The following is a 144179-nucleotide window of genomic DNA, read 5'->3' on the forward strand; positions in this document are numbered from 1 at the left end:
TATGTACAAATTACGGTTTACGAAAAGATAGATAGATATTTATTTATTTATCATTATAGATAATACACAAAACAAAAACATTGCACCTGTACAAATTACATAAGAATTGTCAAGGCAAGGAGCGCTGTATAATTATCATAAAGTATTACAAAAATTAAAAACATGAGACTAAACAAATAAAGAAATAAGAATTGTCAAATTAAATTAATCAGAAACATTCAATATATAAACAAAAAACAAGAGAAAATAAAATAAAAATAAAAACACTGGAAGTACAACAAACATTGCCAATTTATTTCTAGGTCTTAGTTTTAATATAATGGACTAATAATATCTTAAAGATAGTTGGATTATGGCTATTTTTAATGTGATAAGGTATATTATTGAACTGTACAATTCCTTTATGAAACAAGCTTTTCATTGAACTGGACTTCCCTAATAACACAAAACATTCCAGGAATGTTCCTAGAAGGTACTCACACGACATTGAAAACATTCCTGGAATGTCCCCAAATGCACACGAATGTCCCTGGAAAGTCCCAGGAAAGTGCTGTGTCAGCATTTTAAATATTCTTAGAATGATTAATTATTTATATGGGAAATAAGCCACAATTAAAATGAAAAAATAATTTTATTAACGTTTCGACGCCCAAATCGGGTGCCGTTGTCAAAATACAAAATATTACTAAAATAAACAAAAGTGTTGTTGCTAAGCAAAAAAATTCTTCTAATAATTTATTTAATCTCACTCATTTATATTGGCAATTCAGACATATATTATACATTTTAAAGTAGAAGACTTTAAAATGATATTGCCAATATTTATGAGTTGCGTTCCTGGGACGACTTACTGAAAGATAGTTCATTCGATTACATGAAATTAACCCCAACTCAAGAATATCCGTCATAAAAAATTATAGTATGTGATATGTCTTTAAAAAGACAACCAAATGCAACGACAGTAAAATTCTCGAGTTAGAGACTTCATAGTAAATCACAAGGGAAAACCAGGAAAAACCCTGTGATACTATCCCGACATCGTAAGTATTTGGTCTTACATTAATTTACTCTCAAAAAAAATAATAATAATACCAAATTCTGACTTGTAACATGTTTAAATTATAAATAATATTAATAATACTAGATATATAAGTAATACTAAAATATAAAATATGTACTAGCTCGATATTATTGACTTACTAATCTTGGTATTTTCTTTCTATTGACTTCCTCTTTCAGTATGGGTAACCACATCCTACTGCATTCTACCGAGGAATTTGCGACACAATTGGTTTCATTTAGCATAATTAGAGCCGCTTCTTTGATTTTTCTCTTTTTACTATCTGATTCTTTCAGGACTATACTTGAATCTCTCCACTGAACTCTATGTTCATTATCCCATGCGTGTTGACATATTTGAGATCTCTCAAATTCTCTATTTTTAATATAAGATTGATGTTCACTTATTCTAACGTCTAATGGTCTTGATGTCTCACCTAAATAAAATTGTTCGCATTCACAAGGTATTTTATAAATGCAATTCTTTGTTCTTTCTTGATCATTGTTAGGTTTAGTTTTAGATAGAATAGATCTCAATGTGTTTGTTGTTTTGAATGTTGTTGAAATGTTGAATTTATTTCCTACTGTTTTAAGTTTCTCGGATAGTCGTTTATTTCTCGATAAGACCATTAGACGTTAGAATAAGTGAACATCAATCTTATATTAAAAATAGAGAATTTGAGAGATCTCAAATATGTCAACACGCATTGGATAATGAACATAGAGTTCAGTGGAGAGATTCAAGTATAGTCCTGAAAGAATCAGATAGTAAAAAGAGAAAAATCAAAGAAGCGGCTCTAATTATGCTAAATGAAACCAATTGTGTCGCAAATTCCTCGGTAGAATGCAGTAGGATGTGGTTACCCATACTGAAAGAGGAAGTCAATAGAAAGAAAATACCAAGATTAGTAAGTCAATAATATCGAGCTAGTACATATTTTATATTTTAGTATTACTTATATATCTAGTATTATTAATATTATTTATAATTTAAACATGTTACAAGTCAGAATTTGGTATTATTTTTTTTTTGAGAGTAAATTAATGTAAGACCAAATACTTACGATGTCGGGATAGTATCACAGGGTTTTTCCTGGTTTTCCCTTGTGATTTACTATGAAGTCTCTAACTCGAGAATTTTACTGTCGTTGCATTTGGTTGTCTTTTTAAAGACATATCACATACTATAATTTTTTATGACGGATATTCTTGAGTTGGGGTTAATTTCATGTAATCGAATGAACTATCTTTCAGTAAGTCGTCCCAGGAACGCAACTCATAAATATTGGCAATATCATTTTAAAGTCTTCTACTTTAAAATGTATAATATATGTCTGAATTGCCAATATAAATGAGTGAGATTAAATAAATTATTAGAAGAATTTTTTTGCTTAGCAACAACACTTTTGTTTATTTTAGTAATATTTTGTATTTTGACAACGGCACCCGATTTGGGCGTCGAAACGTTAATAAAATTATTTTTTCATTTTAATTGTGGCTTATTTCCCATATAAATAATTAATCATAAAAAAAATGCCACAAGGAAATAGCTTCAGAACAACATTCTTAGAATGTTCTGTTGAAACATTCCATGAATGTCTACGAATGTTCTTTGGACATTCACAGTATATGTTTTAGACTGAATGTCTTGTTGGAACATTCCATGAATGTTCTTTGGACATTCACAGTATATTTTTTAGACTGAATGTCTTGTTGGAACATTCCATGAATGTTCTTTGGACATTCACAGTATATTTTTTAGACTGAATGTCTTGTTGGAACATTCCATGAATGTCTACGGACATTCTTTGAACATTCATAGTATATTTTTTAGACATTCTCTGAAATATATCGTCAGTGATGTGACAATACCTCCTATATGTTTTTTCATGAGGTGTGCAGGAGACGAAAAACATTTTTTAAGGTCACCTGTTTTCATACGTAAGTTCTGACTTGTTTTGTAGTAAATAGATAATTGAATTTACTGCAAAACATGTCAAAAAATATATGAAAACAGGAGATGGCCCAAACAAGTTTTTAGCCTATCTTACAAATCTCATGAAAAAACAGATAGGAGGTATTGTCACATCACTGACGATATGTGGCCATAACAAATAATACATCCTTGATAAATATAAACATTTTTATTGCAAAAAATCTTTTCATACATTTTTTTAATGTAATTTACTGACATTTCTAAATATTATAAAAAAATGTGTCACATTTGCTTTGTAAACCTTTCTTTTGCTTTTTGTAGCCACATATTCCATTTCCTTCCTGGTTTTTTGTAGACCACTTCTCTCGGCTGATTCTAAAAGAAAATAAAATAAAAGGTAATTTTTCTATCCTTTACAATTAACAATCAGAAGAAACATTATTTACAGGTAATAATAATAATATGCATAAATAATAATAAAAAATAAATATTAAATAATATTTAAATATATAATAAAAAATAATATTTAATAAATAAAATAATAATAATGAACATTTTGTATTTTGACAATGACGTTGGATGTGGACGTAGAAACCTTAATAAAATTATTTTTTCAAGTAAATTGTGGCTTATTTCCCCATTAGAATAGTTAATTACAAAAAAGCCACAAAGAAATAGCTTTTTCACAAACAAATAAGTATTTAGTATTCATTATATTTATTGTTTTTATTATTTACTTTAATGTCCGACTGGTATATTATTTGACAAATAATAACATTATTTCGAAGTCTGTTAAGTACGATATAACGCTCTAGGGCGTTATTTTGAAAAATAATGCCCTTGGGCATTAAATTTAAATAACGACTTAGATACTGTCAAGTTGACAAATATCAACCTAAGTAAAACTATGGTTACCACAATTACGTTACTACTGTTACTGGTAAATGTACTTATTTAAAAACTAATTAATTCAAAATTCATTCAAATTTTTCGCATTTAAAGAATAATTTAGTCAGACATTAAACGTTGCAGGCACCACAGGTATTATAATAATAACGCTTTCGGTCAACGTATATCCGTCAGGCCGAAGGCCCTTGTTTAATACACCATTGACCTCAAGCGTTATTATCCTTATAATACCCTTGGTACCTTAATAACTATAACATAAGATTATAACTTAATTCTTGTTTTCTATTTCTGATGTTTTTATTTATTTACATTGAATATTAATCTGTTTTGTTGTATAATCTACTTCGCAATAATTATGTGATATATTTGACTTAAAATGAATTCAAAAATTTTTTGTAATTGGGCAACAATGTCAACTTAGATCTCTGATGTAGATATTAGAGAGATTTTGCACCTCTTAAAAAAACCGCTGATTTGGCTCCGCTATGGTTAACTTTATTAAGTAAGCATAACGATTATGGCAACGTTAAAAAGCAGAGTTTTTGCAGCCTGTCAAGTAGGTTTTTTGTGTCATCGTTATCGTTATTTAAACGTAACCTCACTTCACAACGTTATTGTAATTTTAAGCATATACTTGAACAGTTTTTGATATTTTAATTTATAGGTCATCAAAATTAGAACCTATGTAAATGTAATTTTACTGATTTTTTACATTCTGGCAACAAAGCAATTTAACCATTACTATAATGATAACAATAAGCACTACTTTAAACCTCCGTAAATTACGGAATCCCTTATGTTTCATAACGGATCATATATTCGCTACTGCGCAGATATAGTATAACGATAACCATAACGGAATTGCAAAATAAGAGGTGCAAAATCTCTCTAATGAATTGCAACAGTATCTATATTGTACGGACTGTATTATTAATTACGTTAAGCATATTACCTGTGTGACATAAGCTATTGGAACAGCACAGTCTCTCAAACGAACAGATGAAAGTGAAGTTCTGTCAATATCTTTTTCTAAAAAATGTTTTGAACATACTCCTCTATTAACAAATCAGATCTATACTTCATGCCTTCTTCGCAGGATCTTCTGGAAAGCTAAAAATACAAAATATATGCATTACTAAGCATTATTAACAAATTTTAGTTTTAAATAAAAAATATGATTAACGAACTCACAAAATATTATAAAACAGCTTAGAAATTGTTTATTAGTATAGTCGTTCCCCAAACTCAGACACAACTGGCTAGTGATTTTAGTAGGTAATTTTTTTGTTTTTGGCCAATTTTGCCAAAATTACTAACTATTTAGTAATTATTAACTATTTAGTTATTATTTTTTTTGCCAATTTTACGAAATTTACCAAATTTACTAAAATCACTAGCCAGTTGTGTCCGAGACTCAGTAGTACTGAGACTGAGTTTAGCGAACCGACTATAATATTCCGTGCATTCATTAGTTGGTACTACATATAGTGTGTGGTCTACCATCCTATTTATAAATGCATACATTAGCAAAAAAGCAAAAAGAAGAATTATTTTAATTTTACAAATAATTCTTTTGTTATTAACTCTATTTACTATTTTAGTTAGGAATAAGGGAAGTTTGTAGTTTGTGGCTTATTCACAATTATTAAAATAATAAATGAATATGACCAATTATCAGTAAGTGAAACAGAATTCATTGGTATAAATTTCATATCTGTAATCCGTCTACCCATAAAGGAAACCAGAACCAATAGTATTAATTTATTTTCTGAAATACAGGGCATGCCTTTGTTTACATAATATTTGCATATAATACTAACCTTTGAAACGTTATTCCTTCTGCTGCTCCAGGCCACAGCATAGAAAACGCAACAGCAGTGACACACTAGTAGGCGGGAAAAGTTCGCGCACTATTACTGCGCAGATCGTCGGCCATTTTGTGCGTAGTACCAGACAGTGTAGAGAATCGACAGTGTTCCGATTTGTACATAATTATCAGATTTTACTTAACTTTTATGACATTCATATTTTTTAACATAATTTTATACGTATGCCTGTGGGAATTATGTCAATAATTGGGACATAACACAAAATATTGACGATGAATGGCGATTGTATTGTTAATCTTTTGCATAAATTCCAGAAATTATTCAAAAAGAATCTCTTACGGGTAATAAAGTTAAGTGCAATAACTGATACTGCAGCAATGCAAAAATAAAAAAAAATCACGTTTTCTTAGATACGTTGTCTGTCGACGTTTAAATGCGACCGGTGAGCAAATATTAAATTAGTGTTAGCAGGCAAAAGTGAAGGAGTATAAGAATGTTACTCCTTTCAAACAGACAAAATATGTTAATGTAAATGAGGAAATATTATTTGAAAGCGTTCCAGATGTACTTTTATTATAGTATAATATATTAGGTACATATAATTTTGTTACAAGTATTTTTGAATTAACAAGTTGAATAAAATAACTTTTTTCTTAATGTATTTTTATTACCCTTAGAATCTACCGAGATAAAAAATTTTAACATAATTTTTGGCAAAATCTGACCATTTTAGCAGTGGCTTAATATAATTTCATTAAGTGACATCGGCAACACTGATGAACCAACACATCAAATCACCACTGAGATGTACTACGCGAAAAATGGCGACCCTGTACTTTTCAACTTCAAAGGCGGCATCAGGGAGTGTCCTTGCTGGTTTCGTTTATTATGCTGTGTCCAGGTTCCAAGGAACTGCGTTGAGGACAGGTGGACAGGACAGACACATTTTATGCAATATGTTAATAATACTATAAAAGTATCCGAATTAAAAAAATATTCTTAAAAAGCACAAATAAAACAAACAACGATCACGCCTTCACGCCACGCACGACAACGACAAGACCGGGCTGCCTGCCGGGCAAGGTGGCCAAGATGCCAAGATGGCCGAAGTGAGGTCGTTCGTTGGTCGTTTTTAGTCACGTGATGCCATCGTGATGCCCTCTCTAAGCGCCATGCACAAATAAAAAATGAACGCAAAAGAAATAAATATAAATGCCTCTCTTCGGTTTTGTAATAATTTTTATTACATTTGTATGTTTACCTATATATTGTATAAAATGTTAATTGAACTTAGGAAACTCTTTAAGTTTTTACATTTGACATATTGCACTGTAGGCCTAAAATGTCACTTAGTTTGTTTGGTATGTTATAAGTAATGTTATATCTGTTACACGTATTTATTATTTGGCAACTTAAAATATAGGAACATTGGTAGTATGTTCACAGAATATCTTATGGTAACATTCCAGGAATAATTTAAGTAGATGTTCACCGAATGTTCCCTAAATGTCCAGGACATTCAAATATTGATAGAACTTTGGTAGTACATTCCTGGAATGTTTTGTGTTGTTAGGATTGTTGGTTGTTCTAACAAAAATTTATTGAATTTGCAGCTCTAGTGCTATGCTCATGAACATTTGCTATCGGGACCAACTGACTGTTCAAATACTCAGGCAATAAATGGTTTACCATCTTAAATAAGAATGTCATAGATTGGACATACATAAAATGTTCAACTTTTAACCAATTTAAAGTTTTCAGCATATCTTGAATTCGAGTATATCGATTGCATCTCAATATTACTCGCATAGCCTTATTTTGGAGAATTTGAAGCCTGTCATAATTAGAACATCCTGTATAAATCAATGAACAACAATATAAAAAGTGAAGTAATATTAACGAATTATAAATTGTTAATTTAGTTTGAAATGTCAAAAATGGTGATACTCTTCGAAAAAAACCTATTTTTTCCCTATCTTTCTGCAAATGTAATCAACATGTTTACTAAACATAACTAGACATAACGGTTTACGTTCATCTTATGGTTACGTCCATTGTGAACAAGTCAGAGATTCTTTTTGAATATTTTCTGGAATTTGTGCAAAAGATTAAATCGCCATTCATCGTCAATATTTTGTGTTATGTCCCAATTATTGACATAATTCCCACAGGCATACGTATACGCTCTGAGCTTCGCTGGTGTCGCTCCTAGCGGTTACTAATTCAACGGTAATTTTTAAATTTATTAACGCAAAAAAAGTAATTAAATTGTAATCGATTTTTTTAAGATTTTGCTAATCATTTTGACGTTCTATTGATAAAATATGAATTTCTCGGATACTTTCACAATTATCGTGTAAATGGCGCTACGTAATCTGTTTCAACAAAATGTTTATTGCAGATACGGGCATTTATTATCTGCACATCTCTTCTTATTACTACAATTCACTTTTTTCTCAGATTATCTTTGGGAAACCTTTGTTCTGATGTTGTAGATGAGCACAAAGGTACATGAATGACAATATTGAGGCATCTTATTTTCCCAAATTAATTTCACAAAGCGAAATAAATGCAATATTTATTTACTTAGAAATATATAGATTTGGACAGTGTGATCTCCAACTACACTAGCGCCATCTACGTTGAGCTTTCCAGATTAGCTGCCATTGTCTGGTACTACGCGAATAATCGCCGACGATCTGCGCAGAAATAGTGCGCGAACTTTTCCCGCCTTCTAGTGTGTCACTGCTGTTGCGTTTTATATGCTGTGGTTCCGCTTTGTGTTTACATTTTACATTTTGAAAATTTTTAGTCCATTTAGGGCCGGTTGTTCGAACGCTAATCAACATTAATCACTATCAAATATTTAATTACTGTCACAACTGTCAATGTCAACTTTGGTTGGGTTGCTGAAAACATAGTTAATTATAATTATGAGATTAGTTAGTCAATTAACATAACAATTATTAACATAATTGATTAACTAATTTCATAATTGTCATCAATAATTATGTTTTCGGCAACCCAACTAAAGTTGACATTGACAGTTGTGGTTGTGACAGTAATTAAGTATTTGATAGTGATCAATGTTGATTAGCATTCGAACAATGATCACTATCAAATATTTAATTACTGTCACAACTGTCATTGTCAACTTTGGTTGGGTTGCTGAAAACATAATTGATTATAATTATGAGATTAGTTAATCAATTAACATAACAATTATTAACATAATTGATTAACTAATTTCATAATTGTAATCAATAATTATGTTTTCAGCAACCCAATCAAAGTTGACATTGACAGTTGTGACAGTAATTAAATATTTGATAATGATCATTTTTGATTAGCGTTCGAACAACCGGCCCTAAAGGCCGGTTGTTCGAATGCTAATCAGCATTGATCACTATCAAATACTTAATTACTGTCACAACTGTCAACTTTGGTTGGGTTGCCGAAAACATAATTATTGATGACAATTATGAAATTAGTTAATCAATTATGTTAATAATTGTTATGTTAATTGACTAACAACCGGCCCTTAGGGCCGGTTTTTCGAACGCTAATCAACATTGATCACTATCAAATATTTAATTACTGTCACAACTGTCAATGTCAACTTTCGGTTGGGTTGCTGAAAACATAGTTAATTATAATTATGAGATTAGTTAGTCAATTAACATAACAATTATTAACATAATTGATTAACTAATTTCATAATTGTCATCAATAATTATGTTTTCGGCAACCCAACCAAAGTTGACATTGTGACACAAGAATCTACAGGTCGAGCAAGTCTCGTAAATTTCACGATTGCGAGCCACGCTTCACGCAACCGTGTTTGCGTACTTGTGTTTCGAGTTGCGTGGTCGTGCGGAGTTATATTTACCAAATTTAAATATAATCGTTTCTACTGATTCATACGCCATACGCTGTCAAAATTAAATCAATATGTCAATATGGCTACTGGGTGTAAAAGATAAATCTTATTCTATCTGTTCTTAATGAGTTTTAGATAATTTTAGTTGTATTTCTTTGTAATTTTGTGTTGTACAAAGATTAATTTAACATTTTCTCTGGAAGTATTAATTTAGAAAGATAATATGCTTCATTGGTGTTGTGTTTTGAAGTGTGAAATGCAAAGTAATTGTGATAAAGTCAAGATAAAGTTCACTTTTAAACTGAACTAAATAAGGTATCTGAGAGACAACAATGGTTAAATGCAATACAATGTACAGGTTTTACTAGCGAAATGAAAATTTTCCTGTCCTGTCTGCTGTAATCATTTTATATCTGGTAAGTTACAATTACAACAGTAACGATTTTTGAAGATGTTAACATTTTAATCTTATAGGAAAACCAGCCGACTTAATCGATAATAACAATCTCCAGATTGGGTTCCTTCAATAAATATGGGCTATTAATACAATGAAATAAGTTCCAGAAAATCTAAAATGGAGTGGTATCAAAGGAGAATTAAAGGAAAAAATATTCATATTGAAATTATTTATAAGGCACTGGACTGTCTTAAATTCTACAATAATACTAGGTGGGTAAATGATTTTAGACATTTTTCATTAAGAGTAGATTAAGATTAAGTAGATTTTCATTCAGTAGATTTAAGACTTGTTTACATGGGTAGAGTAATGATGCAAGTACTTGATAGAGTAGAGTAACTCTACCTGTAAAAATGCTCAGCACAGTAGAATAGCTGGTAGAGTGTATAGTTGGAGTTAAAGTAGAGTGACTAGCAACCTATGGCAAAGTAACTACTCTATGACCACCACTACTGCCAAAATGTCTACTCGGCTGCACACTCTACCCATGGAACACGCTCAATTATGGCAGAATAGAGTAGGTAGGAGAGTACATGGGGGCGCTGTCATTCTGGCTGGAATTGTGTTTTGTGTAAATAGTGAAAATGAAGTTCACCGAAGATGAAACTTTAAAACTTGTAGAGCTATAATACGGCGAATACCAGTGTTTATGGAATTTAGGTAGTGTATACTACAGAAATAAAAGTTTGCAGCAAGCTGCGGAGGATGAAATCGTCGAAAGAATGGCAAAGGGGGCTTTGGAGTAAACGAGCTTAAGCAAAAAATTAAGAATTTAAGGTGCACTTATAATCAAGAGTGTTTAAAAATACAAAAATCGGTTTCACTATACTAGCATCAGTACTATACTTGTACTCTCGTCATGTGAATGGTATCAAGCCATTTTTGGTAGAGTACTACTGCTACTCTACTCTCCTCAAAACTCTACCCATGTAAACAAGTCTTTAGAAACAGTGGAAAATGAGGTAGCTAGTAGAGTAGTAGTAGAGTAAAATATACTGGTTTAGCAAATTACAATGTTTTAAGGTAATACAGTAGCGATAAACAGGTAGCCAAACCGTGTTCCAAGATTGTCACTGTAATTTTGAATATTTTTTCGAGGCATTTGGCACACGTATTCGTAAAATAATAAAGAATGGCGGTACAGAGCCCAATTTGAAAAATATATTAATATGTGGAAATTACTCTGTAATTATACAATATTTAAAAAACGAGCCTGTACCGCCATTAAGAAGAACAAAAAAATACACTTTCTTCAAATAAACTTTTTTATCCGATGCCTAGATTTTGTGTAATTTTGGAACTACTAATGAAATAAAAAATTTTAGTAGTTCCAAAATAACACAAAATCGGATAAAAAAGTTGTATTTGAAGAAAGTGTATTTTTTTGTTCTTCTTAATGGCGCTACAAGCTCGTTTTTTTTTATATTGTATTTAATTACAGAGTAATTTCCACATATTAATATATTTTTCAAATTGGGCTCTGTACCGCCACTCTTTATTATATTACGAATATGTGTGCCAAATATCTCGAAAAAATATTCAAAATTACAGCCGCAATCTTGGAACACATTTTCGCTACCTGTTGATCGATACTGTTTCCTCTTAAGATAGTTTTAATAGTTATTTATGATGATAAGTATTAAAAGTACAATTTTAAGACGCGCATGTGAAAGTTAACTTGAAAAAATACTTTTATTAATGTTTTGACTTCCACATCAGATGTCACTGTCAAAATACAAAATATTCATTATTATTAGGTTTGTTCTAGCAAACAGTCAAACTAGTCAAAAACCATCAGCAAACAGTTGGTCAGTAAAAGAACATAATACAGTCACCAGTGCGATCCCCTCTACTCGTGCTGGTCCACTATTCGCTGATGGTTTCAAACTGATGCTAGAACAAACCTATTATTATTATGCATATCATTATCTGTAAATAATATTTCTTCTGATTGTTAATTGTAAAGGATAGAAAAATTACCATTTATTTTATTTTTTTTAGAATCAGCTGAGAGAAGTGGTCTACAAAAAACCAGGAAGGAAACGGAATATGTGGCTACGAAAGGCAAAAGAAAGGTTTACAAAGCAAATGTGACACATTTTTTTGAAATATGTAGGAATATCAGTAAATTGCATTAAAAAAATGTATGAAAAGATTTTGTTCAATAAAAATGTTTATATTTATCAAGGATGTATTATTTGGTATTGCCACATATCGTCAGTGATGTAATAATACATCCTATCTGTTTTTTCATGAGTTTTGTAAGAGAGACTAAAAACTTGTCTTAGGGTCACCTCCTGTTTTCATATATTTTTTGACTTGTTTTGTAGTAAATTAAACTATCTATGAACTACAAAACAAGTCAAAACTTACATATGAACACAGGAGGTGACCTTAAAACATGTTTTTCCATCTCTCATACAAAACTCATGAAAAAACAGATAGGAGGTATTGTCACATCAGCAAGGATGTACAGTGATGAGTGCCCTAATAACCGGCAAAATATAGGCAACATATTTAGTTGTGAGATAAAAAGAAATGAAACTAGTCGAGCTGGGAAATTTAGCGAAATTAACCTTTAAATTTACTAAATTTCCCAGCTCGACTAGTTTCATGTCTTTTTATCTCACTACTTAATACATCTTTTGTGCTATTTTGCCGGTTATTAGAGCGCTCATCACTGTATTTCTGGTATATCCAGGGAATGTCTACAAAATATATTTTGAATGTCCAGAGAACATTCGTGGACATTCATGGAATGTTCCAATAAGACATTCAGGTAATGTTTAAAATGCTGACACAGGATTTTCCTGGGATGTTCAGGGAACATGTCTTCGGGATATTCCAGGAATTTTTCAATGTCTGTGTACCTTCTATGGAATATTTTGGTGTTATTACCGCCTCACTCCACTTGCGATTTGTAATCAGGAAGATTGAACACATTGTTTCAAATACAAGTCAATCCATTTGTGACTAAATAATCATGGATTGACTTCTATTTGAAAGAATGTGTTCAATCTTCACAACTACAAATCGCAAGTGGAGTCCGGCGCTTAGGGCTACTTCCTCTTCAGTATTATACTACAGAAATCAGGAACTTTCCTTCTAAATATATGTATGCATCTTGGCCATCAAACATATTCTTCCAAACATTTTTTTAAGGGGTTACATAGGTCTTGTGGGTAAAAAAGTGACTTTTTAAAAAAAATATATCTCGAAAACTAAAATTTATTTTTATTTATAATTGGAACATGTAAAAGTATAGTACTTAAGGTAGTCTCAAAAAAAGTTTCAGCCAAAAATATTCATTTTTGTAGAGTTTAAGTTTTTTTGCGTTGGCAGCATAACTAAGTCCAGTCTCATCTGAAATCAAAAAGTTTCTTGTAGTTTATACCTCTGGCTAGAATATGAACGAAGGAATTAAAAAAAATGAAATTTGAAGATTTTACATAATAAGCTTAAACACATTTTTGACCTCAATTTTTCTCATTTTTAAAGTAGTTTTTTTTATAAAACTTCCCCACACTACTTGGTCTACATTAGGAAACATGAACAAGTCCAAAATAGTTTCTTCCGTTACATTGCTTTTAAGCTTCATACCTATCAAGATTACGCTGTATGGCAGCATCAACTGCAGGTACCTTCTCTTGCAAGCAGGAGAAAACAAAGGGACCTTTTGCTATTATTCAAGATCTTAAATGGTATATGCAGTTGTTCTCAACTACTTAATAAGATCGCACTGTTTGTACCACCTCGCACCACTAGACAAGTGCGAACATTTTATGTACCATTCCACAGGTTTAATTATTCACTTTTTTCGTTCGTACCCAGAGTCTTGAATTTAGCAAATTCCCTTTACAATTTACAACTGTTCGACAGCTCCATCAGTCGTTTTAAAAGAAATTTACATGGGATCAATATTTGAGTGAAGCGTCTGTAATTTGTTAACTTGGTTTTATGATATTATTTCATAGTACATATTTACTTCTAATATTATATTTATATTTCTGTATGTCTGTTTTTTATATTATATTATGTTATTGTTTTTTTTTTCTGTACACTATGTATTTTTGTAGAATTGGGCTTGCCCGTAAAATAAAATAAATAAAATAAAATGACCTCATCTAATAAAAAATCCTTTGTTCATTCACTAGCCAGAGGTATAAACTACAAGAAACTTTGATTTCAGATGAGACTGGACTTGTTATGCTGCTCACAGCAAAAAAGGGCTGTTGTCGAAAAATTGCAGTCAACTCTACAAAAATGAATATTTTTGGCTAAAATTTTTTTGAGAGTACTATACTTTTACATGTTTCAATTATAAATAAAAATAATTTTTAGTTTCCAAGATATAATTTTTTTAAAAGTCACTTTTTTTACCTGCAAGACAACAACTTAACAAATTGTTGATTTCAAATTGTAACAGTTGTTTTGCAAAGTATGCTGCCCTCTTGTATTTTCTGTGTTATCTTCAAAAAACACAAAACAAAAAAAATAAAACAAAAGTTTAACCACCTTCACACTCACACCACAGAATCAAGCAATCAAGTTACACAAATTTTCAAACACCTCACCTGACAGCGTCTCAAGTACGATTGCGCGAATTGGTAAATATAACTCCGCACGACCACGCAACTCGAAACACAAGTACGCAAACACGGTTGCGTGAAGCGTGGCTCGCAATCGTGAAATTTACGAGACTTGCTCGACCTGTAGATTCTTGTCATTGTGACAGTAATTAAGTATTTGATAGTGATCAATGCTGATTAGCATTCAAACAACCGGCCCTTAGCGCTTGTTCACAATGGACGTAACCATAAGATGAACGTAAACCGTTATCATTTCGTAAACCGTAATTTGTACATAATTTTTATGCAGCGTTCACAATAGACTTAAATTCTTTACGTAAAATTTAAGTCTATTGTGAACGCTGCATAAAATTATGTACAAATTACGGTTTACAAAATGATAACGGTTTACGTTCATCTTATGGTTACGTCCATTGTGAACAAGCCGTTAGGGCCGGTTGTTCGAACGCTAATCAAAAATGATCATTATCAAACATTTAATTACTGTCACCAACTGTCAATGTCAACTTTGTTTGGGTTGCTGAAAACATAATTACTTAATCAATTATGTTAAAATTGTTATGTTATTTGATTAACTAATCTCATAATTTTTGATCAATTATGTTTTCAGCAACCCGATAAAAGTTGACATCGACAGTTTTGGTGACAGTAATTAAATATTTGATAGTGATCATTGTTGATTAGCGTTCGAACAATAATCACTATCAAATATTTAATTACTGTCACAACTGTCAATGTCAACTTTGATTGGGTTGCTGAAAACATAATTATTGATTACATTTATGAAACTAGTTAATCAATTATGTTAATAATTGTTATGTTAATTGATTAACTAATTTTATAATTATAATCAATTATGTTTTCAGCAACCCAACCAAATTTGACATTGACAGTTGTGACAGTAATTAAATATTTGATAGTGATTATTGTTGATTAGCGTTTAGCGTTCGAACAACCGGCCCTAAAAGATTAATAAAACTAGTTGTATAATAAAACTAAAACCGAAAATCAAATATGGAACCTGAAGAAAAATGGCAGACGGAAGAACAGGGTTCAAGTGAAATAGAAAATAATGAACATTATCAGACTATTTTTAATGAGTTGAAAATTGAGGTTAAAGAAGAACAGATTGAGGTGTACAATGAGTTGATTGAGTTAAATAATCGTCCCACCAAAAGCAGTGGTTCCAAAGAAATTAAACAAGAACCAAATGAATTTGTTGAATGTGAAACAGTTGATAATGATGTTAAAAGCAGTAGTTTCAATGAAATCAAACAAGAACCAAATTATGAATTTGTTGAATGTGAAACAGTTAATAATGAAGATATTAAAAGCAGTAGTTTCAGTGAAATCAAACAAGAACCAAACTACGAATTTGTTGAATGTGAAACAGTTAATAATGAAGATGTTATCACAGGGGACCTGACAGAATCACAAAACAGTGAAAAGGGTATGTGTTTTGGATCAATAAAAATAGTCAAATATCAACAGTGATTGAGTTTAAATTGAATACTACATACTTAAAAGTATTAAATTAAGCTTTTAAGTATGTAATACTACTTTCCTATTGCCTAAAGCCAAGTACAGTATTGAGGCACAGGGGTGTTCGGAAAAGCAATTTTTTCGGTTAATCAAACTGTATTGATATAGCCATACTATTTATCCACAGGTGAATAAAAGCCTTATTTACATACATCTTTACATACATGCATGTCTTTATTTTTTTATTTATTTATTTCTTTATGGGAAAACCCCATTAACTGGTACAAAAACAATAGTTAAATCTGAAGTCATCTTAAACAGGTTAGAAAAAATCAAAAGTAATTCTAATTCTATCAGACTTAATGAATCTTAATAGATCACTGAGCTAACTAGTACATAGACTATTATAAATATAATAATTTTAGATTATTAGAACAAAGACCTTTTAAACAAACTTAATACTATTAGGCCTGGATCCCGCATATCAAAAAAAAGTTATTAATAGCAAGCTGACAATTTGTTAATAGTTTAACAGTGTCTAGTTGTACAAACTTTGATGTAAGGGAATACTGGAACAGGGGAAGTTTTAATTGTGAAGCTGGTTACAGGTTTTGAACAGGACTACGAAAACATCAAGTCTATTTTGTCGGACAGAACTTCCAATTGATTTGTTACCCTTTCATTAGACTCTCATGCAGAAATCAGACTGCTATTCTGCCGTGCTTACCCAAAACCCTGTATCTACATAGACATCACATTTGAGTAAAATCAATTTTTGTTCGAAGTATTCGTATACATTTACACAGGATACGGCATAAGATGCAATGTGTTTAATGTGTTTTGGCTTAACTTACGTAATTTTTAGTAAGCAAATAAGATAGATATGCACATTTGGGTTAGAAAGAAGCAAAAATTTAATTTTTTTCAGATTTTTGCAGATATGCATAGAACTCACCCTAATTCACCCTGTGCCTAGGGACTAATTCACCCATTTCTCAAAAACGCAGCCATTTAAATGGTAGCACTCTACGGTTTTTTCAACTTTAGAGGTCCACTGACCATATGAGATAATAAAATCCTGTTAATGTTGTAGTTCCTTTTAGCTCTCTTATTTTGAACATAATCAATAACCTATTAATTGTGTAAGAAGTATCATATTTGTTATTACCTCTAAAAAAAGCTTATAAAGCAGCATTTAGCAACATTTAAATGCGAAATATTATGCTCACAGCAAATACTCAACCAGTCTAAATCTTGAATTAATGTTACATCAACATTTGAATCTACGGATTTAAATAATTTCAAATCATCTGCAAACTTCAGGAAATCGCAATTTCTAAAACACTCTGATATATCGTTCACAAATATATTAAATAACAAAGGTGAACAGTGAGCTCCTTGGGGTACTCCTGATGTCACATGAATTATATTTGAATTAAAACAACCTATTCTCACCTGCTGTGTGCAGTCTCTTAAAAAGCTATTGAACCATTGTAAGGATTGATGACTGAAGCCAAAAGCATTTAATTTTCCTAATAAGAGGTTATGATTAACTTTGTCAAATGCCTTGGAGAAGTCAGTATAAATAGTATCCATCTGACTTTTATTCTCCAACGCGTTTAATATTTTTTGTTCAAAGAGTACTAAATTTGTTACCGTTGATTTATTCTGAGAAAATCCATGTTGATTGTGTATTAGACGCTCTTTACTATAAAATTTTAATTGATCGTGCATTAGTCTATCAAAAGTGTTGGTATAGAGAGGATTGTTTACAAACGCTTCGATAATTTGTTATGTCTTGTTTATTACCTGATTTAAAAATTGGGCAGATATAAGAGTGCTTCCATAAAGTTGGGAAATCTGATGTCTTTAATAATGACTCAAAAAGAAGATATAAAGGATTAGTTAGTGAATAAATGCAGTTTTTTAGAAAGTAATCGGGAATACCATCTGGACCACTGCTTAACTTATTGGGTAGGGATAAAATGTTGTTGAAAATATCTTTCACTGATATTTTTTTTATTTCCACGGGACAAGCCCAATACAGTTACAATTTTTTACAAATTTGGGAACAATTTAGTATACTAAATGTAAGTCATATACACTTACCGGCACAAAAAACCGCCACCCCAAAAAATGGGTCATTTTTAATGTCTTGTATTTCCTAAACCTGATGTCCGATTTAAGTAATTTTTTTAATATGTTATAGCCTTATTCTTTAACAATATCGCTGTAATAATATTGTTGCTCGACAGGTACATTATCATTGTATACAGGGTGTACGAATCAAACTGTGTTTTTTTCTCAAACTTTGGGACACTCTGTGGAATGTTCTACATTTTATAAAATACTGAAATTAAAACCCAACTATAGCTTCAGGTTTTCTTAACATTCCGTTTTTTTAATTCATTCGCTTATGTCCGATAATAAAAAAGTTAGGCACTTTAACAACTAGCCCTGTTTTTCGTCAATAAAGGGTGTTTTTAAATAAGTACGGCAAACTTTAAGGGGTAATTCTGCATGATAAAATACTGACAGTTTGCTTTATAAACGTATGCCAACAAATGCTTTGTTTCCGAGATAGGGGGTGTTGAAATTGTTCTTACAAACTGACGATTTATTTATTGCTCTAAAACGGTTTGTGATATGCAAATCAAATTTGGTAGATTTTAAGAGGTAGTTATTGCGCATTTTTTGGCATACAATTAAGAATTGTATATTCACCATTGACGTGCATACGGGATATATCTAAACTGTTTATACCCGTATGCACGCCAATGGTGAATATAAAATTCTTAATTGTATCCCAAAAAATGCGCAATAACTGCCTCTTAAAATCTACCAAATTTCATTTGCATATCACAAACCGTTTTAGAGAAATAAATAAGTCGTCAGTTTGTAAGAACAATTTCAACACCCCCTATCTCGGAAACGAAGCATTTACGGGCATACGTTTATCAAGCAAACTGTCATTATTTTATCATGCAGAATTACCCCTTAAAGTTTGCCGTACTTATTTAAAAACACCCTGTATTGACGAAAAACAGGGATAGTTGTTAAAGTGCCTAACTTTCTTATTATCCAACATAAGCGAATGAAACAAAAAACATAATGTTAAGAAAACCTGAGGCTATAGTTGGGTTTTAATTTCAGTATTTTATAAAAGCTAGAACATTCCACAGGGTGTTCCAAAGTTTGAGAAAAAAAACACAGTTTGATTCGTACACCCTGTATACAATGACAATGTATCTGTCTAGCAACAATATTATTACAGCGATATTGTTAAAGAATAAGGCTATAACATATTAAAAGAATTACTTAAATCGGACATCAGGTTTAGGAAATACAATACAATGACCCATTTTTTGTGCCGGTGAGTGTATAACACATAAAATATAATAGTTAAAAGAAATAAATTACATACAGAACAAATTAAATTCATACTTAATTAACTTTGAGCAAACTCGAAATAGAGAGGATATTAATTTTTATGAATAGTAAAAGGAACAGAGCAAAAATAATGGATTAATTGAGTGGTTCAAATGACTTACTTTGAATTGGTGACTTTCGAGACTTCTAGTGATGGCAGCTTATATTTGATTTGATGCTATGATGATCGTTGTTGCTGATGGTACAGGAATATGACGACGATGTGTGATGAATCCTTGAGAATTCCGACGAAAAGGCGATAATGTATTCTTGAGACACTTCACTACGGTTTTATAGCACTACTACTACTATTCTAATGTTCACTTTATTTTGATTAAAGCAATACAGCAAAAAGTTCTATTTTTCAACAATAACTACGCTCAGTTCTTCTAATATATCAAGCTAGAAGGACCATGTTTGATCCACGATTACCGTGAATATGTTGCTATAAAATATTACTTTAGCAAATTAAAATAATATCCGACGACAGTTTTCGATAGAACTCTTTATTGATTGCTACAGGTCTTTACAGATCAAAGTTTTGTTCGCTATTACTTACTAAAATTACAAAAAGCTCTCGACCAGAAATCCCGTGTGGTGGGGAAAGCAAAAATGTCTTTATCTCTTCTACAAAATTTCACTTTTGAAAAAACGTAATTAACAAATCGTCATCACTGTCCTTCTAAGAAGCAGCAACATAGCTTGCCTCGCACAAACTTTCCAAATACCTAACTTTATAAAGAGGATCAGGAATACAATTGACAAATATTACCCAGAACTATGGGTAAGAATGAATGTATTTTAATCTATTAAGAGATTTCTGGAAAATAATTTACCCAAGCTTTAGGAATGTTCTGATATGCATCTATGTACATGTAAAATAAAATCGCAAAGAAGATTTAATTCCGATGATTTGTGTTTCTGAAAACCATATTGCTCATCTACTGGTAACAATTTGAAACATACCGAGAGGCAGTCCGACACTAAGCTTTCAAATAACTTAGGAATAGTACTTAGTATAGAAATTGGTCTGTAATTTGGAATGTCGGATCTACTACCAGCTTTATGTATTGGCGTTAAAAAACTTAATTTCCAAGGATATTGAAAAATTAGGTATAAAAAGATTGTTGTTTCCCTTTACTTCCAAGTTATTAATATTTGATTGTGGCGAATAAACTGTTGAAAAAAATTGACGGAAACAGTTTGCAATCTGTTGTCCGTTTGTTGCTATAACATTACCATAGTACATATACTGTTGGGTAAATCATTTGATGCTCTCTTACTGTTTACAAACTGCCAAAAGTACTTAAGATTACAGCATAAAATATGATTTACTTGATTCAGTAACATTGATTTGATATATCCTTACACAATCTCCTAAGTTCTGAGAAAATCACATAATTTTCTTGATTACAGGAAGCTAAATAATTTTTATGAGCAATTTTTTCTGTGCGACTAAATAACGCAAGTTGGCATCAAACCATTTTGGATAATTATAAGTTCTAAATCTTTTCACCGGTACAAACAATGATAGTGACATATTAAGTATGTTGTAAAATACTGTTAAAGCATCATCAACATTTGACAAATTCAAATGGTCTTCCCAAGGTATCATTGAAAGATAGTTATTGAGACCTTCATAGTCTGCGTTTACAAAATCATGATAAAATTCAGTATATTCTAATGACTTACTTTGACGTTCACACTAACTAATATTGTGAGTGTAACTTATGTGATGATAACTATTTTTAAAAATCGGATCTGAAGCTTTTGCTACTTGTAAATCACAAGTACAATTTCATTGTAATGTACCACACTTATAGCTCAGGATTTTTAGATTTTAGAAACAAAATCCTTCATAACCAGCTAAAAACTTGCATACGTATTTAGAATAACGTCTCGAATAATATGCCTAAACTCCCCGCGCCTCCGCCGCTTGCGTCTCGACATACAGCCCTCCACCCCCTCTTCACCCCGGAACCTCCGCGCGCTGTGCTCGTTTGCGAGCGAATGCATTCAGTCGGCCGATGGCATTGTTTTAGTTATTATATATAGTTAGTATATGACGCGTGACTGTATACCACGGCCCTACCCCTCCACGCGACCGTTACGTGCATATACCGACAGCGTGATACCTTGTGAACTGGATCTTTCGTTTGCTCGCTTGTGTTCCGATATCCTAAGCAACAATGAATGAATGTTTGTTGTGTAATCTTTCTCTTGATAGTGGCAAGGTAGTAACAGTGAATCGGGGCATTGATACACTAATAAAGGCTAGTATAGCCCGTGGAGACCACTTAGAAGAGGCGTTGAAACAAACCCGTCCACTTCGTGTACACGAGCAATGCAGAAAAAACTATACTCGGCCTTCGACTATAAAATCAAGCACAAAATGCAGTACGGATAATTTTGAGTTGAATACTGTATCAACGCGATCGAGTCTACCTACTTTTGACTTTAAAAAATCGTGCATTATTTGTGGAAATGAAGCTGATGGCCAAAAAGAAAAAAAACTTCCTCAGAAATACAGACGTACAATATGTGAGATTACCACATTAGACATAATGGATAAATTAAAATCTGTTATTGAGAAACGTCAAGGTGATTGGGCTAGAGAAGTCCAAAAAAGAATGTCAGGTATTATTGACTTAGTGGCAGCAGAGGGCCGTTACCACAAGACTGCTATGCAAAATTTTTACAAATTACTAGTGGATGTAGTGAGTCAAGCACTCCTCCATTAAATAAAAAAGAAATAGCGTTTCAGAAACTTTGTAATGAGATCAAAAGTAGCGAGGAATGTCAATACACCCTTTTAGATCTTGGAGATCGTATGTCACAAATTCTTGACGGAGATGATGGATATACAGCTCAATATTTAAAACAAAAACTTATGCAACATTTTGGCAATAATATAATAATAACTAGCCGACCTGGGCGCACTGCAGTCGTCTGTTTTCGTGAAACTTTGGACGATTTAATCCACCAAAATTGGTATCAAGAGATATGCTCTGATAAATCTGAAGAGCGCCTCAGGATAGTATCGGCAGCAGCAGCTATAATACGGGAAGATATACGTTCTCAAGCATACGACTTGACGTCCTATTCTGCTGACGGCAGTGATATTGGGAAAAAAGATGTTATCCCACAAACTTTGCAATGTTTTGCCAATATAGTCATACAATCGAAAAGCGATTCTCAAAGTGCCCAAAGAAAACGCCAAAGTGTAAGTGAAGCTATTATTTCAGCCTGTCGGCCTAGGTCATTTTTATCTCCGATTCTTTTAGGCATTGGTATGTATATACATCGCCATTTTGCCTCTCGAATGGCCATTGATATCTTGAGTAGTTTGGGTTTTTCTATGCCATATAATGAAGTTCAGAAGCTTGAAAACTCCTTAAAGGCAGACCCTACGAAAGAGTCTTCGGAAGCATTTATTCAATTTGCCTTTGATAATGCTGATTTTAACATACGTACCATAGATGGCAATAACACATTTCACAACATGGGCGGCATAAAAATAGACACCCCTAAAGTAGAGGAGATTGAGCAAGTAAGAGTGAAGAGAGCACATAATGATAAGAAGCCATCAGAAATGTGTGGACGCATGCAAATCTTAACTTACACAAAACCCCAAAAAAAAGGATTGACACAAATAAATGTACGAGACATAGATTTACTAAAAAATGAAGAGATTTCCATGCAAGCTTTATTTTTGGACTACCTGTGGATTTCCGGATATTGGCTTCATCCATCTCCAGTACCTAGTTGGAACGGTTACATGCAGGTGGGTCTGCAGTCTGAGAGTAAATATGAGATCAGTGATGTAACATTTCTTCCGTTTATCAACTTGGATCCCAGCAATATGTCATGCATATATTCAGCATTGAAATATGCTCGATCGGAGTGTGACAAAATTAAACAACATACTTGTTTCATTACTTTCGATCAGCCATTATATGCCAAAGCCACTGATATAGTTGCAAGCTCATCCAACGATGATTTAAAGGATACAGTTGTTTTGCTAGGTGGATTCCATACGATAATGTCATTCTTGGGCGCAGTCGGCTATATTATGTCGGGTAGTGGAATAGAAGAACTTTGGGCTACGACTTATGCAAAAAATGCTGTTGCTCACATGATTACTGGTCATGCATATTCTCGAGCACTTCGAGCTCATAATTTGACCCAAGTGGCACTGTCCTTACTAATTCTAGAGAATGACAATGCGTTCAACGACGACGAGAAACAAAAGATATTAGAAATCTATAACCAGTTTAAAAAGGGGGAGATTTCTGAGGTTGAAATAAATCAATCGTCACTGATTGATAAACTAGTGAAAACATTATCGGAAACTTTACAAATTAAAGAAGAGACCTCACGCACTGCCCGACTGTGGGTCCAATATTTCAAACTGGTTAACTGGAAACTTTGAACTTCATCTGCAAAGTATACGAGAGATGATTCCATTCTTTCACGCATCTGGTAAGTAACCATGGCTTCTAAATCAATTCTTTATTACAATATCTTTGTTTATATTACAATATTGCCTTTTGTTTTCCAGGACACCTGGCTTACGCAAAATGTGCAAGATTTCATTTGCAACAGATGGAAGATCTCAAAGAAACTATTCCATCTGACGAGTATGAAAAATTTGCATCAAAAGGCTATTTTACAATCCGAAGAAGTGATCGTTTTTGGTCTGGAGTATCAGCTGATCTTGCCATTGAGCAAGGTTTAATGCGCTCTATGAAAACTAAAGGAGGACTTACTACAGGTACTTACCTTCCTTAAAAAAAAAACAATAGTTTTGTAAGTCCTTAAACGTTATGTTTCTTGCTATTTTAAATCAAATTTTATTTTTATACAGGTAGAGGAATAACTGGATTGGCAACACGGCAGTCAAAACGAAAACAAATATTGTATTTACCGTCTGCAATAAACTCAATTTTTGAGAGTTGTAACGGGAAATAAGTTATTAAAAGTATCCAGTGAACAATATAAGACATTAAGTTAAGGTTAGTGATAATTAAAAACATTAAAATCGGTGAAATAACATCAAAATAGAACCAAGGACATACAAAAAGTAAGATCGCTAAAATTGTTAAGCCTGTTTAACAACAAAACGTAGACACGAAACTCTGGCCGATGAAATTGCGACGTTGCCGTTGTGAGTAGATTTTCCAGGTAACCACAGAAAATAACAACCGATAATAAATATACAAAATAAATACGGTAAACGCTGTCTTCTCTGCACTTTTCAGGTGGAAGACAGTGTTTGGCGCCGGAAAATGGAAAGGTATCTGGAAACTTTAGACAGTGATGACACACAGTCAGAAGGAGGGTCAAAAAGGAAGGACAGATATATGGATAACGAGGAAGATGATATTTTTAGAAAGAGCAAAAAGTTGTCGAGAACACCAACAAAAAATCAAGAGAAAAGAAATGAAGAAACAAAAATTGATCAATTATTAATAATGATGAGCCACCTCACCGATGACATTAAGGAAATAAAAAGAAATCAAAAAGAAAGCAAGGAAGCAATAGAAAAGCTCATTATAGAAAACAGAGCGCTGAGAAAAGAAAATGCGGAACTAAAACAAGAGAATATAGAAATCAAGGAGGAACTCAGAGAAATAACAAACCACATGGAAGTTATGGAAAAACACCGACGAATAAATAACGTAGTCATGAACGGTCTAAGGATAGACACATATGAACAAGCAGGGTTAAAAGAAACAACTAACAATTTCATCAAACAACACTTAGGAGTAGAGGTTAAAATAAGGAATGCTCACAAGCTAGGAGAAAAAACATGCCTCATTGAATTAGAAAACCAGGAAGAAAAAAGAAAAATAATGGAAAAAAAGTATAAGTTAAAAGAAATAAGAGGGCTGATGGTAAATATTAACGAAGATGCAACCATAAGAGAACGAGAAATACAGAAAACAATTAGAAACATTGCTCAGGAAGAAAGAAACAAAGGAAATGAAGTCAAGTTTGGAGTAAAAAAAATATGGGTAAACAACAACGAATGGAAGTGGAACGACAAAGAAGGAAAAATGATCAAAACAACATCAAAAAACTAGCAGACAATTGTACCATGGGAATAACGATGACGACACAAGTACAGAAAAAGGATAACGATAATTCAAAAAAAGGACAAAAGAGAAAAAAAATGAAAACCGGACAAAAACACAAGAGAACATTTCGAAAAGAACACTTACTTTTAGGAACATGGAATGTAAGAGGCACATATAGAGAAGGTAAACTTAAACATCTAGCGAGAGAAATCGAAAAGTTCCAATTTGACATAGTAGCCTTGCAGGAGACGAAACAGCTGGGAAATGATATATTAGAAATAGAAGATACAGTGTTTTTTAATAGCGGCGGAAAGAATAGAACACTAGGCACAGGTTTTATGCTACGAAAAGAACTAAAGGAAGCAATAGTAGAATTCAAACCAATATCAGATCGAATATGTAGTATCAGGATCAAGGGAAAATACCAAAAAATCACTCTCATAAATATTCACGCACCATCTGAAGAAAAAGATAATGATCTCAAAGAATCTTTTTACAGTGAACTAAATAGAACAATCGAAAGTATACCCAGATACGACATGAAAATTATTTTAGGCGACGCAAATGCCAAAATAGGGAAGGAAGAAGTATTTAGACCGACAATAGGAAAACATAGTAAACACAATGAAACTAATGAAAACGGACAGTTCCTCATAGATTTTGCAAGAGAAAAAAATATGATCATAATGAGCACATATTTCGAAAGAAAAGAAATACACAAGGAAACATGGATATCGCCAGATAGAAAGACCAAAAACCAAATAGATCACGTGCTGATCGAAAAAGAAGAGCAGCAATGTATAAAGAAGATTAGAACATACAGAGGACCAGATGCCGACTCCGACCATTACATGGTGGGTATCAAAATGAAGCAACTGATACCTGAAAACAAAAACAAAATAAAAGAAAAGAAATGTATAAATAAACCAACTCGGTTTGCAACAAAAAAAGAGCAAGAAACATACAGAGAAACAATGGAAAGGGAACTAAAGAAGATACAAATAGAAGAACAAACGGAGAACAACTGGGAAATCATAAAGCAAGTAATGAACAAAGCAGCAAAAGAATGTAATAAACAAGAGATTAAAAAGAGGAAGGAGTGGTTCGACATAGAGTGCCAAAAAGAAATAGAACTAAGACAATCATTAAGGATGGAAATGATCAAGAAAGAAACAACAGAGACGCATGATAGATATATAGAACAAAGACAAAAAGTAAAGAGGTTGTTGAGAGAAAAGAAGAGAAAACACTTAGATAATAAGCTAAAAGAAATAGAACAGAACTACAGAAATAAAGAAATAAAAAACCTGTATCAAGGTGCCAGAAACGAGAAAAGAGGATACCAGCAAAAACCCATATTCGTTAAAAACAAAGCTGGAGATAATATAAGCGGCGAAGCAGAAATAGTAGAGAGATGGAAAGAGTATTTTGACGAATTACTAAATGGCAAGAATAAGCCAAACCAAAATGAATCCATAGAAGCAGAGACAGAAAATGAACAGTTAGAAGACATAGAAGATAATCCACCGAGCAAAGAACAAATCGAGGAAATAATTAGAAATCTTAAAAACAACAAATGCCCTGGAAGCGATAACATAACAGCAGAGATGATGAAATATGGTGGAAAATTGCTGAATGATTGGATACACAAAATCATAAAAGATATATGGTTAAAAGAACGAATACCAGAGGACTGGAAGGAAGCAATTATCTGCCCATTACATAAAAAAGGCGACAAAACAGAATGCAGTAATTACAGAGGAATAGCTTTATTAAATACCGTATACAAAATCCTAGGAAAATCAATAAAAGACAAACTTGAAAAAGAAGCTGAAAATATAATAGGCGAATATCAGTGCGGATTTAGAAGAGGGAGAAGCACAACGGACCAAGTATTCGTAATCAGAGAATTACAAGCAGAAAGCTATGAACACAACCTACCAACGATAGCACTATTCATCGACTTCCAACAAGCATACGATAGAATAAAGAGGAAGAAATTAAAAGAGGCGCTTGAGGAATTGGGAGTTAGCAGAAAGCTACGTAACATGATACATCTCACTCTGAAGAATACAGAAAACAGAGTCAAAATAAACAATCAATCATCAGAAAAATTTATAGTAAACGAAGGATTAAGACAGGGCGATCCTCTGTCATCTTTACTCTTCAACTTATGCCTAGAAAAAATAATGCGAGAAGCAAAAATCAATAGAGAAGGACTCATATATCAAAGAAGACACCAAGTTTTGGCGTTTGCGGATGATGTGGTGTTACTGGCAAGAGGAAAAAAAGAGCTACAGGAGATGGTACAGAGAATAGTAAAAGCATCGAAGAAAATGGGACTATATATAAATTCAACTAAAACAAAATGTATGGAGTGGACAGATGGTCAGTTTAGGAATGGTCAAAAGTTTAAAGTAGAAGTAGAAGAAGGAACATCATACGAATTCGAAATGGTAGAAAGATTTACATACCTAGGGGCAATAATATCACGTAAACCTATCATTAAAGAAGAAATACAAGCTAGAATAATGGCAGGCAATAGAAGTGTACATGCGCTTAATGTAATGTTGAAAAGCAAGTTTCTATCAAGAAGGGCAAAAGTACAGCTATACAAAACAACTATACAGCCAATAGTAACATACTGCAGTGAGACATGGACAATGACAAAAAATGAACAAAATTTACTGGAGATCTGGGAAAGGAAAATACTAAGGAAGATATATGGAGGAAAAATAAGGGACGGTTCATGGATAAGAAGATCAAATGATGAGTTAAAGCAATTATACAACCAACCTAATATAATAGGAGTGATAAAGGCTCAGAGACTTAGATGGCGAGGTCACATTGAAAGGATACCAAACACGAGGACTCCAAAAAAGGTACTAAACTACACTATAACTTCAAGAAAGAGAAGAGGAAGGCCGAAAAATAGATGGAAGCAAGACGTCGAAAAAGATTTGGAAAGAATGGGGCTAGAGGGCCAAAAAAGAAAAATACAGGAAGGAATGGAGGAAAATCACATATCAAGCCAGAGAAGAGCTCAGCACATAAAGAAACGTGAAAATGAAGAAAGAAAAAAACAAACTTTTCAAGCCATGGGCCTCTAAGGCCTTTAGTGCTATTGTATATATATATATATATATATATATATATATATATACATATATATATATATATATATATATATATATACATATATATATATATATATATATATATATATATATATATATATATATATATATTGTTAAGATATGTAAAATTTGAATTAATATGGTTTCGATCTTAATATTTTAGAAAAGTTAAAACATATAATAAAAATATACCAAAATTCATTTCGAAGAAATGAAAGTCAATTATCTTTGGATGGCCGTAGGTAAACAAAATTTAAATAGGGATTAAGTATTTTCTTTGTACAGTTAGTATGATAAGAAAGTGGTTATGTGTTTGGACAATGAGACCGGGTTTCCCAAATGGACTTTTGCGGCGAGGGAATAATTGTATTTAGAAATTTAAATGAATGTAATCTTTGTTTAGATATTAAGAAAGGAAAAAAAACCGATTGGCATGTAATTAGTTTTAGGAAATTTCTAATGGTAGGGAAAATTGGTGTTTGTTATCTGAAAGGTAGATGGGGATAAAATTGAGGAACTCGGATTGGTGAAGAAGGAAAAAGGAGGGGCTAGGTATGAAGAATGGGAGTTTAGCGAAATGTTAGAGGGTGGAAGAAGAGTCAGTTGTTAAATGATCGTTAAGTCGACTAGTGGTGATCTCTAAGAGTCTCCTGAAGTAGTAAGGCAGATAAGTGAATAGTTGTGAGTTTGTTGAAATAAGTGTCCTGACGGAAGCTCATCACGTAAAGCATTGTAAGTTATATTGTTCTACTTATATTCCAAGAGTCACCGTTGCATGCCGGAATGAGAAATAGATTCAGTTTATCGAGAGGAGAAAAGGCTAGCATTGTTTTTTGAAAGATACGTGCATCTGTAGGGGGTCATTAATGACAATAGGCTTGCAATAATTTGTTGCGAGATTGCTGACTACATAGGGGGCTGCTAAGAGTAAATTGTAGGCGACCAGAGACAAGAATTTGGACAACTCATCATCCGAGAGACAGTTTTATTTTTTTTGTAGAATTATTCATAACGCAAATTTCAATAAGTACTTTAGATAGTGGTAGGGTTATTTCAATAATCAGAATAGGAGATATTATTTTTAGAGGATATTTTGAGGGTGAATTTATTTCAATAGATGCTTTTGTACCATATATGTGTTTTATTCCGTTAATCTTTGACCTTATTTATCATATGTAAAGCAAAGGAGATATTGAAGCACGAGAATATAAAACCCTGAGATTAGAGCATTAAATAGTGTGATTAAATCATAAGTGCATCATTAAAATTAAATTTAATTAATTAGTTAATTATCTAATCAATTGCTTTGAGCACACCGATCTTTGAATATCACATTAACTGGAGCCCAGAACGTGGTGGCTTAAAAATATCGCAGCTTTGCATTTGATGGTAGGGAAAGAGATAAGGAATAACTACAGGTGATCCAGAGATAATTTGACAATTTTTCCAGGTGTAAAAATAATTTTGATTTATGGATTGATCGTAGGTATTGGATATTTACTGCCATTGAATTATTTGATTTTTTTTACCAATCGTACATTTGATATTTATTTTGAAATTTACTGATTGCATATTTGATATTTGTGGCGAAAATTTATTAAATTTGGGGAGAAATATTTGTCGTGTTCTGCAACTTATAGAGTGTTGTAAAATTTCACATTTGGCGGGGACAAAGAAAACAGTAACGAAAAGAAACAACATGTCGACCACAAGGAGGCAAAGCAAAATGCAAGAAAACAGAGAAGAGGAAAAAATTGTTGAAGAAGGATTGGATAATGAAGGAGATACAACGATTATGGAGAGAAAAGAACAGGAATTAACAGGAATAGAGAAACTATTGCAACTGATGCAACTCCAGTCACAACAAATGGATAGAAATCAACAGGAAACAAAAAGGACAATGCAAGAAAATCAACAGGAATCAAAACAAGCCATGGAAGAAACACAAAGAGAAATATCACAGAGAATAGAACAGAAATTGGAAGAGAATGATGGCAAATTGAAAAAGCGTTTGGAAAAATATGAAAATGAAATGAAAGCCTGTTTAGAAAAAGTTAGAGAAGAAACAGAAAGGAAACTGGAGATGCAACGAGAAGAAATAGAAACTAAAATGAAGGATATTAAGAATGTGCAGAAGATGGAATTAGAACAGTTAGAAAGCAAATTTGAAAATGCAATACAAGAAGACAGGCGAGAAATAGAAGAAAAATTTAAGCAAAACGAAAAACAAATTGCGGAACTCAAGAATCAACAGAATTGTGGAGAAAGAAGGGAAATGATTATCCATGGTACAAGCGACGCGAAAATACAATTTGGCGGGGATATTAGAAAAACACACCCAGTACCATTTGTTAAAAATTTGAGAACCAAATTGCAACATATTAGATATTTTGACGACTGCAAAGAAACAATTAGAAACCATCTGAAAGAAGGAGCAGCGTTATGGTATGAAAGTAAAGAAGATGAGTTTGAAAATTGGACAGATTTCGAAAATAAATTTCTCAACTATTTCTGGGGGAAAGTTAAACAGAGGGAAATCAACCAAGAGCTACAGAATGGAAGATATCACGAGAAAATGGGAATACCGGAGGAAAGATATGCTTTGCAGATATATAACAATTCCAAATATCTAGACTACAAATACTCTACCGAACAACTGGTAGAAATGATAAGCAGACATTTCGAAGAAACGCTGGAGGACCACGTGATTTTGAGAAACTATCAAGATATTGATAGTTTGTGCCAATTCCTTCAAGTAAGGGAAGCAAAACGAAGAGAAATGCGAAACAGAAGACAACATGAACAATATAATGGACCGGCAAGAAGGTATCAATCAAATTATGACCAGAGAAACCGACATGCCCAATCAACAAACGAAGATAGGCCGAGAGAATACCAAAATTACAATAGACAACAAAATTATGATAACAGGAATCACGCAAAAAATAGAACATATGAAAATCACAACAGAAACAGAGATGCACAAAATCCTCCGACTAGGAATACGAACGAACAAAGGGACGGTAGAAACAATCAGAATTTCCAACGACAAAATAGAAGGGAGATGAATCATGTAACAATAGAAAACGAGGAAGAAGATATATGCAATGAATCCAGACAGGATTTTCAATAAAGCATCCACTGAACAAACATAAACAACTCTCCGGTATATTTTGTCATCCGAGAGAGTTTATACAGTTGGCGGGAAATGAAAGACAAAGTTCTAATTCCAATTTAATATTCTTAGATGCATTTATAAAACATAAAGCGATTACAATTTTGATTGATTCTGGATCGGAGATATCGTTAATCAATAAGAAACTAGTAAAAGAATTAAATTTGGACAGATTTGTGTACAAAATTCCTAGGGTTGTTTTAGTGGGTGCAAACAACAAAAAATTGACGACAGTAAATGAAGGTTTGGGAGTGCGGATCAGAGTGGGAGACAAATACTATATTATGCAATGTGTGGTGATCGAAGATTTAAACCATGATATGATAGCGGGAATTGATGAATTGAGTGAAAAACACATCACCATAAATTTTTCGGAGAATAAACTGGAAATCAGAGCAGAACCAGACAACATAGAAGAAGAAACGGAAATAGAGAGGAAAATAATTGTTGAAAAGATAAATGAACAGGAAAAACATAAAGAAATCAATATGACTGTAGAGGAAAAACCGAAAGTACAAGAAAAAAATCAACCAGAAAAAAAAAAGAAGGAAGAAAAAGAAGAAGAGTTCAAAAAGAAAGAAGGAAAACACGGTGGATACAAGAGAAAGACAGGAAATCGAAGATACGGAAGAATTGTCGGCAATCGACGATAAAACAGAAAGGAAGCAGGAAGAAAAGGAAGTTCTCATAAGAGAAATGAAAGCAGTAGAAACATGGTGCTCGGGATACCAAATGGAAATTGAAGATAAAAAAAAACAGAAGAAGAAATAAAGGATGAGGACAGAGAAGAAATGGCAATAATGGACGAGAATCCAGAATTTTATGAAGAAATATTATGGACAGTGAACACATGCGAACAAAATGAGGATGAAAGAAAATTAAAATGTGGAGAAAACATGGAAAAGGAAGTAGAGAAGATTCTAGAAAATTATGGAGATTTGATTAATGAAGAAAGCCGAGTGGCTAAAAATTATGAACATTCTTTTAAAGTTAAAAACTTAGAAAATTTTAAATCCAAGACATATCCAATCCCGTATAAATACAGGCAAAGCGTCGGACAGGAAATTGAAAAAATGATCGAAGACAAGGTGATAGAAAGATGTGACTCTCCATATATCAACCCGATAGTATGCGTTAAAAAATCGAGTGGTGATTTGCGATTATGTTTAGATGCAAGAAACATTAATTCACACACAATCGCGCAATACGAAGCGCCTTTGAACATCGAAGCCATATTTGGACGAATCACAGGGTCACACATTTTTTCCAAAATCGATTTGAAACATAGTTTTTGGTTAATACCTTTGGCAGAGAAATGTCGAAATTATACCGCTTTTTCGATCGACGGAGTGGTATACCGATTTAGGGTGGTACCATTTGGCCTACAGAGTGCATGCGCTGCTTTGGTTCGCGCATTGAACACAATCTTAAATAGGCATGAAGAATTTGTTGTACATTACATAGATGATTTATTAATTTTCTCACCGGATATAACAAGCCATCTACGACATATTCACACTGTGCTAGAAGAACTGGATCAAGCGGGATTGAAATTAAATATTCAAAAGTGTCAGTTTTTCCAAAAGGAAATACTGTATTTAGGATTCAAATTAGACACAAAAGGGATTAGTCTTGCAGAAGATAGAATCGAAATTATAAATAACTACGCTAGGCCAACCAATTTAAAAACATTGCGGGGATTTTTGGGAATGGTAAACTATTTCAAAAAACTAATACCAGACATCAGCACAAAAGAAATACCGTTGATAGCATTACTTAAGAAAAATGTTAGGTGGAAATGGGGAACGGAACAAGAAATGGCTTTCAAAAATTTAAAAGGAGCTTTCTCCACAGCTGTAAGAGTACACCACCCAAGATATGATCAACCTTTCATTCTCCGGACCGATGCTTCCATAACAAAATTCGCAGGGGTGTTATCACAGATCCAAGACGATGTAGAGGTGCCAATCTGTTTTGTCTCCCGTGTAATCAAAACATATGAGAGAAAGTACAGCGTTACTGAATTAGAGTTCGCCAGTGTGTTATTTTGTGTAAATAAATTACGGTTTTACCTACTAGGGGCAAAATTCACCGTTGAAACAGACCATGCAGCTTTGGTACATATAATGAAAAATAGGCTGGTAAATAATAGAATTCATAGGGGCATTCTTTTACTTCAAGAGTATGATTTTGAATTTAAATATATCAAAGGAACTGACAATATCTTGGCTGATGCGTTGACGAGAGATGAACAATTCCGCAAAGAGGACCACAAAACTCTCCACGTTGGCATGAACATAATGAGAGAAGAAGCAGGCTTATTTTCTTTGGCTCAGATCAGGGAAAATCAGGAACAACTGGATGAAAGAGAAAAGCAAAGGGCCGAACAAGAAGATAACTTATATTTTAAGAGGGTCGATGGTAAAGAACTATATGTAATCACGGAACAGATGGCAAAAGAAGTTTTAGCAAAATTACACTGTGACAACGGACACATTGGAAGCAGGAAGGTGTGGCTTATGTTCAGGCTTATGTACATTTGTCGACAGGACTATACAATAGCCAAAGAGATGACTCGAAATTGCGAGACATGCCAAAAGTGTAAAAGTAAGAATTTCAAAAACGAAAACATCACAAAAAACGTCATAGCTCGGAAGAAACTGGATATTGTCGCCATTGATATGTTGAGCGATTTAATAACAACAACACAGAGGAATAAACACATATTAGTTATGGTGGATGTTTTCTCAAAGTATTTAAAACTGTACCCATGTAGAACCACGAAAGGAGCTGAAATACTTCGGAAGATAGACGATTTTATCGAAACAGTGGGAAGACCAGACAATATTTTGTTGGACAATGCGACATACTTTAGGAATGACCGTTTTAAAGGGGAATTAAGAGAGAGAGGCATAAATACAAAATTTGTAAGCATCCGACATCCACAGAGCAACCCATCAGAGCGTTTTATACAAGAAGTCACAAAATTTCTAAGAATTGCTGCGGAAGAACATCATCGACATTGGGACAGAAAAGTGTTTGAAATAGAGACGTATTTGAACTGTGCACCAAATACGGTTACCAAGGAGACGCCTTTATATGTAATGAAAGGAACAATGCCTACGAGACCGTGGGAAGACACCGCCCCCAGACAATACGAAGAAGTGATCGAGGTGGTTCAACGAAGATTGAGACGAAGTGGAGAGAAATATCTCCAAAGGCAAGAGAGGACCCGAAGAAGAAGGCCGGTTACATTCCAGAAAGGGGATAAAGTTTTAGTGAGGGCACTGAGGGTGTCCAATTTACAAAATGGTATTTGTGCTAAATTGATGCCGGTATTTGAAGGTCCATATAGGGTCAATACGGAAAATGGGGTAAATAGTTATGAATTAGCGCATATAGAGACAGGCAAGATACGGGGTATTTTTAACATTCACGACATTTATAAGTATCATGAGTAGAGTTTGGTAACATAATGGAATAATTTGATCCTAAAAAAAAAACTTGTGTCATTTAAATAAATAACAGAATTTTTTCGGCAAATCAAATGGCGGGGAGTTGTTAAGATATGTAAAATTTGAATTAATATGGTTTCGATCTTAATATTTTAGAAAAGTTAAAACATATAATAAAAATATACCAAAATTCATTTCGAAGAAATGAAAGTCAATTATCTTTGGATGGCCGTAGGTAAACAAAATTTAAATAGGGATTAAGTATTTTCTTTGTACAGTTAGTATGATAAGAAAGTGGTTATGTGTTTGGACAATGAGACCGGGTTTCCCAAATGGACTTTTGCGGCGAGGGAATAATTGTATTTAGAAATTTAAATGAATGTAATCTTTGTTTAGATATTAAGAAAGGAAAAAAAACCGATTGGCATGTAATTAGTTTTAGGAAATTTCTAATGGTAGGGAAAATTGGTGTTTGTTATCTGAAAGGTAGATGGGGATAAAATTGAGGAACTCGGATTGGTGAAGAAGGAAAAAGGAGGGGCTAGGTATGAAGAATGGGAGTTTAGCGAAATGTTAGAGGGTGGAAGAAGAGTCAGTTGTTAAATGATCGTTAAGTCGACTAGTGGTGATCTCTAAGAGTCTCCTGAAGTAGTAAGGCAGATAAGTGAATAGTTGTGAGTTTGTTGAAATAAGTGTCCTGACGGAAGCTTATCACGTAAAGCATTGTAAGTTATATTGTTCTACTTATATTCCAAGAGTCACCGTTGCATGCCGGAATGAGAAATAGATTCAGTTTATCGAGAGGAGAAAAGGCTAGCATTGTTTTTTGAAAGATACGTGCATCTGTAGGGGGTCATTAATGACAATAGGCTTGCAATAATTTGTTGCGAGATTGCTGACTACATAGGGGGCTGCTAAGAGTAAATTGTAGGCGACCAGAGACAAGAATTTGGACAACTCATCATCCGAGAGACAGTTTTATTTTTTTTGTAGAATTATTCATAACGCAAATTTCAATAAGTACTTTAGATAGTGGTAGGGTTATTTCAATAATCAGAATAGGAGATATTATTTTTAGAGGATATTTTGAGGGTGAATTTATTTCAATAGATGCTTTTGTACCATATATGTGTTTTATTCCGTTAATCTTTGACCTTATTTATCATATGTAAAGCAAAGGAGATATTGAAGCACGAGAATATAAAACCCTGAGATTAGAGCATTAAATAGTGTGATTAAATCATAAGTGCATCATTAAAATTAAATTTAATTAATTAGTTAATTATCTAATCAATTGCTTTGGGCACACCGATCTTTGAATATCACATTAATATATATATATATATATAGAGGAATAACTGACAGCACACTCAGCACATGGATAGCTGCTTTGCCACGCTGTATAAAAATGTGTGAAGCTATCGAAGAATTCACAGGTGTAAAGTCGGAAACTTCAGAACAACATGTGGACCTGCGAGACTCAAGGATAACTAGAGATCATCAAGATCTCCACACTTTCCGTGACTGGTTGTCAAATCATAATCAATTTGCATCTAGGCGAAAAAATGAACTGGTAGCTTTGGCCACTGGATTACTTGGTGATGATTCTATAAACTGCGATAAGGCTCTAGAGATTGGCAGAGAGTCAATGGAAAAAGTTAATGGCAGTTTCGGATACTTGAAATTAAAGAGAAAAGACAAAGTCACGCCTTTATCTACTTTGAGTCGCAGCATAGTTGTACGCGATGTTCGCGTAGAAGTGAGTCCACAACAACTATTCAATAGGATAGTGTGTGTCATGAAGAGCGAAGATTGCCTCAAGGAAGCTTTTACGTATGAACTGGCACCAAAACCTCCCTGTTTATTTGACGATGTTTCGTTACGGAAAACAAACAAGTCTGAGCTTGCAAAAAGACTTGAATCTTACTTCCCATGTTCTTCAACCTCTCCCTCAGATTCAGATACATCTTATGTTCTTGACGGTGGATATCTCATACATGCAGTGAATTGGCCACCACGCCCTGCAACTTATGAAGAAGTGTGCAATTCGTATGCTTCATATGTAGAAAGAAATTATGGAATATCTTGCGTAACAGTATTTGATGGTTATAAAGGAGACATAAGTACAAAAATAGAAGAACAAAAGCGCCGCTGTGCAGGTAAATCATGTGCAGACTTAAAAGTAGAAAAACACTTACCAACTTTGACTGGAAAGGATGAATTTCTTTGTAACTCAGAAATCAAAGCACAGCTGATAGACATGTTGACACAGGAGCTACGGGCCAACAAAATGATCGTGCACCAAGCTGAAGCTGATGCAGACACCCTAATTGTTGAAACTGCAATTGATTTATCTTCAAGTAATGCGTCTGTTACGGTTGTCGCTACAGATACTGATATTTTAACGTTATTGATAGCAAGATCTAATGACAATGATTCAAAACTTTATATGTTAAAACCTGGAAGCGGAAAGACTGCAAGTAAATGTTACAATATTGCGGAAATTCAACGAAACATGGGAGTCCTAAAAGATGTATTACTTTTTGCACATGCAATGTCTGGTTGTGACACAACCTCAGCATTTTTCAGAAAGGGAAAAGTAAAAACTTTCCAATGTCTAAGCAGCACAGAGTTACAAAAGACGGTGTCCGTATTCAATGATCCTCGATCTAAGCACGATGACATCGCACAAGCTGGGGAAGCATTTGTTTTGCATCTCTACAATAAATCTAATCTGAAACTTGATTTGGATGAGCTGAGGTACTATTTGTACAAACAGACAGTTGCCAAGCAAACTTTAAAGGATAATTTTCAGCTCTCATCTCTGCCACCTACTAAAGCTGCAACTCGGCAGCATTCATACCGAGTCTATTTACAAGTGCAGCGCTGGATGGGAAACGATCTTCCGCCTTGTGAATGGGGTTGGAAAAAGCTTGGCCAAACTTTAGTTCCACTAACAACAGAGCAGCCCCCTGCGCCTGAACAGTTGTTACATCTTATCAGCTGCGGTTGTAAGAAGGGATGCGGACGCTGGTGTGAGTGTCAGAAAGCAGGCTTGATGTGCTCGGCGATGTGCCGTCATTGCCTTGGTCAATTATGTGAAAATTCTCCTGATGTTATACATGACGATTGAACTAGTAATCTTTTTATAATAAGTAATAAATATTCATTTACTTTATATTTTACGCTCTTTTACTGATCGACCATGCATATACAGCTTAGTTACTGGTTTACAAGCTGACCGAGTCATAAAAAAGTTTAAATTTGAATTTTGATCCGAATCCCACCTAAAATCGAAATTCACCCAAACACCCTGTATATCTTAAGAGGCAAGCCGGGGAGGGATGGGGAATTTTAAATAATGATTCAGTACCTTATACAGAATAAATGTGCAAAAATTCAGCTGGTTATAACGCATTTTGTATCTTTGGCTAAATTAAATCTAATAATCCTGGGCTATTAGATATAGTCTAGTAAAATAAAATTACACTACATGTAAATCAAAATGTAAATTCGTACAGGTTGAAACAAATTTTATATCAAAGTTTAGGTGGGTACAAAAGATATTTTCAAGAAAGTATCCAAATCATGTAAGGGGATCATTGTTTAAATAATTAAAAAGGGGTCATTTTTGAAAAAAAATTTCTTTTTTAACTGCTGAGGTCATTCAATTACTAATGAAGGTATATAGGATTGTTTTCTGCAAAGTTGAAGGGTAAATCTTTCACATAAGACTTACTAAATTAAATTTGACCCCCTATTTATTTAAATAATTATACATAAAACTTTAAAAACAAATTTGCAAAAAATTATTTTTAGCGTTTTAAGTAAGCACTATAAAATATCTTATTTTACAGGAGAAGTTGCGCTATGTTATCAGTATTAATAAAAAAAAAATTGGTCCAAAAATATTTAATATTTTTTGAGATATTGAATTTGTTTATTAAATGTTACTCTATTTTCAATTGCAAAAGCGCGGTTGTTGCCAAAGAAATATTCACCTTTATTAAATCTTATTATTTTTATTTTTATGTATATTTTCGATAAATGTATTGATAAATTCAAATTTCAATTAAACTTCCCCCTAAAATGGCATTTGAAAATTATTCAAATTTGTTTAAAATTTGTTTTTTTAATAACGTCGCGGGGATTAACTATTTTGAAATGCCGTTTCAATAATTGGGTTCCTGGGAATTTTTCACTAATTAACAAATTTTTTGTCTTTATCTCCTCTTCTTTTTTTTTCTTGGAGTTATATTACTACGGGCCCTTTTGGGGTTAAGTTTCATTAAGAATGTCGAATCTTTAAGTTGTAGATTCTAGACCTAAAAATATTAAGATTGGTCTAAATTCACTTATATAAAATGTGGCTACTTACTGAGTTACAGGGTGTTTTATTTAAAAATTTAAAAATTATTTTTACCAAGTACTTTCAAACTATTTGACGTATCCTTGGCAAAAAGTGTGGGTACTATACAGTCTACTAAATTGTGATAAATAAAAGTTTCTAGCTACTACCAGAGGCGTACAACAGGAGATGGTTAATGGTTGACCCTTCTCAAATTCTACGCCACTGAGGGAATGACTATTTTATCGAAATTTTTAGATTCTCCAATACTTTCTATCTAAATAATATACTCTTTACTGGTAACGATTAAGTCATTAGTTTTCGAGACATTGGACGTTAAAATGAAACGGCATAGTTATTTTGATTCATTCATTCATTCATTTTAAACTTCCAATATCTCTCAAACTTATGACTTTATCGATACCACTAAAGTTATTTACATACAAAGTATTGATGAATCGAAAAATTTCGCTAAAATAGTAATTCACTCAGTGGCGTAGAATTTGGGAAGGTTCAATCATTCAATATCCCCTGTCGTGCGCCTCTGGTACTAGCTAGAAACGTTTATTAATCACAATTTAGTAGGGTGTATAATAGCCACACTTTCTGCCATGTATGATAAGGATATGTCAGATAGTTTTAAAGTACTTGGTAACAATAATTTTTAAATTTTTAAATAAAACACCCTGTAACTCAGTAAGTAGCCACATTCTATTTAAGAGATTTTAGTTAAATCTTAATATTTTTAGGTCTAGAACCTACAACTCAGAGATTCGACATTCTTAATAAAATTTAACCCTAAAAGGGCCCGTAGTAATATAACTCCAAGAAAAAAAAAAGAAGAAGAAAAAAGACAAAAAAATTTTGTTAATTAGTAAAAAATTTACAGGAACCCAATTATCGAAACGGCATTTCAAAATACTTAATCCCCGCGACGGTATTAATAAAACAAATTATAAACAAATTTGAATAATTTTCAAATGCCATTTTAGGGGAAGTTTAATGGAAATTTGAATTTATCAATTCATTTATCGAAAATATACATAAAAATAAAAATAATGAGATGTTAAGCAGGTGAATATTTCTTTGACAACAACCGCGTTTTTGCAATTGAAAATATAGTAACATTTAATAAACAAATTTAATATCTCAAAAAATATTAAATATTTTTCGACTAATTTTTTTTGGCTTAATACTGGTAACATAGCGCAACTTACTATGTAAAATAGGATATATTATGGTGCTTATTTAAAAAGCTAAAAATAATTTTTTGCAAATTTATTTTTAATGTTTTATATACAATTATTTAAATAAATAGGGGGTCAAATTTAATTTAGTAAGTCTTATGTGAAAGATTTACCCTTCAACTTTGCAGAAAAAAATCCCGTAGACCTTTATTAATAAGCGAATTACCTCAGCAGTTAAAAAAGTATTTTTTTTTTGCAAAAATGACCCCTTTTTAATTATTTAAACAATAATCCCCTTGTATGATTTGGATACTTTCTTGAAAATATCTTTTGTACCCACCTAAACTTTGATATACAATTTGTTTCAACCTGTACGAATTTACATTTTGACTTTTTTTTATTTTATTAGGCTAATAACTTTATACCAAAGGTGGAGATTTTTTAGTTCTCCAATACCTATGAGTGGGGTCTAAAACTGATAACTCATGTAGATCTTGAAGGTATTTACATTTTTTGGACAGAATTCGGGTTGTAAATTTATCACTAAGAAATTGGCGGCGTAAATGCAATGGAGGTTCCACGTTGGACTTATTAAAATGACCAACATATTTGTTGGACAAACATTTTTTCATATATCATATAAAGCTTGTTATTGCATAAAATTAAAAACAACCTGCTAGTTTTCACAATCATAAACTTGTCAGGATGACACATTCTACAATTAAAATCACGTTCCACAATTACTTCCCCATTGGAACTTCCAACTGTTCCAATGTGCCCATACATCAAAGTTTGTCCGACTAGACACTGTTATTAACAAATTTTCAGCTTGCTATTAATCAACTTTTTTTGGTATGGTGGATCCAGACCTATTTGTAATTAAAGATAGGTACCTCTTTAGTTGATTCAAACTGTATTTAAATAAATAAATCAAATCTTTAGTGACAAATGTGATAGAAATTAAACAAAAAATGCTGTCTTGGTAATAAAATGAACATTTTTAAGCGTTAATTAAGAAAGCTTAAACAATCTTCAGCTTTCTTCTGCCAAAACAACCCTACCTGTTTACGAGTAGCCAGATTACGTGTTTTTTCACCATGTGTCTGCAAAGTAGTTTGGAATGTATTAAAAATACGAATTTAATTTTCGGTGTCACTTTGGTATCACAAACTATATGTAACAAAAACTAAAACTCCCTGGAATTTAGTGAAGAGAAATAGGTTCTTCCCGGGATTTTTTTTGAGTAAAAATCTCTTTTAAGTATAATTTAGTCACTTGTGTTTCATTTATGTAGCAATAAAAGGGAGAGATACTGATGGCTCACCTGTCTGGAGTGCAGATATTGTCAATGATTGTTGTATTTTTGATGGCTTGTCGGTTCTTATTTGACTAAATATTTAGTTTTATTTATTTACGGGCCTTACCCATTATAACAAAATAATTTAAGAGCTAAAATATACATTAAACCTCAAAATAAATTTAAAAATATGTAAATACACTTAATTAAAATCACTAAATGTCAACATATCACAGACAATGATAACATATCACAGATAATAAATTGACAATTATTTGATCACCTAACACTAATTCGCCTAACTACGTATAAATATACTTATAAATTAGTGTTCTACCCTAAGCGTTAACTCCTTAACAAAGCACATAAAGCGTCTTTGACTTACACTGATAGGGGAGTGCATATAGATTTTCACTTCGGAAAAAATCAAGCAAGATAGAACTTTTTGTAATTTCATTAATAATGTGAAATCTCTTGTACAGCTGGTTCCTAAAAAAACTGATACGACTCTTAGTAAGATTTGATCATTTTGAGCAGTGTATGATTGGTCTGACATTATATTATATTTATTATGACAGACAAATAATAAAATAAACAAACAGCCATTTTTTGAGGTTGAAGTTATCTGACAAATTTTAAGATTTGGCAGTGACAGTATGTAAATAATAAGTATATATCCTTCAAAATATAATAAATTAAATATAATTAAACTCATATTCATTATATCACACCTCATCAAAAGCTTTTTACAAGAACATAGTCAGCGATTTTGATATGGCTTAGAGTCATAGTACATCAAGATCGCCTATAAATCTTGCTGGTAATTGCCTTGCAGCGAGACCAAAAACAAAAAGAAGAAGAAGAAGAAGAAAGTACACTGCTCAGTTTTCTACAAAATACGCTTTAAGAGTCGTATCAGTTTTTTTTGGAACCAGCTGTACATCTCTTGACAAAGCCAACCATTTTAAGGGCTCTAGAAACAATCTCTGCGATATGAAATTTGAAGGATAGAGCATTGTCAAATAAGACTCCAAGATCCTTAGTAACTGACATATTGATCAAGATGGTGTTATAGGTCTGGATCCCGCGTATGAAAAAAAAGTTGATTAATAGCAAGCTGAAAATTTGTTAATAGCTTAAGGGTGTCTAGTCGGATAAACTCTGATATATGGGAACACTAGAACAGGGGCAGTTTTAATTGTGGAACAGGTTAAACATTTGGAACGGTCACACGACTAAAACGGCACATTTATTTTGTCCGACAGAACAAACTTAAACTCTCCGAACAGAGATTAAACTCGCATGCAAAAATCAGATTGCTATTTATCACCAAATGGGCGTTTTAATGAGTGGAACATGTAGAATATGTCAAATGACAGGAATTATGACAGGTGATAAATAGCAGTCTGATTTTTGCATGAGAGTTTAATCTCTGTTCGGAGAGTTTAAGTCTGTTCTGTCGGACAAAATTAATGTGCCGTTTTCGTGGTGTGACCGTTCCAAATTTTTAACCTGTTCCACAATTAAAATTGCCCCTGTTCCAGTATTCCCATATATCAAAGTTTATCCGACTAGACACCCTTAAGCTATTAACAAATTTTCAGCTTGCTATTAATCAACTTTTTTTTTCATACGCGGGATCCAGACCTATTAGAAATTGAATAATGATTTTAAATGTTTTATAGTTATTTATGATATAAGTGTTAAAAGTACAATTTTAAGGCACGCATGTGAAAGTTTTTCGCTTCGCTCATTCTGCAATTCAGATGAGTGTCTTAAAAATGTAATTTTAACACGTATATCATACAATATTTTTTCTACAAACGTCTTATATATCAACAATTAAAATTTTAATTATTCATTCTCAATTACAGGACAACACCTACAAAAACTTTTACTTGAACTTGACTGACATTTCATTTTTATATTTTTCTTGACATTACATCAAAACTGCCTATACTGTCAATACGTAAATCATAACTATGGAATAACATCTACTTTTATTGTTGTACCTATATTCTAACAAATTTTTCTAACAGAACTTTTAACAGTTTTTTTTTATACAAACGTGTTAAAAATGAAATAATACAGTTTAAATTAAATTTTAAAAAACCTTTTAAACCGCCTTTTTCAAATTGCGCAAGTTGTACTATTAATATTAATGTTAATAAATGAAATATAAATATTTTGACGTTTCACAATTTGACAATTCACTTTTAACTGCAGTGCCTTAAAAATTTTAAAGGACTAGTGCTTTAAAGTAGCATTTTTAACGCTCCTATGAAGTGCTAAAAATTGCAATTTTTAACACGTTTGTAGAAACAATGTTTTAAAATTACTTTTGGAAGATCAAGAGAGTTTGTAAATTATGATTATTGTATAAATAATGTACCTTTAAAGGCACGTAACAATATTAAAGATTTAGGTATAAATTTTTATTTTAAATTAACGTTTAAATATCACTTTAACGAAACTTCAACTAAAGCTTAAAAAATGTTGAGATTTATTCTTAGAAACTGTAATCTGTTTTCAGTGCAAACTTTAAAAATGTTTTACTTTAGTTCGATCAGTTTTGGAGTATGGTTCTCTCAATCTCTCATTTGATCTCCTGCATACAGTGCACTGGAATAAGTGTTACCCCCTTATTAACTTATTTATTTTTAGCACATAAGCAAAACGCTCGGACACGTCGATTTTTAAAATAATCATAGTATATTATAGCATCAATGTTTCGAACTTTACGCGATCGCTCTTCAGGTGACAGGCATAACTTTGATTTTTTTAAATGGGAAAGTACATCATGTGACACCTCATGTAAAATCTTTTGAAATACTGATTACAAAAATGTATAATAAGTACTTCAATCTTTTTTGAGAACGTAGGTGCAAAATTTCGGTCGAATTTCGGCTCAGGATTCGAAAAAAATGAATGCGTTTAAAAAGAATTCGATCGAAATTTTGCGCCTACTTTCTCAAATAAAATTAAAGTATTATAATTTTTTGTAATCAGCATTTCAAACGATTTTAAGGGGGGGGGTATGGTATGACATATTTAATTTTTTTATTATTTCAAATAAAAGTGCACACTTTCAAGAATACTCTCTGAAAATTTCAAAATAATCGGAGTAAAATTACCAGAGGTACAGCGTGTTGAATATCCCTACCTTCGACTCGCTTTTCCGCGACTTCGCGCCAGCACGCTTGAGCGTAGTGAGAAACGTTAAACAACTGTTCGCCTTCTCTTTTGTAGATTACTCCTCGATTCAAAAAACATATTCCAATGTGTATCACTTTACGATTTGGCAGACAAATAAGAAGATGACAAATACTTGGCCGATCTACCTGATATTTTCCACATATTTTCTTTAGACATTTCATGAGGTAACAACGTCGAGATATTTTTCTTTTTTTGCTTATTTTTTGTTCAACAATAATAAATCTGTTGATTTTCACAAAATTTTTACCAAAAATTTCATTTTTGATTTCTGAGTAATACCAAAAATTCAAAAATCATTAAAAATAAAAAACTCGACGTTGTGACCTCGTGAAACTCATAAGCTAATTAAATCTTTTTGAATTTTTTGTTTCGTATGATCTAGTGACGAGTTCTGATGTCCACCGCAAAATCCATTTTTTTGTGAGCTGCCTGTCAAAATTTGTCACCAATGGCTTATTTTTCGATATTTTGAACTGAATTTTTTTCTAAATATTCTTTGAATTGTACTTAATATGTTTATTTAATTTAAAAATAAAATAATTGTACCATAGCTTCGAAAAAAATTCACAAAAATGTGCTTGATATGTTGATTTCAAACCATACCCCCCTTAAATGAGGTGTCAAATGATGTACTTTCCCATTTAAAAAAATCAAAGTTATGCCCATCATCTGAAGACAGATTGCGTAAAGTTCCAAACATTGATGCTATAATATACTATGATTATTTTAAAAATCGACCTGTTCGAGCGTTTTACTTATATTCTAAAAATAAATAAGTTAATAACTTATATAATTGAGAAGGTCTTCGATCGCCCAATTCTTCATGCTCAAGTAGTCTCTAAATTTTTTGTTGCTGTGATGCATTAAGTCTCTTAATTAACTCTGACTTTAATTTTACATACCTCTCTGTAGCTGGTGGTGACACAATGATGTCCCTAACTTCTGATATGTAACCTGTTTCGAGATTAGCAACTATATAGTTGAATTTTGTTGAGTCACTTGTTATGTTTTCCAGTGTAAATTGGTTTTCTACTTGCCGGAACCAAATTTCGTGATCGTTGGGTCAGAAGGGTGGGATTTTAACTGAAATCCGATCAACTCCTGAAGCACTGCTATTCTGAAGCACTGTTATTGGCACTGACCGTAATTGTCACTGTTCACTGTTTTAACCGGCAAGAGTATATAGTCCTGTCGCCAGGGGGGGTACAACGGCCTCCTTTATTCAGATGGACTTACCCAAGTTTTTTTCATGTACTTTGACCCGTAGAATACGAATTTTTTGGGTAACAGTTGATCCGGATGTCGATAAGATTGTTATTGACCAAGAACTTGAGGAATTACATAACCGCGATCTCTCGCAAAACAAAACATTTTTTGGTATTTTTTGGGTCATTCTAAGCAAAACATGTTTCTACAATTTTTTTCGTAGGATGGCTAGTTTTCGAGATAACCGCGGTTGAACTTTAAAAAAATCGAAAAATCGCAATTTTTGAACCCGAATAACTTTTGATTAAAAAATAAAATAGCCAGTCTGCTTACCGCATTTGAAAGTTTAAGTCAAATTATATCGGTTTTAATTATTTGCATTGCTAAAAATTTATTTTTTTATTGTTTAACAAAGCTATAAACACATAGTGTTTCCCGTGCCTTTACATGCATTTTAACGCATGCTACGTAGAAATAGCCTCGATTGCACTAGTACCTATTCTACCTACTCGTTAGATTTTAAATGAGAAATCATAGAAAACATCACTCACGCACTAGGTGTTTGTAGCTTTGTTTAACAATAACACAATAAATTTTTAGCAATGCAAATAATCAAAACCGATATAATTTGACTTGAACTTTCAAAGGCGCTAAGCAGAATTGCTATTTTATTTTTTAATCAAAAGCTATTCGGGTTTAAAAATTGCAGTTTTTCTATTTTTTGAAAGTTTAACCGCGTTTATCTCGAAAACTGAGCATCCTACGGGAAAACTTGTTAGAACATTTTTTACTTAGAATGACCCAAAAAATATAAAAAAATGTTTTGTTTTGTGAGAAACCTCTGTTATGTAATTCCTCAAGTTCTTGGTCAATAACAATCTTATCGACATCCGGATCAACTGTTACCCAAAAAATTCGTATTCTACGGGTCAAAATACATGAAAAAAACTTGGGTAAGTCCATCTGAATAAAGGAGGCCGTTGTACCCCCCCTGGCGACAGGACTAATATTATTAACACTATTTTTTAAAAATTCGCGTCGTTTTATTTATTCGCGGGGTCACCAATATTCCGTTGGGTGTGTTGACGGAATCAATTAATTAAATGAAATTAAAAGAAATATAAACACAACAAACTGTCAATAATATATTTATTTGTGTCGGCAAAATAGCGTGAATATTTCTCGAAAGAGGGTTGTTATTCTTTGCGAGTGTGGTGGTGTGACTGCCCCGGGTGGCCGCTGTGACGATACTGCTGAGACCACAACACTATTATGTCATCATGTTTGCGGTTTTACAATATGGCTAGAAAAGGCAATAAATTACTACATCTGGCGTTTTAAAAGCTGAGAACCTTCTCTGTATTTTAAGAAGTTGACATAAAGAGCGTGTCCAATCTGCCATCGAAATCTATTAGTGTTTCCTTGAAAAAAAAACATTAATTTTATACAAGCTGGTTTTGTATATTAGGAACGAAAACACATGTGAATTTTAAATGACGTATTATTTCAGTTTGTAAAAGTTATTAAAAATAAAAATTAAAATTAGCATTTAAAAAAATAGTAAAATAGTAATTGAAGCGTGTCGCCATATATCAAATTGTATGAAACAAAATATGTTCATGTCAATTTTACTAACAAAAGAAAACAACATATATCCCAGTTAGTATAAATAGAAACCAAATACCTTATGCAAATACGGCAAAATATTTGGGTATGGCATTAGATTCCAAGCTACGTTGGAAATCACATTAAGAAAAAAAAAGGAGAAATTAGAAATTAATTTCAGGAAGATTGTTACAACAAATTGTTATTATATAAGCGAGTCCTTAAACTGATATGGACATGGATACAGCTATGGGGCTGTACAAAAGAAAGTAACATCCAAATTATACAACGGTATCAGAATAAAGTATTAAGAAACATCGTTAACGCTCGATTGTACTTCAGAAACTGTGATCTTCATCTAGACCTCCAGATGGATACGGTTATCCAGACAATAAGTAAGTTTGCCGAGAGTCATGAACAAAGGCTATCCAACCATGTAAATGTCGATGCCATCAAACTCCTAGACAACGCCAACCAGATAAGAAGACTTGAGAGAGTTAGTGCTATAAGTTAAACAAGTGAGTGAAAGTGAAAAAGCAGAGCAAAGTGCGGCTAAGGTGTACCTACACGTTAGCTAGTAGGTAGTGCTATAGTTGCGTTCGCGGGTACCTGAAATTGCCAGAAAATTGGATATATTGTCAGAAAACGCATGCGCACTTTAAAATAATATCGTTAATAGATAAATATACAAGATATATTTACCTAGTATAATTTAATAATTAGTTATTAATATTAATTAAATGTAAATATACCTTGTATATTTATCTATTAACGGTATTATTTATATTAAGTGAGGTTAGAAATTGTCGGCGACAATTTGTCAAGTGTACCCGCAAACGTACCTTATAATGTATTAGAGCCAAAGGAATATTGCTGAATGTAATATTTTGTATATAGAACTAACGTGCTTATTGATCTTAGTAAATGATCAGATAGCAATAATCATAAGATTCCTGTTGGAGTTTTATTAAATAAATAAAAATCAACAAAATTTAATTCCTATCAATGGTTCCGACTGCAAGGTTTTATAAAATAAATATCATTTTACAATGAATTAACACTGACTGGGCAATAAAAAATGTATTTAGGTATCACTATTTTGATATTTATATGTTTCTATACAAATACCAGGTTTGCAAGTGCTTAAAAAATTTAGGGATTAAAATTTCATGGTCTCTCGTCCCAGTTGAGCTTGTACAAAATTGCCAATAAGCCACGCTCATGTCAGAGTCAAGCGTGTACATTAAGAGGTTAATCTTTGTTTTTTTAATCTGTCTTACCAGCCTGAAGAATGTAGACACGTTGTTTATTCCCTTTTTAGGCCTAGGCCTCTTCAAGGTACGCAGTCTCCCTTTCGGGAGCCTTACCAACCTACCAACTTTATATGCCTTGGATAAATTGGTTCCATATTCACCTCCCTCTAACCGTTTATTAGTCTCATGTTTATCTTTCATAGAAAGGACAACACGCTTACGTTTAGGCATTGTCAATCAAGTTTTTACGTGACAAGTCAAGAGATCAGATAAGCAATCGTTCGGTTCCTAACACTCGCAAGTCATCTTCCACCTGGTCATTAAATCGTGCTCTGGGCCTGCCTCTTCTCCTCACTCCATCCAGTCTCTGGCTATAAATGTATTTAGATGGCTCCACCTCATCCATTCTCTCTAAGTGCCCTAGCCACTGCAGCCTGTTTATTTTGATAGATCTCTTATTATGGGAGAAATATTACCTTAGTATCACATATTCCACAAAAAGGCAAGGTTCTTGCTGTCTCCTCCCTACAACATACAGATGATGGAATTGATTCTGAAACTGGTGAAAAAAATAAACCAAATATTATCACATTTTACATGTTGTTCTGAAGCTATTTCCTTGGGGACGAGTTGAGTTCACTCCCAAAATATGAATATTACCTGACTACGTAAAAGGTAATGTTTGAATTCACTCCCAGGCGGTTTTAAGCTGTCATTAATATAAGTAATTATAATTATTATACCTTAAAATCTGGACACTGTTGACAAATCATTCGTTTAAAAGTATCTATATTTCTTATTAGACGTTCTTGCACATCTTCATCTAACTGAGATGATTTTTAAAAATGCCATTTGGTAATAATTCAAGACAACAAAGTTTCATTGTTATGTTCTTGTTAATATTTGGTCACTAAGTTTCATTGAATAAAATTTAAAATTGGTAAGGCCGTTATTTTGTAGTTATTTCAAATTATTATCTTTAAATTTTTTCTCAATATCACTTTTCTATCGTACACTTTCACAACGGTATCTATACTTTAAAGTTTGATATAAGTATCTAATTCAAAATCTTGAACAACATGAATACACCGGTTAAAATTTGGATGTGTTGTATAATGAAGCATTATAGCGAGAGTGAAAAGACTCACATGCATTTGTTGTCCTTTGTAAAGACGAAGAATTTGCAGCCCATATGTGAGGAGGAAATGTTGATGTTTCTTCAATATAGGTTTCTGCTTTGAGAAATGGTAAACCAAATATATAAGTTATATACTTTAGTTATATCTGTTTCTGCACTGATATTCGTGGCACAGTTTCAACTGTTGATTTTTATCAACTTTGACTCAAGTGAAACGGGCATCCCTTAAGTTTAGTGTTTGGAAAAACCTCTCGAATTGCTTTACGATAAAAGTGCTATTTGGCAACAATGTTTAAATTTGAGAAAAATAATATCCTTAAATCATACTTTATTATTGTAAAATCGCTCGGGAGTGAATTCGAATAGTGTCGGGAGTGAACTCGACTAATAAAATAACTACCTGCTCAAGACGGGAGGACTGGAGTGAACTCAATGGTGCCCATTTCTTTGTGGCATTTTGCAAGGTCATATGCTATCCCGACTGGGCTAGTGCTATTGCGAGTTCCAGAAGTAGATAACCATACGACATTCAACTGACGGTGTATAACATGGAAGATGCTACTACTGTCGAAATCGAAGAACAAGATATTTTTGAAAAAAATGTAGAAAATGGCTTTGCCTGTCAAGATTGTGTTACACAAAATTTTGAAGTTTGAGAGATATATCCAAAAATTTATCATTGTATTTTTTTGAGGTTTGCTTGTATCAGTTCCAAATCAAGAATTGTTTGTTTATGTTAATAAAGTATGTTTTATGTTATAAAAGAAGGTAGACAATAGAAGTTGTATCACAAAAAATTGTTTTTTTCTTCTTTTGTAAAATATGTAAATACATAACGTGTCTTTTAGATACCACCCGTCCTTTGGTGTAAAACAAATTCACCCATATCGTGAAGTGTTAATTGAACTATAGTTGTTTGTATTTTAGGTTGTTGTCAGAAGGACACAATGAAAATGATGGAAATATTAACTGAACATTCATATCATAAAAACCCACGTAAGTGCCAACATGGTGAAGAAAATATATTAAATAACAATACGAAAGTTCCAACTGAACAAAGACCTTACACATGCGAAATTTGTTTATGTAAATCTCAAACCAGTGAAAAAGGTATGTGTTTTGTATCATTAAATAGTCAAACATCAATTACACAGGCCTACAGAAAAAAATTTTTGTTTTGGTGTCGTGAATCTTGTAAGCTGATTTTTACTTTACTATGGGCGATAAATCGAAATATGGATTCCGTTTTTGCATCAGCTCTAGTTTTATAGTCCAGAGAAATTCTCGTGACACATCCCCCTCCAGACCGAAACCAAATCTTTTGAGTAGTATGGACATCTATATTAATAACCTATACGCTGTGAGCTCGTACGTAGAGGGGATATTTATAAATTCGCGAGCGCCAGTAGTGGCAAGTCTGTAAACGTTTACCGGAAATTTGACATAAATGTCAAAGTGATTAATTTAAAATTAAAATTAAAAACATTAATTATAAAAAATATTAGTTGGTCAAAGCTGTGGTATATATTTTTACCTTAAATATACTTACGTTTTAAATACTGAATTTACGTTTTTTTAATGTTCCGTAATATGTAATTATAAATTAATCTGTTAATCTTAGCGCCATCTACACGATAATTGTGAAAGTATCCGAAGTAAGAAATTAATATTTCATCAATAGAACGTCAAAATGATTAGCAAAATCTTAAAAAAATCTGTTACAATTTAATTACTTTTTAGCGTTGTAAATATTAAGCGATAACAATTAAATAATAAATTTAAAAATTACCGGTGAAAGTTGAATTAGTAATCCGCCAGGAGCGACACCAGCGAAGCTCAGAGCGTATATGTTTCCTGCAGCCGACTTTGATGATATACATAGTTATAAACAAATGAAGATCAAAACACGGTAAATTTTCGCTTTTTTCGTCTATTACTAAAAATTGAAGCATTCTAAACAAATTTGAGAATAATAAACTCATAAATCATATAATAAAAAAAAATTCAATATGACGTTCGCTGAATATGTCTATCCTTATTTGTTGCTTAGAAAATTGCAAAATAAGTCATATATTTTGAGATTTTATAAATGTTCATCTCCGACGCCCCTGAGGGGCATAAGGAGTTTAGAGAAAGAAGAAGAAGATAAATGTTCATAACTTATGTAAAAATTAAGTTAGAACTTTCTTATTACACGTAATACTGAGACTTCTTGTGCTTAAATTATATTTTAAATTTTAAAGCAATAATTGGTCAAATAGTTTAAAAGTTACAGTAATACTTCGGACAGTTTATAAAAGAAGAACGTTCATACTATTAACTTAATTAAAAAAAATGACAAAAAAATAATTTTAAACAGTGTAAAATTATTTTGCAAAAACATGTCGATTTTTTGCTTACTTTAAACGATTAGAATAACTTTTTAACCGTTGCCCGTAGAAAAATTATTTTTTCATATTTAGAAAGACTTTTTTATAGACATTTAGAAAGAAAAACAATTGTCCTAGGACAATTAGGGACGAAGTTAGCCCCCCCCCCCGTTTTTTTAATTCATATGTTCGTGCAAAATAATTTTGCAATATTTAGAATTATTTTTTGTCATTTTTTTTTTTTTAAATTAGATTAATAGTGTAAATCTTCTTCTTTCATAAACTATCCAGGGTATTACTGTAACTTCATCATTTTCTGACTGTGTTACAAACAAATTAAATAACTTTTAAACTATTTGACCAATTGCTTTGAAATTTAGGATATGATTTAAGCACCAGGAGTCTCAGCATTCTGTGTAATAAGAAGTTTCTAAGATAATTTTTACATAAGTTATGAATATTTATAAAAACTTAAAATTTATTATTTATTTTGCAATTTTCTAAGCAACCAATAAGGATGGATATATTTAGACGCCATATTGAAGTATTTTTATACGATTTATGAGTTGTTTACTCTCAAATTTGTTTAAAATGCTTAACTTTTTGGTAATAGACGAAAAAAGCGAAAATTTACCGTTTTTTGATCTTCATTTGTTTATAACTATGTATATCATCAAAATCGGCTGCAGGAAATATATAGGTTATTATTATAGATGTCCATACTACTCAAAAAATGTAGTTTCAGCCTGGAGGGGGTTATGTCACCAATAGGATATTTTTTTACTTATTTCTCTGAACTATTATGGATATGAAATGAATTTTGACTCGATTCAAGTTCTCTGTTTAACCCAGGACAATACCAAAAGGCACCGTTAGGAAAACATTCCAATTTTCGGTTCAGAGAACTCGTATTAATCGAGTCTGCGTACTCTAATATAGAGTATGACATTAGTAAACTAAGAAAATATACGGTTTCGTTTTGATTTAAATCTGTCTCCCTTCATCCTCCGATAGTACTATTTCTAGGTCTACCTGTTGTCAAGGAGGCTATGTTTTAGTTTAATGTTTATTTTGCAATCTGTTACATCATACAATAACAATAAGCATACATGTTGATTGGTACAATGTCGTGAGAGAGAGTTTGTCCAATGATCCACTCTCTGTATGCACTTTTACATTCTTACATTTATGTTAAAAACAATAAAAATTTGTAACTTTACATTATTACATTGATATTAAAAAATAAAATAAAACTATCACAATTTAAAATTAATTTCATATGTATGGTACGTTTAACAGTAAATAGTTGAGTTCAATTAGTTACCACTATAAACATCCTGGATTAACCGATAATAGTATAAAAGGCCCGGTTTCAGGTAAAATATTTCAGGCTTTATTCTAGTCACTGTTAATTGCAAAAGACCAACTCCGTCTACCTCGTTGGCTTATCGCTCTGGGTGGGTCTTAACAATGGGTCAGGTAAGATAAATTTAATAATATTTACAACCGCACTAATTGAACTCAACCATTTACTGTTGAACAAACCATACAATTATTGCTGTTGGAATGGTAGATCCAAGGGTGTTCTTATTTTCAGCCTTCGGGTTTCTTCACTGTTGTCAAGCAGATTAATTGCCAGTGTGTTTGGATGTTGCTCTAAGCGTCTTAGGTAGTTTGTGCTAAGCTGTTTAGTCACTGCAGTAACCGTTGGCATCTCTAGATCATTATAAATGTCTCGGTTTGTTACGAACCAAGGAGCATCTACTATACTGCGCAGGGCTTTTGACTGGAATCTCTCGATGATAGCAATGTTCGATTTAGATGCTGTTCCCCATAACTGGATTCCATAGGTCCATACTGGTTTGAGAACGGTATTGTAAGCTAGTAATTTGTTCCGCAATGATAATTGTGATTTTCTGCCAAGGAGCCAGTACAGCTTTTTCCATTTAGTATCCAGCTGCTTTCTTTTTTTCCATATGTGGGTACGCCAGGTTAGCTGTTTGTTCAGGTGTATCCCCAAATATTTTACGCTGTCTGTTTTAGGTATTCGTTCATTGTTGAATGTGATGCTTGGCGTTTCACCATGGCATTTTGTGAATGTTATGTGTGCAGATTTACTTTCATTTATTGTAATTCGCCATTTCCTTGCCCACGTTGCTATATCGTTGAGACTGGTTTGTAGTGTTGTCACTGCTACTTCAGGATTTCTGTTTACTGCTAATATAGCTGTGCCATCAGCAAACGTAGAGGTGACTGTGTCATCAGTACATGGCAGATTAGCCGTGAAGAGTAGGTATAAGACTGGGCCTAAGACACTTCCTTGTGGGACTCCTGATTTGATGATGCGTAGTTTAGTTACTTCATTTTCGTATCGACTCTGAAGTATCGTTTTTCTAAGTAGGATTTTAGAATCAAATATATTGTTGTTGGTAGCTGCTTTTTTAATTTGTAAAGGAGTCCCTCATGCCACACCTTGTCAAAGGCTGTGCTCACATCCAAAAATGCTGATTCACAGTAACTTTTATCTTCGAATGCTTTGATGATTGTGTTAACAACACGATGCACTTGTTCTACTGTCGAGTGTTTCTGACGAAACCCAAATTGATAGTCTGGGATTAAGCTTTTTGCTGCGACAGTTTCCAACAGTCTCTTCATCAGTAACTTTTCCATTATTTTTGACAAGACTAGTAGTAAACTGATTGGTCGATAGGAGCTAGGTTCATTTGGCTGTTTTCCCTGTTTATGAATTAATATGATTTCTGCTACGTTCCATTGTGCAGGGAAGTACTTCAGTCTTAGAACTGCGTTGAAGAGTTGCGTCAACATAACGACTGCTTTTCTAGGAAGTTCTTTTAATATTTGGCCGGTAACCAGGTCATAGCCAGGTGCCTTCTTGGGGTCTATGTGATTTTTTATAACGTCGTAAGTTTCTTGTATTGTGAAGTTTTTAATAGGCTCTATTTGTTGCTCGTTTTCCTCAAGAAATGCATATATTTCGTCGTCATTAATTCCGTTTGCAGGTGGTAACGGTTGAAATACTTCCTCCAAATATCTACCGAAAACTTCTACCTTTTCTCCATCTGTTTTGGCCCAGGTACCATCAGATTTTCTAATTGGTGGGATTTGATCTCGTGGCTGTTTTAGGTGTTTTGTGGCTTTCCAGAGACTATAGTTAGTATCGGCTGAGGGTGATAAGTTTTGTAGATATTCTGTGAATGATTTATTTTTAAGTCTTCTAAGTGTTTCTTTTAGTTGCTTTGCAGCTCGATTGTATCTTCGTCTATCATCTGGGTGCCTTGTTCTTTGCCAGGTGTTTCTTAGTCTTCTCTTTTCGTTAATAATCTCTCTGACATTTAAGGGGCAGTTTAGTTGTTTTTGCTTTGGTGTTGTGGTAGTGGTTGATTCCCATGCAGCCCCTTGGACCAGTGTTGTGAAGTACTCCACCGCATCTTCGAGTTCTTTTGCATTCTTTAAGGATATAGCTAGGTTTAGCTTTTCTTCAATTTTATCCCGGAATAGATCCCAATCAGTTTTGTTACTGCATAAGGTTATCGGTTTTTCTTTTAATACTACCGAATAGTTAATTGTAGCAATTACTGGTGTATGATCAGAGGCAATATCAAAATTTGACTGTATGTATCCTTGTGCAAAACCTTTTGTAATGAAGAAGTCTAGGCAGTCAGGTATTTTTCGATGATCTGTTGGCCAGTAGGTTGGTCGATATGTAGATAGATGGTCTAGTTTTAATTCCTGTTTTACTTGATGGAGTATTCTGCCTCTACCGGGTGCTGTAAGCCGAGATCCCCAGCTGGTATGTTTAGCATTGTAGTCACCCCCTGCTAGGAATCTATTGCCAAGACTTTTGAAGAGGTTGGTGAATGCTTCTTTGTTAGGTGGATAATTAGGAGGACAGTAGACAGCTGAAACCGCTATTGGCCCTATCCAATCCTCTATGACTAAGCTGACAAGGAGCTATGAAGAAGACAAATTTACACCATCACGACCGTAGTTTCTCGATATAAATTAAAACAATTTATATCGCAGTATGGTTAGAACGCCCTCTAACGGGAAATAAGTGAAATAAATTTCGACTCGATTCAAGTTCTCTGTTTAACCCAGGTATGACAATACCAAAAGGCACCGTTAGGAAAACATCCCAATTTTCGGTTCAGAGAACTCGTATGAATCGAGTCTGTGTACTCTAATACAGAGTATGGCCTTAGTAAAATAAGAAAATCTACGGTTTCGTTTTGATTTAAATCTGTCTCCCTTCATCCTCCGATAGTACTATTTCTAGGTCTACCTGTTGTCAAGGAGGCTATGAAGAAGACAAATTTAGATCACGAAATTCATTTTACTTATTCCCGTTAGAGGGCGTTCTAACCATACTGCGATATAAATTGTTTTAATTTACATCGAGAAACTACGGTCGTGATGGTGTAAATTTGTCTTCTTCATAGCCTCCTTGACAACAGGTAGACCTAGAAATAGTACTGTCGGAGGATGGAGGCAGACAGATTTAAATCAAAACGAAACCAGCCTATTTTTCTTAGCGTAGATTTTCTTATTTTACTAATGCCATACTCTGTATTAGAGTACACAGACTCGATTCATACGAGTTCTCTGAACCGAAAATGGGAATGTTTTCCTAACGGTGCCTTCTGGTATTGTCATACCTGGGTTAAACAGAGAACTTGAATCGAGTCGAAATTCATTTCACTTATTCCCCGTTAGAGGGCGTTCTAACCATACTGCGATATAAATTGTTTTAATTTATATCGAGAAACTACGGTCGTGATGGTGTAAATTTGTCTTCTTCATAGCCTCCTTGACAACATGTAGACCTAGAAATAGTACTATCGGAGGACGGAGGGAGACAGATTTAAATCAAAACGAAACCGTAGATTTTCTTATTTTATTATGGATATGACACATTCCGATATTAGTAGTTTTAAAATTTGAGATAATGAAGAATATGCTATTCAAAGGATTATGCATTGTTCAATAAACTTCTTCCTCGGTATATTTGTTGTTCTCACTGTATTATGCCTTATTTATGCAAGAAATAATACTTTAATGTCGTTTAGTCGAACCAGAGAAAATAATCTTACCACCCCTCCATATTAAGCTAGGTCTAATGAAACAATTCGTTAAGGCACTTGATTTTAATGGACCATGCTTCGCCTATATAGGAAGGAAGCTGCATTAGATAAGTACGGAAAAACTTAAAGCTGGAATGGTTGATGGACTACAGATCAGACTTCTTACAAAGCTTCTTTGACCCCCGGCTTTTGCGAGGTCAATCAATGAGGTAGAGAAAAAGCTTGGCTTTCATTTGTGGACATTATGAAAAATTTTCTGGAAAATCACAAAAGTGAAAACTATGCTGAGCTGGTAAACCGTTTGCTGAATAACTTATTCAGCATATTCGTATTTTAACGCATAAAAGCTGGCATGGTCATCGTTATCTTGAAAACTAGAGCTGATAGAGCAAAACCAAAGCCATATTCGGAATCAGCATCCCAAAAATACCCAAAATAAGCTCTAAACAATTTGGCACCAAAAACACTGTAGGCCTGTGTTATCATTCGTTGTAAGCTGCCAGAGTATCAAATACATATTTGGGCATCTTCTATTCTAATGCAATGATTATAATCTAAGATTTACGTGGCATTTTAGTATTCGTTTACAAGTCACAGTGTTACCATACTTTTTTTGTATAATATATACGAAAGTTGAAAGTACCTATAAAGATAGACTTTTACGAAATTATATTTTTTGTTATGACAAGCCAAAATCGTTGAATTGTTAAAGAATAACATTTTTGAAAAATAAAGAAGTATAAAAGACTTCTTTTTGTGGAATTCTTGATCTGTGTTTCAGAACAATATTTAGTTTAGTTCAATTTAAGTATAGTTTAAGGTACCTAGTGTATTTTTTGTTTATCTTCATTTATTATCTTTATTCATCTTTTTATTTATCAGTTTATCTTCTTTTTCATAACAAACCTCTGATTTAAAAACATTTATCCTCTTTGCGTTTTTTGTATCCATTATCTACACTGATATTTCACTGCTTACTTTTTAAAACTGTTTACTTTTTTGGGTTTTCAAAACTATTTTTTAAATGTAACTTTATGTATGACGATATGGCAACAGTGATATTATGTAGGTTATGTTCAATTAATTAATATATAAGATCATAGACATGTTAACCGTAGACAAGGCATACTGAGCAAAAAAGCGTAACGCGGAAACAGTCGATCGGTAATCTATACATCTCTTTTAACCAAGCGATCATGCGCATGTGACAGACAAAGATGGCTAGACCACTCAATCCTTAATATTGCCGTTACACCTCGATCAACAGAGCGGCCCATACCTTGCCTAATCTACAGGTTATTATATATATTGTTATACTCTATTATATCTATTTAATTAGATTGATTAGCAAATTCTTACTTTAGTTAATTATTCAATTATTTTATTTACTGCCGATGTAAAACAAAAACTAAATTCAAATTAAATTTTCTAATCAATTTTATTCTCAGGGCTAATTTTGTATTGTATACAATACCTGTGATCTGTGGCTTCTAATATTTCTGATTGCTTACTTCTTCCAGGGTGGAAACAGGGAAATTGAAAACACTCAATATCATATAAATGTAATCTATTGTTTTTATCAAATAAGCCGTGTACATGTGATTCAAAAAATATTAAATTTAAACTTTGTTGCAACAATCTCTTACTTAATCAATTAAACTCTAACTCTGATATCTCCTTGTTTTGACAAAAAAAATTATTTAATTAATTTATTATTTACTCATACTAAATTAAATAAAATTTACTTTTCTTCTTTTGACTTGATTTCTTAAATTTTAAATGACTAACTGCGTAAAAGAAAAGTTCAATAAACAAATATGGGTTTGATATAAACAAATTTTCTCCATTCCGACAAATAATTTGACTAACCTTTTTGTTTCTTCACTATCTCGTTCTCTGGATTGCGCCGTCCTTGATTCTTCCAATACGTACTCTCTGGATGTTGCGAAAAGGTCCCTCTCGTCAAAACTGCTTCCAATAATCATACAGGATTTGCTCGAATTCTGTTACTCAGTTTTCCTTGTTCGATATCTTGTGCAAAAAGATATTAATCAGCTACTCGTTCTAGACAAAACAAAGGAAGCTCCCTCGGACCAGGAAAATTGACTCTTCAACCGGTCGACAATTTGGTTTCAACTTGATTCTGCTCGCAAAGGCCGATTACACACACTCTACACTGATTACTAAACTTTTTAAAACAAAAACTGGACTGCCTTCCACCGATGTTAATTCCACAGTGACCTCTCGTCTCTCCCCAAATTCTGACTCCCTTCTACCTCATCTTCCCCACTCTATCAAAAACACGCCTCTCTCAAAACCATTCATACCCATTTCTTCTGAACCAAATATTTTTTCCACAGAACTTTTCCAATTTGTCATATTTCAAGAGATATCATAATTAGTTATTTCCTACTTTCTACTTTAACATCTAAACCTCATACAATTGGTATACCACATTAAAAACCTTCCCGGAAAGGATCTTAAAGCCGTCTTTGTTTTCGACCACGATGTCCACTTTCTAATCACCGCATTGTTTGTTCATGTCCCCGTCCATTTCGTCGAGTCATTTATTTATCGTTTTACTTTTTCCCGAAACACTTGCTTAATAGCAAAATTAAATTCTAAACATTTTTGGTCATATACAGGTTGATGCAAAACTATCATTTCATGGTCGTTGATATAAATTAAATTTTTTTCTGAATTTCTTTACAAAAAAAAAACAATTCTACAACAGTATGTATAAGATGCACCAAGGGTCATTCCAACATGTCAATTTTAAATCAATCTGACAGCGCAGCGGGAGGCAAACATAAATGTTATTCTATCAGTTCTTAATGTGTTTTAGATCGTTTTAGTTGGGTTTATTTGTTTTGTACAAGGATAAATTTAACATTTTCACTGGAAGAATCGATAATATGCTTCATTTCTGTTGTGTTTTGAAGTGTGGAATGCGAAGTAATCGTGATAAAGTTCAGTTTTATCGGTTACCATCAGTGCTACATTTTAAGCATAAAACCAACTGAATTAAATACGTTATGATCTGAGAGACAAAAACAATGATTAAATATGATAATAAAGCTATAAAATGTCCTATAAAAATGCTAAATAACTAGCTACTGCACCTACTAGCAACATCTGTATTGTCTGCCAACAACTTTAGAAAATATTCACTCATCTTTATTCATTCACTGCTTAAAACTAAATCAAGTCGTTCAAGTGCTTCTACAACTAAAAATTACTTATAATCAACAACACAATGTTCGCAAAATACAACTAAAAAACTATTAAAGGGGTAAGAACTTTAAGAAACACAATGTCAAAAAATATAAACAAATAAAATATGCTCGTTCGCTCACGATATAGTGGAGCATATGCATGTTCCACTTTTCGACTAGTCCTTGACTGTCTCTGCGAATACACTTATTAATTGCCTCCCAGCGGTGACATAAACGTCAAAGTCTTAAAATGTCCTATATTTGTTACTGTTGAATCTATAGAACACATCACAATGGAACACTTACAGTCACATTTTCAGAATCTGCATTACACACACAATTATATTATATCTAGAGCACAATATTAAATAGATAAATCTAAATACAGTGTCAAAATAAATCATCATCTGTTTAAATTAGAGAGGTCAAATTTCCTGGCTGTACATTGCATATAGGTAGCCATTACTTGCACTAATAACCACAAAACCAAACAGTGGTTGGATTTAAATTGAAGACTAGGTACATACGTAAAAGTGTTACATATAACTTTTAAGTATGTAAATCAAAACGGGAACTGGTGTATGTTTTCAAAGACTGATGCAGTCTTTTTCTATTTTTAAGTATATAGTAATACTTAAGGACAAGTACCTAAAACTTTGATGGCATGACCGCAGAAATGCTGAAGAACGGAAAAAAGATTGTCATCAATATCCTTCACAGCATTATGAATCACATAATGCAGGAAAAGAAAATCTCGTACAACTGGAATGAATCAGTAACATATATCCTACATAAAAAAGGCGATAGATCAGACCTGAAAAATTATCGCCCAATAACACTTCTGAGTCATTCCATATCAACTCAACACACCTAATTTCCACCCCCTCTTCAAATTTGGTTATAATTTGGAATACTCATACTGGCTAATAAAGAAAACAAAAATACTTCTTCTTCTTTCTCGAAACTCCTTATGCCCCTCAGGGGCGTCGGAGGATTTTATTCATCTTCTATCCATCTCTTCCATTTCTTGCGGTCCTTTGCTAACTCTTTCATTTGTTGATGTGTTTTTCCTTTTTCCTGTCCAATTTCTATAATCTGATCGATCCATCTCTTCTGTGGCCTCCCTTTCCTTCTTTAACCATATCTTTTCGATTCCATCACCTGCTTTGGTAGTCTTCCCTGGTCCATTCTGTTAATGTGTCCATACCATTTTAATTTTCTTTTTTGTATCTTGGATATTATCCATTCCTGTTTCAGTCTTTGTCTAATATCTTCATTTCTTATTCTGTCCAATTTCGTTTTTCCTGCTATTTTTCTTAGCTGCTTCATCTCCGCTGCGTTTATTGTACTGTCTATTTTTGTTTACCCATGTCTCACTTGCATATATTAAAGTTGGTACAGAGATTGCGTTGTATGCCTTCAGTTTTATTTCTTTATCTATTTCTTCCTTTCCAAATATTGTTTTATTTAGTGCATAGTAGATCTTATTTTGCTTTTTTCGCTCTGTATGAGATTTCTTGATCTATCTTTCCATCCTCTGATATTATTACTTTAAGGTATTCAAACGTCGAAACTGTTTCTATTATTTCGTTTTTGCACCTAAATATCGTTTGGTTTATTTCTTCCCTTTTCTTTTCTACTATCATGGTCTTCGTTTTCTTTACATTTACCTCCATTTTCAAATTTTCTATTTCCTCCACCCAGATATCGATTAATTTTTGCATTTTCTCTTTATTGTCTGCTATTATTACTAAGTCATCTGCATATAGTAATCCCTCCATTCTCACTGGTACTAAATTCCTGTATCATATTATTGACTGTAATTGCCTTGACCTTCTTTTAGCGCTCTTCATTACTCTATCCATTACTAATATAAACAAAACTGGGCTGAGACTGTCCCCTTGTTTTATTCCTCTCCTTATGTTTATTATTGGCGATCTGTTTCCGTTTATTTGTACTTTAGCAAGTACGTTTCTATATGTACTTTTTACCACGCTTAATATCTTTTGCGGGATTTGCAGATCTTCCATTACTGACCATATTACTTCTCTATTTATAGAATCAAAAGCAGCTTTAATATCTATAAACGTAATATATAAGTCTTCTCCTATTTCGTTTTTCCTTTCAATTATATTTCTCAGTATGTATATATTATCTGTTGTTCCTCTTTGCTTCCTAAAAGCCGCTTGTTCTTCTAGTTTTCCTTCCAGTTCTTTCCTGAGCTTCCTTTCTATTATCCCGGTGTAGACTGTATACGCCACTGATGATAAGCATGTAGCCCTGTAGTTATCACATTCCGCTTCATCTTTTCTTGTGTATTGGTATCAATAAATTTTCTTCCCAGTCTTCCGGTATCTTTTCTGTTCTCCATGCTTCCCTCATTATTTCCAGTAGCCAAAGCTTGCCTCGTTCTCCCACGTACTTCATCATCTCCGGATCTATGTCATCGGAACTTCCCACTTTTCCAATCTTTATTCTTGCCAATTCTTCTTCAATATCTTTGATATAAATTTCGTCTACTCGATTGTCTCTATCCACTTCTCTTGCCTGCTGTTCTCTCTCCTCATTTTGTTGGTTACTTGCCTCGAATTTTTCTTTATAGTGCTTATTCCATATGGTTAGTATGTCTTGTATGTTTGTTTTCAATTCATTTCGCTCATTTCTAATTCCTCTTATTTGTTTCCTTTTTGTTCCTTTCATGCTTCTTATTTTATTCCAAAACTGTTTATTATTCCCAAAACCTTCGTTCAATTCTTCACCGAATTCCTTCCAGCTCTTCTTCTTCGCATCTTTTACTAGTTCTTTCACTATATTTCTCTGTCTTCTGTATTCGTCTCTGTCTTGCTCTTCATTTGTGTTTATGTATCGCTTCCACATTTCTTTCTTCTTTTTTACAGCTTGCTTTATTTCCTTATTCCACCATCCAGTTCTTTTATTATTCTTTCCATTCTTTCTTATTCCACATACTTGTTTTGCAGTGTTCCATAACGTGTCTCTCAATTTTTTCCATCTCTCTTCCATATTCCATATTTCCTCATTGTTTTCATGCTGTTCCAGTATTTTATCTGTATTTCTTTGGTATAACTTCCTCATTTCCATATTTTTCATCTTATGTATTGCTATTCTTGTATATCGAGAACTCTCTATTATTTCCATTAGTTTCATGTTTATCTCTGCTGTCACTAGTCTGTGTTGGGTACCGAGTTCGGCTTCGTTCTCTGTTTTTATATTTTGTATCGTTAGTTCTGCGTCTCGAAGATATACTATGTAGTCAATTATGCTTCTCGCATTTCTTTCTTCTGCTACGTATGTATATTTTTCGTTTCTCGGTTGATACCAGAAAGAATTACCTATTAACAAGTCATTTATTTGGCAGAAACTTATCATTCTTCTACCATTCTTCATCTTATAACTCTATTTTTATGTATATGGTTCTTGATGATACTGGTTTGAATTTGTTTATTCTTCTATTCATTTCTTTCGTTACAACTATTCCCACGCCTTCTTTTGCCCTTTGTCCTATCTGAACTCCGGATTAGTATAGTATGTGCTGCCTTCCGATATCGACAATTCCATTTCCTACTTTTTTCGTCTGGCTTACTCCTATCAACTGCAGCTCAAATCTTTCCATTTCCTCTGTTAATTCACGTTCCTTTCCTGTTATCGAGGTTATATTCCATGTACCTATTCTCGTTTGACATTTGTTTTCATTTTCCTTTTCTTCCTTGTTATTATTTTTCCTCGTTGTTTGCTCTTTCATATTACTGGATGTTCCATGTCTTTTCCTGGTCGTCATCAATGTCTCTCCGTCCAATTCGCTTATCAGTTTTTTGGATGGATTGTTCTTGGGTATTTGTTGCTTATCTCAGGTATTAGTTTATTCGCATCATTGTCCCATATCCATTCTTCGTTATATATTATTATTTTTTGAAACCTTTCTTTGACTTTCTTCCCCTTGCTTCTTTCTTCTTTTGCCTTAATTCTTATTTTTCCTTGTATATCCCTCTCCTTCTTGCTCATGTCCTCGTTAATATATATTTTTCCTTGTCTGTACCCTCTTAGTTTGATTTTATTTTTCATAACATAGGTCTGGATCCCGCGTATGAAAAAAAAGTTGGTTAATAGCAAGCTGAAAATTTGTTAATAGCTAAGGGTGTCTAGTCGGATAAACTTTGATATATGGGAACACTGGAACAGGGGCAGTTTTAATCGTGGAACAGGTTAAAAATTTGGAACGGTCAGACCACGAAAACGGCACATTTATTTTGTCCGACAGAACAGACTTAAACTCTCCGAACAGAGATTAAACTCTCATGCAAAAATCAGTTTTCTATTTATCACCTGTCATAATTCCTGTCATTTGACATATTCTACATGTTCCACTCATTAAAACGCCCATTTGGTGATAAATAGCAGTCTGATTTTTGCATGAGAGTTTAATCTCTGTTCGGAGAGTTTAAGTCTGTTCTGTCGGACAAAATACATGTGCCGTTTTCGTGGTCTGATCGTTCCAAATTTTAACCTGTTCCACAATTAAAACTGCCCCTGTTCCAGTGTTCCCATATATCAAAGTTTGTCCGACTAGACATTCTCAAGCTATTAACAAATTTTCAGCTTGCTATTCATCAACTTTTTTTTCGTACGCGGGATCCAGACCTATTATATTTTTCAGACTCGTTGCTTATCTTGATCAAACAGGTTTTATTGCCTAACTTTTTAGCATGTGCTACTGTTACTTGCACTCCTAGCTCGTTATCTAGGAAAGATATGTTTAGAATGTTGTGTTCATCCGTCTTGACATTAGGGCCTTGGATTACGATGTTATTTCTCCTTTCTTTGTTTTCTAATTTCTCTAATCTATTATTTATCATGTTTATATGATTTTTCAGTATCTTGTTTTCTTCTTTAATTAATTCATTCTCTTTCACTATTTCCTTCATCTCATTAAAATCTGCTTACTGACCTCCTTTATATCTTTTATTTCTTGATGCACAGCTTGTAACATCTCCAACAACGCATCCATTTGTTTCTCCATTTTTATTTGAATGGAATCAGGTTAGGCATCCACCGCGTCTCGAGTGCAGTTCATAAGGCGTGAACCCTACTCAATTCAAGCTCACCCTTCCGTCTTCCGAGCTGGCCGTGTCTGCCTTCCTAAAACCTCAAAAAAATTTTATCTATTTTTGATGTCTGCCGTATTTGAAATATCTCTTAGGCCGGTCCTGTTTTCTTTCCGCTTCCAAATAATGTGGTTCTTGTCAGTACTGATGTCGCTTTTCTGCTTTTTAGACTAAGAGCCGGGATAGGTGAAATTTGCTAATCATTTTAGGCACGATAAAAGTGTATAGCTTAAATAGTAGAACCTAAAAGAAAACGTTTGAACACTGTGCCGTCACTTTTCAGTGGCACATGCGTCGACAGTGGCGCATCAAACTTTCCACTTTTGGACCGGATAAATAATTTATTTATAAATTGACGGTATTAAGACGCAAGGAAAATATTAAAAATATAAGATATAAAAACTATATGCCGTACAGAAATATTGGTTCTGCAGCGTAAAAAAAATTTAATTTTTCGCATATTTTCATTGATAAAAAAATTATAGAAAACTGTACGGCGTGTATGATTTTAAGTAAATATATTTATTTCTCAACTATATTTTACTATGCCGTACAAATTCACTGGCCCAAATGCAGTTTTAACCCTTGCTCAACCCTCACTTTTTACGTAGAATAAGGTAATTTATTTCAGGCACCCTAAAACCAAAACATTTAGAAGGTTATATATAAAAATATTCCCCAAATTATTATGCCGTACATTTTGAATGGCACATGAGGTCACAGTAGGAAAATGAATTTTCCGTTTAAGGTTTAGTAAAAAAATTATTGTCTTTTTTCAATTTATTAAAAATAGACTATTCAAAATAGACAAGGCGAAAACGGCGGGTTCGAAGGGAAAAATATTCCCATGAGATTTTTTTGCATAATCACGTTCGTGAGACATCCCAGAATAAGGTTCAAGAAGTCGCCCAAGTGAAAAGTGGGCCAATTTTTTTTTAACTATTTTTTTTTAATCAAATTGCAAGAATCAATATTTTTGTCCCGAACAATTTTTTCTTTAATTTTTTGGACCATTCTGGACAAAAAAGGTCTCTTATAATTTTTCTCTAAAGTTGATCGTTTTCGACTTATAAGCAATTTAAAATTGAAAAAAACGAAAAATGGCGATTTTCAAGGCTTAATAACTCGGTTAAAAGTTATTATTATGAAAGTCAATATATGACTATATCAAAGTTTGAAGCCCCCCCTACAAGATCCTGAAGAAATTTTTGTCATTATTTTATTACTAAGCTGTTATTTTTAAGTAATAATAATAAGCGCCATGCACGTGTGCGGGGCTGTAAATGCTGAGTGCGAGAGAGAAGCTATTCCAGCAGTCCAATTGTGCCTCTTACTCGCACTCACATTTACAGCAGCGTCAATACGATACAACCACTCATTGTTATTAATTAAAAATAACAGCTTAGTAGTAAATTAATGACACATATTTCTTCAGGATCATGTAACGGCGACTTTAAACTTTGATTTAGTCACTATCTGACTTTTAAAATAATAATTTTTGACCGAGTTATTAAGCCTTAAAAATGGCCATTTTCGCGTTTTTTAAATTTTAAGTTGCTTATAACTCGAAAAAGATCAACTTTAGAGAAAAATTATAAGAGACCTTTTTTGTCCAGAATGGTCCAAAAAACCTAAAAAAAAATTTGACCGGGCCAAAATATTGATTTCTGCAATTTGATTAAAAAAAATTGTTAAAAAAAATTGGCCCACTTTTCTCGTGGGCGACTTCTTGAACCTTATTCTGGGATGTCTCACGAATGTGATTATGCAAAAATATCTCATGGGAATATTTTTCCCAACGAACCCGCCGTTTCCGCCTTGTCTAAAAGCTAATCCCGTATAAATATTGTTGCACCATGAAGCAAAAAGCATCCAAAATCGTTTGCGTATTAACTGCAATAATTTTTTCATGCATTGTTTTTAAATTTTTGTACGCGCGGCTACCTCACAATCTATTTTGTTTACTTTGCCTTACAAATTATTTTTTAACTTTCAATAAAGCCTTGCATATTTTTAAAATAATTCAACACAAGAAAGTGTTTAATACATAATAACCCGAAATTAAAAAATTAACATTAATTTTTATTTAAATTATACTTCTTTAGGCGCGATTGGTTATTCATCAAGAGAAAAGCAACTTCTTACGTTCGTATACATTTCGTATACACAAAGTACCTCTTTTTTATATAATAATATTGGATAAATATAATAATATTATATATTATAATATATAATATAATAATAATATAATATAATAATATTATATATTATATTTATTATATATAATAATATTATTATTAATTTAAAAAATAATCAAGGATGAAAACCATTTTGCTAATGATTTTAGGCACCGTAAGATTCTATAACTTAAGTAGTAAAACCTAAAAGAAAACGATGCGCGGGAATTCCGTAAAGATTTTTAAAATTCACTGCATCTAGGTACAGCTGCACTGGAGCTAGGTGGTGGCTAGATTAAGTAAGTCCGGAGCAGTCCATTTTACGAACAAGGGGAGGTAGTCATACAGGAAATCGTAGGAGTCTTTGATATTATAATTACTTCCTGTATGACGACATACCCCCGTTTTTTAAATGGACTGTTCCAAGTCTTACTGCCTATCCGGACATTTTATGTCAATTGTAATATTTTTTCTACAACCGTGTTAAAAATGTAATTTTTAGCACTCCATACGAGCATTAAAAATGCTACTTTGGCACTAGTGCTTTAAAATTTTTATGGCACTGCAATTCGTATTGACCGTATAGGCAATTTTGATGTAATGTCAAAAAATATAAAAATGGAATATCAGTCAAGTTCAAGTAAAAGTTTTTGTAGATAATGTCCTGTAATTACGTCTGTAGAAAAAATATTGTATGATATGCTTGTTAAAAAGTACATTTTTAAGGGACTCATGTGAATTGCAGAACCCGCTATCGCTCATTCTGCAAACTTTCACATGCGTGCCTTAAACGTGTACTTTTAACACTTATATCATAAATAACTAGTATATTATAGTGTATTTTATGTAAGAAATATTCATAGTTTACATCTGTTTAAATAGTGATAACCAGCGAATTAGTGTGTGGAGAGAGCCAACAAGAGCTGCACAACTAGCCACACACGAATTCGCCGGTTATCACTATTTAAAGAGATTCTGGTCTCGTCTGAAAAAAGCACAAAATTCCAAAACTGTTGAGGGAGAAGTATGTGTTGTTGAGCCCACTGGAGGCGGTCCAAAACATGTCTAGGTTGTAGCTGAGGAACTCTTACTTGTCGACCACTCCTCAAACCTGAGTCTAAAATTCTTCTTATTGTAGCCAATGATACTCTGACTCATGCAGCATGTCTGAATTCTCTTTGGAGGTCTGGTACAGACATAGAAGAATTTCTACGGATGGAAATTCTGATATATCTATTCTGTCGATCAGTGGTAACTCGAGGTCTACCAGACGGAGCTCTATTCCGTATCGAGTTTGTTTCCAGGAACTTATTCCATATCCGTGAGACATCACTCTGAGAAACATCCACTCTTTCCGCCATAAACCGCTGTGAATGGCATTCTTCAACTAAATCGATAATTCGTATTGGGTCCAACTCAGAAATTATAGTACGATTCATTTTTAATCACGTTTTCAAAAATTTCACCAGAATAAATTTTTCAAATGTTTACACCTTGGCATAACCTAACCAGGTCAATTAAATGGGTATTCAAATAAAATAAAAAACCAAAAAAGGTATATTTTTTATAAAAAGACCCATTAAATATGTGATAAAGATACGGATTTATAAAAGCGTAAACATCGTGAATTAGAGGGGTGATGCATAACTTTTGAAACTATGTGTATAATTACAGTTATGGTTTCAAGTTTATTTTTCGGATATAACTACTGTAGCATCGCAGATTTAAAATTCGTTTATTTCGAAAACGGTTGAGTTTAGCGAGCTGGATGTAGTACATATATCTATTTTAAGTAAAAATATTAAGAGAATAAAAGTTTTGACTCAAAAAGTATGTAGAGTGCGGGATACAAAAATTGGAGGTATTAAATGAGCGCTGAAAGACGTATGTGGCGCCCTCTGAGTAATAATTTCTCGTTTCAAAAAACCCCCGCTTACGAAATTTCGTGTTGTTGTCCCATGCCTGCCAGGAAATATTCAAGAATAAATAAAAAAAACTTTACCTTTGACACCCTGTATTTCAGTTATTACCAATTTTCCTACTAAGGTAAGAGCTTAAATCGACATATTAAAAAACTGAATTACCGTGTTCAATAAGGATTAGGTATATCTTCTTTATGTGGATTATTTGAAATTGTACCGATTGATAAATTTTTGTTCTGGGGAACCTCAAGCCACGAATCTGAGAATTCTGTGCATTGGTGTGAACCTGCTTCAGTTAATGGTAAAAATAGCACATTTAAATATTCAGTAACTGGGATCAATTATAGTATTAAACATATTTTGAGAAAAACAGTAAACGTTTGTCAAATTTTTGTGTGCATAGGAATGCCTGGAACTTTGACAAAACAGGGTTATCGAGAAAATTCAAAATTTGAACCCCACTGTATATAAATGTTCCATTAACAATGAACGATATTTTTTCATCATCATTTGATGTTGTTAATGTTATAAAGTGTATGCCGTACAGGAATGTATGATTTCATAATGTGATGAAAATTACTTTGGAAGTCCTACTTATTTTGGGAAACCCTAGAGTTAAAAATGTACGGCATGAACATTTTTGTCATTATTAGTCATAGAATATTCTAAAACTATGTGGAAATATGATATTAAATATTATTATAGTAGCTGGGAAATGGATTTTCCAAATAGTAAAATTGAAAAAAAAAAATATTTGTATTCATCATCAATTTTTTTTATGTCATTATATTTGTACGGCATTTTCTCATACAGTTTCTAAAGTATAATAACTAGCTTCTAAAATTTATGCCGTTCAATAAATAATAATTTTTCACTACAAAATATGGCGTTTAGTATAGAACACTCAAAATTATGGAATAATTATTTTTTTTGCCAAATAATTTGTACGGCACTCATGTTTTTCATCATTTTAGAGCATAAGTAATACTCTGAAATCAGTGCCGTACTTTTCTAAATAATTTTTGTCAATAGGGGTTGAAATGAGAAAATTTACATAAGGGTTGAGACTGTTTGAGCCAGTAGATTCGTACGGCATAGTAAAATATAACTTTAAAATATATATATTTACTCAATATTATGCATGCCGTACAGTTTTCTATAATTTTTTTATCAATGAAAATATGCGACAAATTAAATTTTTTTTTATGTTGCAGAACCATTGTTTTGGTACGGCATATAGTTTTTATGTCTTATATTTTTAATATCTGCCTTGCGTCTTAATGCCGTCAATTTAAAAATAATTTATTTGTCCGGTCCAAAAGTGAAAAGTTTAATGCGCCACTGTCGACGCATGTGCCACTTAAAAGTGACGGCACAGTGTTCAAACGTTTTCTTTTAGGTTCTACTATTTAAGTTATAGAATCTTATGGTGCCTAAAATGATTAGCAAATTTTTCCTATACGGCTCTTAGTCTATTTTATTTTGGCTCAGCTGACGGCGTTTATTGTTGTCTAAATTAATTAAATGTATTTAAATTTACAGTTTTTACCGCTTTTGTTTCCTACATGCAATCTATGCTATGGCACTTAACTACATAATCGGTCTAATTAATTAAAATACACTCATAACCTCCCAAAAATTGGATTTGATTAAGGAGCACTTTATACACAGCTAATCGCTTTCCACTCGCAGGACCCTCTGGAAACCAAAATACAAAATTTTTGATTTTTATGAAGCCGTTTCCGAAATATGGTTATGTAAAATTTTCCAAAAAGGTCCAAAACACCCGCGACCATACTTTTTTGGAATGGTTGTAGAAGCTGACCTGATTGAGCTGGAATGCTGGGAGACGTGTCATTTTGCAGCATTTTAAAGCTCCTTACAGTGATATACACAGCATGATGCTACGATAAACAAGTTTTTCTCAAACAAAAAAAAAATATATATACACTAAGCGCCAAAATTAACGCACCACCTTAAAAATGGGACATTTTTAATGTCTCATATTTCCTAAACCTGTTGTCCGATTTTAGTGATTTCTTTAATATGTTATAGATTTATTCTTCAAGAATATCGGTGTAATAATATTGTTGCTAAACAGATAAGTGTCATTGTATACCGGGTGTAAAAATGATAGTGTGTTTTTTCCTCAAAGTTTGGAACACCCTGTGGAATATTCTAGCGTATATAAAATATTGAAATTACAACTCAACTGTAACCTTAGGCTATCTTAACATTTTGCTTTTTGATTCATTCGCTTATATTAAATAATAAAAAAGTTAGGTACTTTAACAACTAGCAACTTTCTTCATCAATACAGGGTGTTTCTAAATAAGTACGACAAACTTTAAGGGGTAATTCTGCAAATGCTTCGTTTCCGAGATACGGGATGTTGAATTTTTTCTTACAAACTTTACAAACTAGACGATTTATTTATATTTATTGCTCTAAAACCCCCTGAGATATGCAAATGAAATTTAGTAGGTTTTAATAGGTAGTTATTACGCATTTTTTGACGTAAAATTAAAAATTTTATATTTACCATTGGCGTGCATACGGGTCATATTACCCGTATGCACATACGGGTCATATTACCCGTATGCACGCTAATGGTGAATATAAAATTCGTAATCGTATGCCAAAAATGCGCAATAACTACCTCTTAAAACCTACCAAATTTCATTTGCATATCTCAACCGGTTTTAGAGCAATAAATAAATCGTCAGTTTGTAAGAAAAAATTCAACATTCCGTATCTCGGAAACGAAGCATTTGCGGGCATATGTTTATAAAGCAAACGGTCATTATTTTTTCATGCAAAATTACCCCTTAAAGTTTGTCGCACTTATTTAGAAACACCCTGTATTGATGAAGAACGTTGCTAGTTATTTAAGTACCTAACGTTTTTATTATCCAACATAAGCGAATGAATCAAAAAGCAAAATGTTAAAATAGGCTAAGGTTACAGTTGAGTTGTAATTTCAATATTTTATATAATGCTAGAATATTCCAGAGGGTGTTCCAAACCTTGAGGAAAAAACACACTATCATTGTTACACCCGGTATACAATGACACTTATCTGTTTAGCAACAATATTATTACGTCGATATTCTTGAAGAATAAATCTATAACATATTAAAAAATCACTAAAATCGGACAACAGGTTTAGGAAATATGGGACATTAAAAATGCCCCGTTTTTAAGGTGGTGCGTTAATTTTGGAGCTTAGTGTATTTTGATTAATTTCTTTTTCCAAAAAGTACATAATTTAAAATTTTCATAATATTCCTACAAATACATAGTACTGTTGTTAATAACATAAAAATTTTATCATGGGATGGTGATGGCTTCAACATAAAAAAAAAAGATAAATTTCACACATACAGTATGGTGCAAATGAACGGAATAAATTAGTAATGTCGCAAGCTGACGACTGTAAGGAAAAATCCCGAAAGAGGTCGATTTTTATTTTTAAATTGTAATTTTTTGGCATATATATCATACTAGTGACGTCGTCCATCTGGGCGTGAAGACGTAATCGATGATTTTTTAAATGAGATTATAGGTCATGTGTTAGCTCATTTGAAAGGTTATTTAATTCTCTGTTCATTAATATAAACCATAACATAATTATTTAAACCATTACAGGCTGACAAAAAAAGTTTTTTTTAATTAAATTAATAGACAAAAAAGAAGAATGTATGTAATTTATCTGTTTCTGGCAACAGTAAAATCTATTATAAATTAAATAAATTACGTACATTCTTCTTTTTTTGTCAATTAATTTAATTAAAAAAAAACTTTTTGCACCCTGCATAAATAGTTATATTATTGTTTATATTACTGAATAGGGAATTGAATAACCTTTCAAATGAGCTAACACACGACCTACAGTTTCATTTAAAAAATCATCGATTACGTCACTAGTATGATATATATGGCAAAAAATTACAATTTAAAAATAAGAATCGACCTGTTTCGGGATTTTTCCTTAAAGTCGCCAGCTTGCGACATTACGAATTTATTCCTTTCATTTGCACCATACTGTATGTGTGAAATTTATTTTTTTTATGTTGAACCCATCATCATCCTATGATAAAATTTTTATGTTATCAACAACGGTACTATGTAGTTGTAGGAATATTATGAAAATTTCAAATTATGTACTTTTTGGAAAAAAACTTAATATTTTTTTTTGTTTCAGAAAAACTTGTTTATCGTAACTTCATGCTGTATATAACACTAAAGAGCTTTAAAAATGCTGCAAAATGACACTTCTCCCAGCATTCTAGCTCAATCAGGTCAGCTTCTACAAACATTCCAATAAAGTATTGTCGCGGTGTTTTGGACCTTGTTGGAAAACTTTACATAACCATATTTCGGAAACGGCTTGACGTAAAAATTTAAAATTTTGTATTTTTCTTCACCTAATCATCCACTATCAGTATGCTAAATGTTAACTAAATTATATCTAAATAGGTGAGGAAAAAAATTAATTCAAAGTGTGTTGATTTGGTCGCTCTTCTAAATGTTCTGTTACAAATTATGCACTAAAATACTGGCAACCAAACTCACAACAAAAGTTTGACGGATACCAGTCAAGGGAACAAGCCGATTTCAGAATATTCAGAAAAGGATTTAGCACTTATCATCCTCTACTAACGATGAAAATCTTAATCGAGAAAGCCAACGAATATCGCATGCCATTATTCATGGCATTCATCGACTTTGAAAAAGCGTTTGATTGTGTAGAACGTTGGGCCATAATAAACTCCTTACTCCAATATTCTTAACTATAAAGGTACTTTACTTTTGATCTAAATTTATCTTTTTTTATCTAATGTCACCGTTGCATGTGGTTGTCTTTTTAAAGACAGATCACATGCTATGATTTTTTTGTGACGGATATTCTTGAGTTGGGGTTGATTTCATGTAATCGAATGAACTATCTTTCAGTAAAGTCGTCCCAGGAACGCAACTCATAAATATTGGCAATATCATTTTAAAGTCTTCTACTTTAAAATGTATCATATGTATCTGAATTGCCGATATAAATGAGTCAAATTAAATAGATTATTAGAAGATTTTTTTTTACTAAGCAACAACATTTTTGTTTCTGTTAGTAGTATTTTGTATTTTGACAACGGCACCCGATTTGGGCGTCGAAACGTTAATAAAAATCATTTTTTAATAATATTGTGGCTTATTTCCCATTATAAATAGTTAAAATTATCTTTTTTGACATACCTCGTATAAAATTGATAAAATTTGATATAAGATGGTTGTATTTTAGGTTTTAGACCATCCACAACTTTTTATTAAGAATCACTTTTTTTCGTAAAATTAATAATAAAAGAGGTATCAGAATTGAAATAACTGAATAGTCCTGCCGCCAAGGGGGGTACAACGGCCTCCTTAATTCAGATGGACCTACCCAAGTTTTTTTATGTATTTTGACCCGTAGAAGGGAAGGGGAAGACTTACATACGAAATTTTAGATATTTACCGATCAACGCGAGATCACACAGTGATGCCAGCTCTAAAGAGTATTAGTCGAGCGACCAGAGCTCGTGTTGTATTGCATATTTCCCACGATATACAGACACAGAAGATAAGATAATAATGCGCATAGTGGGCGGAGTCAATGACAGCAGCAACAGAGTTATCTCGAATTCTTTATGTAACTTTTAATTATCGCTTCTTTCGTGTCTTCAACGTCTACCGAGGTTTTCTTTAAATATTTTGAATTTATTGTGTATAAACTATATCTACTACCCTCTTTAACTATAACTATTTAGATTTACCTTTCAGAAAGTCCCTTAGTTTTGTTACATACATAAGGGTGTGAAAAAAGAAAAAGAATACTTCACAAATAATAACCATTTAATAATGATAATTTGCAATATATTATTTTAAAACTATACATTAATATTCTTAAAAAACACTTACTACGAAACAAAAATGTAATTATTATATTCTTAAATAATACAAATTGTCACAAAATAATTTAATGATTGCTTGTTTTAAAAATACATTACAAAAAAGTACAACTTTTATATTTATTAAAATTTAAAAAATAAAATAACTCGATGTGCAATTATTTGATAGTTAAAAAATGGTTTTAAGCAAAATGATTTAAAAGGTAAAAAGAAACACACATAATTTTCAGGGTCAACTCCTAATTGCATGAAAATTTGGATTTAGGTTCTACTCATCCTCAACTTCAAAGTTGAACTTGTGCCGTTGATTACTTTTACTTGAAGGTGAAAAAATATATGTTTAAAATAAGTCCGGAAACATAAACTCACTAACTTTAAGCAACTTTTGTTCTAGAGTTTTTTAACTTAGGTACTAGGTTAATTCAGTAGTACTAGAGTCACTTGCGACTAAAAATGTTTACTTAAAAAAAAAACACGTTTTCAGGCGGTTTTTCGCAAATACTCACAAAGTAAGTATTTTATCGAAAAAAATATTCTTGGAAAAAATGTAGCATATAAAAAAACGAAAAAATGGTATATTCTTAGTCTATAGAACCAGTAAAAGTAAATTTGTAGCTCATAAAAAGACGCTCTTATCCTGCAAATTCCAAATCAAATATTTCAACGTGATATTACCAAAAAATGAAGCTTTTTTACCAATCTCAGATTTACTAATTTCTGGACAATTGATCCAAAGGCTGGATTCTAACAACGAAACAGTTGTTGATTTTCAAGTTTTCAATGATAGTCAGAATGAAAAAAACATTAGTGACCTCGAGTATGATGGTTTGGTGATTCCATTTTGGTAACTAAAAATTATTTAGAAAACCTTATATCCAAAAGTGTGTAACTGTAAACTGTTCTACTAAAGTTATTTTGTAGGTCTCGGATGTACTTCCGAATTAAAGAATTAAACAAGTCTCTTAAGGTGATACAGTAGCGATCAACAGGTAGCAAAAACGCGTTCCAAGATTGCGGCTGTAATTTTGAATATTTTTTCGAGATATTTGGTACACGTATTCGTAATATAATAAAGAATGGCGGTACAGAGCCCAATTTGAAAAATATATTAATATGTGGAAATTACTCTGTAATTAAATACAATATTAAAAAAACGAGCCTGTACCGCCATTAAGAAGAACAAAAAAATACACTTTCTTCCAATAAACTTTTTTATCCGATGCCTAGATTTTGTGTCATTTTGGAACTACTAATGAAATAAAAAATTTTAGTAGTTCCAAAATGACACAAAATATAGGCATCGGATAAAAAAGTTTATTTGAAGAAAGTGTATTTTTTGTTCTTCTTAATGGCGGTACAGGCTCGTTTTTTTAATATTGTATTTAATTACAGAGTAATTTCCACATATTAATATATTTTTCAAATTGGGCTCTGTACCGCCATTCTTTATTATATTACGAATACGTGTACCAAATATCTCGAAAAAATATTCAAAATTACAGCCGCAATCTTGGAACGCGTTTTCGCTACCTGTTGATCGCTACTGTTTCCTCTTAACAACCTCACATTGCGTAAAAGAAAAATTATAAAAACTGCTACATAGTTGCTGCATATACGTCTATTTCACAAGCACACAATTTGAATAAAGTGCATGGCATGAAAACTGTAAAATTTATTTTTGTCTTTTCCAAGCCTCTCACTTAAATCTGATGAAATACATTATTTAATAAGTAAAAAATTTTGTTTTTATTTATCAATCCATTAAATTTATGGTTTCAATTTTTGGGTTTTCTCTTCCCCTTGGTAAAAATTATATTTACTAATGAGTAGCTACTAATCAATTTTTGCCAACTAACGAAATATAATAATTTTATTAGATATCGATTATATAAATATTTTTATTTTCCGGATACCAATATAATCAAGAGACTGGGGAACTTTACAAATAACTGTAAATAAAAAGAAATAGTTTAATAATTTTCCTCTAAACTATAAAAATCACTTAGTTTCTTTTAGTCATAATTCATTCATTTTTACTATTCTCAAATTTCATTCGCGTTCGTATTATGAATGCATAGACGGGGTTATGCTTTACTCTATTGCTGACGTCATGCGCCAATCAGACGAGCTTACGTAACTAGAATATCAGGGCCTGCATATTTCCGGGTCCCGGTGAATTCATAACTATTTTAATCCCCCATCCTAATTACAGGCCAACTGGCAACTCTGGCGCGCAGATAATTTTTCGATAAACCAATTGCTACTGGTGAATTTGTAACATTCATGTTTTAAGTAATGTTGATTATCTAATATCGGTATTCCAGGTATGTACGTGTATAAATTACCCTCTTTGAAGCTGGTGTAAAAGGTACTCATCATTTATGTATATTGTCTCTTGGAAGAGTTACTAGAAAAAATCCAAATAAATTTTGTAAAAATGGCTGAAATCGCTGAAATTCTTGTAACAGATTTCGTAGTGAGTGAGCGTGGATGTAAGTTATTGGTGGTAACTACACTTGGTTCGCTTTCAAGATGCAGTAGAAATAAACAAACCAAGACACGTTAAATGCTACTAGGAGCACTCCCGAATTATAATTTACAATGTACATATAAACTTTGGAAATCATGATTTGGGATTTACAATGTATATAGTAAATTATGTTTCGGTTGTGCTCCTAGTGGCATTTAACGTGTCTTGGTTTGTTTATTTCTACTGCATCTTGAAAGCGAACCTACTGTAATCTTAAATTTCTCTTAAAGAAAGTGCTAAAAAGTGGAAAATATTTATGGTACTGTTTTGCATCTGGTTGCAAGGCAACCTGTTATACCGACGGTAAGTTTTTTTTTTAATATTTTGAGTAGTAACAAACACTTTTATGTTGGTTATCAATAATTTTTGATGTCAAAAATGCACATTTTTGCTATTTTTTGTCTACCAGTAAGAAGAAAAGCATTCAAAACAAAATTTAAGATAACCGCATTATAGTGCATGTAAAACAATTTAAACAAGGTTTTATAAATCTTGCTATACTTAAACTTAATTGTTGCTTATAAAACTATAAATTAAGTCAGTTTAACGTTAATAACTTTGTAATTTTAATGTAAAAATACACGGTTTTTATGACAGTCAGTATAACTGCGTAACAATTGTTTTAATTTCTATATGGATGGAATAACAAAATGTATGTAAATCTGACCAATTTTTCTCAATTTATTTATTTATTAACAATTTAAATAAAAAATAGCCGATTTTAAGAATTTTCGTCTATAAGTTACATTTTACCAAAAAACTGAAAAAAGAACCGATTAGTTTATTGAAATAGCCTTAAAATGAGTTGAAGTAAAATAGAATTGGAGCTTTGTTTATCAATAAATATTAATGAAAAGTATACATTTGCGATAGGCCTCGTGTTGGCTTAATCCGTTACTGACAGGTAAAGTTTTCAATCCTAATAGCAACATTAATAATGTTGAAAAATATTAAAAATATTACTAAAAGATTTTTAAATTGAAAATTTATTGGTCTATTTTCCTGGTGACACCTCCAAGGCTTCTACAATATGCAAGCCAGATGGATGCTGCAGTAAAGACAAAAAGGAAGGAATTCTACACTATGCAATTCACAACCCCCGTTTGCAGCTTGGTAAAGTTCCAACGGAAAACGGACCTAGTTACTCTATAGGAGTAATACTAAAATATAAAAATAAAATAAAAATAAAAATGTATACCATTTTTATTCAGTTGCAATGCGAAGACAAAACAATCTTATTTTTCGCTTAGAATACGGAGCGCAGTCCAGCACTCTGAATCGACGATTTTCGACTCTTATTGGATTCATCCTCGGAGAGGCGTAGGCCTGCTGCTCCATACTCGAAGTGACCAACCATGAAAGCTTATCCCCACATTGCAATTGACGTGTATGGATTAGGTGACTAGCGTCATCTGGCAATTGACAGGTAAAGTTTTCAATCCTAATAGCAACATTAATAATGTTGAAAAATATTAAAAATATTACTAAAAGATTTTTAAATTGAAAATTTATTGGTCTATTTCCCTGGTGACACCTCCAATGCTTCTACAATATGCAAGCCAGATGGATGCTGCAGTGAAAACAAAAAAATGATAAAAATGGTATACATTTTTATTTTTTTTTTATATAATCCGTTACTGTTCAAATTTATTTCTTACGTTTTAAGCTAACTACCTGAGGTATTAGATTTAATCCATGGTTTCGAATTCACCTGTAGAAGGTTTCGAGTTGGCAGGTTCAAGTAGTAGAAAAGTTACGAATTGGCCGGTGTACATTTTAATTTGAAAATGTTTGTCAATATGTTTGGGATTCAAGTGCTTCGATATTTTCCGAAATATCTCTTAAATAATGCAAAATTTTGAAAATATTGTAGGGACCAAAAAGTTAAAGAAATAAATACTCAATATTATATTCTTCACAGCATCCACCAGTGACGTCCTATAAAAAAGTTATAAAGGGTTAAGTAAATTTTTCTGACCCTAAATAACTCAACACCCTGTATAAATTTATTACATGTGGGACAACCATTGTCTAGATTTTATTCGCAACAATCTGTATGCCAAATTTGAACTTAATGTCTGCTAAAATGTACGAGATATGTCGAAAAATGGAAAAACATTTTTAAAATTTAACACCCTGTATATCCCAAACGAAGCCTTTTGGGACATATATTCATAAGACATTTTCTTTTCAGAATCAGCTAAAGAACAGGTATCTCCACATTTTCCCTTTTAACCTCCATAGTGGTACGGATAATTATGTCGATTACGTGGGTTGTGTTCCTGCCAACGAGAATTTATATACAAACCTTTAGTAACAAGTTTTACCAAGGGTGGACATTTTGTGCCCACCCAAAATTTGTTTTAAGCTGTTTTCTTATCTTTGCACTTTGAAAAATATGTGATTACACACAATATGGAAAAGCGTTTCTAGTATAAGGTTTGTTTTAAGCAGTTTTCGAGGAATAATTATTTCAAAACTCACTTGAAAGTGCATGTTGGAGAAGAGTATTATAATTGTGAGATTTGTTTACAGTAATTTGACGAAGTAGGGTTTTGAAAGAACATTTGGGAACACACACACACACACCGAGAAAAACTCTTAATAAAAGTGTGAAAATTGTTTACTGAAGCAATTTGTTGGAAAATTCAGTTGGTTAGAGTGTTGGAGACTGGTACACTGAAGACATTTTAATTTGGGGAAAAATATTCAACTTATTTTGCTATCTTTATATATCGTCCCATTTTTGCGTCAACCTCGTATTTACACTTTTTTCATTTTTGACGTTGACTTTGTAAACGATAATCTGCGTGCCTGAAAATTACTTGGAACTGCTATTATTAACCTTTAACGGTTAAATTGTATTACTGTCAAGAAATTAAAATTATTACAGTTTTAACGACATTACATTAAACGTTTTTTTGCTCTCCTAAAAAAATTACTTTTTTTTTAACCCATTTTTTAACGGTGCGTAAACGCACGTCCTACTTCTATAAATACAACTACCTCAGACCTTGCAATATTCTGAATCAAAAAGTACATTTTTTTGCCCCTTCAAAGAGCCATAAATAAATAACCAAAAATATATTGTTGATACAGACACAGACACTGACTGTGAAGTTGTTTCTCATTATAACACACAGTAGGTTTAAAAAATTTAGTAGTCGGTGCATTAAATCAACCTTTTTACCCACAGCTTGAGCTATACTTTTTTGTATTTTCGGTTGTTTCCTAGCTTTGCATTCTGAATGGAAGGGTAAATTCTATAGCTGTACGTTGTGTATAGCCAGTACTTGCTCTAATATCCCCAAAACTAAAGGGTGGTTGGGTTTAAAGAAGACTACATATTAAAAAGTATTAAATTAAACTTTTAAGTATGTAGTCCTACTTCTATAAAGACACGTACCTCAAAATTTACCATATTCTAAATAAAAAAATTCATTTTTTACCCTTTTAAAGTCGCATAAATAAATAACCAAAAATATGTTGTTGATACAGACAGAGACTGCTTAGTTGCTCATTTTAACAGAGTAGGTTTAAAAAATTAAAGCCTTTATTTGAAAAACAACACTTGTCCAAAAATTAAAATTTTGGCAAATCAAGAAAAACTTTCCAGACATCTGTTGTGATGTTCACACATCTGAATGTGTCAGATGGATAAAGAAATTACACTCGGGTGCAAAATTAACCGGACACCTTAAAAATGGGTAATTTTTGATGTCTCGCAATTTCTAAACCTGTTGTCCGATTTAAGTGATTTTTAATATGTTATAGCCTTATTAGTCCTGTCGCCAGGGAGGGTACAACGGCCTCCTTAATTCAGGTGGACTTACCGAAGTTTTTTATATATATTTTGACCCGTAGAATACGAATTTTTTGGGTAACAGTTGATCCGGATGTCGATAAGATTGTTATAGACAAAGAACTAGAGGAATTACATAACAGCGATTTCTCGCAAAACAAAACATCTTTTTGTATTTTTTGGGTCACTTTAAGCAAAAAATATTCCTACAAGTTTTTTCGTAGAATGCATAGTTTTCGAGATAACCGCGGTTGAACTTTCAAAAAATCGAAAAATTGCAATTTTTGAACCCGAATAACTTTTAATTAAATAATAAAGTAGCAATTCTGCTTACCGCATTTGAAAGTTTAGGTCAAATTATATCGGTTTTGATTATTTGCATTGCTAAAAATTAATTTTTTTATTGTTAAACAAATCTATAAACACATAGTGTTTCCCGTGCCTAATACATGCGTTTTAACGTATGCTACGTAGAAATTGCCTCGCTTGCACTTGTAGCTACTCTACCTACTCGTTCGATTTTAAATGAGAAATCATTGAAAACATCACTCACGCACTAGGTGTTTATAGGTTTGTTTAACAATAAAATAATAAATTTTTATCAACGCAAATAATCAAAACCGATATAATTTGACTTAAACTTTCAAATGCGGTAAGCAGAATTGCTACTTTATTTTTTAATCAAAAGTTATTCGGGTTCAAAAATTACAATGTTTCGATTTTTTGAAAGTTCAACCGCGGTTATCTCGAAAACTATGCATTCTACGAAAAAACTTGTAGGAATATTTTTTGCTTAAAATGACCCAAAAAATACAAAAAGATGTTTTGTTTTGCGAGAAATCGCTGTTATGTAATTCCTCAAGTTCTTTGTCTATAACAATCTTATCGACATCCGGATCAACTGTTACCCAAAAAATTCGTATTCTATGGGTCAAAATATATAAAAAAAACTTGGGTAAGTCCATCTGAATTAAGGAGGCCGTTGTACCCCCCTGGCGACAGGACTATATTCTTTAACAATACCGTTTTAATAATATTGTTGCTAAACAGGTTAATGTTCATTGTATACGAGGTGTACCAATGAAACTGTGTTTTTTCTTAAACTTCGCATCACCCTGTGGAATATTCTAGCATTTACAAAATACTGAAATTGAAATCTAACTAAAGCCTCATGTTTTCTAAACATTTTGCTTTTTGGTTCATTCGCGTACATTGGACTATAAAAAAGTAAGGTAATTTAACAACTAGCCATGTTTTTCATCAATACAGGGTCTTTTTAAATAAGTATGGCAACCTTTAAAGGGTAATTCTGCATGAAAAAATAATGACAGTTTGCTTTATAAACGGTATGTCCTCAAATGCTTCATTTCTGAGATAGGGGGTGTTGAAATTTTTCTTACAAACTGATAATTTATTTATTGCTTTAAAACCGGTTGAGATATGCAAATGAAATTTGGTGGGTTTTAAGACGTAGTTATTGCACATTTTTTGACATACAACTAAGAATTTAATATTCACCATTGGCGCGCATACGGGTAATATGACAACTCATATTACCCGTATGCGCGCCAATGGTGAATATTAAATTCTAACTTGTATGTCAAAAGTTGTATAATAACTACGTCTTAAAACCCACCAAATTTCATTTGCATATCTCAACCAGTTTTAAAGCAATAAATAAATCGTCAGTTTATAAGCAAAATTTCAACACCCTCTATCTTAGAAATTAAGCAGTTGCGGACATAGGTTTATAAAGCAAAGTGTCATTTTTTTTCATGTAGAATAACTCCATAAAGTTTGCCATGCTTCTCTTCTCTTCTTCTTCTTAACTCAGGCGAGACTCGTTAGTCTCTGGCACTTGGTCATAAGACCTTTGTACCAAACCCTGTTCTTCTCCTTAAATTTTAATAAGTCCTGTGGCCTCAACGAAGGCCAACAGTTTTCTTATTGGTAGTTTTAAGATCTCTTCTGGTTCAAACCTCATTTGACCAGTGAAGTTCTGCCTTACATCACCTAGCACACTGCAATAGCATAGTATGTGTATGGCGGTTTCTTCTTCCATTTCGCACTTTCTGTACCATGGTTCATTCACCTTACCTAGTTTGTATAGGTGATTTCTTAAACGACAATGTCCAGTCACCATTTCAGTGACCGTTTTGATCTCTCGTTTATTGAGGTTCATCAAACTGTTCGAGAGTTTTTTATCAATATTCTTGATTATTTTTTTAGTCTGGATTTGCCCTTGAGTGGTTCTCCATTTATTTTGATGATTCTTTATCAGCCATTTCTGAACCTCGTTTTTCATAGCATCTTTAGTGATGCCACAGAAAGGTTCTGGGCCTTCAAAAGTTTTTCTCGAGCCTTGTTTCGCTAACATATCTGCTCGTTCGTTCCCATGCACCCCTTCATGACCCGGCACCCATATTAAAGACACTTTGTTGTCTTTTGCCAGGTTATTGAGGAGATCTTTGCAGTTTCTCACCAGTTTTGATTTGGTGAGAGGGTTCTTTACAGCCAGAATAGCCGATTGGCTATCTGTGTAAATGTTGATTCTCTTAGCTTTAGGGTCCTCATCAATTATTTCATCAATGCAGGTCACCAAAGCAAAAACTTCAGCCTGGAACACCGTTGTATGTTGACCTAGGCTGTAAGATTTATTATAGTTACATGTTTGCCCAAAGACTCCTGATCCAGTACCATGGGCAGTTTTAGATCCATCAGTGAACCATATTAAGTCTCCATTAATGTTTGGGACTTTTTGTTCTCTAGATGGTATAATTGTGTTAATCTTCTCAGTGAAGATTAGTTCTGGTGTCATCATATCTAAGTTCATCATAAAGATGTATTCCTCAAGTATAGTCCCAGTAATGTTTGTGTGGCTATTCAATACATAATTTAGCCTCCAAGTATTGTTTGCTTTGAGCCTCAGGATGGTCATAAAGGCTACCGCCGAAATATACAATTCCAGCGGAGGGAGACCTGTGATAGCCTCTAATGAAGCCGTTCCTGTACTATTCAAGGCTCCTGTTATATTTAGAAGCGCTTGTCTTTGTAGGGTGGTGAGAGTGGTCACACAAGATTGCAAAGCCGTCTTTCTCCACCAGAGTACTGACCCATAAGTAACTGTCGGTCGTATCACTGATGTGTACAACCAACATATCACCTTTGGTTTCAATCCCCAGATTTTACCTACAACTCGTCTGCAGTTCCAGAAGAGTCGCTTAGCCCTATTGGTTATATTGGTAATATGAGTATTCCAATTGAGTTTCGAATCCAGGGTTACCCCTAGATACTTAACCTCATTGGTTCTTTCCAGTACCTCTCCAAATAATTTCAGCTCACTCAGTCCAGTAAGCTTCCTCTTATTTGTAAAGGCTACCAGTTTAGTTTTAGAAGGGTTCACGGAGAGGTTCTCTTTCAGACACCAGTTCTCTATGTAGTGAAGGGCATATCGCATCTGATACGCAACAGTGCTGGGAAATTTTCCCCTAGTTACTATCACGATATCATCTGCGAAACCCTGGACCCAGATTCCTTGGGCGCTTAGCCCATGAATCAGATCATCGACAACTATGTTCCATAATGACGGTGACAATACACCGCCTTGAGGGCATCCCTTAGTTGCCCTCAGATTTATGGTATCTTCATGCGTATCTGTGGATATTATTCTGCTCTGAAGCATCTGAATAATCCACTTGCATGTTGTGTTGTTGATTTTCTTCCTCACCAGTGCGCTTTGTATAGACTCGATTGAGGTATTATCAAATGCACCTTCTATATCTAAAAATGCAGCAAGGGCGACTTCTTTCTGATGCAGACTCCTTTCGAGTTCCGACACTAGATTGTGCAGGGCGGCTTCACCTGATTTCCCTGCCTGATACGCCCATTGCCGTTGGTGCAGTGGATTTTCATTTAAATTGTTTTTCTTGATGTGTTCGTTCAAGATTTTTTCCATGGTTTTTAACATGAATGAGGTCAGACTTATAGGCCTGTAGGATTTTGCTAAGGTGTAATCTGTTTTTCCTGGTTTGGGAATAAACGCCACCCTTGCCCTTCTCCAAGCTTTGGGAATGTATCCCAGAGCATGGCTAGCTCTAAATATTGTGATCAGGGGACCCATGATTATTTCCAGACCCTCCTGGAGAAGCTTAGGAAATATACCATCCGGTCCCGCAGTTTTATAAGGTTCAAAAGTTTCAATAGCCCATCTGACCTTGTGAGAACCAAAGATCTCGTCAGAGGTCAGCCAGTCCCTTTTGGTTGGGCTATTGTTTGCTTGATGATTGTTATTAGCAGTCAATTGCGTCGACCCTGGAAAGTGAACACTTAACAGATGCTATACAGCCTCCTTCTCTGTGTCCGTATACTTCCCATTGGGCAATTTCATTGACTTGGGTTTGTTAATGTTATCTCTTTTGAGGATTCTGTTAACCCTGGCGCTTTCAGGTACACTTTCAATGTTTTTACAGAATTCTCTCCAGGATCTTTCCTTAGCGGATTGGATTTTCTTATTATAGGTTTTCAGTTTAGCCTTATATGCTTCCCAATCACCTGATTTCTTCGCCCTATTGAAGAGCCGTCTTGTTTCTCTTTTGAGATCAGACAGCTCCTTATTCCACCAAGTTACTTGCCTGGGAGGGTGACTTTCTTTTAACGGGCAGTTTTCCTCATATGAGACGACTATTGCATGCTGCAACCAGTCTACTGCCATCTCAACCTTAACATTGTTTTTTGGCCTTTTAGGATAATTCCGTACCCTTGTTCCAAGATCCCTCTTAAAGGATTCCCAATCGGTCACCTTAGGGTCTCTATAGAACCTTGGTTCCGGTTTGACTGAGTTTATCTCAAAGCATATGTATGCATGATCCGATAAGGATAACGCATCCGACACATGCCAGTCAGATATTATGTTCCCAATCCCCATAGAGCATAGGCTTAGGTCGATTAGTGATTCTGCTCTTGATGTCCTGAAGGTGGGCTTATTACCCCTGTTCAGAAGATCAAGTTCAGTAGTGCAAAGGTACTCAAAAAGTAACTTACCTCTATTGTTTGTATCTCTGCTTCCCCAAATGATGTGGTGGGCGTTGGAGTCGACTCCAATGATAAGTTTGTATGTTTATCATTGGTGTATTCTAGAAGGTTCTCTAGGTTAGTCCCTGGAAGTTGTTCTTTACTGTCAATAGGAAGGTAAAGAGATGCAACAATCAACTCTGTAACCAACCCATTGCAATTCAGTTTAATTCTGGCAGCTGTCATGTCTCCCGTACAGAGCTCCATAACTGGTACCAGGTTAAGGTCAGATCTACAAAATATACAAGTTCTGATTTTATTGTCAGGTACTCCCAAAATTAGTTCCCATCCCTTAACATTTAATCCCCGTATCTTACCTTCATTTATCCACGGTTCTTGAATAAGCACCATATCAATGTTTTTCTCAACTACTTCCTGGCACAAAAGTGCCGAAGCTGTTTTTTTGTGCTGCAAATTGATCTGTATGATCTTAATTTTGCAGTTTATTCATTTTTGGGGTCTCTAACAGGCCCTCTTGTAATTTCTTCCACCTGCATAGATTCCCCTTCGGCCTCCTGCAGTTCGGAAGTAATCGTTGCAGGTTTTGGTTCCCCAATGTTCCCAGCCTGTCTTGCTTTACCCTCTTCCAACGGTATAATACTTGCTCGCTGTAGAAGGTAATAAGGCTTCCATTGAAGCCTTTCGAGCTGTGCCTCTGACTCCTTATCAATTCGGAGACTCACATGCAGTCCTCCGTCAGTTGCTGGTTTGGAACTCAGAATTGCCCAACGACTGGTCCTTAGTTCAGGATTTTGTTTTTCAATTCGTGCCAGTGGCACTTTCAGATCCTCATTTTTAGTCTCTGGAAGGTACATCAGTACACGCTTCGATTTTGGGAGTTCCTCAGCCTTAACGACCTTCCACTCCGTATTTTCTTCAAAGAAATCCTTTGTGATCTTAAAGGACTCCTCGTCAGCACATATCAACCCATAGTATCCATCCATGAGCCGATTACCTTCGTAACGAGGTGCGCCATGCTTATTTAAAACATACTGTTTTGATAAAAAACATGGCTAACTGTTAAAGTACATACCTAACTTTTTAACGGTCCAACATAAGCGAATGACTCAAAAAACAGAATGTTGAGAAAACATGAGGCTATATTTGGGTTTAAATTAGAGTATTTTGTAAATGTTAGAATACTCCACAGGGCGATGCGAAGTTTGAGAAAAAAACACAGTTTCATTGGTACACCCGGTATACAATGAAAATTTACCTGTTTAGCAACAATATTATTGGAACGATATTGTTGGGGGATATAACATATTAAAAAATCACTCAAATCGGACAACAGGTTTAGGAATTGCGAGACATCAAAAATTACCCATTTTTAAGGTGTCCGGTTAATTTTGCACCCGAGTGTACTATTCTGTGAGAAGAATACATAAAGTCGAATTTGCGAAAAATGGACATGTGTTGTTTTTCAAATAAACGCTTCAATTTGGTAGTTAGTGCAGTATATCAATCTTTTTACCCACAACTTGGGCTATAGTTGTTTGTATTTTAGGTTCCCAGGACACAATGAAAATGATGAAAATATTAACTGAACATTCATATCATAAAGACCCATCTAAGTGTCAACACGCTGAAGAAAATGTATTAAATAAAGATACAGAAGTTCCAACTGGGCAAAGACCTTACACATGCAATATCTGTTTCAAGGAGTTTACTACACAAGATGTTTTGAAAAAACATTTAAAAACGCACATTGACAGGCTTTTCACATGTGATATTTGTTTTAAACAGTTTTTACATAAATCTAGTTTGAAAAGACATTATATGAATCTTCACACTGGAGAAAAACCTTACCAGTGTTCCACTTGTTTTAAGCAATTTGTTAGTAAATGTAATTTGATCTGCCATTTTAGATGTCATACTGGGGAAAAACCTTACAAGTGTGAAATTTGTTTTAAGCAGTTTATTGCAGCAAGAAATTTAAAAGTTCATTTAAGACTACACACCGGAGAAAGAGCGTATAAGTGTGAATTTTGTTTTAAGCAATTTTTTAATAAATGTAATTTGATCTGCCATTTGAGATGTCATACTGGGAAAAACCTTACAAGTGTGAAATTTGTTTTAAGCAGTTTATTACAGCAAAAAATTTAAAAGTTCATTTAAGACTACACACCGGAGAAAGAGCGTATAAGTGTGAAATTTGTTTTAAGCAATTTAGAGAAATGGCAAATTTAAAAGTACATTTGAGAGTGCACTCTGCAGACAAACCTTACAAGTGTGAAATTTGTCTTAAGCAGTTCAGACATAAAATTTCTCTAGTTAGACATATGAAAATTCACACTGAAGGAGTACCCAACTTACAAGTGTGATATTTGTTTTAGGCAGTTTTCTACAGCAAGTAATTTAAAACACATTTGAGAAGAGTTCACATTGTAGAAAAATCTTATGACTAAATTTGTTTTAAACAATTATTTTTGAAAGATCATTTAAAAATACATTTGAGAGTGCACACTGGAGAAAAATCTTACAAGTGTGAAATTTATTTATAACAGTTTGCTCAAAAACATCATTTGGATAATCATACAGAAGTTCACACAGGAGAAAAAGCTTACCAAGTGTGAAATTTGTTTTAAGCAGTTCAGACATAAAATTTCTCTAGTTTGCCATATTATGAAAATTTACACTGGAGGAGTAAGGTAGCGTACACGTGTGAAATTTTGTTTTAAACAATTTGGTCAAGCAGGTCATTTGAAAACACATTTGAGAGTGAAGAAACCTTACAAGGATAAAACTTGGTTTTAAGCAGTTTTCTCAGTAAGGTGATTGGAAGAAACATTTAATGACACACACTGGTGAAAAATTACAAGTACAAATTCTGTTTCAAGCTGTTTTCTCAGCAAAGTAGTCTGAAGAAACATTTGAGAGTGCACACTGGAGTGTCTTACACGTGCAAAGTTTGTTTTAAGCAGTTTTCGAGGAATAAATATTTCAAAACTCACTTGAAAGTGCATGTAGGAGAAGAGTATTCTAATTGTAAGATTTGTCTTAAAATAATTTACCGAAGTAAGGTTGTGAAAGAACATTTGGAAACACAGACACCGAGAAAAACTCTTAATAAAAGTGTGAAAATTGTTTACTGAAGCAATTCGTTGGAAAATTCAGTTGGTTGGAGAGTGGTACACTCTCAGTGCTGAGAATTATTATGCAAGAAAGGATCCAAGGAAGAAGATGCATCTCCTGGCTGAGGAACCTTAGAGAATGGTTTAACTGTAGTTCATTACAACTCTTCAGAGCAGCAGCCAACAAAGTGACCATAGTCATTATGATATCCAACCTCCGAGAGGAGAGAGAACTTAAAGAAGAAGAACACTGAAGACATTTTAATATATTTATTTGCTAGCTTTATATACATATTATGCAGGTATTATTGTTATAACTTTTTAAATAAATATATCGACGATCCTAATAAATAATACTAATACTTTTTTTACCCATTTTCGGCCAAAGGTGGGCAAACGCACTTTCTACTTCTATAAAAACAACTACCTCAAACTTTGCAATATTGTGAATCAAAAAGTACATTTTTTACCCCTTCAAATCCCCATAAATAAATAACCCCAAAAACATGTCGTTGAGACAGACACAGACTGCAAAGTTGTTTCTCATTATAACACAGAGTAGGTTTAAAAAATTTAGTAGTTAGTGCATTAACCCTTAAACGCCCAACCTTATGTAGGTTCCATGTATGCCCAAGGGTTGGTAAAAAATGTCTACCTCGAAAATAGCTAGTATATTGATTAAGAGTTGTTAGAAATGATTATTCTTAAGAATCTTATGTTTACTAATCATAGCATCTTTTAAAATAATAATATAAACGATATACAAACCTTGCAACAAACTTACGATATACATCAAAATAAACATAACAGTAAAGCCAGTAATTCAGGTTTGTCGATTTTCTCCACATTTTCCCTTTCAACCTCCATAATGGTACGGATAATTATGTCGTTTATGTAATCATACGTCGATAAATATGTGGGTTGTGTTCCAGTTCCTGTCAACGAGAATTTATATAGAAACCTTTAGTAACAAGTTTTACCAAGGGAGGACATTTTGTGCCCACCCATATTTAACTCAAGATATTTACTTTTATTTTCAAAAATATTGGTAAAACCAAATTAACAATCGATAAAGTCTTTTTAACAATAAACAATTTTGCCCACCGTTGGGCGTTCAAGGGTTAAATCAACCTTTTTTGCCCATAGCTTCGGCTATAGTTGTTTTTATTTTAGGTTGTTCCCAAGACACAATGAAAATGATGGAAATATTAACTAAACATTCATTTCATAAAGACCTATATACAGTTGAGTCCGCGAGTCTTTACCCGTGCGTCATCATTTAAAGCATACGAAATAAGTCGGAAATCTATTTCACGCAACAACAAGTGACAGAAAGTGGCTACTGTTCCGATTACGGGTTTTACTATAAAATTTGTTGTTATCAAATAAATAGAATGTCAAATGTAAGTTTTGCTTCAAAATTTTTGACAGAATTGCAGCTACATTTGAAGTATGTACATTAATAAATTCTTTTAATATCATCAGTGATTAATAAATAAACAATTTATAAAAAATAAAATTAAATATACAACAATGTTTACAGTGTGTTGATCTAATAGGTTTTTTTTATTATTTATTTAAAAGTATTTTGCAATATGTTGAGTGTCAAATATAAACAAAAGTAATACCATTGACTAAGGACAAGAAGGATTTTACCCACTGATAAAATCAAAGTACAATTTTTAAAAGAGTTTTATAGGAAATGATATTATATTTTATAGCTACTAACTAATTAATTGGCATTTGATTCACTTTGACGGAAACCTAAACACAATCACTTCTTTACTGTGTGAATGACGTTAGCTTTGTATGTTTTCAATATTAATTGCCAAAATATAATTACTTACCTTAAAATTTGAAAGTCAAATAAATAAATAAATAAAGAAACTTCAAAACGCAAAAATTCGACAAAAACCGCAAAAAATTCAACTGACTGACAGCCCCAAAAAGTAAACAAAGCAGAAACGTCAAACAAAACGTGCTTAAAATATGAAAACACACCGAATCGTCTTTTTTTTGTACCTATCTCTTTTCAATGCACTGAGTCTAGATGGTTCACAAAAATAACATGTGTTTTAACTTAATAACAAACGGCAGCTGGTTTGTAATGAGTTTCATGCGTGGAAGAGAATGATACTAGATAAAAAGTATGTGTTTTATCTCGCCAGGTATTAATGACGCACGGGTAAAGACTCGCGGACTCGACTGTAAGTGTCAACACGCTGAAGAAAATATATTAAATAAGGATACAGAAATTCCAACTGGACAACGACCTTACACATGCGAAATCTGTTTCAAGGACTTTACTACACAAGATGTTTTGAAAAAACATTTAAAAACGCACACTGACAAGCTTTTCACATGTGATAATTGTTTTAATTTCACAAAGAGGTCATTTGAAAAGACATATGAGACACACTGGAGAAAAACCTTATCAGCGTGCCACTTGTTTTAAGCAATTTTCTAGAAAATGTAGTTTGATCCGCCATTTACGAATACACACTGGGGAGAAACCTTACAAGTGTGAAATTTGTTTTAAGCAGTTCAAACATAAAATTGCTCTAGTTGGACATATGAAAGTTCATACTGGCGAAGTAGCTTACAAGTGTGAAATTTGTTTTAGGCAGTTGTACAGAAAGTTTTTTGAAACTACATTTGAGAAGAGTTTACATTGGAGAAAAACCATACAAGTGTGAAATTTGTTTTAAGCAATTTTCCCAGCAAGATAATTTGAAAAAACATTTGATGGCACACAATAGGGAAAAATCGTTCTAGTGAAAAGTTTGTTTAAGCAGTTTTTGAGGAATAATTATTTCAAAACTCACTTGAAAGTGCATGTTGGAGAAGAGCTTTACTTGCGAGATGTGTTTAAAATAATTTACTGAAGTAGGGTTTTAAAAGAACATCTGGAAACACACATACACACCGAGAAAAACTCTTAATAAAAGTGTGAAAATTGTTTACTGAAGCAATTTGTTGGAAAATTCTGTTGGTTGGAGAGTGGTACACTGAAGACATTTTAATATATTTATTTGCGATCTTTAAATACGTACTATTGTTATAACTTTTTAAATACATATATCGACGATCTTAATAAATACATACCTAATACTAATACTTTTTTTAACCCATTTTCGCCCAAAGGTGCGTAAACGCACGTTCTACTTCTATAAAGACAAGTACAAAACTTTGCAATATTCTGAATCAAAAAGTACATTTTTTGCCCCTTCAAAATCACATAAATAAAGAACCAAAAATAACACAGAGTAGGTTTAAAAAATGTAGTAGTTAGTGCATTAAATCAACCTTTTTTACCCGCAGCTTGGGCTAAAGTTGTTTGTATTTTAGGTCGTTCCCAGGACACAATGAAAATAATGGAAATATTAACTGAACACTCATATCATAAAGACCCATGTAAGTGTCAACACGCTGAAGAAAATGTATTAAATAAAGATACAGAAGTTCCAACTGGACAAAGACCTTGCACATGCGAAATCTGTTTCAAAGAATTTACTACACAAGATGTTTTGAAAAAACATTCAAAAACGCACATTGACAAGCTTTTTAAATGTGATATTTGTTTTAAGGAGTTTTTACATAAAGCTAGTTTGAATGGACATTGTATGAGACACACTGAAGAAAAACCTTACCAGTGTGTAACTTGTTTTAAGCAATTTTCTAGGAAATTTAATTTGATCTGCCATTTACGAATACACACTGGAGAAAAACCTTACAAGTGTGAAATTTGTCTTAAGCAGTTCAAACATAAAATTTCTCTAGTTAGACATATGAAAGTTCATACTGGGGAAGTAACTAACAAGTGTGAAATTTGTTTTAGGCAGTTTACTACAGCAAGTTCTTTGAAACTACATTTGAGAAGTATACACACTGGAGAAAAACCATACAAGTGTGAAATTTGTTTTAAGCAGTTTGGTGAAGCGGGCTCTTTGAAAATTCATTTGAGAATACACACTGGCGAAAAGCCGTACAAGTGTGACATTTGCTTTAAAAAATTTAGTCAAGAGTCCAATTTGAAAAGACATATGAGAGTGCACACTGGAGAAAAACCATACAAGTGTAAAGTTTGTTTTAAACAGTTTTCTCAGCAAGATAAGTTGAAAAAACATTTGATGGCACACAATAGGGGAAAATCGTTCTAGTGTAAAGTTTGTTTAAGCAGTTTTCGAGGAATAATTATTTCAAAACTCACTTAAAAGTGCATGTTGGAGAAGAGCTTTACTTGCGAGATTTGTTTAAAATAACTTACTGAAGTAGGATTGTAAAAGAACATTGAAAACACACATACACACCGAGAAAAACTCTTAATAAAAGTGTGAAAATTGTTTACTGGAGCAATTTGTTGGAAAATCCAGTTGGTTGGAGAATGGGACACTGAAGACATTTTAATATATTTATTTGCTATCTTTAATATATACTATTGTTATAACTTTTTAAATACATATATAGACGATATTAATAAATAATACTAATACTTTTTTAACCCATTGTCGGCAAAAGGTGCGTAAACGCACATCCAACTTCTATAAGAACAACTAGCTCAAACTTTGCAATATTGTTTGCAATAACTGTTTTGAAAAAACATTCAAAAACGCACATTGACAAGCTTTTTAAATGTGATATTTGTGTTAAAGAGTTTTTACATAAAGCTAGTTTTAATGGACATTAATGAGACACACTGAAGAAAAACCTTACCAGTGTAACTTGTTTTAAGCAATTTTCTAGGAAATTTAATTTGATCTGCCATTTACAAATACACCCTCTTTGAGAAACCTTACAAGTATGAAATTTGTTTAAGCAGATCAAGCATAAAATTTCTCTAGTTCGACATAATATGTTATATAAAAGTTCATACTGGCGAAGTAGCTTACAAGTGTGAAATTTATTTTAGGCATTTTACTACAGCAAGTTCTGTGAAACTGCATTTGAGAAGAGTTCACATTGGAGAAAATTTTATGAGTGTGAAATTTGTTTTAAAAAATTTAGTCAAGCAGGAAGTTCAAAAATACATATGAAAGTACACACTGGAGAAAAAACATAGAAGTGTTACATTTGCTTTAAAAAATTCTATGTGAAAGATAATTTGAAAAAACATTTAATGGCACACACTGGTAAAAACAAAACAAGTGCAAATTCTGTTTCAAGCTGTTTTCTCAGCAAGGTAATCTGAAAAAAAATTTGAGAGTGCACACTGGAGAAAAGCCTTACAAGTGTGAAATTTGTTTTAAGCTGTTTTCTTATCTTTGCACTTTGAAAAAATATGTGATGACACACAATATGAAAAAACCTTTCTAGTATAAGGTTTGTTTTAAGCAGTTTTTGAGGAATAATTTTTTCAAAACTCGAAAGTGCATGTTGGGGAAGAGTATTATAATTATGAGATTTGTTTACAGTAATTTACCGAAGTAGGGTTTTAAAAGAACATTTGGGAACACACACACCGAGAAAAACTCTTAATAAAAGTGTGAAAATTGTTTATTGAAGCAATTTGTTGGAAAGTTCAGTTGGTTGGAGTGTTGGAAACTGGTACGGTACACTGAAAACATTTTAATATATTTATTTTGCTATCTTTATAGATCGTCCAATTTCTTTGTCAACCTCGTATCTACACTTTTTTCATTTTTGACGTTGACTTTGTAAACGATAATCTCCGTGCCTGAAAATTACTTGTAACTGCTATTATTAACCTTTAACGGTTAAATTATAGTACTATCAAGAAATTAAAATTATTACATTTTTAACGACACTAAGATTAAACGTTTTTTTGCTCTCCTAAAAATTTCCTTTTTTTTTTAACCCATTTTGGGCCAACGGTGCGTAAACGCACGTCCTACTTCTATAAATACAACTACCTCAGACCTTGTAATATTCTGAATCAAAAAGTACATTTTTTACCCCTTCAAAGACCCATAAATAAATAACCAAAATTATATTGTTGATACAGACACAGATTGCGAAGTTGTTTCTCATTATAACGCACAGTAGGTTTAAAAAATTTAGTAGTCAGTGCATTAAATCAACCTTGTTTACCCACAGCTTGGGCTATAGTTTTTTGTATTTTCGGTTGTTCCCTAACTTTGCAATATTCTGAATAGATGGGTAAATTCCATAGTTTTACATTGTGTATAGCAAGTATACTTGCTCTAATAACCCCAAAACCAAAGGGTGGTTGGGTTTAAAGAAGACTACATATTAAAAAGTATTAAATTAAACTTTTAAGTATGTAGTCCTACTTCTATAAAGACAATTACCTCAAACTTTACCATATTCTGAATCAAAAAATTTTTTTACCCTTTTAAAGTTCCATAAATAAATAACATGTTGTTGATACAGACAGAGACTGCGTAGTTGTTTCTCATTATAACAGATTACAGGTTTAAAAAATGGAAACGTTTATTTGAAAAACAACACTTGTCCAAAAATTAAAATTTTGGCAAATCAAGAAAAACTTTCCAGACATCTGTTGTTTGTCTAATACTATCCAAATGTTCTATGTAGTTTACTCCGGACATCTGAGATTTTCACACATCTGAATCGTCGGTATACTGCAAAAACTGACCAAGTCAAATTTTGTCAGTTTTGAGTTAACTTGACCAAGTCACTCAGAAAAGTTGTTAGTTCTACCAGAAAAATTGACCAAATCATTTAAATGCAATACAACTGTCAAACAAAACTCGCTTATAATGACTATGTGCATAAGACGATTTTGGTTACATACAAAACTGACCAAGTCAATTTAGTCACTTTTGGCTGTCAGTAGATTGCACTACTTGTCCGTTAATTGTGTGCTGTTAGTTGATGGTTCGGAACTGTTTACAATTTAAAACCCGTAAAATAGTAAAAAATGGATGTCCAGCAGAGAAAAATATTTAGTGTCCTTATGCGGTAATAGTGTTGAAGAGCATGTGACTGCTGAAAGACACTTACGTCAAAAAGGCTTTATTTTATCATGTGTTATAAATCACGTGCCCAAAGTTCACAGAATTCGAACCGGCACAGGTACTAGAAAATAATCTAGCCGCAAATACTATTTTTAGAAAAGTACAGAAATTATTCAAGTATGCAAAAAATTTTTCTTAAAAACTCTGTGCATTAGTCATAGTCCAGTGGATCATGCTTTAAAAGTCAAAAATCCAAATGGAATATTTATTACGAAGGATAAAAGGGAAAGGCATGCTCCTTACAATAAAACTCCAGATAAACTTGTACAGATAGTTAAGGAGCACATTGAAAGCTTTCCGACTATGGAATCACACTATTGTCGGAAAAGTTCAAATAGGTTATATTTGGATCCCAATTTGTCAATCAGCAAAATGTTTGAGCTTTATATGGAACAGTGCAAAAGTCGAGATGAAGCTCATGTTAGTCAAGTCACTTATCGTAAGTATATTTGGAAAACATTATAATATGTCATTTTTTAATCCCAAGAAAGACCAGTGTGAAATTTGCAACTAGTAAAAGAACAATACTATTCATGAAGAAGAAGATTATAAGCAACATTACAAAGAAGGGACGAAGCAGCCGAGGCAAAAAAATATGACAAACTTCGAGCAGCTGAAGAAAAATTTTTTTTAAATGCTTCATTCCATTTACAAAGTATATTGCAAATACCATCCTCGGATGTGTCACAAATGTATTATTCTCTTAAATTGTGTGCTTACAACTTTACATTCTATGAAGCGGCACCTCCAAATATTGCACACTGTTATGCATGGACAGAGATTAATGGTCAACGTGGCAGCTCCGAAATTAGAATAGCATTGGTCAAGTGGATAAAAACTCTGCCAAAAGACATCACAGAGATCAGTTTATATTCTGACACCTGCAGCGGCCAAAACCGCAATCAGTTCATTGCTGCATTATTTTTGTATGTTGTAACACATACCCACATTGAGATTTTGCAGCATAATTTTATGGAGAAAGGACATTCGTACATGGAGGTATGGTACATTAATGCACAGTGCCATTGAGTCTGGCAAGAAAAATGTTGCCATTTTTACCATGAATGATCTGCCGAATATCTTCAAGTTAGCCCGTTCTACAAGACGCAACAAAAAGAGCAGTGCTTACAGAGTTGAAGAATTACAGTATTCAGACTGTTTCGATCTTAAATCCTTAGCACAGGTGTTCTTAAAAAATAGAGTCAAAGATGAAAGTGGAGACAAAGTATCATGGTTAAAATTAAAAGTAACGCGTTATGAGAAACGTAAACCTGGCTGTATTCTTTATAAGTATAATTATAGTGATCCTAACTATAAGACTCTAAGGGTTTGCTCACTACGGAGAGCAATGGATTGTATCCTCGCTCCGACCCTTGCTCCCTGGTATTTATATTCGTGAATTCTCGCATTTAAAATGTATTTATTTTACATAGCGATCGAAACTATATTATCGATCGCTATGTAAAATATATACATTATTTTAAATGCGAGAATTCACAAATATAAATACCAGGGAGCAAGGGTCGGAGCGAGGATACAATCCATTGCTCTCCGTAGTGAGCACAACTTTAGAGTATGTGGCAAGGGAAGACCAGCTGTTATTCCAAAGAACATTACAATGTTATACAATGAACTATTGTCTATACCAGAGAAAAAGAAAAGCAGCCTCCTTCAATTGTGTAGAAACAAAATTATTCCGCCAGAGCTCCATGAGTGGTATAAATCGAATCCAGTAGACAAGAAAAAAAAAGGTTCTAATACCGGAACCAGCTTCTTCCGAAAGCGACGACACAGAAACTGAATAGATTTTAATTTTGTTTTATGTACTGACCATAGTTAATAAATATTATGTCCTAATAAGGTGTTGATTATATTTTTTGAATTTGACCAAGTCAAATTTCTAATTTTTTTACAACAAAAAGTGACCAATTACATTTTTTTTATAATTATTCAAAGTCCCCAATGTTTAAATATGGTGGTTAGAAACTAACGTTTTTAATACACAGGATATCAAAATTGCAGTCATATAAAGCTAATATCAGATTTTATGTAAAACTTTCAAAAACTTTAATTTCTCGAAAACAGTAATTTTTGACTTGGTTAGTTTTTGCAGTATGCCGACGGAATGTGTCAGATGGATAAAGAAACTACTATTTTATGAGAAGAATACATAAAGTCGAATTTGCGAAAAATGGGCATGCGTTGTTTTTCAAATAAACGCTTCAATTTGGTAGTTATTGCAGTATATCAATCTTTTTACCCACAACTTGGGCTATAGTTGTTTGCATTTTAGGTTCCCAGGACACAGTGAAAATGATGGAAATATTAACTGAACATTCATATCATAAAGATCCATTTAAGTGTCAACACGCTGAAAAAAATGTATTAAATAAAGATACAGAAGTTCCAACTGGACAAAGACCTTACACATGCGATATCTGTTTCAAGGAGTTTACTACACAAGATGTTTTGAAAAAACATTTAAAAACGCACACTGGCAAGCTTTTCACATGTGATATTTGTTTTAAACAGTTTTCACATAAATCTACTTTGAAAAGACATATGAATCTTTACACTGGAGAAAAACCTTACCAGTGTGCCACTTGTTTTAAGCAATTTTTTAGGAAATGTAATTTGATCTCCCATTTGAGATGTCATACTGGGGAAAAACCTTACAAGTGTGAAATTTGTTTTAAGCAGTTTATTGCAGCAAGATATTTAAAAGTTCATTTAAGACTACACACCGGAGAAAAAGCGTATAAGTGTGAAATTTGTTTTAAGCAATTTAGAGAAATGGGCAATTTAACAGTACATTTGAGAGTGCACACTGGAGACAAACCTTACAAGTGTGAAATTTGTCTTAAGCAGCTCAGACATAAAATTTCTCTAGTTAGACATATGAAAATTCACACTGGAGGAGTACCCAGCTTACAAGTGTGAAATTTGTTTTAGGCAGTTTTCTCAGCAAGATTATTTGAAAATACATTTAAGGGCACACACTGCATGGTGAAAAAAATTACAAGTGCAAATTCTGTTTCAAGCTGTTTTCTTTTCGATGCTCTTTGAAAAAACATTTGATGGCACACAATAGGGAAAAATCGTTCTAGTGTAAAGTTTGTTTAAGTAGTTTTCGAGGAATAATTATTTCAAAACTCGAAAACTTAAAAGTGCATATTGGAGAAGAGCTTTACTTGTGAAATTTGTTTAAAGTAATTTACTGAAGTAGGATTTAGAAAGAACATCTGAGAACACACACACACACCGAGAAAAACTCTTAATAAAAGCGAAAATTGTTTACTGAAGCAATTTGTTGGAAAATTCAGTTGGTTGGAGACTGGTACACTGAAAACATTTTAATATATTTGCTATATATGTGTACTATTGTTATAACTTTTTATAGTGCAAATTCTGTTTCAAGTTGTTTTCCCAGCAAGGTAGTCTGAAGAAACATTTGAGAGTGCACACTGGAGAAAAGCCTTAAAGTGTGAAATTTGTTTTAATCAGTTTTCTTATCTATGCACTTTGATAAAACATTTTTTGATGGCACATAATAGGGAAAAACCTCTAGTGTAAAGTTTGTTTTAAGTAGTTTTCGAGGAATAATTATTTCAAAACTCACTTTAGAGTACATGTTTAGAGATGGACGAGAAACGAAAAAAGTTTCGGTCTCGTCTCAATATCGAGACACGAGACGATACTAACAGTTTTGAAGCAGGATTGAAATCGAGACAATGCATTCGAAGGTCTCGAAATCTCAAAATTTTAATTATTAAATTTGAAGTTTGTTTCTAATAAAATTTTTCATGTAAGTACAGAATTCAATGACGTAAAAAATATAAAATTGCAGAAGTGTAGTACATATTTTATTTTTCAAGCCCGATTGCATCCAAGGTCTTATACTAATTAAATTGAATAAAGAGCGATCATTCAAATTGTTTCGTTTTTTGTATGAATAAGAGAAGCATAATAGAATAAACGCTCCACTGTGATGTAGTAGGAATAGCGAGAACATCTGTAGCGTAGTAAAATTCACACTGGTATGGATATGTAAACATTACTAGAATGTCATTCTACTTGAAAATGTCATAATTAACTTAAAGAGATGACTTTTGAATGTTCTTGGATAAATGTTATTTGTATAATTGCAATTTATTAATTTAGTTAATAAATGTGATAATTTTTTCACTAACTATGTATTCAGTGATTGTAATAATTTATATGTACAACAAAAACTAATACTCAATCGGGAAAAGAGGAAAAGTGTTAAAGTGATTTTTTAATAATATATTGTTACTATGATCACAGAATATATTATCCTGATGTATTCTCTGCTTGGATCTTCCACAAATAATACACAATAAATAACTTTTTATTAAGTGCACGTCTTAAATCAATTATTTATCAAATACACTATATATCAATAGTATTTAATCAACAACTCAAAATATCCCCGATGCCACATGTCAAATATTTAAAATTGTCACTGATTGTCAATGTCTGACTGACAATATGCTGACAATATTCTATTCGACTGAGTGCGTGGTAAGACAAAGATAGATTTGGAAAATATTACAACGGACATTGTGTTAATTTTTTCGAATCCTGAAAAAATGAATCAATATTTTTGAAAAATTTAAACGTAGAATAAAAGACTAAATTATTACTGAGGGTCGATAGTCTCTTAGAATAAATAAAAAGTTTATTTTCAATGAGATATTTGAAATTCAAAATCACACTAAATTTTCTCTTAGTTTTTCAACCCTGTAACTTATTAAAATAAACATTATAGAAGTTCTCAGGGACTTTCGGCCCTCGCTAATAACGTAATTTCTGCGTTTAAATTTTTCAAAAATACTTACTAGTTTTCTCAGGATTCCAAAAAAATAAATCTTCATTTGAATATCAGTGCAGCCGAAAATACGTACCCATCCCCTTAAACATGGATACATTTTTTCATGGGTTTTTCCGTCGGGAACATCATCAAATGTTACTCTACCAGCTTTAAAGTAGTTATCTATTTCTTCTTGTCACGTTTCAAGATTAGTTATTTTGACATACCAACAATCAACATCGGTAAGTTTGGTTTTCTTTAATATTGTAATCTTTTTTATGCAGACCTAAAAACTTGCGATTGGTTTTTTTACATCTCGGCCCCACAGTGGCGGATGTAGAAATTTGCCTTGGGAGGGGAAATTTGCCTTAGGCGGAACTTCAAATAAAAAATAAACCAAAAAACATAAAAAAGATAAAAAAAGACAAACAAAACTTGTAGGCATTAAAGTTCCCTTAATTTTCCTAATAGCGTATTTATTGGGTTGAGTTTGTCTTTCTGTGGTTTCGGTTTCATGTCAACTGACATACCTATTTTTATGTTTGAATATTTTTTTTTCTTTAATTTTGGACCTTGATAGGGGGGTGGAATTTCCTCATTTTCCCTCCCCGTAGATCGGCCTCATTGAATAGGCAACTGAAGATAAGACTGCAGCGCCAAATTGAGCAGTTGTAGAACTATAAATATTGACATATTGGAGTTTTGCATGAGTTTTGTTGAAATAATTTTTAATAGTAATAATTCGTTGGTAATAAGTTTAATAGGTTAATAAGATTAATAGTAATAAGCCGATTTGAATTGCGTTTCGAAGTTTCAACTGCACTACCCCAAGGGTTTTTCTTACAAAACCAGTTGATTTAAACCAAGGCTTCAAGCATGTGGTTTAAGCCTGCCAACCTTGAACTAAGCCGACCACTCACGATACTGCCCCTAATAGCACAAGGACGTCCAATGGACGGACTTTACGGACGTCCGTTTTCGTCTGAGGAACGTCCTTTATACGTCCTATTTTAGTCCAAATGTCGCGCTGCCGAATGTCCGTTGGACGTCCATCTAAGGTCCGAGGGGACGTAAATTTGACCTTAATCGGACGTCCTAGGGGACGTAAATTCGACCTTAATAGGACGTCCTAGTTCAGTCCAAATGCCACGTTGCCAAACGTCCAATGGACGTCAATTGGACCTTCATAGGACGTCCCAGTTTGGTCCAATGTCGTGCTGCCGAACATCCTGAGAGGACGTTAATCGGACGTCCAAAAAATACCTTCGGTGGACTTGAATGAAGAATGTATTTTGAATTTTGGGAAATAAAAAATAAAAATGTTAAAGGAACTTTTATTACAAATTACATTATAATATATTACTTTATTGATATTTATTTATTAATAACAAACGGGACAAACAAACTTTCAAAATTATACATGAATGCAGCATTAAAGAAATACATCATATACAATTATTGTCTATTACTATCTATATAAAATTATAAATAAAAATAAAATAATAAATTAATACAATAAAGTAGGTACACATTTATTTAAACAATGTAACATTTTAATATTAGTGCTTCAAATAGTACCTAAAGCTATTGATATTGCTACTGTAACAAATCATCTGAAGTAACCGCCCTGTATTTATATCTAAATGACCAAATGAACACTGATTTACTGAACACTATGTAAAAATTCGAATATTTCGAGTAACTGTGCAATAGAGTACTTTGAATGCTATAAAAATCTGATATATTGTAATTGTTTGAAAGACAATGTGTCCATATTTCAATGATAATAAATATATAAAAAATTTGAATAATCCAACTAAGAAAATAATTGGATTAAACGTCTTAAAAACAACACCATGTCGACATAATGTACCTACATTGTTTAACCCTTAACTACAGAGATCTGGTATTTTTTACCGGCGGGCATTCCCAAAATGTGGATTTCTTGGTAACCTCACCACTTACAAGTTCATGTGTATCTGTACCTCTCGGGTAGTTTGTATAACAATGCTAGTCAAAGCTTGTAGTGTGTATTGTCAATATTTTCTTTTCTAGCACATATCAAAAATCTTAACCGGTAAAAATTACCGGATGTCTGTTTAAGTAAGTATTTTTATATGAGTACTATATTTGTAAATCTAAAATGTTTATATTATTTTTTTGTGTTTTTAGGAAAAAGTAAAGAAATGGAATGTGGAAGTCATCCTGGACCTTCAATGAAGGTTAAATTTGAAGATAAAAATTTTGAGGCCACTTTGCAAAAATGGAATTGCCATTTAATTCTGTGATAATTTTACCCCTTGCAGATTTTTTCTCATGGATGTAAAAATTTGCGTAAATGCTATTTTATGTTTCGTTTGTCATTCTATGTTACGTTTATTTGTTAAAAAAACGTCTACATTTTTGTCCATAGCATTTATGGCCGTTTGTTTCAATAGACCAAAAATGTCAGCAAAATTCTCGTTTAACAGATTATTCTTTAAAAACCTTGTATTATATTATTAAAATCACTCATTTTACCATTTTTCCCATATCTAGAAACTCCAGAAAAACACAATGCATATTTTTTGTTTTTTATTATTAACTTTATATTTTGACTCTATTTTATAATGACCTGTAAAAAATACCGGGGATTTGTAGTTACGTGGTAATATTGGGATGTCTGTAGTTAAGGGTTAAAATAGTATTTTTTAAACAATATGGTACCTAATTTATTATACTTCCGAGTTACAGAAGTAAGACGACCCTCTTGCAAATTTCTATACTTTCATAAATAACAGTTAATAACGATGGGTATTGTATTGTATGAACGATGGGTCGTTCCATCAGAAATACGGAGAAATGTTTGCACTTGAAGACAATAACGACGCTTTCAGGTAAAAAAGATTTAGTGACAACCCACATAACAATTTCATGTTCTTAGTAGATTCATAGAACATACTTTTCAGAAAAAGTATATACTGAGAATGTGCGTAATTACCATTGCGAATGTGCAGAGCAGATACTGAGTATATACTACATTACAGTACTTAAACGTTCTATGTATATACTTAGAATGTACTACCGCACTTCTTTTCAGTATATACCAAGAATGTTCTTTTTAGAACATTCCAAGGACGTGCTATAAACCTTCTATGTGTATACTTAGAACATACTACCGCACATCTTTTTAGTTTATACCAAGAAGGTACTTTTTAGAATATTCCAAGGAAGTGCTATAAACCTTCTATTTATATACTAAGAACGTACTACCGCACATCTTTGTATGGGAAGAATATTATGTTTTTAAGAATATTCTAAGAAAGTGCTATATTGCTTAGAAGTATGTTTTCAGCATCACCTAATCTCATCTTAGGTTCTACTGGTTCTACCAAATATCTATTTACATATTTTAATTGCAAATGAGAATGTAGTTAGTACCTACATTCTACAATATTACTTAAAAAGTAAGTACATATTTATAAATTTTAGTTATCTATATAAATCATTATATAATATTTAGCTAAACTAAACTATGCATAATAAGTAACTAAAATTTATATAATACTTATATGTACTTACCTATTTAAGTAATATTGAGTTATCAAAATAGATTATATGTATTTTGAAGCACCGCAAACAAAATAAACCGATTATGTATGTTCTTTAGTCCTAGTCCTACTACTACATCATTCGCCTTCATCCTTAACACTGCATAGATCCCCACCCACTCTTCTATGGCATAGATCGAGATCAATAGATGATACAAATAATGAAATAATGCCTGTTTTCTTTTTCATATTTTACGGTTTTTTCCTATCCCTGATCCATTCAGGTAAGAATAGAAATGGTCAGAATATGATGGGGGAGGGGGGGGGGAGGTTATGAATGTATTGTGGAATAACAAAATCGGTGTTGCCAAACGGAGAGAAATTTCCCTTTTTGCGGGAATTTTCAACATAAAAGGTGATAAAGGGAAAAAGTTAACTCAAAAGGGAATTATTGTTCCAGTCCAAATTGTAAAATATTAAGAAAAAATCAAAATATTTGAAAATAATTCAACATATCTTCTCAGATTCTGTAAACAGGAGGGAAGTTTTTTTTTATAAAAGTGGGAATTTTTAAGGTAAGTTGACGGAAAAAGCTTACTCGACGGTTGGCAACGCCAAAGCCTTTGGTTGCTTTAGTTGTGCAGTTTGGCACGTTTTGGTTCTGCGAAATGGCCTAAAGAATTGAATGTACCTAAATTCAAATTCCAAGGATGTAAAAATACTAATGATTCATGATAAACTCGAAATGGTAAAGTCATTTCAATTATGAAAACGAATTTTTAATAGTATCTATGCAAACGTTAATACAATTAATGTTTAAACTTTTTTACCCTACAATAATTTTGAAATGAAATTCGTCCAATACTACCTACATACATAAATTTTATTAATTATGTATTCTAAAAAATAACGAAGTTGATAATCTATAAGGCTAATATTATACTTCCTATACATACAAATTATTTTTAAGATATTTTAAAAGTATCTACTTATAAGTATGTGTTAAGAATGTACTTATAAGTATGTGTTAAGAATATTCGATAAAGGTATATTCTAAGAATAAACTTTTACGAATATTCCGAGATCCTACGTACACGAATATACTTAGTATATTCGGTACGAGAATATACTCTGAAGTATATGCAAAGAACATGAAATTTAGAATGTTTTTTAAGGTAGATGCTATGCTTGTACTACACATATACTAAAAAGAATATACTCCGACGAATGTTGGTAGTATATGCTTAGAACATGATGCGAACATCATTGTTATGTGGGAAATAAGTCAGAAAATAGGAAAAACATATTGTGAGATGTATAATAATATCAAACTAAATTAAAAATTCAACGAAACTGCGTAGAAGATCGTAAATTATCAAAAAAATATATATAAAATTGGATAGAAAATATACATGAGGTATAAAAAAGTATCCAATAATCAAAAAATGTGCTAAAATGCAAATATGTACCTACATATATGATAAAATTGTAAAGAATTTTTTTGTTTATCGAAATAAGGTTTCGACAACACAACACAAAAATTAAAAATCTCACTGTTTAAAATGTTTACCATAGGCTATGTCCAGACGGTGCTAGCAGAGTCTGAATGCTTCTTCTTCGGCGTTCAATTACAAGAAAGTGACTGACTACTACGGGAAACTACATGAGCTGTATGGGGTTGATTACTTCCAAAACTCCTCATCCGGTCAAGGAATCAGGAACATGGACTGCTTCGGCACTTCAGAAAAACTCCAGGAACAGGAATCCTCAGCGTGGTTGATTAAAATGTTATGCGCCTATGTCATAGGGGCACATTATAATCCATTGGATGGGCCCATGCATTGATGCTCTAAATGGCCCGATGAGGCGGCCGGACGCTGTATTATGCTGTGAAACACCGTCTTCATTTCTGTACATAATAATATGTAGTATATTTATAATATTATACAATTCGTATAAATATAATATAATTTCTTATATTATGAAAATAATTAAGTGGTTGATGAATAAAACACTAGGCGGGAGCCCTAACGACGACAACGACTGAGAGATCAGCTCTCGAAATTCGAACTGATATATCGGTGAATCGAAAATCTATCGCCTATCGTTTTAGTTTTTTGAACAACGAAACCAGGTAGTGGGGGCGATTTTCAGACGTCCAGAAAAGGTCCGTATTACGAAGGACGTACATATTTAGTCCACCGAAGGACGTCCAATGTCGGACCCCCGAAGGACATACATTTATAGTCCATAGACATTAGGACTAAAACTGGACCTATTTTGGGCACGTATCTTCAACTTCAAAAAGATGCTCTCAAGATTCATCTGTAGTACAGATACATTGATAAAAATTGTATTTTTGCTTATTATAATTACATAATTAGCAAACTTATGTTATCTTGGTAACTAGAATAATAAAACATTGTAACAAATAATTTACAAATAAGATTTTCACACTTTACAAAAAAACAAAAACATGTTTTGGATATTAAACTACAATTTTGAATTAAATACGATTTAAACTATTTTATTAACATAATTAAGTTAATATTTTATTGAATTATTTTGCTATTTGATCCCGTAATTCATATATGTCCAATATGGACGATCAGAAAACGTCCGTATTTCGTCCAGTACGGACGTCCAAATGACGTTCATATTTATTCTCCTGAAGGACGTCCAACATCGGACATCCAAAGGACGTACATATTTAGTCCACCGAAGGACGTCCAACGACGGACGTCCGAAGGACGTACATATTTAGTCCACCGAAGGACGTCCTAAAATTGGACCTATTTTGGACGTCCATAGGACGTCGTGTGCTATTAGGGGTGGCGCAGTAGCGTACTGATAGATCAGCGGGCCATGGTTCCAGTTGGGATACGGGTCACCCGCCCAATAAAAACACACATTTTATATTAACAGTTATTAATAAACATTATAAATCTTCATATATTTATAAAAACTCAAGCTAATTTAGAACAGTAAATTAATATTAATTCTATCGTTTTTCATACTGACATAATTGATCACTTTACTCCAGCCGTTTTTATAAATAATGAAAATCAAAAATTTTCTACATCTAAATCTCCAGTCATAATTAAAAACCTTAATATCGAAAAACTAAAACAGCTTTTAAAAAATGAATATTAGAATGCAAATTACATCATCAAAATATATTCTCAAATTACATATTATATTTATAAATAAGTTAAATAAGTACATACAAACCTCTAGGGAGATAATAAAGCGCTTAAATAAAAAAATATCAAAAATAAAACCTTGGATAACTGTGGGGTTTATATCTTTAATAAAACGACGAGATTTTCTTAAAAAATAATAATAAAGCAACGTTCGCCAACACTTAAGGATAGACGCAAATTTGGGCTCCAATGCATTTTAAAGGCATTCATTTTTTTTTAATCTTGAGAAAACTATAATAAGTATTTTTAAAAATTTTAAACGCAGAATGAAAGATTGCGTTATTACCGAGGGCCGAAAGCCCTGAAAACTTCTATAATGTTTATTTTAATAAGTTACAGGGGTGAAAAAAAAAGAGAAAATTTAGTGTGATTTTTAATTTCAAATATCTCATTCAAAAGAAAATTTTTATTTATTCTAAGGGACTTTTAGTCCTCTGGAATAATATAGTCTTTCATTCTGCGTTTAAATTTTTCAAAAATATTTATTAGTTTTTTCAGGATTCGAAAAAAATGGACACCATGTCTGTGGTGATATTTTCCAAATCGAACATTCGCTATCTTTGTCATACAACGCACTCAGTTGAACAGAATGTGGTGACAAGATAGTGACAAACAAGGTTACTAAATATTTGACACTGATATGCGGCTTTAGGAATATTTTGAGTTGTTTATTAAATAATATTGATATTGTGTTTGATACATCATTTATTTAAGACGTGAAATTAATAAAAAGTTATTTATTATTTATGGAAGATCTAATCAGAGAATGCACCAGGATATATTCTGTGATCCAAGTATTTTTTTGTCAAAGATGTTAAAAATTTATCTAAGCGTATCATAGTAACAATTTATATTATTAAAAAAATCGCTTTTACTCTTTTCTCGATTATTAGTTTTTATTGTATAGTATATAAATTATTGTAATCACTGAATGCATAGTTAGTGAAAGAATTATCAGTAGTAATTGCACAAGAGCTCTAAAATTATTGAATTTTTCCCGAGTGACCCTTTAACAGTTTTAATTTCACGAGCCGAAGGCAAGTGAAATTATGTCAAAGTGTCACGAGGGCAAAAATTCTATATTAATTTTAGAGATCGAGTGCAATTTGTTGCGATTATTTCATGAATAAAACTGTTCAAAACCAAAATTTTATTGTAATTTATTTATGTAAGTACAAATTAGTACAATTAAAAACACAGTTGCTATAAATATTTTACGGTTGAAAGTCATCACTTTTATAATTTTTAAAACATTAATTGTCATTAATGTCACTCAATGTATTTTTTCATAGCAACGAAGGGTATCTGACGTAATATACTTGACGACGGGAAATTATCAAAAATTATCAGTCTAATTTAGATTTCTGTAGCTTTCTATTGGTCAGAATCTCCTATGAATGAAATAATCATATTAATTAACTGAATTAATAATTTAAGCGGTAATACAAGTAACGGTTATCCAAGATCATTGAAAACCATCTATAAGTTAATCATGACAATGTCATTGTCGACCAATGGTTACGTCTCCACACCAGCGAGAATTTTACTACACGTAATTTGCTGTGTAAGGAAACAAAAAGTAGGGATATTAATATTTGCACCTTCTTGCGCCTACGCTCTTAATGTTGTTTACAAAAACTATAGAAATAAGCTTAATAGTTTGCTCAAAAAAAAACAAAAACGACTTATATCAAAATAAAATCCATGAAGCTGGTGCAAACACAAAAAAATTTGAAATGCTATAAATAATATCTCTGGTTGGAAGAAAACGTCTAAAACATTGAACATTATATCAGAGTAAAGTTTAAATAAATATTGGTATTATAATTTTACTATCAAGGTATTCAAATCCAAAGTGGTTACCGTATACCGTCGATCGTGAGTTTATTGTCTTGTTTATTTGTATTGTCAAATTTTTACAACTTTCTAGTTTACAACTAATCCTTGAAACGTGCTGATAGAAATATAAGTTTTTGAGTAAGAAGGTACAGGCGGTAATTCTTTACATGTGTTAGAATAGAATAGAATAGAAATATGCTTTATTGTCACTGAAAATTTTTACAATTTTATGGACAAAGCTTACATACAGTCAAAAGAAAAAACATAATATAAATAACAACTACAATTTACTAAAATTAGATAAATCGTCAATAATGTACAGTATAAGATATAAAAGCCAAGACAAAAACAATTTATTGCAAAATATATATAAATTGCAAATTGAACATACAACAAATAAAATAAAATAGGTACAACATAAGGAACTGATAAGTTTATGCTACTGCGTGTGGAACCCAATGTTCTTAGTTATTCATTAAGAAATTCTTCTATTGAATAATATGGTCTTTTGGATAGATAGGCTTTTGTCATTTTACGGAACTTTGGGAAAGATGTTGCAGATTTAAGTTGTAACGGAAGATGATTGTACAGTTTCTTTGCGGAATATAATATAGATTTCTTTACTAACTCGGTGGATGGAATCGGTAAATAAATATCAAAGATTGAATTTCTGGTGGAGTAAAGATGATTGGGCCTTGATGGAAAGACATGAAGGTGTTTACGAATTAAACAAACCGTTTCTAGAATATATAAAGATGGAAGTGTTAAAATTTCGTGATCTCTGACGTAACTTCTGCAATGTGTAGATCTTCTGAGGCCAAACAGATATCTTATTGCTCTTTTTTGCAATCTAAAAATGACATCAAATTGAGCAGCTGTACTAGAACCCCAAAAAGGAAGACCATATCGAAGATGAGACTCGAACAACGAAAAATATGTTATTTTAGAAGATGCTAAATTGAGTTCCATTGAGACAGATCGTATTGCATAGCAAGCTGAGGCGAGTTTCTTACTTAACGAATCGATATGAAGGGACCATTTGAGGTTGCTGTCTAAAAAAATACCAAGAAATTTTACAGAATCAACGGTATTGATCTGGCTGTTATTAAGAGGCAAAGGTTGAAGAGCTCCTTTATAGGATAATGCTACTGTTTTATTTACGTTAAAAGAGAGTAAATTAGAGTCAGACCAGGTCTTTATCGTCAGTAGATCCGAAGTTATAGTTTCATGAAGAGATGCAATAGTTGAGTTGCTCCAAGTGATACTGGTATCATCAGCAAAAAGAAAAATTTTCCCATTGATTTTTAAATTAGTGATGTCATTTATAAAGATAAGGAACAGTATAGGATCCAATACTGAACCTTGTGGTATTCCAAATACGATGTTTTTGAGACTAGAGTCAGTATCATTTGCTCTAACTAGTTGTTTCCGATTATTCAAGTAGGATTGGAACCAATTCAAAGAAATACCTCGAATTCCATAGAAATTTAGTTTTGTAATCAAGATATGTCGTGATTTACACAATCAAAAGCTTTGGCATAGTCGCAGAAAACAGTGGCAGTATAAAGATTATTGTTTAGTGCTTGGTAAACCTCATGTAGTACAGAAAACATGGCATCAGTGGTACATTTATTTGTTAAAAAGCCGAACTGATTTTGTGATAAAATGTTGTTATTAACGATAAAGGACGTAATAGTCTAGTAAAATAAAATTACACTACATGTAAATCAAAATGTAAATTCGTACAGGTTGAAACAAATTTTATATCAAAGTTTAGGTGGGTACAAAAGATATCTTCAAGAAAGTATCCAAATCATACAAGGGGATCATTATTTAAATAATTAAAAAGGGGTCATATTTGCAAAAAAATTACCTTTTTAACTGCTGAGGTCATTCAATTACAAATTAAGGTCTATGGGATTTTTTTCTGCAAAGTTGAAGGGTAATTCTTTCACATAAGTCTTACTAAATTAAATTTGACCCCCTATTTATTTAAATAATTGTATATAAAACTTTAAAAACAAATTTGCAAAAAATTATTTTTATCGTTTTAAATAAGCACTATAAAATATCTTATTTTACAGACTAAGTTGCGCTATGTTATCAGTATTAAGCAAAAAAAAATTGGTCCAAAAATATTTAATATTTTTTGAGATATTGAATTTGTTTATTAAATGTTACTCTATTTTCTATTGCAAAAACGCGGTTGTTGCCAAAGAAATATTTACCTGTATTAAATCTTATTATTTTTATTTTTATGTATATTTTTGATAAATGTATTGATAAATTCAAAGTTCAAGTTAACTTCCCCCTAAAATGGCATTTGAAAATTATTCAAATTTGTTTATAATTTGTTTTTTCAATAACGTCGCGGGGATTAAATATTTTGAAATGCCGTTTCGATAATTTTGTTCCTGGGAATTTTTCACTAATTAACAAATTTTTTTGTCTTTTTTTCCTCTTCTTTTTTTTTCTTGGAGTTATATTATTACGGGCCCTTTTAGGGTTAAGTTTCATTAAGAATGTCGAATCTCTAAGTTGTAGGTTCTAGACATAAAAATATTAAGATTGGTCTAAAATCACTTAAATAAAATGTGGCTACTTACTGAGTTACAGGGTGTTTTATTTAAAAATTTAAAAATTATTTTTACCAATTACTTTCAAACTATTTGACGTATCCTTATCATGCTTGGCAGAAAGTGTATGTACTATACAGTCTACTAAATTGTGATTAATAAACGTTTCTAGCTAGTGCCAGAGGCGTACGACAGGGGATAGTTAATGGTTGACCTTTCCCAAATTCTACGCCACTGAGGGAATTACTATTTTAGCGAAATTTTTTGATTCTCCAATACTTTCTATGTAAATAATATACTCTTTACTGGTAACGATTAAGTCATTAGTTGAGATATTGGACGTTAAAAATGAAACGGCATAGTTATTTTGATTCATTCATTCAGTCATTTTAAACTTTCAATATCTCTCAAACTGATGGCTTTATCAATACCAATAAAGTTATTTACATACAAAGTATTGGAGAATCGAAAAATTTCGCTAAAATAGTAATTCACTCAGTGGCGTAGAATTTGGGAAGGGTCAATCATTCACTATCCCCTGTCGTACGCCTCTGGCACTAGCTAGAAACGTTTATTAATCACAATTTAGTAGGGTGTATAATAGCCACACTTTGTGCCAAGTATGATAAGGATACGTCAAATAGTTTTAAAGTACTTGGTAAGAATAATTTTTAAATAAAACACCCTGTAACTCAGTAATTAGCCACATTTTATTTAAGAGATTTTAGTTAAATCTTAATATTTTTAGGTCTAGAATCTACAACTCAGAGATTCGATATTCTTAATAAAATTTAACCCTAAAAGGGCCGGTAGTAATGTAACTCCAAGAAAAAAAAAGAAGAAGAAAAAACGACAAAAAAATTTTGTTAATTATTAAAAAATTCCCAGAAACCCAATTATCGAAACGACATTTCAAAATACTTAATCCCCGCGATGTAATTAAAAAAACAAATTATAAACAAATTTGAATAATTTTCAAATGCCATTTTAGGGGAGAGTTTAATTGAAATTTGAATTAATCAATACATTTATCGAAAATATACATAAAAATATAAGTAATGACATCTTAAGCAGGTGAATATTTCTTTGGCAACAACCGCGTTTTTGCAATTTAAAATATAGTAATATTTAATAAACAAATTCAATATCTCAAAAAATATTAAATATTTTTGGACCAATTTTTTTTTGCCTAATACTGATAACATAGCGCAACTTAGTCTGTAAAATAAGATATTTTATAGTGCTTATTTAAAACACTAAAAATATTTTTTTGCAAATTTGTTTTTAAAATTTTATATACAATTATTTAATTAAATAGAGAGTCAAATTTAATTTAGTAAGTCTTATGTGAAAGATTTACCCTTCAACTTTGCAGAAAAAAATCCCATAGACCTTCATTAATAAGTGAATTACCTCAGCAGTTAAAAAAGTATATTTTTTGCAAAAATGACCCCTTTTTAATTTTTTAAACAATGATCCCCTTGTATGATTTGGATACTTTCTTGAAAATATCTTTTGTACCCACCTAAACTTTGAAATAAAATTTGTTTTAACCTGTATGAATTTACATTTTGACTTTTTTTTATTTTATTAGGCTATAAGTCGAGTTTTAATGAGTCTCTTAAATTTTGGAGAGGACCGCTAGTAAGGCAATAGGTCTATAGTTGCAGGCATCAGATTTTTCGCGACCCTTATGAAGAGGAATAATAATGGCTGTCTTTAGGCACTCTGGAAATTTGCATTTTTCGAAGGAATCATTAATTCGTGAGAGGAGGATTTCCAACACATTTTCTGTGAGATTAGAGAAAATTTTTATAGATAGTCCATCAGTACTACAGGATGATTTGCTTTTGATACTATTGATTGTTTGGATCAGTTCAGAGTTATCGACTGGTCGTAAAAAGAATGAATTCGAGACCTGTCTTGAATTAGGAAGATAGGAAATGGGATCTTGTTGCGGCAAAATTGTTGATGTTATATTTTTACTCACATTAACGAAGTAGTCGTTTAGACTTTCAGGATTTGGAAGGGAAAATGATTGAGCTGTGTGTTTTATTTCGAAGATCGTTTATTGTAGACCAAGTTTCTTTTGCAACACTTTTAGAGCTTCCCAGACGATTTTGATAATAGGCTTTTTTAGCTGACCTGACAAGTTTTAGATATGTTGTCCTGTACTTCATGATATATTCAGTGACAGCAACATTGGTAGTAAATTTCTTGATGTATAGTAGTGAACGCATATTCTTAGCTGATATGCGAATACCTTTCGTAACCCAAGGTTTCCGATGTTTTGGCTTAATAGGAATTAAAGGAAATGCCTTATTGAAGATGTGGAGAAGCTTATCTAGAAAAACACTGAAATTATAGTCCACGTCTATAGACGGAAATTGCCACTCAAAAGTTAAGCATAAATTTTGGAATTTACGAAAATTCTGGGCGGAAAAAATCCTACCTAAACGTCGGGTTTTTGAGGAGGGTTTGCTGAAGATGTTAAACTTCGTATACACTGCTTCATGATCAGATAGTCCCGCATTAATAACTGTAGAGCAGATATCAAGGGGTGAGAAATCTGAGACAATATAGTCGATTATGGTAGATGTAGTTTTTGTAATCCTTGTAGGAGAATTAACGTGCATTGAGAGACCATACGATTCAAATATGTTTGCCAGGTAGTCCATTCTTTGACGGTTTTTGCGGTAAATTTTAAAGAACCGCTTGAATTGACCTGAAATTTGGCATACATATAGATAATATGTCAAAGAAAAAAAGTGATATTGTGCCAATGTGTGCTTTTGCTCTGGGGGTGCCAAAACATCTTATATACGACTTTTTCGGTAAATTGATATTTAGCAAGTTATTCACGATCGAAATTGATGATTTCCTACATGAAAAATGCATGTTTTTGAGTGGATTTTCAAAAATATCTCTATAATTATGCATTTTTAAGAAAAAGTCATTATAATCAAAAAGAAACCTATTAAATTAGTGAATGGAGTGGTGTTCTTTAAATTATTATAGCAATAACACAACCTAAGTTACAGCCTGCTTAAAATCGGGGTTTTTTCGAATTAACCTTGAATCAAACATTTTATCATTAAATAACGCAAGAAATAGAGATTTTTAGAAAAAAATTATGGAGACATCTTTTAAATATTTTACTGATACCTTTAAAAGGTGCTATGATAAAAGTAATTTGTATAAAAAATGGCTGAGTTATTACAAAAACAAAACGATTATGTCGTTGAAAAATCAAAAGAATAATTACTTAAATTGGTGCATTTTCCACAAAAATAAAAATTAACATTATTCCATACACAATTAGGTTTACTTATAGCCTGACTCCGCGTTCTGAGATTTTAACCAGTTTATAGTGTTTAGGTTTGAAAAAAATTCAATTTAGTATTAAAATTATTTTTTGATATTTTATAAATGTTTTCCATTTTTCCAAAATTACTTGAAAACTAAAAGAAATCTGAAAAATATATATCCATACTAAAATGTAGTATTTTTTATACTAAAACTTATTCAATTTTTTCAATGTCTCTATGGTAAACACTGAGTGAGGTATTTATATTTTAAGTTTGCACGTAAGTGTGAGAAGCAGTTTTCTAAGCTCTTTGAATCGCATGCTTTAAAAATGAAAGACCTCCAGAAAGTCCAGCTTCTGAATACTTTTAGCACTTACAATTTCCCACAAAATAAGCTTTGGAACAATGAAATATCTTGAAAATTACAGAAGTTATCGTTAAAAAACCATATTGAAACTTATGTCGAATACTTTTTAAGCGTTGATATAAGTATTTTATTTTTTTTTTCATGAAAAAGGCGCATCGTATGAAAAAAGGGAAGATATATTTTCTGTCATAAATTAAATAAGTAACTCAAAAATGCTTTTTAATTTGAAATACCTCAGTGGTGTACTATTTTTTTTTTATTCAGACTAGTACCCGTATGTGCGCCAATGGTGAATATAAAACTCTTAATAGTAAGTCTGTCAATAAATGCGTAATAACTACCTCTTAAAACCCACCAAATTTTATTTGCATATCTCAACCGGTTTTAGAGCAATCAATAAATCTTCACTTTGTAAGAGAAATCTCAACATCCCGTATCTTGGAACTTCATTAGCTACGACTCTGGTTCTACTAGGTCTCCAAACTTCATACATACACAGATTTTTTCAGTTTTTCATAATCTATATTTCTGCTCGGAATATTTTTTCGATAAAATACTTACTTTTTGAGTTATTTGCGAAAAACCGTCTAACAACGTGGTTCTTTTGTTGAAACATGAACATATTCACTCGCAAATAACTCAAAAAGTATTGACTTAGTGAAAAAACTTTATAGAACAAAAGTTGCTTAGAATTAGCCAGTTTATCCATTTTCGGACTTATTTTGAACCTATATTTTTTCACTCCCGAGAAGGGGTGAAACTCACCCCCAGGGCAAAAGTACACATCGGTACTATATCACTTTTTTTCCTTAACTTATTAGCTATGTGAATGCCAAATTTCATGTCAACCCAAGCGGTTGTTTAAAATTCACAGGTTTTGCAATATTTTACCGTGGGTGAATGATCTAATAAATTTATTTGTAGGGGTAATTTATAGGGGTTGAAAATATTGAATACTTAATAAACTAAATTGTAAACATAAAATAAAGTTTAGATCACTACAAAATACATCATTACGTAATTTTAAGTTACAAAATATTTTTTATACAAACTCTTATTTAGAGGGTAGTGTTTAAGGGTTTGAAAATAGTTATAAACTATAAAATACATTTCAATATGAGAAACAATCAAATTCCTATATTTAACATACTATTTAACGTACCTACACATAATTTAGATTTAAATAACACTTATATCGGCTGTTTTGAATTTTTGGTAAAAAAGGGTAGTTTTCACCCCTTAAAAATATAAAGCACACATTGTAGTCATATCACTTTTGAAGAGAAGGATAAGATGAGCTTATTTGCAAAATTTCTTCTAAATCGGAGCGGTTCTTTAGAAAATAGGGGTCTTGCAATATTTTACCGTTAACGAACGTACTAAGGGACTCTTGGGTAGCACTAGCAGCAGCATAATTAATGTTAAAATCACCGCATATCATTTTTCTGCTTTTATGAGGCAGGTCATCTAACAGATTTAGCAGGTTCTGAAAAAATAGTTCCACGGTAGAATCAGATGATCTATAAATTCAAATAATGTAAAGATTAAGATTTTTATTATAAACTAAGGAAAACTCAAAGAAGGATTCACTTAACAAAAAGTCATATTTTGTTACCAGAGAAAAATCATTATTTCTAGAGAGAATCAGGGTGCCTCCATGAGCTGAACTTGGACGATCATACCTGGCAATTGTGGTATATTTTTCTACAAAAAAAGGCTCGTTAACTTCAAGCCAGTGTTCTGTAACTGCAACTATCGGAGGAAATCCTAATTCCTCCAGAAACAAAAATAGTTCATCAGTTTTATTTCTTATAGAACGAATATTAATCAGAATCATGCCAAAGTTGTCATCACTAAAATAATTTGAGGTTTCTAGTCCCTCAGAACACGTCCTGTTGTTTAAAAATTTCGCTTTGGAGAGCCAGTGGAATAATAACTTCGGTGACATTCCCTTGACTTTTATAGGTGTATAATTCTTTCCGAAGTGAGATAGGACCTATAAGCGGCAAGATCAGCTTCCACTTCAGCTGGACCAATTCCATAGGCATGGTTAAATTCTAGAAGAACTTTTCGTAGTTCTTCAGTCTTAGTAGGTAGTCCTTCGGAAGCCAAAAAGAGTTTCACGCTGGTGTTGGTATATCCGTCGTAAAATACAGAAGCAGGCTGATCGTGAAGAAAAGCAAGATCTAGTTTAATTGCCTTAAGATGTCCGGTTCCCTTAATCTTGCAAGAAGATATCGACTGTTCGAGTTATTAGTTAGTCTAACTCTTGGTGGTGTTAAAGGATCCAAATTTATGGATGGTTCCAAAGTATCTTAACAAAATTGATATGGGAACGGAAAGGCTCTTGAGATTTGCAAATTGTGATGGCCTGTTTGTCTGTAAATATATTGGTGTGTTCGACTTCATTTTTGTTGTTGCTTGGAATGGTAATTGGGTTTTCCAAGCTAACCTGGCTTCTGATGTACTTTGGATTCATATTTTCTTCAGATGAAGTCTTTGGTTCAGAGTGTGGTGATTCTATAGACCAGGGGTCGGCAACCACACTACAGGAAAGAGCTACTAAAAAAAATCCCAAGCACCAAAGATCGACCTTGTTTTAAAAACCTTTATTATAGACGTACACTTAAGAGAACAGGAAGTAAAAAGTAAACATGGTGAAAAAAAAATACATACGTATTTTGTTTTAATGGGAGGATTGACAGTCCATCATGTCTGTTAGTTTTTTAACATCCGGTTGGTAGTTTGTTATTCCTAGTCTAATACACGAGTCCAAATGTTCATCCGTTAGTCGGCTTCTATATTTGTTTTTAATGAACTTCATGTTTGCAAACGTTGATTCACAAAGGTAGGTGGAACAAAACAGGGCACTAATTTTCAAAGCTACATTGACTAGGATTGGGTATTTCTGTTTGGACACTAGACACCAAAAATTTTCTTTTCAGGCAACGCTCTTCAAACACAAATCATTCTGCAGTGTGACTATGTCTAATTCAGTCTCTGGTCTGCTTTCGCTGAAATGCTGTTCGATGGTTTGGGATAAGCTTTCTGCATCGAGGGGCATGTACGGATAAGATACAAACTGAGCAATCGCTTCAATTTTGTTGAAGTCACTAAATCGGGTATCGAATTCATGGCTCAGTCTGGTCAACATTTCTATATGCCCCTCTCCTGTGTAAGGTTGAACGTTTACTACTTCTTTTTCGATTAATTCTTTTAAACACGGAAAATGTTTTAAATTTCCTTCCAGTAGATTTTTTTCCCATAGTTCAAGTTTCGCAATGAATGACTTTACTTCGGAAATCATTTGAAGAATACTTTTTTCTTTACCCTGAAGCTGCAAATTTAGTTCATTCAGCTTTCCTGTGACATCGGTCAAGAATCCAAAATCCCTCAATCATGCGGGTTCTTCTAATGTCGAGTAGTCTTCTTTACGCTCCTTAAGAAAAGCGATTAAAGCTGGTAGGAGCTCATAAAAGCGCCGAAGAATCTTCCCCTTGCTTAACCAGCGTATCTCTGTATGCAGAAGCAATTCTCCGTATTCTAGATTCATTTCTGTAATTAGAGTTCGGAACTGTCTTCTCTGCAAAGCATGAGGTCTTACTTGGTTTACAAGTTTAACAACGACTTTCATAACATGTCGGCATTTAAAAATTTACCACAAAGTGCTTGCTGATGCACGATGCAGTGGTATGTTAAAACATTTGGAAACGTGTCATATTTGCGGCAAAGGGCAATGAAGCCGTTATGCACTCCAGTAAACGCTGGGGCTCCATCAGTTGTAATGCCAACCAGTTTCGGAAGTGGAATGTTTTCAGAGATAAAATAATCTTGAACGGAAGAAAATATGTTTTCACCTCAAGTCCGCCCTTTTAAAGGAATAATTTTAACAAGTTCTTCCTTAGCAGTAAAATCATCGAATATCATTCTGACAAATATCGCTAGTTGGGACGTATCACTAATATCTGTGGACTCGTCAAATTATAAGGAGAAGAAAATACATCGAAGTCGGTCTTCATCTGGGAAACAACATCTTCTGACATATTTTCCACTCGTCTAGTTACGGTTCGCGCTGAAAGCTGGAGGGAGTTTATAGCCGACATTATTTCGTATTTATTTTTAAAACCTTCAAATAGGCAGTTTGCAGCTTCTACAAAACATTCCTTGATGTACTCGCCATCTTCAAAGGGTTTCTTCTTTTTCGCAATAACTTGAGTCACTTTGTAAGAAGCTAGAGTGGTGGCTTTAGTTTTATCGCTGACTTGTAATAATACAGACTGCTTCCTAACTAATTGATTTTTCAACTGTTTCACTTTCTCTTTTCGGATGCTAAGGGACTAACAAATAATGGTAACTATTAAGCACGTTTAGGCGACAACCGCCAGTGAAGACTAAGAATTGCGCAACTGTGGTAAAGATAAGTATTTTCAGCTCCGGTACGTTTTAGCGATATCGAGACGGCCGGGGTTATCGCACGCAGTGTTGCCAATGTCCGGATAATTATCCGATTTTCGGATAATTTCGTGGAATATCGGATAATTTTCGGATTGAATTATTTTTTGGATAATTTCGGATAATTCAAGGGTCTATCTATCTACTTTATATATGTTTATATATGTTATATTTTTTATTTTATTCGATTCGCACGACGAGCGACTCGAACTAAGGTTAAGATCGACTGGTCGATCGCGATCGACGTGTTGTCGACTCCTGCTATAGACCATTTAATGTTGACACCAGGTGGCCAAATTTCCTTATTAAATAATAAGTCGATAGATGGTTTGGATTTTATGCCTATTTTGAATGAGGAACCAGTTGCTGTGTTGGCATCTTTAGGGAGAGCGTAACATCTAATATAATCCTTAATACCTAGCCTCTCTTTAATGTAGTGTACTATTTGTATAGGGTTGTATGCTGGGGTTAAGTTACTGATAACAACAAAATGACACTTATCTTCTGAAACTTTTGACTTTCTTTCTGGACAGGTTTGGAAATGTTGAGGGTCTTCAGTTTGGGTGCTTGAAGTGACATACACTATCTTTTTTTAGATACTTCTTTTTCAGTTTGTATAGCAGGTAGTTTGTTGGAAAGATTACTCATCTGATTAGATATTTCGCTTCAGATAGCCTTTGTAATCCCAATTTTATCTCGGATGAATTTGAGTCTTCAACTTGAACCTTACCTAATAGTATCATCGAAACAGCCGAAAAAAACTGACGATATATTGAAGATATCTTGTTGCATTTCCCGTACCGATTTTAAAAGATATTCGGGATTCATCAGGCTATTTAATTTATGGATCTTGTCAATTTTTTTTTGTAAGGTAATCCAATTTGCCATCTTTTTTTGTTAATAAATCGTATGTCTCCATGAAAACGGGCAAATTATCAGTCAATTTTTTAGTTAGTTGAATTAAGGCATTAAAGTTCTCATGTGGTATCTGATTTTTGATAGATTTGTTATTTTTTCATTTAAATATCTGAGGCTAAGCGAATCACATAGTTTACAGAAAAATCTTAAATTTGAATTTTTTGGGTCCAGGAGAGTTTTGGTGATGGTCTTGTTGTATCCAGAACAGTTCATACAGAAATTTCGCTGACATTCCCCAAAACAACGAAGCTTATTATATTTGTCATTTTCGGGGAATTCATGTAAACAATTCTCACAATGGTAGTTTGCCATGATTATGGTCAAGGTCAATTTGCAATATTTAACTGGGTCGTTGATAAACAAAACATAAAAAAATTAAACAAAAACTGATGCAAAACTTACAGTTTCGTTCACTCCAATGACAATAACAATAACACACTTGTGTATGTCGACCGCTAAACAGAACAAAAACAAAACGTGTTAACACACCGACGATTCAAATACGAATGTGAAACCAGGGCTTCGGTTTTAGCAGGCAAAACAAGTACAGAACCTTACAAAAGTTTTCCCTCTGTTAATAAATTTTGTTTTCAAATTTTTTGATAAATAGGTATTTTTCGTTTTTATTTCTAACTCACGTAACAATTTCATGTTCTTAGTAGATTCATAGAACATACTTTTCAGAAAAAGTATATACTGAGAATATGCGTAATTACTATTGCGAATGTGCAGAGCAGATACTGAGTATACATATACTACATTACAGTACTTAAACGTTTTATGTATATACTTAGAATGTACTACCGCACTTCTTTTCAGTATACCAAGAACATACTTTTTAGAACATTCCAAGGACGTGCTATAAACCTTTTATTTATATACTTAGAACGTACTACCGCACATCTTTGTATGGGAAGAATACATATTTTTAAGAATATTCTAAGAAAGTGCTATCAAGTGCTATATTGATCAGAAGTGTTTTCAGCATCATCTAATCTCATCTTAGGTTCTACTGGTTCTACCAAATACCTATTATATTTACATATTTTAATTGCAAATGAGAATGTAGTACCTACATTCTACAATATTACTTAAACAGTAAGTAAGTACATATTTATAAATTTTAGTTATTTATTTAAACTATTATATAATATTTAGCTAAACTAAACTAGGTATAAGTAACTAAAATTAATATACTTATATGTACTTACCTAGATACCTGCTATTTAAGTAATATTGAGTTACCAAAATAGATATTTTGAAGCACCGCAAACAAAATAAAGAGATTATGTATGTTCTTTAGTCCTAGTACTTTATCATTCGTCTTCATCCTTAACACTGCATAGATACAAATTTAATAATGCCTGTTTTCGTTTTCATATTTTACCGTTGTTTCCTATCCCTGAAATATTCAGGTAAGAAATGGTCAGAATAAGACGGGGGACATATATTGTCGAATAACAACATCGGTGGTTAGTGTTGCTAAACGGAGGGAAATTTCCCTTTTTGTGGGAATTTTCAACATAAAAGGTGATAAAGGGAAAAAGTTAACTCAAAAGGAAATTTTTGTTCCAATCCAAATTGTAACATATTAAAAAAAATCAAAATATTTGAAAATAATTAAACATATATTCTCAGATTTTGTAAAAAGGAGGGAATTTTTTTATAAAAGTGGGAATTTTTAAGATAAGTTGACGGAAACAGCTTACTCTTTTTCTGCTTTTTCCAAAGTAACATGTTCGCCCCGTTTGTGCGCTTTATTGTTCAATTAAGATTCTTTTTTCATTGGCTGTAACAATGATTGATATAACCATTCAGTATATTTGTTGTATGATACAAGACTTATGGAACATTTCCACTATGTAACCCAAAAATTGTTCCACAATTTTTTAGGCTATGTTCTAATATTTTGTAATGAAAAGTGTATTTCAATTTGCTATTTAAAATAATACCTATAAGCCTATTTGAAAACAATACCGATTTGAATGACTCATTCTTATCAAATTACTTTTAAGATGAAAATATTTTAATACAAACACACAAACTTAAAGCAAAATGGAAGAACAATGTCACTATTTTTAGTTACTCCTATGCTCACCAGGTAGCGTACCCCTTCTTTTAATTGACTGTGAATGAAAAGCCCTATAGGCAAATCAAAATAAGCGGTACGCCACCTGGTGAGCATAGGAGTAACTAAAAATAACATTGTTCTTCCATTTTGCTTTGAGCTTGTGCGTTTGTATAATACACAAGAAAGTGCTATCAAGTGCTATATTGATCAGAAGTGTTTCAGCATCATCTAATCTCATCTTAGGTTCTACTGGTTCTACCAAATACCTATTATATTTACATATTTTAATTGCAAATGAGAATGTAGTACCTACATTCTACAATATTACTTAAACAGTAAGTAGGTACATATTTATAAACTTTAGTTATTTAAGTAATACTGAGTTACCAAAATAGATATTTTGAAGCACCGCAAACAAAATAAAGAGATTATGTATGTTCTTTAGTCCTAGTACTTTATCATTCGTCTTCATCCTTAACACTGCATAGATACAAATAATGCCTGTTTTAGTTTTCATATTTTACCGTTGTTTCCTATCCCTGATCCATTCAGGTAAGAAATGGTCAGAATAAGACGGGGGACATATGTATTGTGGAATAACAACATCGGTGGTTAGTGTTGCTAAACGGAGGGAAATTTCCCTTTTTGCGGGAATTTTCAACATAAAAGGTGATAAAGGGATGTGTGTGTGTTTGTATAATATTTACGTCTTAAAAGTAATTTGATAAGAATGAATCGTTCAAATCGGTATTGTTTTCAAACAGGCTTATAGATATTGCTTCAAATAGCGAATTGAAATTGACTCTTCATTACAAAATATTAAAACATAGCCTACAAGGTTGTGGAACAATTTTTGGGTTACATCATATGATACTATAAATAACATAACTTTATTTATAGTATCATGGGTTACATAGTGGAAATGTTCCAAGGGTCTTGTATCACAACAAATATACTGAATGTTTATATCAATCATTGTTACAGCCAAAGAAAAAAGAATCTTAATGGAACAATAAAACTCACAAAAGGGGCAAACATGTTACTTTAGAAAAAGCAGAAAAATGAAACCAATTGTATTGGACGCTGTTCATGAATCCCTAAATAATAAAGCTGGCCACTCACGATCGATCGACAAAATCGTCGATAGTCGATAATACCCATTCTGCAGTACTGCCATGATACTATAAATAAGGAGATAGTATCTTCCCGTTTGCGCAAATACGTCCGAGTTCGCGCATGATTACATAACTGGAGACCGGAAGCTGAATTTGAATTCTTGTTAAAGTTAAATAGGATTTGTATGCATTATGTGATGAAATTATTCATTTAGCCTAAATAACATTAAACTTCAATGTATTTGAAAAAAATTTAGTGTCGAGATTCCTGTCAAAAATAAAATATAAAATACAGCTTACAACCGCGAACAATTCAAACTAATCGCACATTACGAATGATTACGAACCATTACGAAATTGCCGGTCTCCAGTTACGTCACGACTTTCGGATGTGCAAGATATTATCTTGTTATTTATAGTATCATGAGTACTGCAACATAGAAACCAGTTTCTCTGTGGTAAAATTATAACGATTTTGATGGACGCACGGTCACACACGATCAAAATTTTTGTCAATTAGTCGAATTCGACAAAATTGAACCACGCCGCAGTATCGTGAGTGGCCGGCTTAATATGAACACTATCGATTCCTGCTGCAGAAATCAACGTTATGTTCAAGGTTGGCAGGCTTAAGTTGGATTTATAGTTTGACGTAGCGTAGACGTAGACGTAACGTAGACGCACTGGAAAAGTTCAACACCGAGTTTTGTGTACTCTTGTTTATAAATGAACGCAAGCGCCTGACGGAACGTAAGAGAAACGTAACGTAACGGAAGAGTTCACCAACTTTCATCTTTTACAGTGCGTTTCTTATGTCTGGCCAATCAAAATCACGAATTTTATTCTGTCACCCAAAGCCCAAAGTGGGACACGCCCTCATCAATTTTGTAAGGTTAAGGTGTTTATTAACTTCGAATTTTGTTAATTATTTGTTACAATTAAGTTATTAATTTAATAAAAAAATATCATGGTGTAGTTTCAATATTTCAGATAAATATGAGTTGTTTATTAGTCTAATTCTGGGTTATCCACACATATACGATAGGTAAATCCAATAAACATTAAACATTTTAAAGACTAGGAAATGAAACAAAATAGTTGGAAATACCACGGCAGTAAGGAGCATACCTTCGTGTATTTCCTAATCCATGTAACACCAAAACGGATACCTATATATTATAATAAATAATAGTATAAATAAATAAACACAAAGTTTGTTTACGGTTCGTATAATTTATAGCATAGGCTATGTCACAGTATAAACCAGTAGAACCACTCCGAAAAATTGGAAGTAAAATCGTTAGTCGCGCATGGCGACCGCGCAAGGTTCTTAGTCGCTTTTGCTCCACTCTCGCATTGCTAGTCGCATTGAAACGTACGGATTTTAACAGGGAAAACCCGCATCCACCACTGGTGAACTACCAATTGCGTACTGCCGGTATTACTTCTTGAGATCAAAGCGCCGACAGAGAAGTGGTTTTACTGTGGAATCTCTATATACTGTGGCTATGTTGTTGAATTAAGTCATTCTTTCTACTCATGCGCAAAAATTCCGCTACGTCGAATTATAAATTGGCATATTATTTTCTTACGTTTCCAGTCCGTTTCTTCCGTCTCCGTTGCGTCTACGTCTACGCTACGTCAAACTATAAATCCAACTTTAAACGTAAACCACATGTTTGTGGCCTTGGTTTAAACCAACTGGTTTTTTAAGAAAATCCCTTTGAGCTAGTGCGGTTGAAACTTCGAAACGCAATTCAAATCGGCTTATTACTATTAAAAACTTATTATTATTAAACTTATTAACCTGTTAAACTTATTACCAATGAATTATTACTATTAAAAATTATTTCAACATTCAACAAATACAAAACTCATGCAAAACCAATGACCAATGTCAATATTTATTCTACAATTGCTCACTTTGGCGCTGTAGTCTTATTTTCAGTTGCCTTATCAAAATAAGCGGTACGCTACCTGGTGAGCATAGGAGTAATTAAAAATAGTGTGTCGAGCTTCTGTCATATGTCATATAATCCGTGTATATTAATATTATACACAGATTATACAACATATGACAGAAGCTCAAAACAAATGACAATCGATGAAAAGCCCTATATTGCCAACGAATATAGGTTATAGAACAATAATTCTACCATGTAACTTTTCAGCATAGGATTTGTGTTCCACCTTAAGCGTTCCACACTATGCATTTTCTTGTATCATTTCTAATATGGTTTCTGATATGTGAAATACTATTGACTGTAATACATCCAACTCCCACAGAAATCTGGAAGCACGTTGCCACTAGCGCCACTGTCGGCTTGCGGTGAAACTACGTTGTGACAACGTAAAATTTGACTTCGCTGTATGACACTATGCATTTTCTTTTATCATTTCTAATATCGTTTCTTATATCGTTTCTTGTATACATTTTCTTGTATCGTTTCTTGTACGTACATTTGTGCCCTGTATGACACTATGCAAGTTCTTGTATCGAAAATTGTGTGAAATTCGGCACGTGATTGGTCGAAATTTTGTTTGTCACCCTGTGTCACGTTACATTAGTATGGTAGTACTGCGTCTACAGCTGATTTTAAGGATTTTATAAAATTTATAGTTTTAAAAACATAAATTTAACATTTTAATGTTAACCAGAATTTTTACGTTGACTGTTGATTATTTGTGTTTTTTATTTTGTTTTGATATTTGTGCTAAAATATTTGCATTAGAATTATCTTCAGTTTGATCCAAATTAGGAACTATTGTATTTTGCTCTATTAAAAAATTATGCAACATGAAACTCAAAGTTATACATAGTTTGAACTTTACTAGGAGCTAAATAGATGGTTATTAGTAGAACAGTAGTCCATACCAAACGGTATATTAAGTATCAATAAAAGATTTATAAATAATACCTACAAAAACACAAATAAATTCATCAAGACATAAATCATATGATCTCATTTTCAGCCGCCATTATGACATTAGATTTAGATGTTTTACCAGCAGGTTTTACGTTTTTGCTCTTTGCGCAGAAATTGGCGCAGTTATTGTACAAGAATCTGTGCCTGACACAAATTCTTGTATCGTTTCTGATATCGTTTCTTGTATCTGTGTATGACACTATGCATTTTTTTGACATATAAGAAACGATATTAGAAATGATACAAGCAAATGCATAGTGTCATACAGCCTTAAAGACCGCGTCCCACCATCAAATAATTTGATCAAACTGGTTTGAGCAAACTGAAAGTGACAGTTAGTGACGTCACATCCTGAGTGTTCATTGTGGATAATAATGAAAAATTTTAATTTTAAATAAAGTACAAACGAGTTAGTTGTCTAACTTATACAATACAAAAAATTTTATCAAACGAGACTGATAGTGAGAGCACAGATTTTTAGAATTTCAAAAAAACTGCAATTGTGACGTCACTTTGACGTACTTCCTCAAGTACGTCAAGTTTGCTCAAACTGTTTGATCAAATTATTTGATGGTGAGACGCGGCCTTAAGACCGCGTCTCACCATCAAATAATTTGATCAAACAGTTTGAGCAAACTGCGGAAGTACGTCAAAGTGACGTCATAATTGCAGTTTTTTTGAAATTCTAAAAATCTGTGCTCTCACTATCAGTCTAGTTTGATCAAATTTTTTGTATTGTGTTGTCTAACTTGTTTGTACTTTATTTAAAATTAAAATTTTTCATTATTATCCACAATGAACACTCAGGATGTGACGTCACTAACTGTCACTTTGTGTCACTAACTGTCAAGTTTGATCAAATTATTTGATGGTGGGACGCTGCCTTGATGCGGAACTGGCGGAATAACAATGTCACTATTTTTAGTTACTCCTATGCTCACCAGGTAGTATACCGCTTATTTCAAATGACTGTGAATGAAAAGCCCTATTCGCTCTGAGCGTTAACAAAGTGTCAAAGCAAAATCGACCGACCTGCTCATGGTGGCGGTTTTTTGAAATTTTATCGGGACGCTTTGTGTATGTTTAAATGAGACATTTAAAAAAACGCTGTGTCTAGGTACACGCTAACGTGTACGCAAATAAAAAAGTGTGGTACACGCGAAGCGTCATTAAGTCAGTGACGTCACTATTTAGCGTGCACTTTTACTGGTTTCTTGCATACACGCTAACTTGAGAATACCGCGAGTGTGAGGGTTAGAATTTTTCTAATCGCGTTGTGTTTACATTTTAATATTGATTAGTAAAGAGATTTCTTATTTTTTATTTGTTTACTGTTTGTTTTTAAATTAATTACGGAGTGAAGGACAATTATTTAGTTCTTTTAATGAGTTTAACAAAATTTTAAAACATTATGAAAAAGATAAGAGACAAAAATTCGTGATTAAGGGCCGGTACTTTATGCCTCGATTAACAGCCCGTTAGTTAACGGAGGTTTAATCGGGACCTCTTTAGGGTCTCTTGCGTTGTAATAAATGCAATTACAGTATTACAAGTATTATAATAATTAAAATAAGTATAATAATAATTATAATTGCATTTATTACAAGGCAAGAGACACTGAAGAGGTCCCGATTAAACCTGCGTTAACTAAAAGGCTGTTAATCGAGGCATAAAGTACCGGCCCTAGTGTAGCAGAAGTATTAAGATAAAATATACAGGGCGATTGATTAGTGTGATAAAGCTCAGTAGATCCGCTATAGTAATAGATAGCAATAAAAGTTAGCAATAAAAATTGTAGCAAACTTTGAGCATCATATTACAAAATTAGTTAGAATGTTCGATAACATAGTGGCAGACCAAACTTGTTTTTTTTTAATGAAACACCCTATATTTTATTTTATGTTCGAAATCTTTTAACGTCCCAATCACAAAAATATAAAGGTTTATTATGTTATACAGGGTATTTACAAAGTTATAACCAATTTTCTACGAAAATCGTAACAAGTTCAACTCCCTGTATAAATAGAGATAAACTCAACAGCATTGGTTTATAAAGTGGTATCATTAACTTACGTATAAAAATTATTAACAGTATTTTGTACATGTCATGTCAACTATATTTATTTTGCTAACCTGAATATATACTTTTACACTATACACATTGCTTTATTGCAATTAAGTTTGAAACATCTGAATAGTTCTGCTTCCCTCCCCCTTCCCTTAATAACAATCATTTTTCTATTAAACAAACATATCAAAATAGCGTGTACCAAAATATACAGGGTGTAACAAAAATACAGGTCATAAATTAAATCGCATATTCTGAGACCAAAAATAGTTCGAATGAACTTAACTTACCTTAGTACAAATATGCACATAAAAAAAGTTATAGCCCTTTGAAGTTACAAAATGAAAATCGATATTTTCGAATATATCGAAAACTATTAGAGATTTTTTAATGAAAATAGATATGTGGCATTCTTATGGCAGGAGCATCTTAAAGAAAAATTACAATGAAATTTGTGCTCCCCATAAAAATTTTATGGGGGTTTTGTTCCCTTAAACCCCCCCAAACTTTTCTGTACGTTCCAATTAAATCATTATTGTGGTACCATTAGTTAAATTCGATATTTTTAAAACTTTTTTGGCTCTTAATATTTTTTCGATAAGGCAGTTTTTATCGAGTTGCGGCTTCTTTTTTTAATATGTTTAAATAAAAATTTTATGGGGGTTTTGTTCCTTTAAACCCCCCAAATGTTTGTGTACGCTCCAATTAAACTATTACTGCGATACCATTAGTTAAACACAATGTTTTTAAAACTTTTTTGCCTCTTTGTATTTTTTCGACAAGGCACCTTTTATCGAGATATAGCTTCTCTTTTAATACGGTTCAAAATATACCTAAAAATGTAAATCATACATAAATTTTCATATTATTACCAAGTCTCCATAATCGTACTTAACCATATACAAATATGTGGTGGATTTGACAAATATTCAAAATATCTCGATAAAAACTGACTTTTCGAAAAAGTACTAAGAGCCAAAAAAGTTTTAAAAACATTGTGTTTAAGTAATGGTACTACAATAATAATTTAATTGGAACGTACACAAAAGTTTGGGGGGGGGGGGGGTTTAAAGGAACTAAACCCCCATAAAATTTTTATAGGGTGTCCAAATTTCACTATAATTTTTTCTTAAGATGCTACTGTCATAAGAATGCCATATGTCCATTTTCAATAAAAAATCTTTAATAGTTTTCGATATATTGGAAAAAATCGATTTTAATTTTGTAACTTCAAAGGGATGTAACTTTTTTTATATTCACATTTGTACTAAGGTAAGTTAGGTTCAATCAAACTATTTTTGGTCCCAGAATATGGGATTAAATTTATGACCTGTATTTTCGTTACACCCTGTATAGTCACTGCGCACGCTAAATAATGACGTCACTGGCTTGATGAAGTTTAATTCGCGTGTAACTAACTTTTTTATTTGCATACACGTTAGCGTGTACCTAGACACAGCGTTAAAAAAAATGCCGTGTCACGCTAGTAATATTATGTATTAATACAAACAGAAAATAAAAACGCACTTAATCTGATATAAATTCTTCTATTTCCAATATTGATTATCAGTTTGATTTTGTATACATAACTTCACTATCGCAGTTTATGTCAATAAAACTTTATTAACGAAAATAAAAATATTTTTGTTGCACTATAAATTACAGTATAAATTCTAATAATTCTAACTAATAAAACTAATGAATTCTAACAATTGTATAAGACTCAATGTTAAAACGTCCTGACAAAATCTGACAGCGTGTCACGTGACTGTAAGCAGAGGGGAGACGCACGGAGCCAATAGGCAAATCAAAATAAGCGGTACGCTACCTGGCGAGCATAGGAGTAACTAAAAATAATCTGTCGAGCTTCTGTCATATGTCATATAATACGTGTATAAGTGATATGGGAGAGAGAGGATACGACATAAGTGATGATCTTGTATTTACTAAATGGGACCACTTGATTTGACACTTTTGTGCTACATCCAATATGGCGACGGGCAGGTTTTTATACGTTATATATGGAATATGTTATTAATTAGTTATTAAAATTATTAATTATTTATATCTTTATATAATTAATATAATTTTATAATTATATATTTTATATAGAGCAGAATATACTACCAAAAAGTTGTTCCGCCATATTGGATGGCGCGTTTTTGCGAGTGAAACTGAGCCCATCTACTTCACCGTAAGCCGCATCCCCTCCCTCCCACATCACTAGTGTATATTAATATTATACATAGATTATACAACATATGACAGAAGCTCAAAACAAATGACAATCCATGAAAAGCCCTATTGGCAACGAATATAAGTTATAGAACAATGGACCGTGATTAGTGTGACGTCAAAACGTCAAATATTTTCCAGACAAATGAAAAATCAATAAATGTTTGACGTCTGTCAATGGATTATACACGTGATTTGTGTAATCATGGATGCGGCTAAAGATACGTGCCGCTCCCAGTGATATGGGAGTCACTGGCCGCTCCCTACTTTGCGCATGCGTCAAAATATTTACAACGTTGTCATGTTGTTTACACATTGACATCGCCGGGAAATTCAAAATGCTAGCTCGTGGCAAGGAATCTTTTATTTTGACAAATGACATAATAATATTTTTGTAAAGTAAATATAAAAATAACCTATAAAAATAAAATTCTTTTTTGTTTTACCTGTACCTGTAAGGGTATTAAGAAAATATAAGATCATTGAAAAGAGTAAAACGTTGAATTTAATTATTTTGTCAGTTAAAGAACAACATAACCATCATACAATATGGAAGTGCTATTTTAGGTTTAGAAGTATGTTTAAATAAACAAATGCTGATGACACGAAAATGAAAGTGTAATACATACTTTTGGTTCAAAACTTTATAGATTATGGGCCGGTACTTTATGTCCCGGTTAAACCTCGGTTAGCTAATCGGGAAAGAAAAGTACCTCTTTGGGCCTCTTGCGTTGTAATACCATGTATAATCTTAATATCATCATCATTGGCTTCACAATCCATGGTGAGTCTTGTGACCTGTTCCAGAATCAGCTTCCTATCCCTTACCTTGGTTTTCCAATTTCGCACTCCTAATCATAATAATAAGTATAATTGTGTTTATGTCTATGCTATGCATATATTTCTGTCCTGATTAAACCCGGTTAGCTAATGGCGGTTTAATCGGGAAATAAAGTACCAGCCCTATATCTATAATATAATAAAGGATTAAAATTCCAGAAACCTTTGTTTTATTGTATGTATTAACCTGTTTATATTGTTAATACCATAGGTATATTATGTTATATCTGTTGAATTGAACTGTACTTTTGAATCCAGAATTTTAACAAATCCTAATAGGTCTGGATCCCGCGTATGAAAAAAAAGTTGATTAATAGCAAGCTGAAAATTTGTTAATAGCTTAAGGGTGCCTAGTCGGACAAACTTTGATATATGGGAACACTGAAACAGGGGCCGTTCTAATTGTGGAACAGGTTAAAAATTTGGAACGGTCATACCACGAAAACGGCACATGTATTTTGTCCGACAGAACAGACTTAAACTCTTCTAACAGAGATTAAACTGTCATGCAAAAATCAGACTGCTATTTATCACCAAATGGGCGTTTTAATGAGTGGAACATGTAGAACATAGAAAAAAGTGTTGTGTGATTTGGTAGAATGCGATCTTACTCTTTGAAAAATATGTCACGTATTTCAGCGCCATCTCAGCACCTGGTTAAATGGAAGGGTACTACAAATCTGGCCTCCACATAAGTGGTCTGTAGCTTCGACATGATAGGTGTGAAATTTTAAACGTTCTTGTTGTTGATTGGATAGGAAGAGTGGCGTAATCTAGCCTCCATGCTAGGTACATCATAGCCTCCATACGCTACTTCCAATATTTAATATTTTATTCAAGTGGACAATAAAGGCACAACACAAACAACTTTTGATTCTTAATTATTTATTTATACAATAATGTGACATTTTACATAGAAATATGAGTATTTAATTTGGATTAAATATATGTTTACTCGTTGAATTTTTCCTCCGTCTGCACACAACACCTGATGGGAGCCATTAGACCTAACAACAAAACGCGAAATAAAATGTGTATTTTAAAACTGTTGGATAAACAGTACCTACAATCAAAAAATCTCTACCTTATAATCAGAAAAACTTACCTTTAAAAAGGTACTCGATTACAAAATATCGAAAAACACGACTGAATATCAGCTTTTTATGGTGACACAAACACATCAACATCAACATCACATAAACCGACCATATAAAATGACTGAACGACAACGAACGAACGAACACGAACACTAAACACAGATTCACAGATAGCGCAGGATTTGTCAAAAGTCATGTTCCACCAATCACAATGCCGACATCAGCGCCTCTGACAAAATGGAAGGAAAATAAATACGATTACATGTTTTCTATTAGAGTGCGCGGGGCATGATGTAGAATATGTCAAATGACAGGAATTATGACAGGTGACAAATAGCAGTCTGATTTTTGCATGAGAGCTTAATCTCTGTTCGGAGTGTTTAAATCTGTTCTGTCGGACAAAATAAATGTGCCGTTTTCGTGGTATGACCGTTCCAAATTTTTAACCTGTTCCACAATTAAAACTGCCCCTGTTCCAGCGTTCCCATATATCAAAGTTTATCCGACTAGACACCCTTAAGCTATTAACAAATTTTCAGCTTGCTATTAATCAACTTTTTTTTCATACGCGGGATCCAGACCTATAAACTTTTCCACAATTTCTCAAGCATGATATTTGTGCATTTAAATTAATTGAAATTAGATCTTATATATCTATACACCTACTAAAAATATTTATTTCTACACAAAAGTGTCTAAATTAATTATAAAGAATATCTATTTGATCCTTGTAATTAACAGTTTAAAATTATGTAGCTTCAATAAATGCCCTTTTTTCATATTGATTTGGGTCAAACCATGAATAATCTGTATCTGAGAATAAACTTTTATTTAGGAGTCCTTTTTAATGAATAAAACAGGACATACACATACAACTTAGATCCAAAATATAAAAAATATCCAACCATTATCCAACAAACAACCAAAGCTGTGACAAATACAGTGATATGGGAGAGAGGGGATACGACATAAGGGATGATTTTGTATTTACTAAATGGGACGGACCACTTGATTTGACACTTTTGTGCTACATCCAATATGGCGACGGGCAGGTTTTTATATGTTATATATGGAATATGTTATTAATTGGTTATTAAAATTTTTAATTATTTATATATTTATATAATATAATATAATTTTATAATTATATATTTTATAATAGAGCAGAATACACTACCAAAGAGTTGTTCCGCCATATTGGATGGAGCGTTTTTGCGAGTGAAACCCAGAGATATGTAAAGAAAATAGATCTGGCTAGTCATATGCTACTCAATGCATCGGGGTGTAACGCCGATATCAAGTACGGTGGTTTAGCTATCTTTGTCTGTCGTGCGAGTGTGAGCGTATCTACCAAGAGGTGGGAGTAACGCAAGGTTAATAGATTAGGGCGTAGGTTGTCTCATAACTGTAGACCAATCAAAGGCTGGCTTTTTAAAGGCGGGAATACGTCATCCGTACGACAATTTTAAAATTGCCATAAGAGTCAATGCTAATAAAAGGTTCAAAAACTTAGGTTTTGCAATATATTTTGAGATTTTCTTGGGTATAGGTATATTAAGTGGTTCTTATATTGGTAATTATATCAATTTTTCCCTTAAAAATCAATAGTCTGGCTAACAAAAAACTAGAATTCATTTAACACTTATTATGTGTGTTTTAAATGGAGAAAACAATTTAATTAGCACAAAAATCCAAAAAAATAGAAGAAAAAGTTTAAAATCAAAAATACTAATATGTAGGTACTTACTCATTATGTTTTTCGTGGAATGTGCAGCACTTTTATCATTTTTGATGGTATGCAACAACAAAAGAACAAATAATATAAATAATTTATTATTAGGTTAAAATATAAAAAAGACATAACATAATATTAACATATTCAGACACGAGGAAATGTTTGCTACCTATTTTCTTATGTTTAGAGGCCCATTTATCTTGTAACATTTTATTATCCATTATTGTTTGATAATGTTAAGGTATTTGGGAAATGTCCAAAAGCATTATTTTGTTTTCATCTGGTTCAGGAATTTTGGAGTTGCTTTTACATATAGCTATGCTACAAATGTTACCACCACTCATCTAAAAAATGTTTTATTATTATAACATACAAAACTACATATTATTATGTGTAATATTATAATTTTTAAACTAACTTTACACGGTTACGAAAACACACTTCACAAGTCATTACTGCCTTTGTATAGGACCCAAATAAGTAATTATTCGCGGTGTGCAAGTACTTGAAAAGGGAAACGAGAAACGACCGTGCGCGAGTCGCGGAGAAACATTGCAACTATCTTAAATAATTCATATTGTCAATTGAAATTGTCAAATTGACGTATATTTCATACCTTCTGTCATTGACGCAGAAAAATTATATATTGCTCCACAATATTGATATGATATGCAATTATTATATAAAGGTAAATTTAATTAATTGTATTTTGCTTGCAGTACTGCATTTTAATAACTGATTTTATTTACTACATACAATTGTTTACGTTTGCTAAACATAACCTGCATCTTATTTTTTCTTCTTATTATTTTTTTGGACTATGGTCTTGACAATTATCCAGCAACCAGGACTAATATAATTGGCCAATATAATTAAAAGTGCGAATAAAAGTACAGAGCGTAGAAATAGAGGTCGCTTTGCCGAACTTGCACGGTCCCAATAGTAATATTGTCCTTATATGCTTAAAAACTCAACAAATATTAAACAAATAAACGATATTACATATTACAAGAAAATTCCACAAAAATATACGGAAATATAACCACAAACAACTGTCAAACTTGACTTTGTCGTACGAGTGACGTAGGCATTCCCCTCCCTCTCGCTTCCGCCCACATAGTTATGAGATAACCCTTAGATAACCTAACCCCTATCTATGAACCTTGGGAGTAACGGAACGACAGTGACACACAGGCGGCGGCCATCATATGCTAGAGAGAGAAAGTTAAGCGCCGGTAGAGAGAGATGGATAGACCACCGACCAGAACTGCTCCGCGTTACGCTATTTTTCCGAGTTGGCCAAATCTATGAGTATAAGATCTTTGGTGAAACCGAGCCCATCTACTTCACCGTATGCCGCATCCCCTCCCTCCCACATCACTGGACAAATACAAAATACAAGTGAAGTTAGACGCGTTTCTTGTTTCTCAACGTAATTTGACAAATTTGTCCTTCAAACTATCTCGGAAACGGCAACGTTGGAGGTGGGGACACGCATGCGCAAATTAGGGACCAGCACTGTATCTTTAGCCGCACCTGTGTAATCATTTATAATTTTATTTTGTTTTAACAAGCATCCATGATACTATAAATAACAAGATAATATATTGCACATCCGGAAGTCGTGACGTAACTTGAGACCGGCAAGTTCGAAATGGTTCGTAATTATTCGTAATATTCGATTACTTTGAATTTTTCGCGGTTGTATTTTATATTTTATCTTTTAAATTCTAAATTCTTTTCGAATACATTGAAGTTTAATGTTATTTTGCTAATTGAATAATTTTATCACATAATGCATACAAATCCATTTAACTTTAACAAGAATTCAAATTCAACTTCCGGCCTCCAGTTACGTAATCAATGCGCGAACTTAGACGTATTTGAGCTACGGGAAAATACTATCTTTTTATTTATAGTATCATGGCTTCTACTTTACCAGTTTGATTACAGACTACACCAATCTGATTGATGATTTTACCAAAATAAAGTCGGAAGGGTGAAATTGTATTTTTTTTTAATGTTATTTAATGTAATGTTAATATCTACGTATTTCATTTAAGAGGTCCTTTTCTTGGAAAAATGTTTAAAACATTAACAGAATATAAACGAACACAAACTTAATGTCCAACTGGTATTGGGACCGTGCAAGTTTGGCAAAGCGACCCCTATTTCTACGCTCTGTACTTTTATTCGCACTTTTAATTATATTGGCCAATTATATTAGTCCTGGTTATTGGATAATTGTCAAGGCCATAGTCCAAAAAAAATAATAAGAAGAAAAATAAGATTCAGGTTATGTTATGAAAACGTAAACAATTGTATGTAGTAAATAGAATTAGTTATTAAAATGCAGTACTGTAAGCAAAATATAATTAATTAAATTTACCTTTATATAATAATTGCATATCATATCAATATTGTGGAGCAATATATAATTTTTCTGCTTCAATGACAGAAAGTATGAAATATACTTGTCAATTTGAAAATTTCAATTGACTGTATGAATTATTTAAGATAGTTGCAATATTTCTCCGCGACTCGCGCACGGTCGTTTCTCGTTTCCCTTCCAAGTACTTGCATACCGCGAATATTATTTGACAAATAATGACATGATTTCGAAGTCAGTTAAGTATGATATCTTGGGCGTTATTTTGAAAAATAACGCTCTAGAGTATTAAATTTAAATAACTAGTTAAATACTGTCAAATTGACAAATAACAACCTAAGTAAAACTATGGTTACCACCAATTAGGTTACGACTATTGCTGGTAAATGTACTTATTTGAAAACAAATGAATATTCAAAACTCATTCAAATTTTTTGCATATAAAGAATAATTTAGTCGGACATTAACCGTTGAAGGCACCACGGGTATTACAGATAGTAACTCTTTCGGCCAACGTATATCCCTCTGGCCAGAGGCCCTCGGTATATAGACCATTGACCTCAAGCGTTATTATCTTTATAATACCCTTGGTATACGCTCCGAGCGTTAACAAAGTGTCAAAGCAAAATCGACCGACCTGCTCATGGTGGCGGTTTTTTGAAATTTTATCAGGACGCTTTGTGTATGTTCCAATGAGACATTAAAAAAAATGCCGTGTCACGCTAGTGATATTATGTATTAATATAAACAGAAAATAAAAACGCACTTAATGTGATATAAATTCTTCACTTTCCAATATTGATTATCAGTTTGATTTTGTATACATAACCTCACTATCGCAGTTTATGTCAATAAATATTTATTAACGAAAAAGAAAATATTTTGTTGCACTATAAATTACATTATAAATTAATAACTAATGAATTCTAACAATTGTATTCGGTTATTATCACTACAAAATAAAATATTCAAGTTTAACAAAATAATCCCATAAGACTCAATGTTAAAACGTCCTGACAAAATCTGACAGCGTGTCACGTGACTGTAAGTAGAGGGGAGACGCACGGAGCCAATAGTCAGTTCGCTAAACTCAGACACAACTGGCTAGGGATTTTAGTAAGTAATTTTGCCAATTTGATAAAATTGTCAAAAAAAAAACAATTACTAAATAGGTAGTTAGTAATTTTGCCAATTTTGGCAAAATTGGCCAAAAACAAAAAAATTACTTAAGCGGTCTTTACGATTGCTAGGAGGCTGTGGCTGTGCAGATGCACGGAATGTGACAGAAAATATATACGTCATCTTACGATCTTGAAATATTGACAGTGACAGTGGGTGCATTCAGCAAGGTAAGGATAAATGTTACAACATAGTTACAACCCATTCCGCGATGTTGCCAAATTTTTAATCAGGATCGGAATCCTAAACGCGGCAGATTTAAAAATATGTCATTACACGTTCTAAAAATATTTTGTCTATAATGTCTATATTTATTGGGTCGCCCCCAATTCGCCTAAACTGTGAAATGTCGGTAACACAGAAATAGTCACGAAAACGCATAATCGCCAAGTTGGATACAACTGGATACAACCCTATTCATATACACACCAACTCACATACATATTGAGAATAATATTTATACATAATATAATTAGAAATTGAATTAATGATGTCGTTATTATATGTATTTTATCGATTAAAAAGTATAGAACATGTATTATCCCACAAATATAATATAAGAGTATAAACAGTATTTTATACTTTTATGTTTGTTGGATAAGTTTGTATTACAAATGGGAAGAAAAAGAGAAGATTTGATTTAAGTACCTACCTAACCTATTAAAATGATATATAATAAAAATAGATCATAAAAATAAAATATGATATAAAGTAGTTTTTGGAAAAGTAGAGTATATATTTCTAAAATATGTGTATAACCAGCAGATGATAGATAAAATATAGGACTAAGTTGTTAAAAATGAACAATTTTTACAATCCTGTTCCTTTGGAAATTGCTGAAACTTACAGATTTAAATGCAGACGGCAAGTAGAAGGAGAATCAGTGCAATAATTTCTACAGTTCATCTAATTTACTTACCGTTGCACGTCATTATCTACGTTAGAGATCTTAGTTGACATTGTTGCCCAATTACAAAAAATTCTTGAATTCATTTTAAATCAAATACATCACACAATTTTTGCGGAAGTGGATTTTACAGCAATACCAATTAATATTCAATGTAAATAAATAACAACTTTAAAAATAGAAAACAAGAATTCAGTTATAATCTTACGTTAAAGTACATAATAAAAACAGTAAATATAATGAAACAAATACTTGTAGTAAAGAATATAAACAAATATGAATTGTCATCACCGCAACTGTCAAATAAATGTTACCAATTTATGCCAAAATGTCACCTCCGTTCGATTATAGTTACAGTGTATTCCGAACAAATGTGCTTCATAAAAACACTTTATAATCCATTTGTGCAAATTAAATGAAACATATTATTGTTTCTTTCTTTAAGCTAACATTAATAGAAATATTTAAATATTATTTCTACGCGTATATAATAAAATATGTCTAGTGGCTATAATGCCATTGTACTCGGCAAAGTGATTATAAAAAGAACACACCTACCGCCTAAATATTTCGTGTTGGTATCATGTGACGTCACGGGCTATGACGCGAATGACGTGCAACGGTAAGTAAATTAGATGAAGTATATATAAATTGCAATTTTCAAGCACATCTAAAGTCTGCCATAAGGAACCAATTTGTTTTTGGATTATGTTCCAAAAGAATACAATCAAGACTATTGGGCACCAGGAATCTAGACTTGGAGGGAGCAGTGGAGATTGCCAGTAGTTTGGAAACTTCTGAAATGGACAGTAATCAATTAAGTTACAATAATTCAATTCATTTTTACAATCTAATAAATCTAGATCAAATTGTATCTAAATTTGTAAATAATCACAATAAATATTTTTAATTATAATAGATTATATGTACTATAATATACATATTCTAAAGACAGTGCGATTTATGTAAATACAATTGCAATTTTATACCCTGAAAATATAGGTATGTATACCATTGTAATATCTATAACATGGGGGTGAATCCTTTATATAAATAAATCTCAATGAAAATTCATCAGAAAAACATTTTCTTAAAATTAATGGTATGTAATGGTGATTGTAAACAATTATTCATAGTAATAGGGTATTTAAATGCTAGACTAATTATAAAGAATGAGGAAACAGGCAAAGCAATAGGTATACATGGAGAAAATAAAAGAAGCAACAATGGCTTCAGACTGTTACAATAGGGCTTTTCATTGACTGTCATTTGTTTCGAGCTCCTATCATATGTTGTATAATCCGTGTATTATATGGCTTTTCATCTATTGTCATTTGTTTCGAGCTTCTGTCATGTCACATAAAATGTCTGTTCGTACAGGAATCACTGACTATCAGCAACTGCACGACGCATGCGTGTTTCAATTGTGCGAACGCCAATATTGAAACACGCATGCGTCGTGCAGTTGCTGATAGTCAGTGATAGTTTCTGATTCCTGTACGAACAGACCTATTTATGTGACATGACAGAAGCTCGAAACAAATGACAATAGATGAAAAGCCATATAATACACGGATTATACAACATATGATAGGAGCTCGAAACAAATGACAGTCAATGAAAAGCCCTATTGTAACAGTCTGAAGCCATTGTTGCTTCTTTTATTTTCTCCATGTATACCTATTGCTTTGCCTGTTATATATCTACGGCATACATCTTTGGTTTGTATCATTGTTATACAGGGTGTCCCGAAAAGATTGGTCATAAATTATACCACACATGCTGGAGTCAAAAATAGTTCGATTGAACCTAACTTAGCTTAGTACGAATGTGCTCATAAAAAAAGTTACAGCCCTTTGAAATGACAAAATGAAAATCGATTTTTTTAATATATCGAAAACTATTAGAGATTTTTTATTGAAAATGGACATGTATCATTCTTATGGCAGGAACATCTTAAAACAAAATTAAAGTGAAATTTGTCCACCCCATAAAAAATTTATGAGGATTTTGTTCCCTTAAACCCCCCCCCCCCCCAAACTTTTGTGTACGTTCCAATTAATTCATTATTGTGGTACCATTCGTTAAACACAACGTTTTAAAAACTTCTTTGCCTCTTAGTATTTTTTCGATAAGCCAGTTTTTATTGAGATGCTGCTTTCTTTTCAATATATTTACGTAAAAATTTTATGGGAGTTTTGTTCCTTTAAACCCCCCAAATGTTTGTGTACGTTCCAATTAAACTATTATTGTGGTACCATTAGTTAAACACTGTGTTTTTAAAACTTTTGCCTTTTAGTCTTTTTTTCATAAGTCACCTTTTATCGAGATGTAGCTTCTTTTTCAAAATATACCTAAAAATGTAAATTATAAATAAATTTTCAGATTATTAACAGGTTTCTATTATCGTACTTAACCATGGTGGATTCGATAAATATTCAAAATATCTCGATAAACACTGGCTTATCGAAAAAGTACTAAGAGGCAAAAAAGTTTTAAAAATAATGTGTTTAACTAATGGTGCCACAATAATAATTTAATTGGAACGTACACAAAAGTTTGGGGGGTTTAAGGGAACAAAACCCCTATAAAATTTTTATGGGGTGCACAAATTTTACTTAAATTTTTTTTAAGATATTGCTGCCA

The 144179-nt window shown here is 32.6% G+C and overlaps 1 protein-coding gene and 2 long non-coding RNA genes across 5 annotated transcripts; 2 read left to right on the forward strand and 1 right to left on the reverse strand.

Moving 5' to 3' along the window:
- Nucleotides 1–3188: 3188 nt before the first annotated feature.
- On the reverse strand, nucleotides 3189–5599 carry LOC126886541 (uncharacterized). Its single transcript, XR_007698674.1, has 2 exons — nucleotides 4857–5599; nucleotides 3189–3370 (listed from the first exon to the last, which is right to left on the reverse strand). It is a non-coding gene; the product is annotated as an uncharacterized LOC126886541 (long non-coding RNA).
- A 3580-nt stretch (nucleotides 5600–9179) lies between these two features.
- LOC126886540 (uncharacterized) lies at nucleotides 9180–12253 on the forward strand. The gene is made up of 3 exons (XR_007698673.1): nucleotides 9180–10029; nucleotides 10088–10282; nucleotides 12072–12253. It is a non-coding gene; the product is annotated as an uncharacterized LOC126886540 (long non-coding RNA).
- Nucleotides 12254–15392: 3139 nt separating this feature from the next.
- Nucleotides 15393–96031, forward strand: LOC126886509 (zinc finger protein 239-like). Of its 3 annotated transcripts, none has more exons than XM_050653476.1 (3): nucleotides 15393–16109; nucleotides 51595–51777; nucleotides 94336–95531. In XM_050653476.1, exons 1-3 carry the CDS (start codon nucleotides 15674–15676, stop codon nucleotides 95145–95147), a joined length of 1431 nt encoding a protein of 476 aa, XP_050509433.1. In that variant the 5' UTR covers nucleotides 15393–15673; the 3' UTR covers nucleotides 95148–95531. The 3 variants fall into 3 exon arrangements, with proteins under 3 accessions (XP_050509433.1, XP_050509434.1, XP_050509435.1); XM_050653477.1 differs by lacking the exon at nucleotides 94336–95531 and adding an exon at nucleotides 89421–91343 and having other exon boundaries at nucleotides 15402–16109; XM_050653478.1 differs by lacking the exon at nucleotides 15393–16109 and adding an exon at nucleotides 24176–24344 and having other exon boundaries at nucleotides 94336–96031.
- Nucleotides 96032–144179: the final 48148 nt, after the last annotated feature.

Source organism: Diabrotica virgifera, chromosome 6 (assembly GCF_917563875.1).
Source record: "Diabrotica virgifera virgifera chromosome 6, PGI_DIABVI_V3a".
Classification (NCBI taxonomy): Eukaryota; Metazoa; Arthropoda; class Insecta; order Coleoptera; family Chrysomelidae; genus Diabrotica; species Diabrotica virgifera.

What these genes read in the sequence shown, in the direction of transcription:
- LOC126886509 (XM_050653476.1), top strand. Translation starts at nt 15,674, where the DNA reads ATGGAACCTGAAGAAAAATGGCAGACGGAAGAACAGGGTTCAAGTGAA. An exon ending in ATCACAAAACAGTGAAAAGG is followed by an intron (nt 16,110 to 51,594) that starts GTATGTGTTTTG and finishes TTTGTATTTTAG; the next exon opens with GTTGTTGTCAGAAGGACACA. An exon ending in ATCTCAAACCAGTGAAAAAG is followed by an intron (nt 51,778 to 94,335) that starts GTATGTGTTTTG and finishes TTTGTATTTTAG; the next exon opens with GTCGTTCCCAGGACACAATG.